The sequence below is a fragment of the Lepidochelys olivacea genome (genome assembly GCF_965140295.1).
Source record: "Lepidochelys olivacea isolate rLepOli2 genome assembly, chromosome: 3".
Lineage (NCBI taxonomy): Eukaryota > Metazoa > Chordata > Testudines > Cheloniidae > Lepidochelys > Lepidochelys olivacea.
The window spans coordinates 46,347,698-46,470,441 of record NC_140413.1 but is presented as its reverse complement, the minus strand read 5'-3'; the positions used below and the strand labels follow the sequence as shown (position 1 = coordinate 46,470,441).

Genomic DNA, 122,744 nt, shown 5'->3' with positions numbered 1-122,744 from the left:
TCCTCAGCCTGCAACCCCAAGTTCTGGGTGACCCTACGCAGTAACTCCTGGCGGGCTCTGTGGTCTAAGGGTGGAGGGCCAGACACCGCTGTTCCTGCCACCACCTCATCCGGGGATGACGAGGAGGTTAGCAGCTGCTCAGTCCGCTCTGGCTGGTCCTCCTCTCCCCTTCTCCCATGGGAGGGGCCTCTGGCTCAGGCTGGGAGACCTCGGGGTGACACCGGAGTTGGTGCTGGTCTCTCTGGTTTATCCTGGGGGGATGCTGGAGGCCTGGATACTGTAGCTTCTGGTGCTGTCGGGCGTCGGTGCGGGAAACGGGACCGCTGCAACGAGTAGCTCGCCCTGGATGGGGCCCCTTGGCACTGTTGATAGGCCCAAGGAGTCCAGAAAGGCCAATGACCTGGCGGCTCCCATTGGGGGTACCACCCCGTCTGAGGGTCCTTGCTGTCCGGAGCACGGTGTGAGTAACTGTAATGGCTGGAGTCGGCGCCAGACTGCAGTGACACTGACTGCAAAGGCCACTGTGGTGCCGATGATCTGTGCTGGCGGGAGGTCAATGAATGGCTCCTAACGGAACGGGGCACCGATATCCCCGGGACCGGCACTGGCGTTCTCAGGACCGGGATCGGCGTCTGCGGGAGTCCTCCAGCAAGGGCCGTCTCAACTCCTCCCAGTGCCAGTCTCTAATCGGTGCCAGAGAGCGTCATGACTCTTCCGTTACTTCCTCGCGCCGACCCACTCCCGGTAATGCGACTTCCTTCTGAGCCGTGGGTAACTGGGAGTCCGCAGAGGCAGAGCTCGCCTGGGACCAACTCCGGAGCGATGCTGGGATGGTGTCCTCTAATGGCACACCATTGCCGGCTTACCCCTCAACGGCACCCGTGGCATGGGTGCCGGAGGATTCTCCCTATACAGGAGGGAGCTCGTTGCCGACAGCTCAATGAGGTCCTTTGCAGACTCAAAGGTGTGAGGCGTGGAGGGCTGATCCATTAAATCCTCGAGCCCATCGTCCGCATTGAGCTCACTTAGGCCTGGGCTCGGTGGGACTTGTGGTGCTCAAGCCACAGATGCCAGCGCCGGTACAGTGGCCTTCCCACTCTTATTGGTGCTTCTATGTGGGGAACATCTGCGCCTTCCTTTTGTCTGCGCCATAGAGGACGAGTGGTGCTGGGGCCTAGTCTGGTGCTCTGGGGCCGACAGCTTTCAGTATTTAGCCGGTGCCGGGTCTCCCGACGGCTCCGGGACACTACGCACTGAGGAACCTGGAGCCGGCGTCAGGCGCTCCAGGCCCGGTGGCTGCAATGCGGCTTCCATCAACAACTGCTTTAAACAAAAGTCTCTTTCTTTCTTTGTTCTTGGCTTGAACGCCTTGCAAATCTTACACGGCTCAGTTTGATGTTCTTCCCCCTGGCAACGTAGACACGAGCCGTGGGGTCACTAACTGGCATAGGCCTGCAGCACGTGGCACAAGCCTTCACCCCGTGGGCCTGAAGCGGGTGCTGGAAACCTCCAAGCACCTAATCATTTAAGTGTCCAGAACAAAGGTATGCTAACTAACTGATAACAGCTATCTATGAGAAAGGCTAAAGGATTGTTCTCATCCGAGAGAGAGGTTGTTCCAACGCTGCCACGGATGGCAAGAAGGAACCGGAGGGGGTCGGGTGGCAGGGGTATAGATGCACGGCGCAGTGGCACCACTCCCGGTGGGGCCTGCTAAGGGGAAACGTTTCTGACACTCATGCACGCGATGCAGGCTCACCTAATTGGAATGGACATGAACAAGCACTCGAAGAAGAATTGAAGTTTACAGTAGCCAGTTTCTTTGGCCTTCAAAATATTCTCGCTAACAATACAAACCGGACAAAGAATTTGCTCGCTGTAAGTTTCTCAAGTCTTCCTGTCAAACATTCAAACGTTTACAAGAAGGTTTAGTTCCAAATGATTATGTGCTGAGAAAGTAACAGGTTTATTTTGATCCAATTTAAGTCTGTTCATTTCAGTTATCGACTTGCATCTGAATGCACTAGGTATATTAAACCTGCGTTCTGAACTTAAAGGCTATTCAGTTGTCTACATGGGATAAGTTAGCAGTCTTGGTCCAGTTCCTAGTGGACACAATCAAAACTGACACCATTGTTTCAAGTCTCAGCAGAAGTGTCAAGAATTTAATATATATGGAGATTGAATTGGTCTGATATGTATGCCACAGTCCAGGAACATTGAGAGTGGCATCATGAGAAACCTTACAATGCAACTGTTCGTGTTGTATTTGCACTGCATTTGAGAGACTACTTTCTCCAACATATGTTAAATCTGGTACTTTCCACAGCATTATATTCAGTTTAACAGAGTTTACTTAACTTAATAAAGCCAGTGTTCACTTATTTAAGATGTAGCACAATAAAATGTACAAATAAAGTCAATTCGAATATTTATCATAGCAATTTTAATGATACAATAAAAAGCTACTGAGGCTTTCAGATTTTTATTTTATTGTGGTTTTATATGTAGATATAAAACCTGCAAAGCACTTTAAAAGAATATCACTCTTCTTGTGTCATACATAAAACTAGTTTCATACTGTGCTTCTGAAAGTCTAGTGTGCATTTTGTTCTGTTTATTTTACAAATGGCACATTCAACTTTAAAAGTGGGAGCATGTGTTTCTATTGACTGCAATCCATCATTGCATCCAAAGCAAGAGGTTTCCTTATGATTAAGTTAAAGTGTGAGTGCATTGTGTAATAAACAGTAGCAGTCTGGTCATTTAATCTCAACTCAGCATACAATAAAATAAACAGTTGTGCTTCACAAATTTGAATCCTGTGATATAAACATCAGTTTTCCTTCTTTTTGTAATACCCCAAAGGTTAATTACTGCTTGAAATGAACACTTCCAAACAGGCACGATTGTTTTAACCTTGCTCTGCCCAAGGCTTCTGTTTTCTTTTAAGACTGGTCTGACATACAAGACACATTAAGGCACAAGTGGGCAGTACAAACAACAAATGAATACAACTATCCATGAAACTCACGTTCTCTTCCACAAATACTAAAATATGTACCGATTAAGATAAATTTCTTTTTAAAAATGAAATACACCATTTTGTTATGAAACTCCTATACAAAATTTTAAAATTTACACCATCTGAGCTGCCAAAGAGTAAAAATGTATCCATTTTCCACATAAAACTATATTTCTCACCAGCATATCTAACAACTGGGAAGAAGATACCCCAGCACTTAGGAAAAATCATATTTCCCCACATGTAAGACAAAAATATGGCACTACCTATACAGTAGTGTACTCTATTTATTAAAAACAAACTAAACTATTAAAAGTACAATATTGATTTGTAGATTATTGGTTCAATGCCTGGCTGAGATAAGGCACTTTCTTCCAGTGATCAGCACCTTCCACATACAAGGAGATGATGAATCAGGTTCTGGTTAAAAACAAAGGGGTCTGAATGACGTCCCAGAAGACAACAGGAACATTTCAACAGCAGGGGAAGACACAGGAGGTAAAACCTGGAGATGTAACTCTACACAGAAGTGGTCACTCTGTCAATGGCATTAGTGACCTCGTTTTTGTTTGAATCCAGTCCTTTAGCAGCATTCATATCATTCCGTAAATTCTCCACTGTCTTTTTCATGTTCTTTAACTCTCCAGGATGTGGAGTGGCTCGCCTTAGAAGTGTTCTCTAAAAACAAACAGTGGAGTAAACGGTTTTGCTTTTGTCTTTTTGAACCACACACACTTTCAAGGTTTTAGCATTTAATACCAAATATTAGCTATAACATGATTTTTAAAAATCATAATGTTAATTTCAAGATATGTTAATTTCATAGCTGCTTGTTGATGAAGTCAGTGAAAGAGGTCTTTTGGGGGGGGGGGGGGGGAACAGACTCTGGGCACATAATTTTCCTAATCTGCCCTATTAATTTGAAATCCACATCAAAAGAAGTTCCCAGTTGTGTGTGTGTGTGTGTGTGTTTGTTTGGGGGGGGTGGGGGGGTCATGAAAAAACTATATGGGATTTTCAAAACCGCCGAAGTGATTTAGGAATTAATTCCATTAACCAAACAAAACAGATGCTTTTGAAAAAATCCCACAACACCTCTCTGTGATGTCTCTCTATATGGTCAAGTAAATGTTTGTGTGATGTTCTACTCTCCTTCCATCATCAAGACATGGATTAGATTATGTTTTGCCAAATAGATACTGAACTTGGAGGGAAAGAGAGGGAACATAACAGTTTATTTTCAGTAATTCTGTACCATCTCCTAGAGAAGGATATGTCCTTATGTTGGAATATGTGCAAGGAAAGTTGACAAAAGCTAAATGGAAAGATAATTTACTTGCATAATTTGAATAACCAGTGAATTAGCTTTTAATTTTCTTTTTAAAAAAATCTATACCACATTAAGTATAACAGCATGAGTGTGTGTGCAGGTGCATATGTATATAATTTTTAAAAATAAGTATTTTGTGTACTATTTACATTATTACAGTAGCATTAGTGAACTATAAGGGGCATACATTGGGAATTAACGACTAGCTGAATAAAACACTTTTTTGATTAGATCACAAAATGATTTACATACATATTTTTTTTTCCAGTATCAAAGGTCGACTGCTTCAGGGCAGTCTGTAAATCCCCAAGTAATGTCCTGTACTTGAATTTTTAATAGTGTTTCAAAGTGCCTGCTGTTCCGAGTTCATTACAAGTGGTTCAATAAGAAGAGGTAGAAGTTTTAAGAGTTTAGTTAAAGATTCTTATTTCACAACTTTATGTGGTTCAGTTATGAAAAGTGACACCTTATTCAAAACGCAGTTCTGCTGCGTGCTGCCCCAGTCATATATGCTGCCTTCAGTGACCAAATTTAGTTTTACTACTTTTTACTCCAGTTAGCCCTGCACAAATGACACAACTGAAGAAAAGTAAACTAGATTATATTCCCCCTTGTGTATTCACAAAAGTTGCTTACTAAGTTTCCATCAGCTACCCCTGTGGAAACCAATATGAGGCAATCACAGCTGGCACAGATGTCAGGGGGACTAATCTGATCTGCTAAACCCTTTACTCCTGGTTCTGAGAAGGACAGACCCTAGCTTGTCAGATCCCTCGTTCAGTTTACAGAGCAGGTAGTAAGGAAAAAATATATCTGTACACTTGTAAAATGAGCATATTTGATATGCAAGTGATTGTTAAAAATACTGTCTGTTTCAAAGTCACTCTTCAGAATAAAGCCATACTGCTAGCATGTCTGGAGTGTTATAATTAAGATCTTCTTGAGAGAGTACAGATCTGAAAATCCCCATGTTTGGAGATTTTTTAGATTTGTGTTTTGATGCAGGCTCACTTCAAATTAGGCTGAAGGCGAAGACATCAGCATGCCTCTGAAAATGTGCATGCAAAATTGGTACTATCAGCAAGTTTTGGGAGACATTTAGAAGTCTGCGGAAAGTTCTTTTGGCACTAAAAGTCTCAATATTTACAAGTAGCTGCTGTTAGTGAAGCAAAGCCATTACAAAAGAATGCTTTATTTCAAAGACCACCTCAAATTTTTTATTTCCAGGGAGTATGAAATGACCATTTAATGGAGGTCTCATAAGTACAGTGACAGATGCTCCCAATAGCCATTCTTCATTTGAGTTGGAAACAGCATGCACCAATGTGCCACATGCCATCTGATTATGGACACTATGTTGGTATCAATACATATGGTCATGAGATGAAGGAGGGGTAATGAAAGTGGGGGAAAAGACAAACATGATAGTGGGGGTAGAAAACTCAATGTGGACGAATGTCGGAGTGTAATAACTCAAAGTTACTGCCTAAAGGACATAGAGTCCAAGGCTTACACCTTCCACAGAGCAGAAGACCCTACTCCTATCCTGCTTTTGGAAAACTGGAAGGAACCATCCTAAAAAAATAAAGAAAAAACAGACTAAAATTTTCACAGTAAGAGAGTCTTGTTTTAGCAGAACTGAAAGTTGTATTTGATTTAAGCAGATAAACAATACCAAATTTAAAAAGCCTTTTTAAACTACTATAAAACCAATGTTTAACAGCTCTGCTATAAACATAGAAAGTCTGCTACTACTGTTAGAAACTTGGAATGTTTAAGGCAAGATGTAGACAGTTCAAACACTTTTTACTCTTTTGCATTTTAGTCACTACATGTGTAATAGCGTATGTTTGAGAAACGTACCATTTCATTATCCTCTTCATCTTTTTCATCATCTAAAAAGCGGATTGAACTGATTCTGTTTACTGCACGCTCATTCCAGGTTTCATCTGACATTTCAGTTACCAAGCTCTCAAATGCACCACATCGGGGCAGGTTATCTGTTATAATGGAAACAAACAAAGCTGAACCTTCTCAAGAAAGAACATGTTAACATACATTATGAGGACTTTGGGGTTTAATTAATTTCATTTTGCAGGGTTTGTTTTTAGTAATTTTTAACTTTTATGTAGATGTCCAAAAATTGGGTGGGTTTTGGGGCTCTTTGTATATAATATACATTACTAATTACATTACTTGTTACACTGTATCCTACTGTAACAAGTAATCTCTTGGTAATGTTACCTAGTGCACTTTAACTTAGTACTGTTTCAAACAGCACAACATTAAAATGCACTGGGGAACCTTTAGTGCACACCACCACCTCTATACAGGCCAATTAATGTGCAACATGTTAGTGAATTTTAGACATCACACCCTTGTCTGCATTAGTATTCCATATAGACAAGCCCTTAAGTACAAGTAACCATTTCTGGCATTTTTCCAGTGAAACATTCATTTTTTTGTATTGAGGGTGTTATCAGCTAAAACTGAAAATTAGAAGCCCTAATTATTACCTACTCATCCCATGCAAAAATTCTACTGACCACTCACTTAGTCAAGCAATTTTATTTTTGACAGAAGAGAAAGCAGTTTTTCCATTATCAAGCATTCATCACGAAGGAATATGTAGAGTGTATGTGTTTGGTTAAAACTATAGTTTTGGATTAACTATCTGGCTAAGAAATGAGCCAAAAGGTTTGTAGCTAATCAACAGGCAACAATACAACATTTATCAACTCTCTGTCATTGGCTGACATGATGTCATGTTAAACAAGTGGATGAGACAGTGGCTGGTAATCCAAGAAGCTGGACCCACTACACTTATTTTGTTTACATCAGGACTATGGTCTTGTGTGCCACCCAGTTTCCTACTGTGACAAAGTTCCTGCTCTATCTTGGTGGGTCTTGCGCTTATTGGTGGATTTGCTTGCCTTGGAGCTTCACGGCAGCCCTCAGCTTGGCCGTTTTTCTGAATTCACAGTCCAGGTCGACTCCTCCTGTGTCTGACCAGGAGTTGGGAGGTTTGGGGGGAACCCGGGCCCACCCTCTACTCCGGGTTCCAGCCCAGGGCCCTGTGGAATGCAGCTGTCTAGAATGCCTCCTGGAACAGCTGTGAGACAGCTACAACTCCCCGGGCTACTTCCCCATGGCCTCCTCCCAACACCTTCTTTATCCTCACCATAGGACCTTCCTCCTGGTGTCTGATAATGCTTATACACCTCAGTCCTCCAACAGTCCGCGTTCTCACTCTCAGCTCCAAGTGTCTCTTGCTCCCAGCTCCTCACACCACAAACTGAAGTGATCTCCTTTTTAAAACCCAGGTGCCCTGATTAGCCTGCCTTAATTGATTCTAGCAGCTTCTTGATTGGCTGCAGGTGTTCTAATCAGGCTGTCTCAATTGTCTCCAGAAGGTTCCCGATTGTTCTGGAACCTTCCCTGTTACCTTACCCAGGGAAAAGGGACCTACTTAGCCTGGGGCTAAAATATCTGCCTTCTATTACTCTCCTATAGCCATCTGGTCCGACCCTATCACACTACCTATCAGTGACACCCCTCCTCCGTCCCCCGCCCCCAAGAGTAGCATGCCTAAACCCCCTTCTCTAACCAGGCTATCTAGGTTCCACTCTTGCCACCCCCAAGCTTTCAAAAATCAGCCAGGTTCTCAAAAATCATGACATGGCTTTTTTGAAAATCATGATTTTTAAGCCGAACAAATAAAATCTTGGTGCTTTTTATTTGACTTCTGGTTTGAGATTTTAGGATTCAGATTTTCAATCTTTGTCTCTGCAACTATGGGCACTAAAGGGTTAGGGGTTTTTTGGTTTTTGTTTTTAAATTAAATAGATTCTCATGTAATCCACGTGCCTCTTGGAGTTGGCCTTTAAGACAGACACCAAATATAGAGAATCACAAAAAAATTGTGAGAACCGACAACACTGAGCAATCACCACAGTATCTGAGTACCAATAAATAGCTGTTACTTTTGTGGGCATATCTGACCCTTCAGATATTGGGTTGCCACAAGAAGTTCTAAAGACTCAACTGAGCCCCGAAGGGACTAGTTACACATGAGGGAACAAAGCAAAAGAGTTCGTAATTTAACTGACCCCACCAATCCCTCACCTATTCTTTTAAGACTGAAATACCAAGTTACTGCACAGTATTTACATTTGAGAGAAAGCCTGTTGACCCCTTTTTGACAGAATGGTGACATTCTAGGGATGATAATGCCTATTTTTTATGACATCTGCTATTAACTCACCTGGATTTTTCGAGTCAAAACTCAATCTTCAGCTTCCAACTCTGTTCCATAGCCACATACACAAGATTGAAAAACATATATCCACTTTGTACACATGTGCTTCACTATCGAGCTCTCATGGATTTGGGGGGTAACAAGATAATTATGCTTGCTTACTTTGTATTTTCGTTAAATAAATTCACACTTATATAACTGATGTAGAGGGGAGGTAAATCAATTTACTTAACAACTTACCCACTGGAGTTAAAATCTTTTGAGACAGTGAATAGTGAAAGGCAGAAGAGAAGCTCTTTAAAGGTGAACAACGAAAATGTTATCCGTTATCAAATATTAACTGTTTTTGTTATGTTTTTTTAAACAAAAGCTAAATAAACTAAAGATAAACTAAAGCTTTTTGTACAATGCTGGGGGGGGGAAAGATACCAGACAGTAGATTTTTAAGATGACAGTTCTGCTGTACGTGGAAACGATTTTCAAAGTATACCATACCTTGGCAACTGGGCTCAGAAGGCATTTGAGGAAGTAAAACACATGTTAAAATTTTCTCTCCTGTTTCAGGGTCTGTGTCAGTCTGGAACATCAGCAAAGGTTGGGACTGGTTATCAGACAACCACAAAGCCTTCAGCTTCAAGGAAGTCAGTGACAGAGGAAGATGTATCAGCCTAATTTAAAAAGAAATGGAAAGTCTGAAATTTCAGGCCAGTTTCTAAGAGACTTAATAAATCAACCTGCCCAACTGGGCAGCGAACCAGTTGCACACCTGCATATGGTTTGATTTCAAGTAAAAATAAAGATGACTCAGCGAACTGGCTAACCATCTCACTTTATACCTTGTGCCAGGCCTGTTCTACTCAGCTGTTTCTCATTATGCTTAGATGTAATTTGGAGCAGGGAATGTCTTTTCATTGTGTGTGTACAGTGCTCACCATAATGGGGCCCTGGTTCAGGCCTCTACTTGTGCAACAATATAAACAACAAATAAATGAATCCAAAACACCACTGCATGACATGAGATCTGTAAGCCCAGTTTTTATGCTGATAAAAAAGTATAACTTCTGTTGTCTTAACATTTATATGATTAACCTGATTGTCAAACTTCCCATTTAGAAGGATCAGCTGGCATTAATGAGTCAATTCACCAGACTTCACCTGAAGCCAAGATCTCTTTGTTTTAATTTAAAAAGTCAGAAGAATATGAAGTGAAAAAGTTAGACTTTTCTGTTCCTGGCTGAAGAAAACCTGAAAGTCATGATTGGAATCCTATATTTTTATGTGTATTTGTCACAAAAGTAGTTTTGACACACATACGTATTGGCAGGGTTTGGAATTACATTTGGCCAGAGAGCAGGAACATATTGCCAATTTCAAAGTATTGTGAAATTCGAGTATAAGCTTTTTTTGCTGCTTCATTCTAAGACATCAAATCTACATGTCTTGACTGAGTATGAAGCAAAACCAGCATGGTAACAGGACACTATAAAATCTCTCTCACCTGTTTCCAGCTACATCCAGGACATGCAGTTCAGTGGCTTGTGAAATCTCAGAGGGAATTCGAGATAATCTGTTGTCACGCACAGAAAAGACATTAAGACTGCAGCACCCCCCAATCTATATTAAAAAGAGAGGAAAACTATTTTTGTTGCAGAACCATATTGTAAGAAAGGCATGTCACATAGATTGCACAGGATGTCACAGCACATTCAAATTATAATGGCTTCAAGTCACAGACTGCAAATTAATAATATTAATGAGATAACAGATCTCTAGACAGTCTCTTTTAGTACTTTCATGAACAATAAGCTTGTAAAACTATAAAGTTCATTATTTAGAAACAAAGAGGTCAAGATTCTGCCTCACCTGTTCCTGCCTTCTGCTGCACAACCAATTATCTCAGCTGCACAGGTCATCTGTATGCGTCTCCCAGCAAATGTTAGTTTTTACCCCTCAACTTTTTCTAACCTTATATTTCAGTGTTAACATTCTTGGATCGTTTTTGTACCTCACCAAGCACAACAGAGCTCTGGGCAATATAAAATGTTAAATAAGCCAGTCAGCTCTTAACGTTTGTTGAGATTGCGGTCACTAGAGTCAGCAACTAGCAACAGTGTGAGACAAAGTAATAAACATCTTACAAATAAATGTCTTTGGTATAGCTCAAACAGTGACACGATTGTTTTATTAGAAGTTTCCAAAACTGATCCCTTCTTTCCCATACAAGCTGCCCAATATACTCTAATATCCTCTGCCTCCAGCCTTTTTCCAAATGTGATCATTTAACTCCCTCCATCCTGCCAACTAAGCTTACCTCATCCACAGCACTCCACATGGGTAATATATCCTCTGTTCATCATAGATACAAGTTTCTACACCCGGACTTTGATGCAAAATATATTTTCACATAAAATGCATAGTTAAAAATAGCATTAAATTGGTAAAATCCAGCTTCAATGACCTTTGCTCTGGATGGCAACTACTGATAACAAGAGTACTGAGGTTATTGAATTCACCCAGCAGAAAGCTTCTTCAAGCAATTCACTGGTTGTTCTCCTTCAGATGAGAACCTTACTTACCTTGGGTCTGCTAATCTTATATATGTTCACAAAAAAAAGAACAAAAATCCCTCTTACTTAAAAGTATATTTCTTTCCCCTTAATCCATGTATTAGGCCAAAATATCAGAAGCCTTTTGAAACTTTCAGATCAAGTTGATTTAAAACCTGACTGCATTAGTAAAAGCAGAAGCTACAGATGTGGATCCTAGTCTAAAAAGTAAGACTCTTTCTACACATATATACACACACACAATTTAAGTAGTTTAATAATATTTTATTATTCAATTAATTAATATTCCCTCTCTCAAGTGAGCCAATATATAATTGATATTATCCAGGATGCCTCCCCTTTAGCAGCTCTCTCTCCAACATGAAATGTTTTCTATTGTCAGCAACACCACCAACGCCACTCTCTTGCTAAAAGAGTAGGCTCCTTTGTAAAGCAATATGGTTCTTTCATTACAAACAACATTCAAAGTTCTTAAAATCCTTGATTACGGATCTTCAAATTACTTGTGTTAGTACCAACTAGCTATCAGAGCAAGCTCTACCTTGGCCAAAGCTAGAAATTAATAATCAAAAATCCATCTAAAATTAAGCTGTGTGTTGTCTTCAAACAAAATAATATGTTTTGATCATATGCATTTAACCCACTACTCCCTTTCTCCTGGGTTAATAAAGGTTTTAACATATTGGATTAAAAAACCCTAACCAAAACAAAAACATCCACCACCTTCATCTACATTTACATATATTTTCATGGACAAATGCAGTATTTAACTATACTAGAAATTGGCATTGAAAGCATAAGCAAAAATGTTAAAATTACAATTCTTCTGCTAATTACTTTATTTCACCACCTCTTTGCAGCATCAAGTGACCACTCACTCAAATTGTTAATTAAGTTGTCTTGACAAATTCACAGCATTTGAGGTGCCATCTAGAAAAAAAAAATCAAATCTATTCAGTGTCTAATTGGTGCATCTAATATGAGGAGCTGTGAGGACAACAGCTACAGTTAGTGAATGTTAGATGAGCTGGCAAGTGATGACTCACCATACACAAAGTGTTTGTTTTTCTATGAATGAAGTTTGAGTAATTCAATCTTGGGAGCATGAGGATCTGAACAATTTTGCCAGACAAACAGAAAAAGCCATGCAGCCCTGTTGGGATACCCCACTAAGCTGAAAATTTCTATACTTTGACAATGAAGAATGTGCAGTGGAGCCAGCTGGTTTGAGTCATCATGCATTTAAAGCACTTAAATGAGAGATAGAGCAACTGTGGACTGAATAATATTTAAAAGGTTACAAGTTTACCTGACTCAATTTTCCAAGCAGCTAACAATTAAGAAAACACAAGAGACATTCATTTGATTTATTCTTCATCATCTGTACTGAATGGACCATACTATGCTAAAAATGGAGATAAAACATAAATCCCATCTCCCCTAAAGAGCTGCCAAAATTCACATGTGGTTGCTGCTACCTCAATTACTTTAACATGAACTATTCATCAGAACATAGTCTAATAATAAACTCACAAGTCCAGACCATTTGTATTTCAAAATAAAAAATTACACAGACAAAATACTGGAAGCTGTTTATGAAATAATGTTCTTCCATGGGGGAGATAGCATATATTGAGCAATTAACGTTAAGGGAAAACTTTATGACAGGATAAATGAATCATTTGGAAGATAAGCATTTGCTACTATTTCAAGAAAAGAATGCATCCACCCAGCATTGTAGGAAGACACCAGGACCGAAACACAAAAGCCATTGAGGTAGACTGCATGTACTAAACAGCATATTGAAAGAAAAATATGTCACTGTGACCACTATGAAGTAATGCAATACCAGAACACTGTACTTTACTTGGCTGCACGTCATTAATTGACAAAGAGCCAGGGACTCAGGCCATGCTTTTGTTGGTTTGGCAACATCTATTATGCATAATTTCAAACACATATTCAAACCATTACATGTATACTAAACATACAACAGTTCAGCCCTCATTCCACAAAACGTTTAAGCACATACTTAACTTTAAATATGGACTTCACTGATTTTAATGGGCCTACTCATCTGAGGAAAGTGCACACTTCAGTGCCCTGTTGAATTGGGGCTGCTTAAAGTGAGGACATTTTTTAAACTGTCTTTACTAAACTATATGCCATGGAAAGTGCTGATACACAACCAATTTCAAAGTATAGTCTACACACAACTAAACATAACATAAGAAAATATATCTTAGTACGATACAAAAACAAGTTTCTAGGTCTGTTACAACAGCCTTGCATACCAGCCATGTTATATCACGTGTCTGTTTTCCTTTAAAAATTAAAAAAAATAAATAAAACCAAACAAATAAAATCAACCCAGCTGGTCAGATGGCAATTTGTAAGGTTGAATTACATATGTTTAAAATAAGATATCAGAGCCCTACAATTGATAGTTATGCAGTCTACATCTGATAATTGAAAGAAAATTAAGTGTTTAGGATTTAGAAAAATTACATACAAATCATGCACATGCTTATTATTTACATTAAAATGCAAGTGTTCTCGAAAATACACTTCATTGGATAACATGGAAACTCTTCCCTTGGCTTTTTTGGTACAATTTTTTGGTTTTCCTAAGTCTGACTGCTCTTCCAGCAGTGACTGCTCTTCCCTTATCCCACTGTGGATGACCCTTAAACCTCAGACATGGGTGATTCTTTCTACTTCCATGGTTTCAGCTCTCATCTCTATGCGGATAATTCAGCTCAGCCCACCACTGATCTTTCCATCTCTGCCAAATTGCACATTGCCATTTCTCTCCAATGTCTTCTACCAGATGATATTTCACCATTAATTAAAAGCGTAACATGATTGAAGCAAAGCTCTATCTTTTCACACAAAATTCTCCCACTCTTCCTCCTTTCCCAGTCGGTCAATACCACCATCCTTCACCTCACAACTTGGGGATCATCATCTGCAACTCTTATCTCATTCTCAACATATGTCCATGTCTTGCCATGTGTTCCTCCACAATAACGTTCTCTCACCCATGCCCTGATCATTTCCAGTCTTGATTCTTGCAGCCTCTCACTTTCTTGATAACCATGACACCCACTACCTATCCATCCCAAATACAGCCATACCACTTCCTCTTTTGACTTTTCATGTCTCCAGTGGCTCTCCCATACCCTATTGCATCATGGACTCTGATTTTATCCTTTAAGGCCCTGCATCACTCACCTTTTCTTGTTCATTTACTGAATCTTTTTTTGTGCTACTACTCTGCAAATTTTGCAAACCTCAAGGCTCCATCTATCTGCTTCTTCTCCTCCCCACTCCTCCCTGGCAACTTGGTATGCCCTTCTTGAAATGGTCTGCAAAGCCAGTACCCTCTCCTCATTTATCCTTCCTGGATGCTCACTTCTTTTCTTTTGAACAATACAGCAGGGGTAAATTATAGTCATATCAGTTGGGACAGTTTAAAAAGAGATGGAAATAACATGACATAACTCTTACTACCTTTGTTACTTTGCTTGAATGTGGTATCCTTCATCCTAGTCAGTGTATCGTCTCTAAATGACTAAACTCTTTGAGGTAGTGCTGCAATATCTACTGAATCTTTTAAAGGAACCAAGGATATCTGGTAGTTGCTTGGTTTCAGAGTAGCAGCCGTGTTAGTCTGTATTCACAAAAAGAAAAGGAGGACTTGTGGCACCTTAGAGACTAACAAATTTATTTGAGCATAAGCTTTCGTGAGCTACAGCTCACTTCATCGGATGCATTCAGTGGAAAATACACTGAGGAGATTTATATACACACACAACATGAAACAATGGGTGTTACCATACACACTGTAAGGAGAGTGAGCTATTACCAGCAGGAGAGCGGGGGCGGGAAAGAAAACCTTTTGCAGTGATAATCAAGGTGGGCCATTTCCAGCAGTTAACAAGAACGTCTGAAGAACAGTGGGGTGAGGGGATAAACATGGGAAAATAGTTTTACTTTGTGTAATGACACATCCACTCCCAGTCTCTATTCAAGCCTAAGTTAATTGTATCCAGTTTGCAAATTCATTCCAATTCAGCAGTCTCTCGCTGTAAGGAGAGTGATCACTTTAGATAAGCTATTACCAGCAGAAGAGTGGGGTGGGAGGAGGTATTGTTTCATGGTCTCTGTGTATATAATGTCTTCTGCAGTTTCCACAGTATGCATCCGATGAAGTGAGCTGTAGCTCACGAAAGCTTATGCTCAAATAAATTGGTTAGTCTCTAAGGTGCCCCAAGTCCTCCTTTTCTTTTTGCGAATACAGACTAACACGACTGTTACTCTGAAACCTGTCATTGGAGTCTGTTTTTGAAGTCTTTTTATTGTAATATTGCAACTTTTACGTTAGAGATCGAGTGACCAGAGAGATTGAAGTGTTCTCCGACTGGTTTATGAATGTTATAATTCTTGACATCTAATTTGTGTCCATTTATTCTTTTACATAGAGACTGTCCAGTCTGACCAATGTACATGGCAGAGGGACATTGCTGGCACATGATGACATATCAGATTGGTAGATGTGCAGGTGAACGAGCCTCTGATAGTGTGGCTGATGTGATTAGGCCCTATGATGGTGTCCCCGAATAGATATGTGGACACAGTTGGAAACGGGCTTTGTTGCAAGGATAGGTTCCTGGTTAGTGGTTCTGTGGTGTGGTGTGTGGTTGCTTCAGGTTGGGGGGCTGTCTGTAGGCAAGGACTGGCCTGTCTCCCAAGATTTGTGAGAGTGATGGCTTGTCTTTCAGAATAGGTTGTAGATCCTTGATGATGCGCTGGAGAGGTTTTAGTTGGGGGCTGAAGGTGATGGCTAGTAGCGTTTTGATATTTTCTTTGTTGGGTCTGTCCTGTAGTAGGTGACTTCTGGGTACTCTTCTGGCTCTGCCAATCTGTTTCTTCACTTCCGCAGGTGGGTACTGTAGTTGTAAGAATGCTTGATAGAGATCTTGTAGGTGTTTGTCTCTGTCTGAGGGGTTGGAGCAAATGCGGTTGTATCGTAGACCTTGGCTGTAGACAATGGATCGTGTGGTGTGGTCTGGGTGAAAGCTGGAGGCATGTAGATAGGAATAGCGGTCAGTAGGTTTCCGGTATAGGGTGCTGTTTATGTGACCATCGCTTATTAGCACCGTAGTGTCCAGGAAGTAGATCTCTTGTGTGGACTGGTCCAGGCTGAGGTTGATGGTGGGATGGAAATTGTTGAAATCATGGTGGAATTCCTCAAGGGCTTCTTTTCCATGGCTCCAGACAATGAAGATGTCATCAATATAGCGCAAGTAGAGTAGGGGCATTAGGGGACGAGAGCTGAGGAAGCATTGTTCTAAGTCAGCCATAAAAATGTTGGCATACTGTGGGGCCATGCGGGCACCCATAGCAGTGCTGCTGGTTTAAGAGCAGCATGGCCTCGAGTGCTGCCATGGCTGGGAAAGGGGAGTGAGCTGAAGAGCAGTGCAAGAGGAAAAGGTGGGCTTCAACTGCAAATTCTGACAAATCATGTAGAGGGAGTCCTGGCTTCAGCTGCCCCAAATTCACTCTCTCTCGCCAGTCTCATAAATTCGAGGTGGCTGTGGCTGAAGGGTTAAACTCTATAATTCCAGTTTATGAAATTAAAGAAATAATTGAAACTGAATGATGTAAAACTAAAGGCCTTAAAGTAAACACATAACTTACCCAAACGAATCCACAGATTCACACCGGAGGTTTTACTTGTTTTGTTATTATTACAGTTGTCTGGAAAATAGGAATCCCTTCCCACAAAAAAATTTATGTTTTTGGAACAAATTTTAATCCCAAACTGGGAAGGAAAAGTCAAAACTGAGAAATATTTCAAGGGAAGGGATTTAAAAAAAAACAAAAAAAGCTATTTTGGGAGACTCTGAACAGCATTTTCCAGCTTCCCAGTGAAACTGACATAAGCCTTCCAGCCTGGCTGTCAGAGTTCAGTGCACACAGCAGCTGGATGGCTGGGGGAAGGCAGAAAGAGAAACTGACAAGAGCCTTCAACAGGGAAACTGTCATTTTGATTTCTCCCCCCAAGGGAAAACTGAAGTTTTCCCAGGAAAAATATTGATTTTGCAAAATGGATATTTTCAGTCAGACAGACAATCATTCCAACAAAATTTTTTTGACCAGCTCTACTTATTATGCCAGGTAGTTCTCTGTGTCAGATTTCTGCAGATGTAGGCTCATTAATGAGCACGTAATTACACAATTTAGGATACTTTAAAGTATCCTAAACAGGTGGTTCAGCACACTAGTTTCGCTCATGTTCTAACCGCAGGATGCGATTTAAGATTAGAGTTAGTCACCGAGCAGGTCTTTCAAGTTTAAAGGAATAAACCATTTGTGATCATGAACAAGTTTAAACACATTCAGCTCTTCCTGAAGTTAGAGTTTTGCCACTAGCTTCAATGAGAGCAGAATCATCTTCAAAATACGAATACTGAATACATAACTTGTCAAGCGACTGGAGTATCTGGCAGCCATTCAGTCTTTAACATTTTCACATTATGAATTGCCATCAGGTTCAGAAGAACCTTTGAACCAGAAAGCATCTAAAGAATTATGATGCTAAAGGTTCAGAATAATCTTGAACCATACCATAATTATGTAATAAGGTGTCAATGTCACCTTACTGCAGTAGGGAAAGACTGGTTTTACAAGAGCGTATAGGTATAAGTACATAAATACTTGTTTCACAGGTTTACCCAAACCCCACACCTAAAATAAAGTTTTATTCATACAATTCATAGTTCTGTCAGAGCACTATATTTCATTAAAACAAACAGTTTCTGATATCACAGGTACAAGTTATATCTCTGCTGCAGGGAGACATTCTAGGGGGCCGGAAGGGGAAGAACACATGTGTGTTTAGCAGCTCACACTTGACTACTGACATTTAGAGGTCAGAGACCACCATCTTCCCAATGCCATCCCGACAGCCACCTTGAGTTCAATACACAGAGGGACCAAGTCACCAACGGCAGTTTTTTAAGTGAACGTTCAGACCTCCTTGCTTAACTTCTGTATCAAAATCAGCTTGAGATGGGAATAAATGGGAAAGTGGTAATGAACACAGTACAATCTCACTATTAAGTAGTCACAAGCAGGGTTCTTCCCTTCTCTTACCAAGAAGAGTGAATGAAAAGGTCTTCAATATTTGTAACATTGTTTTGTTCAGTAGGGAAATGGACACAATCTTCAGCAAAAGACCAAGCGAATCTCCTCCATGATGAGATTCATCCCTGGAGTCATGATCAACATCATCAGTATCCTTGAAGACACTCCTGAGCCTGGGTTGTTTGCATGGCCCATACTGCATGTGCCATACCACCTACGAGGCTGGTCAGACTCCTTTTTTCTTTTAGAATTGTAGAACATAAGAATCTCCATTCATTCCCCTCCCTGCCCCCCATCCACTTTAACATCATGAATTTGTGCCACAAATAAGAAAAAAAAACTTATGATTTGCTTAAAGCTAGTGTTTGTGGTTAAGACGGGTACTATACTAAGGGAACTGAACTGTTAATTACCCCAAGCACACACAGCATGAGCAGCACAGCAAGCTTCTCCACATGACCCCACGAGTGTTCCATAAGTCTTTTTTGGGGGGAGCAGAATCCAAAAAGGCATTCGTGTTGGCCTGTCTAAGCACAAAGAACTGAGGCAGCCACAGTGGTTTCTGTGACATGTTATTTATGAAAGCAAGTGAAGCAAATGCAATCTACCACGTGGATCCAAGAGTGTAATTTATTTTCCATTTGCTACCATTACCAACTCTGAATTCAAACCACTGACTTTGAGGTGAAAGGCTATAATAGCCATGTGTAATAGAAAGTAACAGACTGCATTTCCTGAAGTTTCAAGGACTAGCAAATCATGTACAAAGCAAATGCACTTAAGCAGAGTTAGTGTTCCAGAGCATTTTGTTAGTGGTGAAGACATAGATATAAGATTAAAGCCTATCATTCTGATTATAGTGAGCACTAACACACACAAAAAACCTCGGAAATGTTTAGATAAAAAGCTAATTAAGTGCACACTGCTTTGTAAAGGTGACTATTAAGGGGTTACACATTTTGTAGCTTCTGTAGGCTGAATGCACTGTGCACCCCAAGGTCTCATTTCCTTCCTCCATCCCCACCCCTGTTCCCTGCATGCCACCCTCCCATCCCCCTCTATTTCAGGGACTCCCAGCAACTCCTTCCACTCCCATCCCGTCTGCCACTGCCAGGGGGCTGTGTATGCCCCATTCTCCCCCCAGGCAGAGGCACAGTATGGCCCACCCATGACATTCATCCCTTCCCTCCTTGCCCTCCCTAATGGCATTTCCCACTATGCCCAGATCTCTGTGTGGCTCCCTCATTCCCCCTAGCCAGGTCTAGCTTGTCTCACCCCACTCCAGGGTCTGTGGTCCCCCCTTCTCCACTCACCATCTCGGTTTCCCCTGATTCCACACCCACATGCTCAGTTTCCTTCCCACCCCAGGGCCCTGGCTTCCCTCATCACCATTACTCCCATCTTGTAGGTTCCTGATTTGGCCCCCATCCACCCACTTCCTTCAGCCCTATTACCAAATTCACTTCCCCTCCCACACTTATCTCACAATCCCTGCCTGCCCCCGCAACTCTTTTTCCAGGTTCCTACTTCTCCCCCTAACTCCAACTTCCCCATCCACCCCAGGTCTCTGTTTCCATCACCACCACAGTCCCACCCTGGCTGCTTCCCATGACCCCACTCCAGGTTGCTCTTCCCCTCTGCAGGTCCTTATTCCTCCCCTCTCCTTCCCCCAACAAACTATCCCTGTAAGGCTCTTATTTCTGTGAGTTCAGACTACAATCTCCCCCTGCAGCAAGCTTAGCTGTTACCTCTAATATGGGTAGGCAGCAGCAGGGGGTAGCAAAGAGGAATTAACACACTGAATCAGTAGCACAGATGGCATTAGAATTCAGGCCACTTAACTCTCTGTCCCATGCTTTAATCACATCACACTGGCTCTCTCTATTATACTCCCTGCCAACCCCAGCAATACCAACCTTTCCAGGTTTTACTGATGAGCTAGACCAACTTCTCAGACCACCATTACATTTAATCCTATTCTACCTTTGTTTTGCTTCATACACTGCTTAAGTTGAGCAAGAAGCCCCAGTGATCACAGCTATAAAACTAGGGTATCGCTAAGCTTAGTATTACACAAATCACTGCTTTAGGTCTGGCTGTTTGATGACACAAGCAGCCTGTAGAGACTTTCATAAAACAAAGATCCCAAAATTGCAGAACCCCAAATAATTTCTTCTCTCTCTCTCTCTCATATTAAAAAAAACCAAAACAACAAAAAAAATCCCACCACCCATGTGCTTTCCAACCACAACTTTAAAGATCAGAATTTCTTGTGGTATCGTCATTCTACCTGCAGAAAAAATTACACCTTGGTTTAAGTGCACTGAGTTATAAGCAGACCTTAAAAACCTGTCTTCAAGTAGTGGTGGGTCTGACATGTACAATCAGATAGTTTCTAAGAAACTATTTAGGTCTTGGACCTCTTGTTCCATTATACCAGCCACTCACTAGCAGCCAAACCACCTCTACTTTTGTCCAGGCCTCTGCAATCCTATAGACAAAGCCTTGGTCATAGACTGTTAGGTAGGAATATTTTCTAGTAATTTAAGTAGAACAAAAGCTGCTCACTACTTCCTACAAGCACCGATATTCACCATTTTTGTTTGTAACAGACTATCTATAATAATGCATATCTATAATCATAATGGTTGACTGCACACAACATACCTCTTTGGGCAAAGATATTAATTTGTTTCTGTCAACATTCAAATTGTTCAGCTTCTTTAGTTTTCCAATGCTCTTCGGCAATTTCTGTTTCAATAGAAAGTGACACATGAACAAGCTTTCTATTATCACAATGTCAAACAAAACTTTACCTCACTTTGAATAGGATCTAGGAGACAGCCCTTTTTGTAATAAAAAAGTTTACATGTAAAGGACTAATTCTATTCATAGTCACAACTGTGCAACTCCACTGATTTCAGTGGCGTTCCAGAGTTGTAACTGAGACAGAATTGGCCTGCTTGTTTCAGCTTCTAACCAAACTGCACTCCTTACTTTATCTTTGTACTAAAATGACCATATACACAAGGTAGAAGATACATTATTTAAGTGTCCTTTAGAAGGCAGTTTTGAAGAAGTGGAAAAACAAATAAGTTCCCGCTAGAACTAAGGGATTGTCTACACCACGCAGCTTTTAGCGACAAGGCTGTGTCGACACTGCCTTGTTGCTAAAAGTCAGGGTGTGTAAACACCCTTTGTCAGCACTTTTGCCAACAAAATACTTCAAGCCCCGCAAGCGGCTTTAGCTTTGTCGGCAGGAGAGTGCTCCTGCCGACAAAGCCACGTTCACACTGCCACTTGCGTGGGCAAAACTTTTGCCTTTTGTGTGTGGGCTTTTTTAAGTACCTGAGAAAGACAAAAGTTGTGTCAACAACTTTGCAGTGTAGACACCCTAAACCTCAGATTTTATTTTCATTCAACACGTGTAGCATTAAATCACTGGCTGAAACAACTGATTAACAAAGCAGGGAGCGACACAAAGAGCAACCACATAGCAGTGGGGCCTGCAATTTGACTCCACCATTATTTATAAAGATATGCACAGCACTAGTTGGCATCAAAGGGGAGCTTTGTCTACACAGGGAGCTATTCCCAATTTAAATTCATGTGTGGATGCTCTACTCTGAAATAAGAGCATCAACACACCAAATTGAATCAGGAAGTTAATTCATTTTAAATTCATGCTCCATCTTATTCCTACACAATGTTCATGTGTAGACAAACCCAAAGTAAAAGCTTCCTACACAACAGGCTCTCCAATTCTCTTATTAGTCATGGAAGACTTTAAAATGAATATGTACGTGAATAAATCTTCCCTTCATGTCAAGTTAGATCCTTCAGCAGTTAGAGGTAAAAGACAAGGGAATCTGTTTAGCTAGATACAGTATAAACTTTGGCTGCCACTTTCAGACATCATCTACTTCCCCTGTTTGAGACTGTAGCGGGGTGGCTACCCTGCTCCTAAAATAGAAGGGGTTAAAAGCAGCCCCGGAGAAGGCTGTGGCTGGGGATGGCTGATTGGGGAAACAGCCGCAGCTGGGCCATGCCCCAATCAGGCCCCAGCTGGCCTGTATAAAAAGGCTGTGAGCCAGAGGCCCAAGGAGTCTCTCTCAGGCTGGGAGAGAGCAGGGCCTGGCTGCCTGCCTGACAGGGTACTGGGAGTGAAGGAGGGCTGGGTAAGGAGCACGTTGAGCGGGGCGCTCCAGGCTGGCAACTCCCCAGGCTGTCGGGCCTGGTCCAAGGCCCATATTGGTACTGGGAGGCAGAGGAAGGCAAAAGGTCCGAACCCCCTTGCCTATGATGAGTGGCCTTTACACTGCAGTCTGCCCCAGGGAGCAGGGGCTTGGTGATGACTGGCAGTAACCCAGACTGAGGCAAGGTGGGGATAGTGGGTTGGGGGTTCCCCAGGAATGGGAGACCCAGAGGTAGAGTGTGGGGATAATGCCAGGGGGCAGAACCCAGAGAAAGGGGCACCGGGGTCTGTGAGGTACATGGGGGCCAGAGCTGTGCGGATCACCGGCCTGCAGAGAACGCTCCATGCTCGAAAGAGCTAATTTCCCAATGACCAGCAGGAGGCGCTGCAGTGGGTCTGCTCCTTTACAGAGGCTCAGTATGAATTCTCATTGGGGACACTGTGGCACGGACAAAGACATTAGGTTACTTCTTGTATTTATACAGGCTCCCGTGCCATCTGCTTCTGGATTACAAGTGCTCAGTTGAGCTCGTTGAGGCAAAACAAAATATCCTCTTGCTATCCAACACACAGAGGATAAACGATTCTTTCTATATCTAAAAGAATCCTGAACTTTTCACTTACCCAAAAAGGTGCAGGCAGGGAAGCAAGCTCCTATTACTATACTCAGGTTATTCCTTGCCGTTCAATAAGCTCTGCTAACTCAACTAAAAGATGTATACAATAGGGCTGTCAAGCAATTAAAAAATTAATAGTGATTAATCAAACTGTTAAACAATAATATAATATCATTTATTTAAATATTTTGGATGTTTTCTACATTTTCAAATATATTGATTTCAATTAGAACACAGAATACAGTGTAAAGTGCTCCCTTTATATTTATTTTTGATTACACGTATTTGGACTGTAAAAAACAAGAGATCTAGTATTTTTCAATTCACCTCATACAAGTACTGTAGTGCAATCTCTTTATCATGAAAGTTGAACTTACAAATGTAGAATTATGTGAAAAAAAAACCTGCATTCAAAAACAAAACAATGTAAAATTTTAGACCATGCAAGTCCAGTCTTACTTCTTGTTCGGCCAATCGCTAAGACAAACAAGTTTGCTTACATTTGCAGGAGATAATGCTGCCTGCTTCTTGTTCACAATGTCACCTGAAAAAGTGAGAACAGGTGTTCTCATGGAACTGTTGCAGCCAGCGTTGTAAGATATTTATGTGCCAGATGCGCTAAAGATTTGTGCTGCATCCACCATTCCAGAGGACATGCGTCCATGCTGATGACTGATTCTACTCCATAACGATCCAAAGCATGTTCATTTTCATCACCTGAGTCAGATGCCATCAGGGGAAGATTGATTTTCTTTTTTGGTGGTTCGGGTACTGTAGTTTCCGCATTGGATTGTTGCTCTTTTAAGACTTCTGAAAGCATGCTCTGCACCCCATCCCTCTCAGATTTTGGAAGGCACTTCAGATTCTTAAACCCTGGGTTGAGTGCTTTGCTATTTTTAGAAATCTCACATTGGTACCTTCTTTGCGTTTTGTGAAATCTGCAGTGAAAGTGTTCTTAAAATAAACAACATGTGCTGGGTTATCATCCGAGACTGCTACAACATGAAATATATGGCAGAATGTGGGTAAAACAGACCATGGGACACACAATTCTCCCCCAAGAAGTTCAGTCACAAATGTAATTAATGCATTATTTTTTTAACGAGTGTCCTCTGGAATGGTGGCCGAAGCATGAAGGGGCATATGAATGTTTAGCATATCTGGCACAGAAATACCTTGCAATGCCAGCTAAAAAAGTGCCATGCAACTGCCTGTTCTCACTTTCTCTTGACACTGTAAATAAGAAGAGGGCAGCATTATCACCTGTAAATGTAAAAAAAAAAGCTTGTTTGTCTTAGCAATTGGCTGAACAAGAAGTAAGAGTGAGTTGACTTGCAGGGTCTAAAATTTTACATCGTTTTGTTTTTGAGTGCAGTTATGTAACAACAACAACAACAAAAAAAATCTACATTTGTAAGCTGCACTTGCCCAACAAAGAGACTGCACTACAGTACTTGTATGAGGTGATTTGCAAAATACTAATGTCTTTTGTTTATCATTTTTACAGTGCAAATATTTATAATAATAAATATACACTTTGATTTCAGTTACAACACAGAATACAATATATATAAAATGTAGAAAAACATCCAAAATATTTAATAAATTTCAACTGGTATTCTATTGTTTAACAGTGTGATTAAAACTGCAATTAATTGTAATTAATTTTTTAAATCGCAATTAATTTTTTTGAGTTAATCGCGTGACTTAACTGAGATTAATTGACAGCCCTAGTATATAATTTTAGATTAAGTCAGCAAATCACAAGTTAAAGTGAAGCTCTACTTCAAAATATGGACCATGTAAAAATGGCACCTTGTTACTCAGCATCATTGCTCTACACCAATTCAGTCATCGGTGCTTACAGTTCATACCATGGTCAAGAACAGAGTAAAAAGACTGAGGCTACTCACATCTGTTATTCTGATAAATAAGTTTTTACTCATTAGTACTGCAGAGCCAAAATAGCTAAAACTGAACAGGGTTCCATTCTGCTTTCTCCATCAATAAAACTGTGAACTAAAATCTAATTGCAGAGCCAAGTTCTGCCTTTAGTTACACCTGGGCAACATGAACAATTGTTGTTGTTGATAATGATTCGCATATTCAAAACAATCTAAATTGATTTTTCGCTCAAAAGTTGAGTCTACAGGTCTTGCCATTAGGTGAAGAAAATCTTTATACTTGTAAAGAGAGCATACCTTCCATAAGAGTCAGTAAAACAAATCTGTAACCCCACAATGCCATTCTCTCATATAATCACTCGCAGAAAAACAGTTATTTAAAAATGAGAACTTTGATTTACCAATTTTATATTATGGAAAGTTCCTCTTGAATGTATTGTCATTTAAATATACAGAATATATTCTATATGGAAACAATATCACGACTGTTGTAACAATCATGCATTTACTTAATGCAAACTCCACTGTATTGTACTTAGCAGTAACTATAATAGGAGGAGAAATAAAATAAAGGCATTACAACCAGAATGAATCAGGGCATAGCAGCAGGCCTAATTACTGTCAGCTATTTGAGCAGTCAAGACTATACTCACCAGCAGCTGGTTTTCTGTTAGAACTAGTTCAGTAAGGCTTTCACAGTCTCCTATTGCTTCTGTCAACTGAACAAGTTTGTTCTGATCAACCTTCAAGATAGACAAGTTCTTTAAATTTCCTATAGATAAAAGAATTGTTAAGTTTGGTGGTTGGCTTCAACTATACCTGCATCAGATGTTCCCTTTAAGATTAACACAGTCATGTTGTTGAAATTATATTATTCCAGAACATCTGCAATATATGTGAATATCTAAATATTAATTTTTTTTTAAAATAACATTTTTAAAATGTTAATTTTGTTATTGCATTACAATTTTTTGTAAAACCAAATGCTACAATGCATTGTTTCCTCAGATAACCTAACTAGTTTTGTAAAGCTACAACAATACTAAATATTCTATAATTCAGAAAACATTTAATGTTTTGGATTGCATTGCTAATGGGGATTGAACACAAACAGTAAGAGCAAAAAAAATAAAGTAAGGAACTCTAAGCATGTTCAACAGCAGACAATGGAGACTATGAAACTGCACATAACCTACAGTTTGAACATTTAAAATAATACAAAATACAGTGCAACTTTTCTTCTGTTGGGAAATTTTGGTGTATTTGACAAGAGTTTTCCAGACTAAAGTTCAATAGCAAAAACAGGATAAGTGTCAGATATAGACAATGAAAGCTCACTTGGAATTAGACATCACAAATGTAAGACAAACAGGGGAATTTTCCAATTTGCAATGGCTGTGTTTTATTGAATATGTAATGCTTATTTCCACTTCGATTTTAGGTGCTGAATTGCCAGCACACTATAGTTCTTCTAGGCAATGATAATAAAATATCCATAAATAAATTTTAACTGTAGGATTGTTATTGGTGAAAGAGGAGCTGAAAATCACATATCGTCCTCCTCAAATAGTGACTCCATAAAACTATGTGAAAAGGAAAAAAAGTTAGTTGTGGGGTGAACTCAAGAACAAATGCTCCCAATAATAAATGCCTTTAAAATCCAAAAAAAACTTTAAAAACTGAAAGGTTTGCTTGGGAGCAAAAGTGTTTTCGGTTATATTTCATGAGTCTGAAGTTTGACGAAGGGGTAACAGTATACTATATCAATGCGTTAAGAAATGGGAAGTCCTTTTAGACAGGGAGTGTGGGATAATCAGGAGTTAAATATTTCACCATCCAAACATGACTGGGGAGATTTGGGGGGGGGGGGGGGAGATCAAGCCATACAATATTTCCTGATAAGCATACAAAAGTGTTTGAAATTTTAAGCCTCTAGTAATCTGTATTCATTAAACACAGATACTAAAAAACAAACAAACAATCTAGTACTTATGAAAACTGAACCCGCATTTAATTTTCTGTGATCAAAACATACTACATTTAGTTAGAATAGGCAGGTCCATGATATGGTGTAGGATGCCCTTCTCTATCCTTATCATTGTGCTGGACTACTATACGAACATGCTAGTTTTATACAAAACACAATTATAATCCCAAACATTAGGTTACCAGATCCTTCGTTATATAATGAATTCTCTATGAATATATAAGATTTCATGTGATTTCCTTTTTTGCTTTGTTTCCTTCCACTGTGTGCTCTTATGATATTTAACGTAAAATTTTCAAGCATTTGCCTCACCTAACTTATTCTTAGTGATTTTAGCAGGTAACTGAAATCACATGATAAAGGCTCCCAAGGAGGTTACACCGGTAAACGCTGCAGTTTCATATCCTGTGTGCATATTTACTGAAGAGGGCTAAGACCGAAAGGCATAGAAGGAAAGTTCGAACAACCCCATCTGTTGATATCAGTACATGACTTGTAGCCTGAACTCTGCACATCAGCCTCAATGTCACCAAGTGGCACCAAATAGGAATTTTTTTTTTTTTTGCATTCTACTTTTTTTAAAAAGCTGACAAAAATTACCACATAAATGCCAGACTATTATTACTGTTAGTTTGTTCTAGCAATACAAACTAGAAGTAGTAATACTAACAGTAAACAGCCGTCGTTTGAGGTAGCACACCCAAAAGCCCCAAATAGGACCATGGCCAAATACACTAGGTGCTGTACAAACACTAGTTAGTCTCATACTGGCCTGGTCAACAAAGATAGACAGATGCAATAACTGATAAGGTCAGAATTCAAAGAAAATCATTCTGGGAGATGAGTTCAAGCCCTGTCACTGTCAAAGAGCTCTGTACCAGAATCACTGTAGTTCAGGACACAGATAGCTAGTATAAGCACTAAGTGCCACTCTGCTTCTTGGCGAAAGGACCACATCTTCCTCCAGGTCAGTGGTATCTAACCTTTTCAGCTGAAGAGCCAAACATTACTTTTAAAAAGGTCAGTGAGCCACAACTGACACTACAGGCAGACTCTGTCCTGTTCTGGTCCCTTTGTGCTATGTACGATGGAGACCTCTGCCAGCTGAGGAAAGTTTGAGCATTTCCCAGGCTGCTCTAACTTGTTCTGGAGACAGAGAACCTGTGAGTCATCACTGGGTGCCAAGTTAAGTTTTCTTCCTTCTACCCTCTCCTGAGCTGCCCTGAATGGCTGTGCTAGGCTCGGCAGCATCAGTCAAGCTCCATTCCTGTTCTTCGTAGGGTTCTAACAACCCAACAGGGAAGCAGATAATGGAACTGCCAGAGTTACTCTCCTCCCTCCCCTCAGATGCAAAAGGCAGCCAGGGGTGGAGCTGCTGTGGTTTAAAAACCACACAAAATGTTTTTTTAAAGACCTATGCTCCATGAATTTTACTAAATTTACTAAATGTACTACATGTGATGTGCTACAAAATAGAATTTACAGATTATAAAACCTCCAATGAATCAACTTGTACACCGGAGTGTGATAGAGCAAGTTCCTGCAGTATCTTTGGGAGATCTTACTGTATTAAGTTTATGTATCATTGTAGGCCAAGGATTCCATGAATTCCATGGGGGAGGGTGACCAAAGCTCCTGCAAGAACTAACAATGGGGGGTGATTAGGCAAATTCACTCAGGCTGCAACACTTCCAGAGAGGTGTCACCACCTGGAGAGGCTCCCATGTACTAGTTCAAATAGGATTCTCCAGAGAGCAGCAAAGAAAGGACTTCTGGATAAACTGAGTTTAAAATAACTGAGTGTCTTATTTCTGATCCATTCCAACCAACAGACAGACCTAATCCTTCCCTGGATGGGTTGGAAGGATTTGGGCCTACTGAGGTCCCATATTACTGATGGGTGACCTCTGGAAAGTTGTTAGCATGCGTATAAGGAACTTTTATTGATTTTTAGAGGTTTTCTCTGTAATGTTTTCATGTTAAGAATAAATGTGCATGCTTAGAAAGGGCCGTGTGGTAACTTGACTGCTCGCAACTATAGCTGTTTATAGCACTTGAAGAGAAAGATGGCGGCCTGTTTAGGTAGTCTGGCTTTCTGGGGTTATCACAATGTACGCAGAGAACTGTGCAGCCTCAAAACACTCAGTCAAGAGTAAGAAAGATCCGTGTCTCTAACCAAGAGAAATGACAACTGAGGAGCCGGGAGCCTTGAGTGGGTGCCATTGGTGGACCCCATGCAGAGGGAGCATGGGGCAGTTGCCCTGAACTGTGACACTCAACCCTCTGGTGCTGATGGTAATGTATCACATACGATGTACTGTCTCATACTCTGCTCAGCAAGTTGTTAATAAATTTAGGCAGCCTAAATGGTGAGGCATAAATTCCATAGTAGAAATAAAAATATTCAAAGTGCAAAATTAGCAGGACTGTGTGTATAATTAGACTTTGTTTACAAAAATTGGGATAGGCTCATCTCTTACATAGGCAGAAATTGCAAAAGATATTCAGGACACATACGCTTGCTATTTAGACCAGATCCAATAGTTGTCTATTATGTTTACTTTATACTACTTACCAATACCATCAGGTAGCACCTCAAGTAAATTCTGAGAAACGAGCAAATCTGTTAAGGAAGTCAGACCATTGATCTCTTCAGGAAGTCTTTCCAATTTATTTTCAGAGACATCCAAACATAGCAGGTTTTTCAGATTTCCTATTTCCTACAACACATTTCACAAAACAAAAAAATCCAAAATCATGTCCAAACTTGCAATACCAAGTCACTGACAGTTTCCTACCACATTTAAATTCCATGAAGAACTCAGAAGGAGGACCTCTTTTCTAAATGCTGGAAGATGACCACTTTCATTTTGTGTGATATTACAAATGACAACAGCAGCTTCTTATGATAAAAATATTGATTAGCACAGGCTAGGTAATTTAGACAAAACGTTTCCATCTCAAACATTGTGTACATAATAGGAACCACAAGCAAGCAATATAAGTGAAACATAAGCCAAAACAGTCTTTTTCTTGAGGAAATACTCAATGTAGTTGTTTCTTAGAGTTACAGAACTGAAATCCCAAGTACAAAGTCTGTCTCTCCCAAGTAACTCAAGGCAAATTATGATCAGCCCCTCTTGGCTGATATTTCAACATACCATAACTATCAGTATCTAGGGATTTCATATCTTTTTCCTCCCTTTGCAACAAATGGAGAAATACAAATCAGAAGTGCTGCACTAGCAAGCTTATAAAGCTATGAAATTATACTGAGGTCCTCAGCTATTGTTACCAATTACTTAGTTTTGACAATGATATAGTTTATCTAAAGATCTGATTGGGAAAAATTGACACCTCTTATTTTTATATTTTTCAGTACACCCTCACTCTGAGTATACACCTACACACATTCTGTCACAGCTGACTTTAATCATCAAAACATTCAGCACTGCTGTACCAACACAGCTGAAAATAAAGATAAAAAATAGAACAGCAACCTTAATATTTCATATATAGACTTTTACAGAGTAGCAACAAGATCACTGAAAATCTGAAGACTGATCACGTTAGATAGCAAAGATTTTTCTCTCTATTTTCTAATATTTGAACAACTAATTACATAAAGTAAGTTGCTCATAAAAGGCTTTTTCTTAGGATTTTTCCATTGGACATGAACAAAACCCACTAATTATTGCTAAAAATGGCTGCTAAACTTCAGATGTCCACAGAAAGCCTGATATAGCAGAGTCTAATTGGATCCTCTTACAAGTTCTTACTGTAGCTAGTCTAAATGACTGAAAAAGGCATACACTAAGTTCAGTTGCAATCACTATTATTTTTGCATTGATTTTCAGCATGCAAGATTTCCACACCACCCACAGTGGACTCAGCATATAGAATACCAGTGAAATGGCCTGATTTTTTGGCTTGAATCTTAAAAAAAAAAAAAAAAAAAAAAAAAGCTGTTCTTAATGCACTAAGGACAGGGAAGCTTACTAGATTACAGAAATACCTTAGCTGTTAAGGCCCCTCATCCTGCAACTGAAGTCAATGGGTTATTTGCTTGCATGTATCCAGTTGCAGGACTGGGGTCTCAAAATTCTATTTATGGAGGAAATTTTATTATCCTATATCCTCTGTACACTGTATTTTAAACAGCAGAAGAAAGCTACAGAAGAGGACAGTTCACACACAACTTTGATTAGTTGCATTTTGACAAGTGTGAAGAGTGAGGATCAGTTGAACTGAATACTGGTCCCCTGATCCCTGGGCCATGAACACTACAGACAGAATAATCCATTTCTGGAAAGGGGAAATGTCCTGTCATTCATCACATAAATACTCTGAAGCCTATCAGCCATGTTTGGTGCATATGACAAAGGCATCATGCCCAACCTTCTAAAGCTGAGGGGCAGAAATCCTAAAGATACTCGCTGAACTTTTCAAAAAAGCTTATAAACTTCAAAGTTTAAAAACATATCCCCCAAAAAAGGAAGTTTGATATTTGTAGTTTAGCCGCAAAAAATTTTTTCTTCACACATACTTTTTTCACGAGAACACTACTTTACCTGAGGTATTTCAGCTAACTGGTTTCCATCCAGCCAGAGGTCTTTAAGACTGAAAAGTGCACCAATTGTTTCTGGCTGCAAAATGTAAACAAAAACAAAAGAGCAAAAGGTAGTTAGAGTAATACAGAAACAAGCAGTGCATGCAACAGAAGAAAAACTGGTTGCCCAGGAGACCAAACACACTGATTTTAGTACTATTACTATGTTGTAATGCTAGTTCTGATTTAGAAAATGTGACTACGTATGACCATAAGTTATCTGTATTCATTATATATTCTGGTAAGTATCCAACAGGTGATTTATGTTTTTGACTAAGACTATGTTAGTCTAACAAAGGGGACTCCACATTCTCAGACAGTTTTTAAACACCCTTACATGCAGAGGAGAGACAGGTATTAGGCTAGCAACTACAACCCATTAGACAGAATCAGAAAAAAAATGTATATTCAAGTGACCATACAGGGTCCTCTTTCTTGTTTTGCTTACCTAAAGAATTAAACTCCAAGTTATAGCTCCCAAAACAACTCTAACCCATCCCCTTCCCACCCCCCCCCATATACACACACAAAATACTATATATTATTGTCATATCTGAATGCCATAAGAATATACGGGAGAACACAGTATACCACAAGTGCGTAATTAGAGTTGTTGGTGGAACCATAATTGTAACATTAATATAATTTTAGTGTTTAGCGTAATCACTAAAATATGCTTTAAAAAGAGCGAAGTGTAAGCATTTGTGTTTCTGCACAAGAGCCTTATTTCATATTTTAACACCCAAATGAGACGTCCGTTCAATCTTGAAATAAAAAAAAGGTAAGTACTGGGGCACAACTGAGGAACAGAGAAAACAATCTGTGCCCCTTGCTTTGTTTCTGCAGAGAGATCTGTGGGGATCCTTCCTTTTTTGCAGAAAAATAATTCTACCACAAATTAATAACATATGGTGAAGTGCCAGACTACAGATCACATCATTTTAATAGCTATAGCAATAGTTAGGATAGGGTCATAAAAGTATCAAGGTACATCAGCTGAACTTATTGTTTTGTATTGTACGATGATCGCAAGAAATAGGTAACATGATGGCAGCATGTCACTGCCAATTTTTCATTTATACGTATAGAAATGTTCCAGAAGTGTCACTGCTTCCAGTGTGCAACATTTCTGTTCTGGATATTTTAGTTCCACATGAAACAGCAACATTTTCAATGACATATTCCACTGATAATATCTTACCAAGTTATAAAGTTCATTGTTTCCTAAATCCAGTTCTTCTAGTCTCTGCAGGTGGGTGAGTGATCTGTAAGCAGAGAAAGAACCCCATTAGGCTAGAACCCCTAGATCCCATCAGAACCCCTAGATACTTGAATGAGCTCTTTCCACTGTATAGCCAAACGTCCTTCTAGAAAAGGATTTTATTGGGCATAGATTATGTACATTAACATGATACTGAAGAGTACTGGGTTTGTCAGTATAATGTTGTGCCTCTCAAGCATAAAATACATTATAACTGATAAGATCATAGCCCACTATGCTAATCACCAGTCTTAGCCATGGTCAATACCACAATTTAGAATAAGTTGAAAACCTCCACAAAATGGAGCCAAACAATTTATGCCTGGATGAAAACTTCTTTACATTACCCTGCATTGTTCATGTTAAATGGTTTATAAAGATGTAGGTCAAGATTTAACAAGTCCCTCATGTGCCTACTCACCAAGAGCAAATAAAGATTTTTTTCCCTGATGAATGTCTTAACTCATTAGCTTGTACAGAATTTCACTTGAATTAAAAAAAAACATTTGAGCATTTATGGCTTTAAAAGAAGCCTTCTGAATGTGAACAAACAGAACTTTCCTGACACTTCAGAACAGACCCCTCCTCTGGAGCTTCTGCTTACCTTTCCCCATGCTGCCTCAGCATGAAGACAAGACTGGCCAGTTTCACTACTGCTAGTCAGAACTCTGAGCAGCAGTAAGACTATCCATTTATAAACAGTTTTACTCTGATGCTGCATGGAAAAACTATCTATTCATACTAACTATTCTATAGTTCATTGTGGCATTTGAAGCGCCATGAGGCTCATGAGAGTTACGAACAGCAGCAACTGGGGAACTACTGGATATATCCGCAAGAGAGGAAGTTTCAAAAGAGGATGATACAGGAGGAGAGTATCCCCTGATAGTAGCAGCCAGGAAGCTAAGAGAAGAGACTCTTTACTCCCTTAGTCCATCAGCAGTGAGGAGACTCTGGGGTACTGGGAAGAAAGAAGGGAAAAATCTTCTTCTTCCAGTAGCCAAAAGGGAGAAAGGAGTTCAAAAAAACAGTCAGATGTCCAAGCAGGGGCCGTCAAAAAAAAGACTTGACTCCCTGTACCTGGTGCAGACACAGCACCCCAATAAAAATCCTAGGACCTTCTTTCTTTCACTGAAGTAGTGGGGTTGAATTATATATTGCAAGGGGATGCCAGACGCTCTCATCTCCAGGTTTGCAAGGTTTCTGTAAATTACTCAGCCTCTCATGTAATTGCTTATTTACAATGTTTTTTTAAAAAATGTAAAGCTCCACACAGGTTTAATAGAGCTCACACAGTGAATGTTAAAAGTTTTGAACATGAGATCTACCTTCATTTACGTAATAATTAATATTGGTCATGTAATGATTAAAGCTTCCACCTCTTTAATAATTTGGCATTCGTTTACAGTATTTAGCTATTCAGTATATTCTGCACATTTCTATTACACAGATATATTACACAGGTAAAACTGATTTGCACACAGCCTTCAGACTCCTGTTCCTAACCAGTTATGAACTAAGTTCCTGAGGCAACTTGCTATTTATGAAGGGAAAGCTACAGCCCGTAACTCTTCATTCATTACGCAGGAGACTGAAAACACCTTGTATTCATCCACAAATTACATGAGGGCCAGAGAAAATATTAACTTCAGACTTTTTTTTTCCCCCCCCGAGGATGGGCATATATTAAAGCACACACGACCACAGACACACATGCAATGGAACTTACTCAGGTAAGTATGTCAGAAGATTCTCTCTTAGTTCCAAGGAAGCCAGGTTAAAAAGGCTAAAAATAGAAATGATAATTTTTGAAGTCATCTTAAGATATTTTCTTTAATAGTTTCAGTAACTAAGGAAAAAGGAAGCTTTATACAGTGTATTCCAGTGATCTCTAATGGAAGTCATCCACCAATAATTTCTTTTTTAAAATCTCCTCACACTTCATTTCACATGATTGCTTGATAGACTAAAGAGAACTTTTAAAAATTAGTTTTTTGTTTGTTTAAAAACAGTTCAAGGAAGGAAGGAATCAACAAAGGAAGTAACACCCCACATTTCCACTTCGATAAAAAGGTCGGTGATATTAAGTTACTAAAAAGATAATGTAGGTTTTTTTAGTCATTATATGAAAGTAATTTTACTGATTGGCTTTTAGATGATGACATGTGGGCTGTAAAGTTACAGCAGCAGCCACTAAACTCATCTCTGGCTATACCCAACTTGACAACTATGGCATGCTCATTATCATAAGTGACAGCATGTTTCTAAGCTGTTTGCTTACTCCAGAACCCAGGCTTTTACTAACATCACCATAGTAACATTCAGATTTTTCAGGGTTTTATTTACGACTCAATGGAACACAAGGAGTCAGACATTATCCCAATGCTATAATCTGCCTTAATCCTCTAGCGTCCCAGGAAAAAATAAAAACCAGATATTGTATCTACAAATAAAAAACAGTTCTCTACAACATAATATGCTCTGCCTTGAGTGCTAAAGGTTTAGATTTTCTTTTTGGACAAAGTGAGGTAAAAATATAAAGTATTTATAGCTACTACTGCAAAGAGAAATGCAATCACACTCCTATTCTTCAGCCAAATCTGAATTCAAACAAAAACTAAATTTAAAACATTTCTAACATTGACCATATCCAACACTGGAGAATTTATTACTAGAATGAGAATACATGAAGTTGAATGAGTACCTTAGTATAAAAACCCACCAAGGACAAACAAAGTTGCAAATAAATATTTTTCTTCTGAATCAATACAAGAAACTGGATTACGATCAAGTATCCACAATGATGAGATGCTGGTACCTTGACTAGGATAAACAGTGTATGAGTTTAGAATCTAATGTAACTTTTTAAACAGAAAGAAAAGGAGTACTAGTGGCACCTTAGAGACTAACCAATTTATTTGAGCATAAGCTTTCGTGAGCTACAGCTCACTTCATCGGATGCATTCAGTGGAAAATACAGTGAGGAGATTTATATACACGGAACATGAAAAAATGGGTGTTATCATACACACTGTAAGGAGAGTGATCACTTAAGATGAGCTATTACCAGCAGAAGAGCGGTGGGGGGAGGGGGGAGGCAGGGGAGAAAACCTTTTGTAGGGATAATCAAGGTGGGCCATTTCCAGCAGTTAACAGGAATGTCTGAGAAATGGGGGGGAACGGAGGGGGGAATAAACATGGGGAAATAGTTTTACTTTGTGTAATGACACACCCACTCCCAGTCTCTATTCAAGCCTAAGTTAATTGTATCCAGTTTGCAAATTCATTCCAATTCAGCAGTCTCTCATTGGAGTCTGTTTTTGAAGTCTTTCTGTTATAATATTGCGAACTTTAGGTCTGCAATCGAGTGACCAGAGAGATTGAAGTGTTCTCCGACTGGTTTTTGAATGTTATAATTCTTGACGTCTGATCTGTGTCCATTTATTCTTTTACGTAGAGACTGTCCAATTTGGCCAATGTACATGGCAGAGGGGGCATTGCTGGCACATGATGGCATATATCACATTGGTAGATGTGCAGGTGAACAAGCCTCTGATAGTGTGGCTGATGTGATTAGGCCCTATGATGGTGTCCCCTGAATAGATATGTGGACACAGTTGGAAACGGGCTTTGTTGCAAGGATAGGTTCCTGGGTTAGTAGTTCTGTTGTGTAGTGTGTGGTTGCTGGTGAGTATTTGCTTCAGGTTGGGGGGCTGTCTATAAGCAAGGACTGGCCTGTCTCCCAAGATTTGTGAGAGTGGTGGGTCATCCTTCAGATAGGTTGTAGATCCTTGATGATGCATTGGAGAGGTTTTAGTTGGGGGCTAAAGGTGATGGCTAGTATCGTTTTGTTATTTTCTTTGTTGGGCCTGTCCTGTAGTAGGTGACTTCTGGGTACTCTTCTGGCTCTGTCAATTTGTTTCTTCACTTCAGCAGGTCGGTACTGTAGTTGTAAGAACGTTTGATAGAGCTCTTGTAGGTGTTTGTCTCTGTCTGAGGGGTTGGAGCAAATGTGGTTGTATCGTAGAGCTTGGCTGTAGACGATGGATCGTGTGGTGTGGTCTGGGTGAAAGCTGGAGGCATGTAGGTAGGAATAGCAGTCAGTAGCTTTCCGGTATAGGGTGGTGTTTATGTGGCCATCATTTATTAGCACCGTAGTGTCCAGGAAGTGGATCTCTTGTGTGGACTGGACCAGGCTGAGGTTGATGGTGGGGTGGAAATTGTTGAAATCATGGTGGAATTCCTCAAGGGCTTCTTTACCATGGGTCCAGATGATGAAGATGTCATCAATATAGTGGAAGTAGAGTAGGGGCGTTAGGGGACGAGAGCTGAGGAAGTGTTGTTCTAAGTCAGCCATAAAAATGTTGGCATACTGTGGGGCCATGCAAGTACCCATAGCAGTGCCGCTGATTTGAAGGTATACATTGTCCCCAAATGTAAAATAGTTATGGGTGAGGACAAAGTCACAAAGTTCAACCACCAGGTTTGCCGTCACATTATCGGGGATACTGTTCCTGTTTGCTTGTAGTCCATCTTTGTGTGGAATGTTGGTGTAGAGGGCTTCTACATCCATAGTGGCCAGGATGGTGTTATCAGGAAGATCACTGATGGATTGTAGTTTCCTCAGGAAATCAGTGGTGTCTCAAAGATAGCTGGGAGTGCTGGTAGCGTAGGGCCTGAGGAGGGAGTCTACATAGCCAGACAATCCTGCTGTCAGGGTGCCAATGCCTGAGATGATGGGGCGTCCAGAATTTCCAGGTTTATGGATCTTGGGTAGCAGATAGAATACCCCAGGTCGGGGTTCCAGGGGTGTGTCTGTGCAGATTTGTTCTTGTGCATCACTTGCCCCATAACCTCAGCCGTACAGAACACAATGCCATCCACAGCCTCAGAAACACCTCTGACATCATAATCAAAAAGGCTGACAAAGGAGGTGCTGTCGTCATCATGAATAGGTCGGAGTATGAACAAGAGGCTGCTAGGCAGCTCTCCAACACCACTTTCTACAAGCCATTACCCTCTGATCCCACTGAGGGTTACCAAAAGAAACTACAGCATTTGCTCAAGAAACTCCCTGAAAAAGCACACAGTGAAAGACAGCAAGCCTTCCTCCAACACCTCAGAGATAGCTGCATACCTGTCCCTCTCTTCAGCACCAGGGCCGCAGAAAAGCAGCCCCATGAGGTACGGAACAAGTCAGCAAAATCATTGGCACCTCATTGCCAAAAGGCTAGGGGGAAAACTTGTCCCATCGCATCTCTGCATGGCAGAGCCAGGCACCTACAAGAGTACAGTGGACTAAGACACTCCAACACTAGGGGGCAGTACATCTAACAAGGCTATACCTCTTCCCTGTCTACAGAGAGCCAAAGGGGACATAGGCACTGATGCCAAGTGATCGTATGTGGGAACTGATCAACCCCTTGGGGCCCATTTGTCAAAGGCTATTATAGAAAAAAATTGGAAAGGAGAGCATGTGGACATGTTCACCCTTCTCTTCTGTGCAAACCAGATTGAGGAAACAGGTGGGGAGGGAGGGAAAGACGACGACAAACTGGACAAGCTCAAGATGGTGAGAACACTAGAGAATTGGACTGCAGCCTTTCATACATATACACACACACACACAGTGTAATGTGCAAAACAAATTGAGCCAAGCATCCCAATTTTCATAATATTTAGATAGGATATCCAGAACACATGCCACAAATGGGAGAGAGGCATAGTTAAGATCCAATGAAGTTCAGACTTAGGCAGCAGAGGAGCCAAATCTCCCATGGGGTAAGAACCACCATGCCATGCGGGCCAGCATGTTTATACAGACAGTAGATTACGAGTATCAAACCCACAAGCTTCAAAAGCAGATATCAGCTCTAATATCTGTTGTGCATTTAATAAAGCAAAGCATTTTTGTTCCTACTGCAAATACAAACATTCATATAAGAAATGTGGAAGTCAAGACAGTGCCCTCGTTTGCTATAGGGGCAAAGAAAAGGCCTGATATGTCAGAAAGAGGGGCTGTTAGCAGGGGGACAGTATTCCAACAGGATCAGTGGGAGGAAGGGGCAGTTCTGGAAAAAGCCCCAGCCCCAATTATTTAGAGGTGTTACTACCTTCTTATGTTATCCTAACAAGACTGTTATACATGGAATGAATTCTGGCCAGGTTTTACAATCCCATATGAGGCAGCAAGATTGCATGTGTGGGTGGAAAACTTGAAGTCTGTTAAAGGATTTGAGCAAATAGTTCAGGAAAAAAATTCAGGTGGAGTTAGCAGCTAAACAGGTAGCCGGCCCCTTTTTGAGTTTACTAGTGCCTAACCAACAGATACAGTTCTTGGATGTGGCGTGTAAGACACCTGAAGGAGAGTGTAGGATTACCTACCATTTATTCTACTCTCAAGTCTCCTCTGTGTATCACAATGTAGACCCTCAATTGTGTTCAGTTTGGTATTCCTCATTTAAAACACTAGTAAGCAATGGTTAGAGAACGTGTACCTGGGCACAGTCAGCAGGTCCAAGCATGCACTAAGCGAGCAAATGTGCTGTTTACTCAAAGAACAACAGATGCCCTTGAAACTGAGGTATTCCAAAACTGATAAAACAAGAAAAGGGGCCACAACACAGCTAAGAGAATGCTTGGCTGAACTAGTGTGTCTGTAAAAGCTGTCAAAGCCTTTCTAGACACATGAAACCGGGAGTCAGACCCATTATTTGTGCACAGTGATGGTGGTAACAAAGGCATTAGAGCTTACTTACGTCTCAACTCAGCAAACTTTGGCACACATTCCTTCAAGTTTGGGGCAGTGACATCTGCAACATGAAACAGTTTGACTCCTGGAGGTCCATGCAATAGGCTGCTGGAAACTGGACATATGTTTACGCTACAGATGGTATACTGGGGCAGGCAAAGACAAGGTGATAAGCTCATAGGTGGAACACCCAGTGGCCTTTGCGGATAAAGGCTAAAAGGGCCAGCTCCCAGAAACAGAGACTCAGGATTTCGCTGTTAGACCTTGGGCCTCTGGGAGAAGGGGAGATCTGAAGCCTGCACAGACCAAGTTCCCTCTTGGGTACCCTAACCCCTTGAGGTGGAAGAGGTCAAAAGGAATCAAAACTAAGCTGAGGCCTAGAAGCAGCTGAGGAGGGTGTGACATTATCTGATTAAAATATGACTATGTAGAATATTGTTGCTACCACTGTCATATAACTGCAACAAATCTTGTACAAAGTTTGTCAAGTAAGGGGTCTATGGAAAGGTTACGATTTGCTGAATATGTTACTACAGTAACTCCTCACTTAACGTTGTAGTTATGTTCCTGAAAAATGCGACTTTAAGCGCAACGATGTTAAGAGGATCCAATTTCCCCATAAGAATGAATGTAAATGGGGGGTGAGGGGGGAGGTTCCAGGGATTTTTTTTTTTTGGCCAGACAAAAGACTATACCTATCGCTATACATATATATACACACATATACACACACACAGAGTATAAGTTTTAAACAATTTAATACTGTATGCAGCGATGATGATTGTGAAGCTTGGTTGAGGTGGTGGAGTCAGAGGATGGGATATTTCCCAGGGAATGCCTTACTGCTAAATGATGAACTAGCAATTGGCTGAGCCCTCAAGGGTTAACTCGTTAATGTAGCCTCACGCTCTACAAGGCAGCACGAATGGAGGGAGGGGAGACAGCATGGCAGACAGAGACACACACCCTGTGTGTGAGAGAGAGAGAGAGATGTGCATTTCCCTTTTACGTTGACCCCACTCTTAAGTACACTGCCTTGTTAAGTTAATCAGCAAGCTGAGACCGCAGCAGCTGCTGCCAGGAAGCTCCCTCCATCCTGAGCCTTGTCGTGTGTGCCCCCTGCTCTATAGGGATGGGGTAAGAGGGGTGTAGGAGCAGGGGTGAGGGAGGACACCCTGACATTAGCCCCACTCTCCTCCTGCCCCCCTGCAAGCAGGAGGCTCTGGAGAGCAGCTCCAAGGCAGAGGGCAGGAGCAGCACATGGCAGTGGGGAGAGGCACAGCTGAACTGCCGGCAATTGATAGCCTGCTGGGCGGCTGCTGCACAGGGAACTTGGGGGAACGGGGAGTTGATGGGGGGGCTGCTGGTCCACCCTGGTTCTAAGCCCCCCCCCAGCTAGCTAGAGCAGGGGGGGCTGCTCTTCCTGCAAGCAGTGGACAAAGCAGGTGGCTGCCAAACGATGTTATCAGGGAACACTGCACAACTTTAAATGAGCATGTTCCCTAACCGATTGGCGACGTAACAACGAAACAACAGTAACCGGGACGACTTTAAATGTGGAGTTCCTGTATTGGTGTGAATAAGTTGTTGGTTGTAGGATAGGAGCTTCGTAACATTACACTTGACTCGGTTAAAAGCCTAGCACAAGAGTCTTGGGTGGATAAGCCTATAGCACTTCAACCCAGTATTAAAATTCAAACTACAACCTGTCACTTAAATCCATCCCTGTGTGTCTTCACTCACCTGCACGTACTGATCAGTTACTACTTAGAAGCCTTGTTCTGCAAATGCCACAAGCTTAGCATTTACTGAAGTGTTTGAAGTACTGGGCTCCTAGGCAGTTTTGCTTTTTGGTGTAATCAGATTTACCTTAACAAACCAATTAATATTAGGATTCTAAAGGATTACATTCCAAGCATTTCATAAAAGTTCTCTGACTATACAGCCCACAAATTATACTATTATATCCACTGATGTACTTTCCTGCCATGTTTTTCCTTTAAAAGGTTGAATACTATATGCTTATTTACAGTTGCAACTAGTGCTTAATGTCATCCTATGTAATTATTGAAAGTTGCATATCAGACTCAACTTTAAATGGTCATAAAATGAATTCATGATTCATATGTATTATGTGGTACACTGCAAATGATATATAATTTAAATTAAATTTCATTTTCCCAGCAGATTGTTTCATAAAGCCGTGTTTAAGAAGAGATTTTTTTTTTAAATGGGGTATTGATTAGGTGGGGTTTTGGGGGCCTTCAATTGGGTAAATATATATTACAACATGCATAACAACAAACATAAGTGTAAGTAAAATTCATTCTGTGACTATGAATTAGTTATTCTTTTTACTCTTCTTAATGAAGGGTCTTATAGAATTTAACTAGGTTGTAAAGCCTACAGAATTTAACAAAAATATTTTATAGGTTTTTGGAAGCATCCAATAGGATTCAGTAGTAGCAGGGACAGAATTCTTTAAGATAGTCGAAATCCACAAAGATTAATAATGAAGTCAATAGGATTTTCCACATTATGAATATGAAAATTGTAAATAAAAAATAAAGGCTCTTCCACCTTTCCAAACATACATTATAAATTATACACATTATAAAAAAATAATAATGAAGTGAGGCAACTAGAATTACACTGGTCAGTTTTGATGAAGTATTAGTTTTAAAGGAGTTGTTATATCTACTGACCAATATGTTTAAAGATCAATTTAATACTTTGTGGGGAGTTTTTTCTTTTCTTTTTGGAGGCCAAATAAGCTGAGGGTAGGGATTTATCCTTATATGTCCAAGTTAAATGCTATTTTCTTTTCTTAGTGTTCAGTGTATAATTTTTTGGGGAAAGGAGGGAACAAGATAGAAAACGGCTTAGAATCATAAAAGATTAGGGTTGGAAAAAATCTCAGGAGATCATCTAGTCCAACCCCCTGCTCAAAGCAGGGCCAATCCCAACTAAATCATCCCAGGCTTGGTAGATATTAAATCATAGAAATGTAGGAATGGAAAGCACATTGAGGGGTCATCAAGCCTGGCCCCCTCTGCTGTAGCAGGACTAGTACACCTAGACCATCCCTTACAGGTGATTGTCCGACCTGTTCTTAAAAACCTCTAATGATGGGTGTGACACTGCACCCCATATTCTTCATAGTGATATTAGTAGGATATAATTATACCACAGTTATGATGTATTTTATGCAATAAGGCATCGAAGGTGTCATTAGAAAGGGTATGCTTTGTTGAATAGGATTATCCTATTTGTATGCATGTATCATTTTTGTATCCAAAGTTACGAATATTGACTATGTTTCTATTTCACACATAGCTATTCCTGGGCAACGCCCACTAGGCAAAATGCAGTCAGTCTACATGGCTGGCTGGAAAGGGTCCATTCAGGTTAATAAGCCATGAGGAAGAAACAATAGGCCTTAGGAGAGGCCTCCCCACTTGGGAAGCCTTCCTGTGAAGGCTCCAAACAGCCAGTGTGGGATGGGTATTGTGACTCTACAGGGACATGTAACCAGGTGATCTGGTGCTGGATTCCATCTTGGGATGTCAGTATTTTTCCAATGACTGGCACGGGATCCAAGCTTTGAAACAAAGGGTTCCTGCCATATGCAAAAGTTATATCAGGCAGAGGAGTGACATTATCTAGGTTCTTCATTGACTCCCCATCCAAGGAGACTCCTGGAAACACCTGAGGAACAAAGACTGAACTGGAAGAAGTGCTGGACCCAAGCTAAAGAGATTTTTAGCCTGTGAATGGAACACCTAGGGATTCCAAGCTGGCAGCAAGTGCAGCTTGCCCCTTAAGAATCTGCAGCCTTCTTGTATCATCACTTTGGATACGTAGAGCAGATTTTCACCCTATTTAGTATATTAAGCTTAGTTTGCATTTGCTATTCCTTACAATCACTTAAAATCTATCTTTTGTAGTAAATACGTTTGTTTTCGCTTGATCTAATCCAGTGCGTGGAAATCATAACTGAAGAACAGAAAGCTGTTTGCATATTCCTCTCCAAATTGAAGAGTGTGTGTGGGGGGGGTGAATTTTAGGCACTTACATTGTACAGTTCCCTGTGCAGCGCAAGACTGTATAATTTTGTGTTTACACTCCAGAGAGGGTGTGTGCCTAAGGAGCTGGGATTTGCCCTTGCAGAAGCCTGCCTATGCAGGGGCTGGTTAAAGAGCCTATCTGCATGTAACTTTAGCTGGGTGTGTCCCTACCTGTATGTATGCTGGTGAAAGTGCAGACAAGAGAGAGGGCTTTGCAGCTTGTCACAGCAGTACAGTGTAAAAGGGAGCCCAGGCTAGTGGGCTGGGGGGCTCAGTGGTAGCCCAGTTCCAGGTGGTACCCCGGGGAGAACCAGTCACAGTGGGGATTCCACAACTTTCTTTGGAAGCCTATTCCAGTGCTTAACTACCCTTTCTTCCTAATATCTAACCTAAATCTCCCTTGCTGCACATTAAGCTCATTACTTCTTGTACTACCTTCACCGGACATGGAGAACAAGTGATCGCTGTCCTATTTTTAACACCCCTTAACATATATGAAGGCTTATCAAGTCTCTCCCTTTCCCCCCCCCCCCGTCTTTTTTTCAAGAATAAACAGGGTGGGTTCCAGGGTGGGTTTTTTGTTTTGTTGTTGTTAAGAAAAAACATTCCTCAGAGGTTAAGTTTTCCATCTTTTATCATTTTCGTTACTCTCCTCTAGACTCTCTCCAATTTGCCCACATTTTTGGGACAAAATCCTAAAGTGCAGCGTCCAGAATAAGACACAGTCTCAACCAACACTGTTGAGTAGAGTGGGACAATTATCTCCCTCATTTTACCTACAGTAGTCCTGTTAATACATTCCAGAATATTAGCCTTTTTTGCAACAGCATTACATTATTGACCCATATTCAAACTTGTGATCCAACATAATCCTCAGATCCTTTTCAGCAATACTACCCTTTAGCCAGTTATTCCCCATTTTGTGGTTGGGCATTTGATTTGTCCTTCCTAGGTATAGTACTTTGCACTTAACTTTACTGAATTTCATCTTGCTGAATTCAGACCAGTTCTCCAATTTGTCATGGTAGTTTTGAATTCTAATGCTGTCCTTCAAAATGCTGGCAACCCCTCCCAGCCTGGTGTCAGCCACAGATTTTATAAGCACACTCTTTGCTCCATTACCCAAGTCATTAATAAAAATATTGATTAGTACCAGACCCAGGACTGACCCAGGTGGGACCCTACTAGATATATGTTCCTAGTTTGAGAGTGAACCATTGATTATTATTCTGAGTATGCTCTTTTAATGAGTTGTACATCTACCTTTCAGAAATTTCATCTAAATCACAGTTCCCTATTTTGCTTATGAGAAGGTCATATGCGACTGTATCAAAAGCCTTACTAAAATCAAGATACATCCTGTCTACTCTTCTCCCCAATCCACGAGGCCAGTAAGCCTCTCAAAGAAGGAAATTGTGTTGGTTTGCATGTTTTGTTCTAGACAAATCCATGCTGTCTATTCTGTATAAACTTATTATCCTCTAGTTCTTTACTAATTGATTAATAATTTGTTCCAGTAGCTTTCCAGGTAACAAAAGTTAGGCTGATTGGTCTATAGCTCCCCAGATCCTCTTTGTGAGCTCATGGAGAAGAGTGAACATAGTACTTGTCTTTAAAAAGTGAAACAAAGACAATTGCTAAAGATTTAAGATGGTTTCAGCTAGTTCCTTAAATTCTCTAGGATGAATTACATCAGGCACTGCAAACCTGAATATATTCAACTTATCTAAATATTCTTTTACCTGTTCTTTCTCTCTTTTGGCTTGTGTTCCTTTCCCCTTGTTGTTAATATTAATTGTGTTAAATACATGGTCACCATTAACTTTTTTAGTGAAGACAGACGCAAAATAGATATTAAACATCTGAGCCTTCTTTATTAAGAGTCTTCTTCAGGTCATCAGTTATTGCTAAGTAGAGGACTACACTTTGCCTCTTTTTCTTGCTCCTGATTTATTTAAAGTAACCTCTTCTTATTCCCTTGCATGTCCTTTGCTAGATGCAACTCATTTTGTGCCTTAGTTTTTTCTGATTTTGTCCCTACACACTGTGTTTTATTTTTGTTCTACTCTGTAGCCATTCATCATTTTTCTACTTTTTGTAGGATTCCTTTTTGATTTTCAGGTAATTAAAGAGCTCCTGATGGAGTCATATTGGCCTCTTACTATTCTTATCTTTCCTTCACATTGGGATCGTTTACAGTTGTGCCTTTAGTATTGTCTTTTATAAACTGACAGCTCTCCTGAACTCTTTTTTCCCTTAGGTAAGGTCCTGGGAAGAAAATCTATGATTTTTGAGTTTGTTAAAGTCTGCCTTTTTGAATCCAGAGTCCTTATTCTACTGCTTTCATTCTTTCATTTCCTTATAATCATGAAATCTATTGTTTCATGATCCCTTTCACATTTGCTAACACTTCCTCCCTGTTGGTTAGAATCAAGTCTAAAATTGCTGTCCCCCTGGATACTTCCTCCACTTGCTGAAACAAAAAGTCTGTCCCCAATACTTTCCAAGAATGTATTGGAAAATTTGTGCTCTGCCATATCACTTTCCTAACGGATATCTGGAAATATCCTTTGTTGCAGGTTAATTTCGGAGAACTGTCAAATAGGACAGTGTGCCAATAATGGCATTAGTAAGAGAATGTGAAAGCAGGAAGCACAAATTAAGAGTATGAGCCACAATTTTTTTTTTTTGTAATTCATGTCAGGTAACTTGATCTCACTTCGCTATCACACTTGTCACTTTCTGATGCATGGTCTACATACTTTGGAAGCAGGATTTCTTGTCTGACAAAACCATTTATATATTTGCCCCAGTTGTTCATACCTTCTCCCTCCATCCCCGCAAAGACAGTCACTTATTGAGGGAAAGGAGCTGGGTCCAGGTGTTTGCCTTGAGCTTTAGGAGGAGTCCAAAGAATGTTTCCCCTCTCTTCTCAAGCCAGGAGGAGGAAGTTAGGCATCTCCATCTCACTAACAAGAATTTTTCTCCTCTCCCCCTCCACCATATCCATGACAGGGGAATTTGGCCAGAAATTTTTATCCTATAGAGAAGGCTATAAAGGATGCTAGCCCTTCCCTACTAGCTCAGCATACTGGGGTGTCCCAGAATAGGGAACATACTGGAAGCCTGTTTTGAGTAGTAATTTTTCAGAGATCTATAGGTTGAGAATGAAGAGGATACAAAAAGTTACTAGCATGGAATGGCTCCCCACACAACACAGCGGGAAAGAAGAGTTAGGGGGAAACACAGGTGCCTCAAATGTTCTAAGAAGCCCAACATTCAGAAAGTTTTAGTAACAGGAATTTTAACTGCATGTAGTTTTACTATGTCTCTGGTAGTTTATAAGTATTTCTGCCATTGAATATGCAGTTTGGGGTTCCCTGCACACTTATTCCTCTTCAAGTTTCCTTTAACTGGCCTTTATGGATTTCACCACAGTATACCAGATGCTCCCTTTTGCACTAATATCTCCAAAAAAACATAAGCAAGAGTGGGCACAAGTATTAGAAAGCATCACTATCTACAAGCAGATAGTAGATAATTAGGATTATATTTAACTTTTACATTATCATCGTTACACTTCAGAGTTAGCAATGTTAACTGTTTCATAGTCCTAGGGCCACAAGCTGGAAAGGGGCCACAGGACAGACGAGAAAGCATTTAAATGATTAGTTTTTGGTATTTTCTAAACACAAAACGCATTATATATTTTCAACTGCCTTAAGAACATAAGAACAGCCATACTGGGTCAGACCAAAGGTCCATCTAGCCCAGTATCCTGTCTTCCAACAGTGACCAGTGCCAGATTCCCCGGAGGGAATGAACAGGTAATCATCAAGTGATCCATTCCCTGTCGTTCATTTGCAGCTTCTGGCAAATAGAGGCTAGTGACTCCATCCCTGCCCATTCTGGCTAATAGCCATTGATGGACCTATCCTCCATGAATTTATCTAGTTCTTTTTTGAACCCCATTATGGTCCTGGCCTTCACAACAAAGATATTAATCCATGGTATGCCCACAACTTGAATACTACATACAGACATGGTCTCTTCATCTCAAAAAAGAGATATACTGACATTAGAAAAGGTTCAGAGAAGGGCAACTAAAATGATTAGGGGTTTGGAATGGGTCCCATATGAGGAGAGATTAAAGAGGCTAGGACTTTTCAGCTTGGAAAAGAGGAGACTAAGGGGGGATATGACAGAGGTATATAAAATCATGAGTGGTGCGGAGAAAGTGAATAAGGAAAAGTTAATTACTTGTTCCCATAAAGTAAGAATGAGGGGCCACCAAATGAACTAATGGGAAGCAGGTTTAAAACAAATAAAAGGAAGTTCTTTGTTACTTATCACCTGATTATCTTATCATGATGTTTGCAAATTGATTGCTTAATTATTTCCTCCATTATCTTTCCGGGTACAGAAGTTAAGCTGACTGGTCTGTAATTCCCCAGGTTCTCCTTATTTCCCTTTTTATAGATTGGCACTATATTTGCCCTTTTCCAGTCATCTGGAATCTCACCTGCCTTCCATGATTTTTCAAAGATAATTGCTAATGGCTCAGATATTGCCTCAGTCAGTGAAGCTTGGCCACTTAACGCAGATTCTTTAGATGACTAATTTTGGCAAAACATTTTAATCAGAAATACACAAACTGGTCTGAAGGTTCACTCTTGACTATTCAGATTTAGATAAGGATCAGATTCCACCCTTCTCAGCTCGGCCTTGGCTCTCCCAATCTTTAGGTACAACCCTCCAGCAATCTTCCCCTCCCATGAATTTCCACCCACGCCAAAGTTTACTGAACCCTGAAGAAAAGAGCTGCTGGGTCTAAGCTACTGTTGAAATCTAATTTCACACACACACACACACACACACACACACACTTTAAGAGAGAGTGTGACCAAATTCAGCAGTAGATGGGGCCCAACAAAGACATAGCTACTGGACTCCACTGTGGAATCTTCAAAAGCATTGTTGGGGAGAAGAATTAGGGTGCTTAAAAATATGTGGATCAATATATGTGATTTTGGATTTCTTAACTGAACATTCTACAGTTTACTCAGGAATATTACTGAAATAGGGGTAAATGCTAAGACAATTCATAAGATGAGTAAGAGTTTCAGCTATTTTCAAAAGCTATTCCATTCAGAATATTTTCCAGGTTGCTTTTCCACTGCCTCCATTAACAAAATAGCTCAACAAAATTCAGTATTTTATTTAAATATGGAACTTTTAATATTAAGTTAACACAAGACAAACATTTGACTTATACACAAGTTGATAGATCTATTAACATCAGAGGTCACTCTATTCATTAGAAGTTTTAAATTGCTATAATAGTGCTCATGAAATACAGTGTAAACACTTTCAAATTCATGAACATTCAGTTTTACTATTTAATGGAGAGCAGTCTGCATCACACAGAGCCCCACCTAATCAAAAGTGCAAAGATTTCTAAAGCTAAGCTTATCAGAGTTTAGTAAACAGAGTCAGACAGAGAACCCATAGCATTAACTGAGTATATCTAGCAGTACAAGTAAAAAAATTCCACTTTCCATATCACTATGAGTTAAGCCTCGCTATCTCATTTGTTGCTTCTGTAACACTGCACTTTAACAAGTTTGCATTTTAAAGTACACTCATTAAGTGAACTCTTCTTCCTTGTTCCATACAACCCGCAGAACTATTTTTACTCCATGTGAAGCCATCAGATGTCTCAGACTGCAAGTTTATGTCCGTAAAAAAGTGCATCCTTGCCCATCTTACATCAGTCTGACATACACCAACTCTCTCAGCCACACATCTGTTCATGAAGCCATAAGTGAAAAGTAATAAGCCTAACATTTGGTATGCATTTCTGAGACATTTCCATTGCCTCTGTAAAATCTTTCAGTCCACAGATATCAATACAACTTGACTCAAATCACTGCCATTTTAAGCCTACAACTTATAAAAAGTACTTCTAAAATCAAAATTATGTTTTGTGACTTCATCTTTCTGACCAGATATCGAAGGATATTTAGCTTTCCATCTACTCTGGAAAGCATGTCTAGTTACAAGTTTCTCAGAAGTCTTATGTCTTGTGGAATGTTTTAAGTACACAAGACCTGTCAATAGAGACAAATCCTTATCCCCACTAATCTTTCAATTCTAGTAGTCATAAAAGCGTTACTTGTAACAAGAGGAAAAAATATACCTGTGCTTACCGGAATGTTTTCTTTCTTTGAATAGTAAGGTCCACAGATCTGTTACAGTAACTACTTCAGCCTGCTTGCAGCTTTGGGGCAGAATCAGACCTCTCAGTCACTAGCAGTAGGTGAATGCCCCACCCCTGACACCCTCTCTGCGTGAAACAACTTTCACAGACATGATAATTCCATTCTATTTTCCTAAACTTACCTGACTGGAGATTAGAGTTATCAGAAAGTCTACTTTAATGGGAATAGTGAATATAATAAAACCTGGTACAGGGCTTCAATGGGGTTGTCAAGGTTCCTTCCCCAGTCTGAATTCTAGGGTACAGATGTGGGGACCTGCATGAAAGACCCCCTAAGCTTATTCTTACCAGCTTAGGTTAAAAACTTCCTCAAGGTACAAAAGCTTTGCCTTGTCCTTGAACACTATGCTGCCACCACCAAGCGTGTTAAACAAAGAACAGGGAAAGACCCCACCTGGAGATGTCTTCCCCCCCAGAATATACCCCCAAGCCCTACACCCCCTTTCCTGGGGAAGGCTTGATAAAAATCCTCACCAATTCGCATAGGTGAACACAGACCCAAACCCTTGAATCTTAAGAACAATGGAAAAGCAATCAGGATCTTAAAAGAAGAATTTTAATTAAAGAAAAAGTAAAAGAATCACCTCTGTAAAATCAGGATGGTAAATACTTACAGGGTAATCAGATTCAAAGCACAGAGAATCCCTCTAGGCAAAACCTTTTAAGTTACAAAAAGGCACAAAAACAGGAATATACATTCCATTCAGCACAACCTATTTTACCAGCCATTTAAACAAAAGGAAATCTAATGCATTTCCAGCTAGATTGCTTACTAACTTTTTACAGGAGTTCCGAAGAGCATTCCTGATCTGTTCCCTGCAAAAGTATCACACAGACAGACAGATCCTTTGTTCCCACCCGGTCCAGCTTTGAAAGTAACTTGTCTCCTCATTGGTCATTTTGGTCAGGTGCCAGTGAGGTTATCTTAGCTTCTTAACCCTTTACAGGTGAAAGGGTTTTGCCTCTGGCCAGGAGGGATTTTATAGTTCTGTATACAGAAAGGTGGTTACCCTTCCTTTTATATTTATGACAGGGGTAAAGTGCTGGAAGGAGCAGAATGAGTTTCCTAGGTTGGGCTCTATAGTCTTGGAGTGGACCCAGGGAAGCTGCTCTACAGAAGCATTTAGTGTCAGGGTTTGTACAAAAAATTCTCTCTCAACCATGCTGAGAACATTATAGTACAGAGATGTTACCTTTTGCTTGGACAGTCTCATACACCTACATTAGAGCCCCCCGGAGGAATTTAAGGCTCTGCACTGCTTAGGCCTTAGCTGAAGTATTCTGTCCGGTTCTGGGCACCACATTTCAGGAAAGAGTTGGACAAATTGGAGAAAGTCCAGAGAAGAGCAATAAAAATTATTAAAAGTCTAGAATCAATAACCTATGAGGAAAGATTGAAAAAAATGGGTTTGTTTAGTCTGGAGAAGAGAAGACAGAGGGGACATGATAAGAGTTTTCAAGTACATAAAAGGTTGTTACAAGGAGGAGGGTGAAAAATGGTTCTTGTTAACCTTTGAGGATAGCACAAGAAACAATGAGTTTAAATTGCAGAAAGGGACGTTTAGGTTGGATATTAGGAAAAACTTCCAAACTGTCAGGGTGGTTAAGCACTGGAATAAATTCCCTAGGGAGGTTGTGGAATCTCCAGCATTGGAAGTTTTTAAGAACAGGTTAGACACACCTATCAGGGATGGCCTAGTTATTACATAGTGCTGCTGTGAGTGTCAATTTCTTTCTAGAATCCATGAGAACGATGATCACTTCATCCAACCATCCATTTTGAACCTATCTGTTCCTGGGTCAAGGATTGCTTTTTCAATAACAGACCTCCTCAGGCAGACACAGCCAACGGTCCAATGTTCGGTTAATCAAGCCCAAGAACCAGTAAGACATAACCAACATCACTGCCACACTCTCTTTCCTATCTTTTGTCCTGAGGAGAAGTGGAAAAGAGGTGAGTAGGCAAAGAGCAGAGACCTTACCCAGCTTTGCAAGGGATCATCCATCACCTTGAACCCAGAACCTGACATATGGAGAGGCCACAGGGCACTTAATGGCCATTTCCAGATGCAAAGAGATCAATCATCAGCCCATCAAATTGACTTATAATCAGCAAGAATATTTCTGGATCCAAATGCCACTCTGCTTGATCTGGACTTCTGCCACGTAAGTCTTGGTAATCATCCTCCTCCTCCTCCTCCTCCATTTGATGGGAAGTGCACATCAAGGCAGGAAACTCTGGTCTGTCCAGGACAGAAGCTGATTTTCTCTAGGGATGGGCTTACTGTGTTCTACTTTACTTATGAAAATCCCATCAGATAGAGACTGTCACAACCAGAACAAGTCTGTTATCAATGGGAAGAAGAGTACACCGAGACCTCAAATCATTGTGTTCCAGCCAGTGGATGCTATGCTTTCGTTCTAAGACCTATTTTCCTGGATAGAATTGGGACCTGAAAGAGTCCTCTCCACTAACTCCTGCTAACATCTGACAAAAGATTTCTTTGCCTACCACACTAAGAGTGGACCCTTTTGGAAAAAAAAAAATCTCATTATCTGCACTCCCCAATTCACAGAGCGGAGTGGAAAAAAAGACAATAGGACCTTGACCTCTGTCAACAAACGTTATTTCAAGTGAGATGCGGAAGAGAACACAAATTACTGGGTAGGGCTCGTGTGAACTCCGATTCATTAAGTGTCTATACACAGCATTCCCAACAGGCTTCACTAAGAAATAGGTTATTGTTTCTGACACACTAGTTTTCCCTTATGACCATCTATATCTGATGTTAACATTCTTTGCCATAAGACCTTTTACTAATAGAATTCATCCTCAGTCCACACCAATGACTGAGTCCCTGGCACCATACATCTGTTTTATCTTGCATCCACAATACTCCAGAAGCCGCATCACTACAGGTTTGTCTCAACTTTCTAAACAGAGCCCAGACGAGCAGAGTTTTCCAGGAACAGACAAGAGTGAACGCCCTTTTTCCTTAAAGCCAATATTAATACTCTCATGATCTTGGAAGAGACCTTGGAAGCATCTGTCAGATCAAAGGGTAACAATCAGTTTTGAAGAAAATAGTTCACAATCCGTATGCCAAGCTGGAGAGCTGTCTGACGAATGATAACATTAGAATGTGAGCCTTCTTTAGGAACTTCAGGTGTTCCAACTGGGGTCAGTCTATTTCTTCCCAATTCTCTAAAGCTAGACACAGTACAAGGAACAGCCATGATGGAGAATGGTGATATTGCTCTGATCTGAAGTAGATTATGTAGGATTTCATTCCTGCCCTGGCATTCCCATAGACTACTAGAGACTAGAAAAGGGACAAACCTGTGCTTGTAATTCTAGCACAGCTCCAAGGAGTAGCCCTTCTCGACAATGTCCAGTGACCTCATTTTGAGGAAAGCTATAGGCAGCCATTTATTCTCAAAATGAAAGAGCCCAGCACCAGTCAGGAGTCTAACAGATTGTTCTGAGGCAACTGAGGGCAACTACTGACCTTGCCAGAGCATCCTATATTTGTTCCAGGTACCCCTTGCAAAACAGCAATCCCTCTTGTTGTACTTCAGGGGCTGCTTGTCATGTTATCTGTATTCCTTGCAGTAGTGTCTGGCAGCAGCCAGGATTGTAAGTCTATTTTTCCCCAATAACTCCGGAGTTGTCTCAGCTTTTCATCAAGTTTTCCCACTACAACATGATGAGAGTGGAGAACTGACTTGTCCAAGTGTCTGATCTCAATGACAAAGGCCTACATTAAACAGATTTGTTTCCCCACTATCTATTCAGGAAGAACTCCTTACAATAGGGAATATTTCGGGTCAAGAGAGGTGGTCAGTATGGGAGGTATGATCCAAGTTAGCATGGTTTGTGAAAGCATAAGAAAGGTGTCTAAATTAAAAAAAAAAATAAAGTATGAAGTTCTTTTTTGGCTGATGCCAACTGAGAGCTTTCATGCCCATAAGAAGGAGCTGAGGTGACACCTGCCTGGACTTGGCTGCCTACAAAAGGCTTTTATAGTGAGGAGGCCACTCTATTAGGTTAAAAAATATCTTCCCCAGTTTGAAATGCTGAGTCCCTGACCACCATGAAAGACAGTTAAGTTTAACTTCAGAAGTGACACCAGGTTGAATTTGGACTGGTGCACACTAAACGAACATCATGCCCTTATAAAATGGAAGCCGGGAGACCAGAAAGTAATAAATGGCGCTGTGATGTTGCACTCCATATTCTTTATGGAAATATGCTTCTGTTACAGATATGACATAACTGAGATGTACTTTATGCGAGATGGATTTTGTAAGGTATCAGTGGAAAGGTTATAATTTACTGAATGTGATTATCCAATTTGTATGAATGCATGTATCAATTCTGAATCTAAAATTAGAAATATGGACTATGTAACCATTACAACTGGGTGTGTATTGAGAAGACACCCATCAGACAACAGGCCATCAAATTTGGTGAGCCATCAGGAACGAACAACAAAAGCATGAAGATCCTAATCAACCCTGCCTGGACTAGACTGAAGAGATGAACTGCACTCTACCCTCGGAGCCAGCTAAGCTCCCCAGTGAGACACACACAATAAAGGGAGACACAGGAGAAACAGACCTTTCCTTTTGCCTTTTTCTTCTCGGTGTAGCACTCTCCCTGAAGCCTGCAGGGCACCAGCTGCTGCAAATATCTCAGGGGGGGAGGAAAAGCTGGGGGGAAGTCTCCCCAAAAAGGCAAATGCAGCAGTGGGACACTGTTGGGAACTGGACAAAGACTAACCCAGACTGGTGGTCGGAAATTTGTAACAGAAGTTTGCAATTTCCCTCAGACAAGCTCTGTGGCAGGGGGACCGGTCAGAGCCACCAGCCACTGCAGAAGCACATAAAACTGTGTGGAACTTCAGCGGGTGGGGCATTCTCCTGCTGCTAGGTCTGGGTCTCTCTGTGAGCTGCAACAAGGCTCAGGCACTCACTGTAATAGATCTGTGGCTCTCAGCATGATGAAGAATTGCAGGTAACAAGTTTGAACAGAGGTGCAATTATCAAACTGATAACATCCTTTTAGTCTTTTATCCTTTAGTCTGTCCAGCTTCTCCCAACTCCCTAGATTTGTACCTCCCAAAGACTAAACATATGCACATATACCCCAAGTTCAGCGCAGTCACCTCAATGGAGTGACTGATAGGAACACAAGAGAAGGTTTTTAAACAGACTAAAAAAAAACGTATTACCCTGAATCAATTACTAATTTGTGTAACATACTTATAAATTTAATCTTTACATTTTTGCATACACCTGGTGTACCACATCTAAGTCAGTGAAAACAAATTAAATATCATATCTTGATTTAAAAAAAAACAAACAAAAAAACAAACAACTTACTTCCCAATGTTTTCAGGTAGTGCCTGCAGTGAGATGTCATTTACAGAAAGACACGTTAGATTCTGTAATTCCGGAAAGCTTTCAGGCAACCTGTGGAGATATTAATTCGGATAAATCAAACACTTGTACTACAATAACTATTCATATTGGCACAGTCAGATTGTATATAGTTGGTGGAAAAGGATAGGAGGTGGCTCTTATATAAAAAGCTAAACAACAGTACTAAGACAAAGGGAAAAGCACTAGAAAGAAAAAAGTTAAAAGTAAACCAAATGGGTTTAATTTTCTTCTTGTTTGTATGTATTAAGGCAACGCATATCCCATATAAGAAAACCACCACAAAAGATACATTCAAAAGCTGTTGAAGCAGCATATATTGTGAGGGAAGAAGAAAAGAGTACTTGTGGCACCTTAGAGACTAAGTGAAGTGAGATGAAGTGAGCTGTAGCTCACAAAAGTTTATGCTCAAAATTAACCAATTTATTTTGAGCATAAACTTTTGTGAGCTACAGCTCACTTCATCTCACTTCACTTAGTCTCTAAGGTGCCACAAGTACTCCTTTTCTTTTTGCGAATACAGACTAACACGGCTGCTACTCTGAAACCTGTGAGGGAAGAGTTATTGTTTCGGAAGCATGGGAAATTTATTTTTTCATGCCACCTGTTTCAATATTAGGTTATGGAGCAGCCTCTTTTGTATTTTTAACTATTTGTTAAAGATGTCTAAAGCATGGAACACATTGCGCAGCCATCCTAGCCATCTCATACCGCTAAATACCAAGGGGCTTGATCCCAGCTATGTGGGAGATGGATCACGCTAAGGAAAAGGCAACCTAATGTAGAACAGGCAGAGACCTTTTGGCCTAGTGATCAGATAAGATTTGTTAACATGAGCTATCTTTAGGGCATGCAGCAAGAACTATTTCTTTTCACAGATTCAGGGGACATCAGTGCATTTTCAAATGTCAATTGATTTTTTTGGTTTCTAATTGTTTGAAGGCTGGGGTTAAACTGCAGGCTTATTTAGCTGGTAGAGGTTACCTTTTTTAAAAGCTAGTCAAAATGCCTAGCCTGAGATAGATTTATACATAAAGAAAGGGCCTAAATAAATAAAAATCTAATGGAAAAAAATTGGTTGACAGCCACTTTTAAAACTGAAGATTATTACATTGGGTAGTGTTATAAATACTGGAAATACAAACAGGAAAAAAATGATCCAGAAAAAACTGGACTAGATGACCTCTTGAGGTCTCTTCCAACCCTAATCTTCTATGATCCTCCAAAGATTCCATATGTACTGAGCATACTCAGGCCCTGGCTGTCGGGGCTGAGCAGGACTTTCCCTGCAATTGCTGCTCTGACCTGCTGGGCTGTTATGGCATCAGACCAGAAATGCAAGGAAATTTTTTCCTGTTCTCTCAATGCTCCTGCTTGCTGGATCCCAAGCAGTGCTATGGAAGAAGCCACCTAACTTCAATGCAGAGCGGACAAGAATCTGACCTGAGAGGGGATGCAAGGAGTTGATCAGGACTGGCTAGACTGAAGGAGACAGGGCAGAAGGATGTGTGACCACTACAGCACTCTCCACCAAAATCCAGATTGAAACCCAAGATTCCCAAGTCTCAACATTTCTCTGGTGTCAGCAAATAGCTGAGAGACTCACTGGCAAAATGTGTCCGACTCCCTCTAGTGCTAGTCCACCAACCAGTAATAAGTTGTTATCCTCTGTCAGTTTACTCTGTTAATTCAAGTGGCAGAGGTCTGTGCAATGGATCTAAATGTTGCAACCATTTGAGTGTCAACATGGTTCCATGGAATTGAATTTCTGCTGGTTTGTTTTTTACACCTAGAAAGCTACAAACAGTCAAGCATTCAAAAGTTAGAAAATTGCCTGTGCAACCTTAACTCAACCCCTTTAAAGACTGTATCCTAATGTGTACACAAATTACATGATCCCATACTATATTTTCCACATGATCCCTTCCTCATTCAGTGCACAGGATGACCTATGCTCCAGGGTTTAATCAGGACTGTATAGTAAAAGAGGCTGTTGTCTATAGGACCTCTGTTTCATTTGTTGCAGAAGTTGGAAGGTGAGTAATTAATGAGGCAGGGAATTGCAAGAAGACAGAGGGTGGTCTCGTGGTTAAGACAACTGAACATTGCCCAGGAGAACTGGATTCTATCCCTGCCTCTGCCAGAGTTCCTGTGTGATGCTCGGCAAGGAACTCAGTGGCCAAAACATGAACATTTTGGTCATGTGTGTTCTTCAGCTTCTGGATACCCAATTTGATACCTTGGAATCTAATATGCAGAAGTGCTGAGTACGCATAAGAGCTGTGCTGGAACGTATGAAATGCTATAAAATGCTAAATAATCTCAAAACCAGTTCTAAGGCATTCTCAATTTGGGCATCCAAGATAAGGGGACAGTTTTTACCTTAGTCCCTCAGTGTCCCATTTGCTTTCTGTAACCTAGGGATAATACCACCACCTCACCTCACCAGGGTTTTGTGAAGGTAAATTAATAAATATCTGAAGCACTCAGATTCTATTGTGATGATCACCATACTAAAACCCACAAGGAAATTAATAATTTTGTCTTCAGAGCAAGACTTCAATACTGTGCAGTAAATAAAACTTGGGGCTACATGTTGAACAATGAGAAGAAAACAAAATATTGAACAGCTGCTCATTCTGTGAGCACCCATCCAGCCAGTGCACTGACAGAGGTATGGGTCCTGTGGAAAAAGCAATGTGTGATATAACTGAAGGTTGTCATAATGCATATGCACAAGGAGACAGAATTAAAAATTGTACCAAGCAACCTTAAATTGTGACATTTTACAGCTTTTGAACCCTGGATTTTGAAACCTTACAGTTCTTTTCATGTAGTTGTTTTGACTGCAATATAATATATATTAGACAAAGACCAATACATATTTATTTTCAGTAAATCATTTTAAGTGGCTCCCCACCCCCCAATACAATACAACGGTTCTCCCTTCATCAAGAAGTGTGCTGCATATTGCTCCTCATTTTAAACCCCAGCAAATAGAAGCTTAGTGTTATTTTCTAACACCTTGTGACTTTCTTTACAGTTTAGGAAATAGGGAAGGATTCAGCTTACGAGTAATCCTTTTAAACATTGTTACATGAAATATAGAAGGATCAGAAAACTAATTCTTTGCTTGAATAACAAGAGCAGCACAGGGCCTAACAGCACAAGTGTAACAAGCCAGAACACAGTTGTGATATCCACAACAATGCTTTTACTGCTAGCATGGACACGACAACTATTACTTAGTTAGAGAATGCTATGGCTTAGGCCATGTTATAGTCCCATCATATTAGGCAACATTAGCCTAAATATTCCAGGGTAGGAAGAGGGACGGCTACAGGCAGAAGGCCCTATGTCTATGCAATGTTGGATTGGTGCCCTCTCTACATGACAAACATGCTACTCTGTTCCATCAGGGAAGGATCACTTATGCGGATTCCCTCCCTATTTCTAAACCTCTAGAGACAGTCACAATGCATTAGAGGCTTTCCTTTTACCCCCTTCTTGCTAGATGCAACCAGCCAGGGCAAAGGAAGTTATAGTAGGTGCTGCAGCACCTAGTAGCAACTCAGCACTTGAAGGCTGAGCTGAGCCCCACTTCTCCTAGCTGCTCCTGCACAGAGTCCCTGTCTATCATTCATTTGCCGCCTATTTGATTTCTCTATCAATCATCTTGATTGTCCAAGAGCCTGTCCTTCTCCTTTGCTATGTGGAGTGGTGGGGTAAAGAACACTAATTCATTAGGCTGAATCAGAGCCACAGCAATCAAGCGAATCCTGCCAAACTGAGCCAATCAAGAAACATCTAAAGGACGCTTTCTTAAAATGATCAGTTACAGTTTATTTGGTGCTGTACAGAACACGAGACGAAGAACTACCATCAACTATTACTCTTTCCTAGGCCAAAACAGGAGGGAGCAGTGACTAATGCCACTATGAACTGCTTTCACTGCAACCATGCAATTGCACCAAGGGAGGGAATATGGATATTAGAGAAGCAGCAGTCACCATCAGATGGAGAACAGTTTGGCCACATGTCACGTATAAATATATTGGATTAGCCCTAATTCAGTGGCTAGGGATACGGCATGGGTGCAAGCCTCAGGCGTAGTCAAGGAGAGCCATTATTTGCACCTGCTGAATTAACCCTAATTTTAAGCAGTCAAACTATGCCAGTACAGCTACACTGGTTTGCTGGTTACTGACTGCTACATCCCACGTATAGACAAAGGCTAGAGATGAAAGGAACAGATGACAGTGGAAAAATACAGCACCATAGCTTTGCTGGTTTATACTGCTGGCCCTGCTTGCCAGGCTTTTTATCATTTGGATTTGTGTTCTTAAGTACTGACTAAATTCACATTTGTTCTGAGTAGCCTGTAATCTTCAACCCCTGGGAAGAAAGGGTGCACTTGTCCCTGTAACTCTGATCTTTGGCCACCACCCTGTGGAAGAAATAGACCCTGCATGACTCAGACACACACTATATTTACTTTAAGAACTGAGCAAGTTAAATAAGATTGTAGTGCTGGCCTGGAAAGCACTTAGCATAAGGGGGAGTGTTACCTGGTCAGTGGGTTCCCACTGAAGTCTGCTACTTGTAATGCTTTGCAAAAGGAGATGCTTTCTGGAATTTCAGGAATTTCTGCAGAAACAAACAAATGCATGGTTAACAATTGTGATGTAGAAGACCACCTTTCATTCGGAAATGGTCACAGCATTACATACTGTATCTAGTCATTTCAAATCAAGGAAGTTATCTTGCTGTGTGCTGTGACTTTTTTTAAATGTAAGACTGTTTTTTAAAAAGTTACCGATATTTCCAAATACAATTCAAGGTGTTAGTTAACATTTAGAGAGCCCAAAATTAATTGGGACCCAGACATTTTAGAGACTAATTTATCTCTCATGCCCTGCTCAAAGGGCCTGGAATGCTCACTTGTCCAAATGAGGGTTGTCTGTAAATCAGCAGAAGAATCTCTGGAATTCAGTCTCTCTGTTTAGCAAAAGCCAAAGTCAGCCACTTTAGAGACACAGTCCTAGATTAATCATCTAATCCAGGGATTTGGAAATTTGGGTCAATATAAGGACAGGCATTTTTTTTAGAGGGTGTGTTGGCAGGGTGTGAGGGTAGAACAGAAAAAAAAAAAAAGAGTAAATATCTCTGCCCAAATGTACACTCATGGGCACAGTACCATCCCCTCTCACTACACTAAAATCTCACACTTTATAGCAGTGGTTTTCAAACCATGGGTCATGACCCACAATTGGGTCGCAGAATGGAAGGGACTGGGTCGCGGCAGCTCTGGTCAGCACCGCCGACAGGGCCGTTAAAAGTCCCGTCTGTGGTGCTACCTGGCAAAGGCAGGCTAGTCCCTACCTGTTTTGACAACGCGCTGTACCCCGGAAGCGGCCAGCAGCAGGCCCGGCTCCTAGGCAGGGGGGACCATGGTGCTCCGCACACTGCCTCTGCCCCGAGCACTGGCTCCACACTCCCATTGGCCGGGAACCAGCCAATGGGAGCTGGGAGGGGTGCCTGCAGGCGAGAATTCTGCCTTTCCTGTATCCCAAGCCCCTCATCCCCGGCCCCAGCCCAGAGCCTACACCCCCAACCCAGACCCCCTCCCCCATCCCAACCCACTGCCCCAGCCCTGAGCCTCCCCAAACCCAGAGCCCCATCCTGCACCCCAAACCCCTCATCCCTGGCCCCACCTCAGAGCTTGCACCCCCAGCTGCACCCCAACTCCCTGCCCCAGCTCAGAGCTCCCTCCCACACTCTGAACCCCTCCGAGCCCTCACCCCAACTCTCTGCCCCAGCCCTGATCCCCTCCCACATGCCAAACCCCTCATCCCCAGCTCTGTTGGGTCATGAACATCAACAATTTTCTTCAACTAGGTGGCCAGAAAAAAAACTGAAAACCACCACCTTATAGTACTACTCTCTTGAATCTAGGTCACAAATAAATGCAAAACACTGTTAGTCAGGCTTGGTCTACATTAGGAATTTATGTCAGCATAACTACATCACTCGGGGTGTGGAAAATCCACATCCCTGAGCGACATAGTTATACTGACCTAACCCCAGTGTAGACAGTTACTGCCACCTGGGGAGGTGGAATATCTACACTGACGGGAGAAGCTCTACCTTCAGCATAGGTAGCACCTTCACTAAGCAGACGTGAAAATGGTTGTAAGAGTAGACAAGCCGTCCGAGGTCTGGTTTAATATAAATGAAGTTAATCAGCTATTTGTAGGTAAACAGGAAGTTTCAAATACTGTACAGTACATAAGTAGAGCTTTAAAAAGATGTCTGCCAGGTTTCATGCGTCAATGCTATTTTCATGAGCAGCCTACGTTAAGGGTCCTTAAGTTCTTACATTAAATTACAACAAGAATAATGCCCACACTGGTAGGATGTATTTGCTTTCAAAGTTTCAGATTTGTGATTCCAGTCATTTACTTTGAAAGGAATAAAATTTATATGAATACTTGGATAGAGATATGCACAGAGGAAAACAGCATGTTCAAATATTAACAGCAATTAAACCTTTGTACATACGTCCCTTCGTTACAAGCATCCTCTTTTGAATAAGAGCCCCGCTTTCATCTGGGAATTGTTTACGAGACGAGACAGTAGAGAGCACTTTGAGAATGTTTATCTCTAGAAAACCCCTAATTCTTTGTTACTGCTACTAAACTGATCTTAAAATGTAGATGCCACTGCTTCATCCTTGGAACACTTAGTTCAGCCACTTTAACAAGAGGCAAAATACACTCATACCAGGCTCAGTGAAAACGTGAAGGCTAGAGGAGCTTGCCAGGGACAATAATGTAATTAGCTTGATCTAGTGTTTTAAATCTACCAGGTTGAGATTTATTTTGTGTTTTAGTCTCCTATTGGTCAAACCAATGACAACAACAACAACAAAAAGGTAGTTATCTACTTCCTCAATTCTTCCAGAACCTGCGTAGGAATATTACGCATTTAAAACAAACGTAAAGCGCATAGAAACATCACACTAGATCTAAATTCTCTCCAGTCAGAAGAAACCAAGGTAAATCTAAAAAAAAGTAACAGCAATTGCCCAGTCATAAATTTTCTTTTCAGTTCCCTTCCATCCCCGCCTCACATTTTTCCCAGACCACATCCCCTGTTTAAGTTTGTTAAATATATTCCTCCAATTCTAACCACACAGGAAACGTAGTCAGGCAGTGATCCGATATACTTACTCACACAAATAGTTCCCTGGACTTTATTGGCCAGCAGGACTATATGGCCTGTGTGTAGTGGGAGGTATATGTAGTTTAAAAAATGAATTTGGAAAGTGTGTTCCAATCTGATCCAATAACTTTGGAGTTTCAACTCTAGAAACCTGATTTAGGTATAGCAGGACTTCCTCCCTCCTTCCCCCCCTCGCAAAAATAAGCTTTCCCACAACTATATTGTGAAGCCTGTGGGAAAATGTTTCTTTTGAATGACCTCCAACTGCAGAACTGAAGAGCAAGCAAGCAAGACCATCTTCAGAAGCAGTGCTTAACTAAGTTTAGATGCTCAATGAGGGGATTATATAGGAGTGTTTCCCTGGAAACCTCCTCTGCTTCCTCACACAACTGTACAAAAAGCACATCAACTAGGGTTACCTACGAGACAAGGTCATCCTGCTGATATAAATAATATACATAAAAAAGTGTTCGTCTGCATTTCTTTCATTTTTAAAACTGCTGTCAGGGAGAGGCAAATGACCACTAAAAGATTACTGTGATTCAGAAAAAGAGATCACATGAATCTGAGCACTAATCCCAGGATTCTTTGAGCATCCAGGAAATATCCCACAATCTGCTGTGAAAGTTACCTAGAAAGTGTAGCACCTAGAAGTAGCACTTAGTACCCTGAGATGCCTACTCACAGTGCAACATGCTTTGATCAACACAGCAGAGCACAGTGTGGATACAGCTTCAAAGGCAAAGTAGCTTAAATCAACGTGTGCAGCAGTGTGGACACCGCTCAGGTAGCTGCATCTATTTACCTTGATATAAGCTATACTGGTATTTCTGTTAATGCCCGAGCCCTGGTGGAGTACGATTTGACATTCGGAGAGAGGCTCACAAGCTAATTGACAACAGATGGCAAGACACTGTGTGATCCACTTAAGAGACTCCCTGTGGTTCACAGATTCCAAGGCCAGATGGCACCATTGCGATCAACTACTCTGACCTCCTGTACAACGCAGGCCATAGAACTTCACCAAAATAAGTCCTAGAGCATATCTTTTACAAAAGCATAGCTTGGCCCTTTGACAGGCCAGATATAGCCACAGAAGTGGGGTGATAATCTAAAATGCTCAGTCCTGTCAAGATAATAAAGCAAGGCTCTTGAAACTTCCAAAGTAAGCAGCTTCTCCCCTGGCATCGCATGTGGTTTTGGAAAGACAAGTAGTAAGTTAATAGACTGATATAGGTGAAATTTCAAAACCACTTTAGGGTGGAACTGAAGGTGTTACCTTCGTACCTCCTTGCCCCTGAAGAGATCCAGTCATAAGGGCTTGGAGCTTGCTGACCCTCCGTGCTGGAGGCAATAGCAACTAGAAAAATGGTCTTGAGGGTACGATGATGAATCAAACAATTGAAGGGCAGCTTGAAATAGGCTCTATGAGCTTGAAGACAATGCTGAGATGCCACATCAGACTAGTATCTCTAGTAGGTGGATAAGTAGGTAGGATGCCCTTGAGAATTCTGATACCGGATGAGAAAAGAGAATGACTGTATCAGAGAGCAACACCAATACTGCCGCAAGGTGGACTTCAACAAATCAATTGCCAGTCCAGCATATTTCAAGTGCAGTACTGGTGAAATATTAGGTCCATGATGGATTCTGCAGCAACCACTCAAGGTTGTTTACCACATGTCCGTTTAAGAAGTCTTCCAGGTCACTGCTGGCTCCTAGAAGGTACAGAGCAAATTGGATTACTCTGTAATAATGGCACCATATCCACATCCTGATTGTTTCCTGATAGAGAGGGGATGACCGAGAGCCTCCTTCCTTGTTTACATAGTGCATCAGGAAGTGCTGTGTCACAATTACCGGGCAAACGGCACGTTCCGATCGTTTTAGTCCCCCACTTAAGTGCACCCCTCTCACTTAAGAGACAGGCCCGAATTTCTGCACCTTACCCTGGGCAGTACCATGGTCCAATCACTCAGACTGGAGGGATGTATACAGTGCAATTGAAGGTGTGATTGCAACTCATGTAGACCTAGCCACACTAGCTTTAAGCTAGCTAACATGGCTAAAAATAGTAGTCCAGATGTGGCAGCACAGACCCCAGCGTAAGCTAGGCACACAAGTACACACCCAGGGTTTTGGGGGAGTGTGTAAAGCCCACGCCGCTGCATCTTCACTGCTGTTTTTAGCTGCGCTAGCTAGATTTAAAAAAAAAAAAAAAAAAGTCACACCTTTGTTTGCAGCAGTGACACACTGGATCTCTGGCCTGCAGTACCCATCTTCCAAAAAGTGGGAATGCTACAGGCCCAACTGCATTTGGTACCTGTGAGCCCTTTCCCTATGGGGACCTGTGAATAGCAAACTGATTAAACATTCCAGTGACTCAAAAAACAGCACCTCTACAAAACAAAAACAAAGCATTATATTCATTCCCCCAAAGGTGCAGAGCACACAGGGCAAAGCGTATAAACAGTGGGTGGCCTGTGCGTTTGGATCTTACCGTTACCTTAATCTTTCCTTGACAGCTTTTCTAAGTTCCCCTGTGGCTAGCATTCTCCCCGGGCATGGCTGAGAGAAACAGACCATTCTGCTTGCAGCATGCACTGTCTGTGTGTTCCCTCAGTTGCATGTCAACTTAACGAACACTCCCTGGGCAACCTTCCTTAGCTCACCCAAACTCACTCCTTTTTTTTCCCCCTAGGCCCAGGATCTTAATCAATTTATGTTGTATCAACGCCACAGCTTATGTCAGCATAATTTATGTCGCTCAGAGGTGAGTAACAAAAGTTATTCCGACATAAGCACCAGTAGGGACAGCGCTATGTCGGCAGAAGAACTTCTCCCAATGATACAGCTTCTGCTGCTTGCAGGGGCTGGAGTGGTTAAGCTGACAGAAGAGCTTTCTCCCATCGGCTTAGAGTGGCTACATAGAGTTTTTAATTGGTGCCGCTGTAATGTCCCTAGGGTAGCCATGCCCTTAGTGTTCCCTTTGATATCTCTCTCTCTCAGCCTTGGCAAACCACTTATATCAGCATGTTGGGGCCAAGGAGTCGCTTCTTCACACTTTTAAACCTGGCAATTATGCTTGATTGTTGGGATGCTCCTTATCTAGGCCCATTTTACCTTTCCAGCTTGATTGCAACAATGCCTTTTGATCTCAGTCTATAGCAAGTAACCCATCATGAAGAAACACTAGTTTCTAGTTGGGAGAAGAGAGAGGAACACACTGCCGAGCTGCTGCAGTTTGCTCCTGGGACCTGCCTCTGATCAGCCATTCATGTAGGCATGACTAAAAGTGGATTCCCTTTCTCCTTAAACGTGCTGCGACCACTGCCAGGCATCTTGTGAAAATGGTGTTGCTGAGAGTTTGAAGGACAGTACCCTTTACTGGCAATGGTTGGGTCACACTGACTGAGACACTTCCTGTGGACTTCACTATGGGGAAGTATGCACCCTGCAGTCGAAAGTCATGAACCAGTCATGAGTGTGAAGAAGTGAAAGTATGGAAGCAAGAGAGTTACCATCCTGATCCTGGGGCAGCATATGTATTTGTTGAATTTCTTCAGCTGTAGTATAGGACGAAGACCTCCTTTCTTCTTCGTAATAAGGAAATACTGGGACTAGAAGCCTCTTCCCCTGAACTCTCATGGAACCTCCTCTATGGGTCCTAGACAAAGGAATGAGACACTTCTGCTTGTAACAGTCTCTCGTAAGAAATGTCCCTTAAGAGGGCAAAGGAAGTGGGGGACTAGAGGGCAAAAAGTGGAACTGGATGGAAGAGCTGTGGGCGATCTCCAGCACCTGTCTGATGTTACCACAGATCATGCCTTCTGGGCTGGCTCTGTTATGGCTCCCAAAAATCCTGTCAAAATTTGCTGATGCCCTATAGATGCAGGGGAGAAGGAAGGCTGGCACCAAGAAGAAACGTGGGTTCAACAGGGCCATGGTAATCAGGTTGTCTGGTGTGTTAAAATGTCACTCTCTCATCTGGGATTGATGACTGTATGGCTTGCAAGACGGGGCTGAGATGTGTATCTCCAAGTGGCCTTACAATCTTTTTAATGGAGTGCATGGCATTGTCTATCTGCTCACTGAATAGTTCCACGCCTTCAAAAGTCAGGTCCTCAATTGTGGCTTATGTGTGTCCCTGCTAATGCCCAATCCTTGAAGCCATGACATTCCGCACATAGTCATCGCTGTGACCACAAATACAGCCATTGCCCACCTGTAGGGCCATCTGGCCACCAATTGGTCATCTACGATTATCAAAGCTCCCACCATAGAACAGGGAAAAGCTCAAAGAAATAAAAGAGGGAATTGTTCTACCTAGGTCAAAGAATCATAGTTGGCCAGAAGGGCTTGATATTTTGCCACCCACAGCAGGGTCTATCAGTCCCTCATTCATTTGGATAGCAATTCTAACCAGGACAGAAGTTGTCAATATGATGAACAACTTTTGATTTTTTTTTTCTTGTATGACAAATGTGTCTATTTCTAGAGAGTCTCCACAACTCTCATAAGAAATTCCTGAAGTAAACCAGCACCGAGGATACCATTTCATCAGCTGACAAGGATGAAAAGTCCTTCGGTGGTAAAGTAGGGTGGAGGTGTTGCTCTGGTCCCAGGTCTCCTTCTTCCTGATTCCTTCCTCTCCCCCTGCCCTGGAGTCAGTGACCTAACCATGGATGCCACTGGGGAGAGTGATCTCTCTCCTCCTGGAGTGTGGTAGACATTGGCTCTTAGAAGCACATGGAGGTTGGACCCCAATATATTCAATAGGGCCACAGTGGCATGTCCTATGGATGTGGCTGGCTCATCTGATATTGCCCAGTTCAATGTCAATCCTGATGTGATGGTCGCTGAACCCTGTAGGGTCAGCCAAGTGGTCTTTCAGTGGTGTCACCCACAGATCTCAGAGGAGAAGATTCTCTGCTCAAAGCCGGTGAGAACATGTGCCCTAATGAAGGAGTAAATCTGTAGGAGCAGTGCCAGGGCCTACAGAACTTTCTGTACCAGGACTGTACTGAGGACATGCCTCGTTCTTCTGGGGGCACATCAAGTGGTCTTTGTTCAGCTGCAGGCATCAATGCCAAAGGTTGTGCCACCAATACCAGGGTTGGCACTAGATAATTTTTCTCTCTATGCCACAGGCTGTTTTTTGTCACTAGCCCTCAATGTCACACATGAGGCTTAGTGGTTCTCTCCTGAGGCCTTATGCAGTCTGTCCTTGTGGGAAGGCCATGAGCTCCATTTAGAATATCTGCCTCTGTGTTTGGGGAAGCCCCACTCTAGGTCTGAAGCAAGACACTGATAGCATTGGTACTGACACCTAGTACAATGTTTTTTCTCTCTCTGCAGTCTTCTCTATGCTGATTTTAGGTGTCATATCTGTTAGAGTGGGCACATAAAGAAGTCAGTTTGCCTGGTAGCTGGGTTCAGATACCTGTTTCCTCAGGGTATGAAAAGACCTTCAAAGATTTGCAGGACACATGCACCCCTTGTGCATCCTCAAAGAGAACTACCAGCATTCTGAGAATTTATCCAGTATATCAGTGGTCCCCCAACTTTTCACATTGCATCCCGTCTTCCCTTCTACTCCCAGAAGCTACAGTCAGGAGCTGGGGCCAGGAGCAGGGCTGTGGCTCCCAGAGGTGGGGGATGCATAGACACGGGTAAGGGGGCTGAGCCTGGGGCTGGAGTCACAGCCGGGCCAGGGGCCAAAGCCATAGCTGGATTGGGAGCCAGGGCCAGCAGCCAAGAGCGGAGCCACCACTGGGAGCAGGCTGGCACTCCCTCCCCACGCGGGCAATCCAGGGCCCCGCCGCACTCTCTTCCCCCCCTCCCCGAATGTTCCTCCATGCCACCCCCAACCAGGGTGCACCTCACAGTTTGGGGACCTCTGCAGTATATGGAAGAGGCATCTGCTGTGTCCACCTTCAGTTAAATTCACCTGTCACAGAAATGACAGGGTTTGTAGCCCACAAGTTTACAATTCGCCACATTAAGATGCCCTGTACAAAGGGAAATGTAAGATTCTACCCACCCCCGCACAGAAATACAAGTGCGAAGTTTGACTTTTGAATTAGACAGCTTTCATCTCATTCCCCCATTTGAACGTTGCCCATACAGGACTAAACTGGGCACAGTACAGGAGTAGAAAGAAGGCACCAGTTGGCATACGTAGTTAGCCACACAGTGCCTGTTGTATTTCCCAAGTAACTTCCTGTAGCCCTTTGCTATAGCATACTCCTTTTTGCTGGCCAGCATGCAGGATGGTTGACCCATGGGTCTGGATCTGCCCATACTTCACTCCTTCCTGCCTCCTTACCAGACAGTTGTCCAATGGATGGGGGGAGAACCACCATATTTGCCCCTGCACTTCCTTGAGTGTTTGGGCTTTCTTTTGACATGTCTGAACATATTTCAGTTAGCATTAGATTTTAGCTCCTCAAAGCAGGGACCTCATCTTCTCTTTGTATAACACCAAAGCATACTGTCGGCACTATAGAATATCTACCTCAAGACAGATGTTACAGTGATAGGCACAACAGTTTAAAAACTAATCAGCACCTAGAATCCTGTCTCGCTGCAGCCCAAACACAGTTAGTACCTATATTTCCCTCTTCTCCAAAATAGAAGGAGGAACTATTTTCAATCTGGTCTGCCGAGCTTTGGAGGAGGCATATAGAAACAGGACATTGTGGCAAGGCACCCCTTCTGCCTCACCGGACTTAGCGCTCCCTCCTCCTACAGGGACAGCGCCTGGGGAAATCAGTCCCACTCTGGAGCGTGTTCGTCTTCCCCCTTCGGGGTTTGTTTCTCAGTGTCTTCCCAGTAGGCCTTGGAGCAGGCCTGAGGAGTGCTCCTCTGCCAACCAAAGGGAAACAAGTCTATAACACACTGAAACAAAAAGGAATACCTTTCTCTGGCCCCCTCATGGGGAAGGTGTTGTTCTGTTGCTGGCCCTGGGGTGTCAGTCCTTCCCCAGGCACTGGGTTTGGGTGTCTCCCCTATGGGAAGCAGCACAGAATCACATGCTGGAGAAGCCTATCTTCCTGCTACTGCCAGCCTTGCAGCAGCTTGTCTTCTCCAGCCAGGAGAGAGGATTTAACAGGTTTCAGGCAGCCCTTAATTGGACTCAGGTATTCCTAACTGACCTGAAGTGACCCCTTTCCAGCTTGTAGGAAAAAGGGCCTTCAGCATTCTAGGGTTAACATACCTGTTTTCCCAGACCCTCCTGACTTTGTCACAACATATAACAGAAACAGATTTAAAAATCCACTCAAAGCTAAGAAATAATTTCAGGAACTAATCATGCCCCTAAATTACCATGCCACTTTGTGGTTTAATAACCACATTTTAAAGAAATTCTCTTCTCTTTCTGCATAAGAGACCCACACAAAAACAGAACAAACAAGTATACTGAAAATATTTTTCACTGAATATTTCAGCTCTCTTAAGTGTCATTTGTAACACCAGTAAGTAAAATTAAGGCCAAAGACTGATTTTTTTAATTTGACACAAAACCCCTGCGTTTTCTTAGTATGCAAAGTTTCCTGTTATAAAGCAGTGCAGACAGCCTGTTTAGATCATTTATAATTCACAGATTAAAAGAACATGCCCTCCTGGCCCACTTTCTCCTATTTCAGACCCATGTAAAACCCAAGGATTATGATTTCACTACAGGAGCAGAAATGTCTTCAATAAGCGAAAACAAATCCTGAGGGTGTTTGCAGAATTGGGGGAAAAGGAGACTTGCCCACAAAGTGTCTCTTCTCTCCTTCCATCTACACTTTCTTCCACACATGCCCCAACAAAAACATGAATTTGATATTCACTTGAGTCACACTATCACAAAAGTAGATTAAAAAAAAAAAATCAATCAAGGCTGATGCCAAACTTCATTACATGATGACATCAGGAAAGGATTATCAAGGGAGCTGGAATATCTGCCCACTGAAGGTCAATTTAAAGCAGATGATTTAAACAATATTTCTGAACTCCTTTTACTTAACGCTTAAAGAAAATTACAGGATATAGGTGAGCAGAGAAAAATATGAAATAAGGTCCAGGATGAAACACTGTACCTATCAAGAATCATCCTGAATTGATAATTATAAAAAAAGAAAAAACCATAATGGAAGAAATGACAACGACCAGTATAAAATACTGAGGTCTCTGAGACAGTGTTAAATTTCAGTGGGTTATGTAGCGTCTTCCATTTCTGTTCACTATTAGGTTTCACAGCTGATATTTAAACAGTATATCTGTGCCAAAAGTAAAGCTAGCCAGGTAAGACACTTTTCACGGTTGCTGGATAACAGACTGAAATCCTGCTTAAATATCCCAGATTTTTCTAATGCTGCACATTGATGAATGCTCTGCATTTACACATGCTGCCCCCGATGTTCTGGCATACACAGACTATGTGCAAGCACTGCTGAATAGGAAGGCTAAAGCACTCATAAGCTCTATGACGTATGACAATGCAGCCACGCTGAGAGCAAGCGAAAGTTGTACCAGCACACAAGCGGATAAAATCAGGCTCAGCAGTCATGTATGTAAGAGGATATACCTTTTTCCAGGCAGGGTTGCTCTCTGGTAATTTATTACCCTTGTTTAAGAATAAATTATGCTTGTTGCTGACAATTTAGCAAGCTTGCTATATTTAATGTACACATAGCCTTGGGAGAAAAAAAGTCTGACTACAGAATTCCCTGCATTGTCTACCTCAAGCACTACTTCCTTCAAGGTTTTAACCAAAAACCTCTATGTATCTCATGTTCAGTTGAGCACTATTTTACCTTTTTCTCCCTAGTAGGTTTTCACCAAGGTTGTAAAAACAACCTTGTTCTGGAAACCACTTAAAACTAAGTCACTCAGTGCTACACAGAATAAAATGTGTTTTTATGGACTGCTTGTGCTCCATGCCCCCCAAAGCACTTAAAAGTAACAAATTAGTTGCTTCATTTGCCTACCTACTGGCTGCATTGCCAGTACCTATAAGCACTCTACTACAATTCACACAGCTTTCAATAGCTGTTTTGCAGATACAAAAGTGGCTGGCTAAGACACTGGAAGTGGCACTCTAGTCACTATAGAAGGTCAAATTCTGGCAGCATTTGCAGCCTATGAGCCAAATTACCTCAGTTACTAGCATACATGTGGAGGGTGCCCCTCTGATCTAAATACATTTATTCCGCATTTAAACCGACAAGATCCACCACCAATAGCTGCTCTGTGAACGCCACCAACAACGTTAAATTGGTTCTATGTCCCACAATCTGTCCTCCAAGAAATCATCATGTTCCACGCCAATTCAGGTTTTCTCACAAGCTCTGCAAATACTGGAGGACCGTTTAGCCTGTGCTTGCGATGCTTATGGACAATAATCCAGAGATGTGTCAGCTCCACGCGTCCATTAGAAATGGCAGACAGCGAGAAGGACCGCACACGTTTGTGAGATTTTTTAAAAAGGTGTAAAAATTATGGAATAGAGATGACACTATGGGATGGAGACCGTTGCATGCTGGGAAGTTGACCCCTTGCTCCCGGTCACCCCGTGTGACTCGTTTCTGCCCCGCCATGCATTGCCAAAACAATGTGCTTGACAGTTCCAGGTTGCACGCTGGGATATCTAGCCACAGTGCACGGCCCTGTGCATCAAAACAAGCAGCATGACGCAAGCAGCCACGCATGACCAGCACAAGCGATATACTAACGGCGGCTGCTTTATGCCAATGTAACTTGTGTCAGCAAAAGTCTGTATTGTAGACATGCCCTAAATCACTTTTGAAAATGAGACTTAAGCTCCGATTTTTTTAAATGGTATTCAGGAGTTATTCCATTCAGTGGTGTGATGCCTTAGTGCCTACAACCACGCTGAAGTTCCCCACAGCTGGGCCAAATCTTTCCTGGCTCTGTTCACTTACCAAGATATTGGAAATGTTCCGTGCTCCCCTGTAAAGGGGAGGGTGGGGTGTGTTTTTAAACTTCTGAAGGTGTAGTCAGTCTCTGGATCAATTTTCAAGCCCAAATCAGAAATGGAGTACTGTGATCAGCTGGTTAATCTTGTCAGCTGATATTTGCTAATATTCGGCAGTTTTACTCAACATTTCTTAAGTGGTACAAAAGCTCTGCCACAGCTCCTCTGAGATGTATCTATGGAACAATTTTGTATCCCTCTGGGATTGTCTAACTGCCAGTTTTAAATTTAGACAGTGGCGGTGTGGGGCAGAACGGGGAGGAGAGAACACTTCAGTTTTTATAACTCTCTCCCTGTGCAGTCCATCTTCCACTTGCCTCTGGACTACCAGCTGCTGGCTACACTGATAGGAGACAGGCAAAGAGTTCTGTGGCACCTTATAGACTAACAGACATATTGGAGCATAAGCTTTCGTGGGTGAATACCCACTTCGTCAGATACATGTCATAGGGAGCAGGGTATCCATTTTGTTTGTTCCCTGTTCAGTTCAGTTCTGTGTGGTATGCTAAAGTGAAACGTTACAAGACACGCTTTGTGTGGGTGAAATACCATGAGATTTTAGTCAACACCAAGCACAGACTGCAAAATGTAACATCATCTGGATTCTTCCAAACTGGAATGAAAACTGCAGTCCATAGCCGAACACTTCAATCTGGTCAGTTTATCTTTGTAGAGAGCAGCATTCAGGTCTCTGAATAGTCGACTTGGTCTGCTCAACTTGCATAGTCAGAGAACTTTGCCTGTAGCTCAGTGTTGCAGATTTTGACACATCCGCATATAAAATACTCATTCCCTAGATTTGTATAAGGCACTCTTTTCCTCAGAAGAGCAGCAAGTTAACAGGCAGTTACATGCCCTCTTCTCATTAAGTTCAGTCTCTGAGCTCTTTACTCAGACAGAGTCCCTATTTAAAGCGGGTAACTGTTAGCCAAATGTGACTTTGTAACAGGGTTTAGTAACTGCTGGGGCACCCCCTTGTGGCTGCATCTGGGGATTGGCTATGCCCAGTCTGAGGCCCACTTCCTTCTCTTACTCATGCCAGGTCCCCTCTTGCTCTCTTGATGGAACAGAAGCTGGGTGCCACTCTGCACCTTCCTGAGGTTTGCCGTTCGGAGGGCAACACTGCCACGAAGCGCAGCCCCTATCGGCACTGCTTTGTGTGTGCCCAAAGGCTTGCAGTTTGGGGGGGGCAATGCCTCCCTCTGCCCCCCCCCAAACTATGCCCATGTTAAAAAGTGGAGGGCATGGTCCCTGCCACCCCCGGTTCCAGCACCGGTGGCCCCCTCACTTCTACAAAGGTTCTGGCACCATTGTCCCCAGCCCTGCCCCTCCCTGCTCTAGGCCCAGTGCTTAGGGATTAAAGGAGCCGTGAGCTGGCTGGGGGGGGCCACAGTGCCTCCCAACCACAGGGCCCTGCACAGTCGCCCACCCATAAGACTGGCCCTGCCCTCCTCAAGTGATAACACACCCTTACAACATGTGACCCTTTCATTTCTGCGCTGCCCAGCTCTGAAGGTAGTGCCTCTGTCCGCAGCTGCAGCGCAGAAGTAAGGGTGGCAATACTGTGACACACACACCCTCCTCCCCCCCCCCCAATAGCCTTGCGACAGCCACCCCCACAACGCTCTTTTGGGTCAGGACCCCCATGGTTATAACACCATGAAATTTCAGATGTAAATATCTGAAACTGTGAAAGTGGCCATTTAAAAAATCCTATGAGCTTGAAATTGACCAAAAGGGACCGTGAATTTGGTACGGCTCCCTATAGCTCCTACATGTGTAATATTTCCGTCCATGAGTGCTGATTAACTCAATTCTCAGGTTGAGGATGTGTAAGACACTCAGAACTGCTGCACAGAACAGAGGCTATCTATACAGCTTTGAGTAAAGCTCCAAAGCATGTTCATTTACATTTATATTAGTCTAGTGCAGTTGTTCCCAAACTTTAAAAACCTGTGAACCCCTTTCACTAAAATGTCAAGTCTCGCAAACCCCCTCCTAAAAATGAGGATTTCCCAGGATTTTCTCCTTTACATGAGTATAAAATTAAAAAACAGTGATCTTTTGTTTTTATGACATGCTTATTACACACTATTCAATATTATTATTTATCATTACAGTATTTTTATTACATTATGAAAATGGCAACACTCTTCCAAGATCTCACTTTCGTAGCTTGTATCACTTTGAATAAGCCTGTTATAAGACAAGGCTCCTATGTTTCATCAAGGAGTATCAAATATGAAACAGAATAAAGGTATTTAAGAAGCCAACTCAAAGAGTTCCTCCTATACAAACATTCAGGTCTTGAGCAGTCCAGGCAAACAACGCATGTTACAACACAGCTTAAAAACTTGTTCTTGATAATAATTTTAAAAGCAATACTAGCTGCCTATTTAATTTTAAACACACCAAAAAATATCCACCTCCCTTTCCATTTCTTATAAAGAGTTTTGAAGTTTACATCTCCTTAGTGTGATAGATATGTTTGCTTTGATCTGCTTAGCTCTTAGAAGTCCAGGGGCTCCAGGTTGCTGGCCCCGTGCTGCCCGGGGTCCCTAGGGACAGCTTTGTGCACCCCTGGAATTCTCCCCCCCCGCCCCCCGAGAACTCCCTGTAACATTTCACAAGCCTCCAGGGGTTCATGAACCCCAGTTTGGAAACCATTGGTCTAGTGCCTACGAGCAACTCCGCCAGGGCCAGTCCCAAGCCCGGATCAGAAAGGAGGAGGGCTGGTTGATGAGGTGGCTTCACCGTAAAATAAAGTTCTAGCTACAGAAATTACTCACATAAACCATATAAACCAAAAATCATGGCCTGAGGAGGATGGAAAGCATTCGGATGCACATATGACAGTGGATTATCAAATCCATCAGGAAGTCACTCACTCGATGATTCAAATTCTGACGGTCAAAAAGAGTACATCCATAGCTACCTGGAATGTATGAATTTTAAATAGTTCAGGAAAATTAGCACAGGTCATCAAAGAAATGGATAGATATAAAATTGACATCCTAGGACTTCTTGAAGTCAGGTGGAAAGATCAAGGTATATAACATCTGTAGAAAAAACAAACAATGTTATATTCAGGTAGAAACAAACATGAAAGGTGTAGGGATCATCATGAATAGCACTGCAAAGAAATCACTTGTGAATTGGCAGCCAATATCAGATAAGCTATGGCAGCTAGATTCCACTCTCAGCACATTAAGTGCACCATAATCCAGGCATACACTCCAAACAACGATACATATGAAGAGGATAAAGAGAGATTCTATACAGAATTGAAAGATGTAATGAAAGAAATACCAAACCATGATCTTGTCCTGGTTATGGGAGGTTTAAATGCCCGGATCAGAAATGAAAGAAGAGATTGGGAAACAAACAGTCATCGGCCCACATACAACTGAAACAATAACAACAGACAATGGCACAAGACTTCTTGAATTTTGTGCCGAAAACAATTTTAGCATCTGCAATTCTTTCTTCCAACATAAAAACTGTGATACAGCATGGCCAGAAGGCAGCAGGAAAGTGATGTAGGAGAGATATGTAAGTCCCAGGATGAGGAGAAGCCTTATTCCCTGTAGAGGGAAGAAAGGTTTCTATAGATTAATTAAAAGCACCTGAAGCCAATTAGAGCACCTAAAGCTAGTCACCTGATAAAAACCACCTGCTTCAATCAGCCAGGGGAAGGAGTTAGAGCAGAGTGGTCTGGAGTTGGAGCAGTTTGAAGGAGTTGAAGTAGAGGAGAGAGTTTGGAGAACTGCCGTGGCTGGCTAGAAGACCAAGACCCTAGTTAAAGAGACACCCAGCTTGTGCAGGGGGGAGCAGGAAGCCCCACAAGCTGAAGAACAGGAGAAGGAAGTAGCCCTGGGGAAGGAAGCACTAGTTCAAGTGGTTTACCACTATCCCTAGGGCCCCTGGGCTGGGACCCGGAGTAGAGGACAGGCCCGGGTCCCTCCCTCTCCACTACCCTTCTCTGGGTTACTAGTGGGACAGTAGATACCCTAGTTCAGGGGCAGGAAACTGTGCCCTGAACCCCCCCTCCCAAGAGGAAGAGCAGGACCCATCATAATCGTACCGGCAATTTGCCACAAAACACACAAAAAAAACCCATGGATTTCACCAGATGGCTGTACGCAAAATGAGATAGACGTGGAAAACATCAGTGTTAGACACAAGAGTATTTAGAGGAGCAGATATAGGGAGCGATCATTACTTGCTGAAAGCAAATATCAAATTGAAGTTTAAAGCACTCAGAAAGAAAGAACACAGATTCAGATTATTCAATACACAGAAACTACAAGATTGCAGGATACAAAAAGAGTACAAGAGAGGTCAAGAACAGGTTTGAGGCTCTTAAAGATCTTGAAGAAAATGAAGTGGAAAAATACTGGGATCTTTTCAAAACAGCTATGTTAGAAGCAGCTGAAAAGATAATTGGTAGAAAGAGAGGAAGCAATAAAGAACAGTGGATCTCGGAAGAAACAGAAAACTATAGACAAAAGAAGAAAACAAAAAGGCTCTAATACTACAATATGCGATTGAAGAAACAAAATAAACCTATAGGAACTTTGACAAAGTAGTAAAGAAACAATGCAAAAAAGATAAGCAAAACTGGATAGAAAGTAAGGCTAGTAAAGCTGAAGAAGCAGGGGAAAGAAGTGATACAAGAACAGTCTACAAGATCCTGAAACTGTTAACAGGATATGGATCAAAATTCAGACGTGTCCCAGTGAAAGGGAAACTAGGAGAAATTTTGAAAACACAGAAGGTACAGGAAAAATAGATGGGTGGAACACTTCAAAGAAGTGCTAAACCAACCAGAACCAATTATAAGACTGGAATTTAACAATGACAAACTATTAGAGCTAGATATAGATGTATCTGAGGAAAAAATGGATTGCAGAAGCTGGAAAAAAAAAAAAAACACAAGGCACCTGGTTTGGACAGCATTCATCCTGAGATGCTTAAATATGGAGGCAAAGACATGGAATCAGTCATCTGTTCACTATGCAACAAAATATAGATGGAAGAGAAAGTGCCAGAAGAATGGACCCTCGGTATAATAATCAAGTTACCGAAGAAAGGTGATCTACACAACTCCTCAAATTGGAGGAGAGTAACTTCTGTCTATCAAAGGAAAAGTATTAGCAGCATCCTCCTGAACAGAATGAAAGGAAAGATGGATACCATCCTACATAAACAACAATCTGGATTTAAACAAGGGAGATTATGCACAGATGCTATTTTCACCCTGAGACGGATTACTGAGAGCACAACTTAATTCCAAGGCAGTCTTGCCATCAATTTGGTGGACTTTCAAAAGGCATTCGATAGTGTAAACAAAAACAATGTGGAAAATTGTAGAACAATATGGAATTCCAACAAAATCAATCAACTTCTGAGTTGGCATAGAATGCCTTCATAAATGCTGCATTAAAATTAAAAGTGGATTGAGTAAGCTATTCAGCACCAAGACAGGTGTAAGGCAGGGGTGTGTCCTGTCTCCTTTTTTATTTATGCTAGTCATCAACTGTGTATTAAAACAATGTGACAGTGATACATATGGCCTAAAATGGAACAATTCAAGGCCATTTGATCTATATTTAGACTTTGTTGACGACATCGCTCTTATAAACGAAGATGCCAACAGACTACAAAAATGCACAAACCAAGTAGTAATGGAGAAGACAGGTTTGAGATACAATGCAAAGAAATGTAAAAAAAAAGTCATGCTAATAGGAACTACAGGGACAGAAATCAGAATTGAAGAAGAGAAACTAGAGAAGGTGGACAATTTTACGTATCTTGGAAGTACCATCAGCCAAGATGGTACCAATTCCGAGGCAAGAAGAATAGGGAAGGAAAACACTGCATTTGGAAGACTCAAAAACATCTGGCAACTCAAACATCTCCTCAAGACAAAACTGAACGTGTACAAAGCAACTGTTATTGCCATCACAATATATAGCAGTGAAACATGGCAACTTACCAAGAAAGATGCACCAAAACTGGATGCATTTCATCACAAACGTCTGATAAGAATACAGTAACTTCTCACTTAACGTTGTAATTATGTTCCTTAAAAATGCGACTTTAAGTGAAATGATGTTAAGCAAATCCAATTTCCCCACAAGAATTAATGTAAATGGGGGGCGGGGTTAGGTTCCAAGGAAGAAAAAAATTTTGCCAGACAAGAGACTATTTCATTTATATGTATATATATATATATATATATATATATATATATACACACACACACATATAAAACCTTTAAGTACACCAACCCCACTCTTAAGTACACTACCTTGTTAAGTTAATCAGCAAGCTGAGACGGAAGCTCCCTCCGTTCTGAGCCCTGTCGTGCGTGTCCCCTGCTCTTTGGAGATGGGGTAAGCGGGGTGCAGGAGCAGGGGAGAGGGGGACACCCTGATGTTAGCCCCACTCTCCTCCCCTACCCCGCCCCCCAGCAAGCAGGAGGCTCTGGAGAGCAGCTCCAAGGCAGAGGGCAGGAGCAGCACATGGCAGTGGGGGGAGGGACAGCTGAACTGCCGGCAATTGATAGCCTGCAGCTGCCGCACAGGGAACTTAGGGGAGCGGGGAGTTGATGGGGGGCTGCTGGTCCACCCTAGTTCTAAGCCCCCACTAGTTAGCTGCAACAGGCTGCTCTTCCTACAAGCAGTGGACAAAGCAGGCGGCTGCCGAACGACATTATAAGGGAGCATTGCACAACTTTAAATGAGCATGTTCCCTAACTGATCAGCAACATAACGAAACAACGTTAACCAGGTTAACCAGGATGACTTTAAGTGAGGAGTTACTGTATTGAGAACAACATATAGAGATAGGAAGACAAACGAAGAAGTCAGATAAATTACTGGACAAGGCACCCTCACAAATAATCTACAAAAGGGAAATCAGCATCTGGAACATGTGCTGAGAATGGAAAGAGAACGCTTACTAAATACTGCCTTGAATGGAAGCCACAAAACGCAAGAAGAAAGAGAGGAAGACCGCAAATAACACGGAAACGAACAGTTCTGAATGACATCAAGCACCTCAACGTGAAAAGGGAAGATTTGGAGAGAAGGGCAGTTGATAGGCAAGGATGGCAAATGTGGGTAGCCCAATGTGCAGCAAAGCATGGGATGGACGAAGGTCTAAGGTAAGTGCCTACAAGCAGAGACATCAATTCAGATATCTGGAAGCAGGGGCAATTCCAGTCCCCACCGACCCCACAGAAGGGACCTCACCCTAGTCCTACTTGTCCCAACCTCCTCCCCACCACTGGGGCGGCAGATCTCCCTCAGCCAAGGAGCCTCAGTCTTACCCACTTGCTTCATTGTACCAGTGCTGCCAGGAGTAGAGTTCTCAGCAGACTCCCCTGTGCTCCACTGTACAGGAACAGACTCCCCTTCATCTGGATGATGGGGCAGCAGGGCCAAATTTGAGTGATGCTGCAACCTCATTGGCATTGCAACCTGGCACTTCACTAACATCTGATGCCCCTCCGTCTGTAAAAAGGGGCAGCTGGGTCAAATTTCAGTGGCGTTGCAGCCAAGCAGCCAAAATGATGCTCCGAATGGCTCTGGCAGCAGCTGTACTGATTTAGCATGGGACCAATACTTAAAGTGGCATTCGCCACTTCCCCCTCAATTGGTACCACTGCCTAGGATCCAGGACCTGGTTGTGCTAGGTGCTGTACTAATACAGAACAAAGACAGTCCCTGCCCCAAAGAGCTTCCAATTTTCCAGAAAGGCATGGCAATCTTATAACCATGTTCCCTACTCCGCTGCACACACAGGTGAGGAAGAGATGCAAATGACTGATGCTTTTCTTCCTTTTTTGGGCTTCAAAAAAAAAAAAAAAGTCACCAAGATACTACTTTATAAAGCACATGGGTTACACATGCAGAACAAGGGACGCTATATAGACAAGGAAGAAGGGGTGAGATTTAAAAGCAAAACACTAGACTTGCAGACTAGTTAGTGATGAATTTAAGCCATCAGTAACATCAGGAAAGAATGGATAAGTAGAGGTGATCAATTATAGGCTAACGTGAAACAGATGGAAGGGTTCCAAGGTGAGATGGAAAAGAAAGTGTCCCCTTGAGGAGGAGTTCCAGGTAAATCACACAGAGAATCCCAAGTGTAGTGAGTCATACTAAAGGGGCAGGAGGTAAAGGCAAGTGGAATGAATGAACAGAGGTGATGACAAAGTAGGAGTTGAGCAAGTCCATGGAGAGCTTTTTGGTCAGAATATTTTGTGTGTCTTGGATTCAGAGATGGGTAGGAGTGAAATGGTCTCAGTTTCTGAAGTGACCAAGTAGTATGGCCCTATTCTTCTGCAGCCAAAACTGAAGGATTTAGGAAGACTAAGATGATTTTTGCAGTAGTACACAGATGAAATACAGTTACAGGCTTACAGGTTTCACAACTGAATAAGATTAGAAGCTACTTTTTGGGCCATCTTGTCCAATACAGAGACCAAAAAAAAATCCTTTAGCCAAACTCTATTTGTTGGAAATCCACTCCCTTATTTAACTTCCTTAATTATATAATTCCACTGCAAGACCTCACTGTGAAGATGATCTTTTCCATCCCAGTCACTAACAAAAACTTACATTTCTATCTTCACTAGTCTTGTATACCGACTAATTCATTCTTGTCTTTCATTTCTACAGGTATTTGTAGCCTTATCTCTTCTAAGCTGTGCGTATCCAATTCATTTAGTCTCTAGCAGACATACCCTCTGACCCGCTAATTATTTTTACAGGAGGTTGAGGGTTTTTTTGGCAGCAAATGAATAAGGAATTCTGCAGGGTCATGGGAAGAACAGAACGCTGCCAGAATTCAGAGACTAAAACCAAGCATAATATGCATTTCTTCTTCCATAACTCCTTCGTCTAAATGTTGGCTCAAAGACGAGATCCAATCTTGAATACAAATATCTTTAAATATCTGATTTAAAGACTGATAGTCACATACTTAAAGCCACAAAAACCACACTTGAGTTTAGTATATTTACACACCAAAAGAGATATTAGTACAGAGGGTGATATTACTTTCCCTATGAAGATTCTATGGGCTACCCAGTATTCTATGGGCTTCCAACTGCATTTTTCAACAGATCCCTCTTTACTGTGTGTCCATCATCTCTGTCTGAAAGGATGGGTACCACATTACTATCTACTGTTGTGGTCACTGTTATGGATGGCCATGAGCACCCAATCTGAACAGGAATCAGAGTTGCCTAACCTGCTGTACGCCATAGAAACAAGCACCACCAGATTACTTTTGGCATTCATGGAGCAGCTGAACACAGTGGACCATTGCTTTTGGGTTTGGGAAACAAGCACTGAGTGGTCAGACTGCATTGTTATGCAGCCTGGGACGACAAGCACCTGCCTGGAACCATGTGCAGAGCTCGCCCCAAAACTGTTGCACAAGGGCTCCAAAATGAGAGCTGCCCTCTCAGTGGAGAAGCACGTGGCGATCGCTGTGTGGAAGCTGGTAACTCCAGACTACTATGGGTTGGTCACGAATCAGTTTGGAGTCAGGAAGTCAACCACTGGGGCTACGGTAACGCAGGGACATTAATTGCATCCTTCTACAAAGGACTGTGACTCTTGGCAATATGCGTGAAATAGTGTATGGCTTTGAGGCAATGGGATTCCCAAACTGCGGCAGGGCAACAGATGGCATGCATATTCCAATTCTGGCCCTGGACCATCTTGCGATGGAGTACATCAATAGAAAGGGGTACTTCCCTATGGTATTGCAGGAGGTTGTGGATCACGGTGGGCATTTCACTGACATCAACATGGGATGGTCTGGAAAGGTGCATGACACACACATCTTCAGGAACACTGGCCTGTACAGAAAGCTCCAAGCATGGACTTTGTTTCCACACCATAAGATGCCAGTAGGGGATGTTGAAATGCCTACAGTGATCCTGGGAGGCCCAGCGTACCCCTTACTCCCATGGCTCATGAAGCCTTACACGGGAAACCGGGACAGCAGCAAGAAGTGCTTCAACAACAGGTTGAGCAGGTGCAGAATTACCATAGAATGTGCCTTTGGCAGACTAAAAATGCCCTGGTACTTCCTTAATGGCAGATTTGGCCTAAACCAGGAAAATATTCCCATGGTCATAGCAGCCTGCTGCGTTCTCCATATTTGTGAGGCGAAGGGTGAAAAGTTTCCCACAGGGTGGAGCACAGAGGTGGATCTCCCGACGACTGAATTTGATCAGCCAGATACCATGGCTATTCGTGGGGCACAATGGGGGGCTAATCAAGTCAGGGAGGCTTTGAGACAACATTTTGACAATAAGCACCAGTAATGTGTTTTCTACATAGCATTTTGCCATGCTTTGTTAACTTGCCACCTTGCATGAAAATTGTGATGATTCCTGACTGGGATTTACAGTCAGCAAATGATCAAACTGACACTATGTATTACTGTTACGACCAACCACTACATGTATGAAACAAAGATTGCTTATCTTTTTGACAGTTTGTTTTTATTAAATACCAATTAACACCACAAACACAAGGCTTGGTAGGATGGGAGATAAGAGTGCAGGGCACATAGGCTCTTATAGCTGTGTGTAAGTCCAGCTCTTATTCTGGAATCTGTCCAAAGGGGTGGAGTGAACGGAGTACTGAGACTTTCCGGGAAGTTGCAAGGTATGTGCGGGAGGAGTTTTGGGAAGGCAGTTCTCTATCAACCGGCCGGGGGGGTGAGGTGGGGTGGGGTGGGGTGGGGTGGGGAGTGAGCACACCCGTATTCTGCCTGGAGCATGCTTAGGGATTTAAACATCTCTGCTTGTGTCTCCATCACTTTTATCATCATCATCTGCTCCTGGCCCTTTACAATGCGCTCCTCACTGTCCTGCCTTTTTATTTTAAATTTTTCCTTCAGGGTCTCTCTCCACTTCCTGCATTCTCTTTTTTCAGCCTCTGAGGATTGGAACACCTCTCTGAACATGTCCTCCTTGCTTCGGTTAGCATCAACCCAAAAACAGCATTTAAGAGGGCTCTCCTCTCCCGCATCATGTGCGCCAGAGACAGACTGCTGGAATGGACTAGACCCATCCAGAGTGGAAAAGAAGTCCTAACTCGCCACACCACCAAACGACCCTGCTTTGTGCTCCGCATCGTCCTCCAACTCAACCAACCACCTCGTCCACAACTTCGTCCACAGGGTTAAATCCACTGTCCACTCCCACCAGAGTATCCACAGGTCTCTCGACAGTGGAGGTGGGGTTGCTACCAAGGATAGTGTCCAGCTCCTTACACCAATCCATAAGTGTTTCCTAATAACCTTTAAAATATTCACAGATCCGCTATAAAAATCAGCCTACCACATCTTATCTGTTCTTTGACATTCACATCCCTGACTGACTCATTCTTTCTTGCTACCTCCTTACAACCTTCTTTACACAAAGAAAATTTACAGATGAACTGGGGAGGACACTGGTGGGAATGATTTTGGTAAAATCCCCATGCAGACACAGCCTTACAATGGAATAACTATTACTTGCATATTTATGCTCTCTCAGACATAATTTGAGTTAATGCTGCTTACACGGTTTACTCAAGTCTCCTCCCCCATCCCCGGCGCCAGGAAGGTTGGGGGAGAAGTAAAGCAATGTAGAAAAGGAAACAACGTCACACTTCTATACTGGCAAACAAACAATGACATTAAGAGGTTGTAGGACCTGCACCTGCTGACGATTTCAATCTAAGGCTTTTTCTAAGAGGGAAATTCACTGTCTTATATTCAGTATTAGCACAACAGAATTTGAGAGAAACTAAATATGTAGCAATGAGTTTCCCTTACCAATATACCTAATTATTTAAGAAAGCACCATCACTCAAATACTTTTCTGGTCACCTTTTAGTGAGGGCATCTACAAATAAAGTCCAGGGTAGACTTCAGATTCTATTTTTAACAAAAAGAAAAGGAGTACTTGTGGCACCTTAGAGACTAACCAATTTATTTGAGCATGAGCTTTCGTGAGCTACAGCTCACTTCATCAGATGCATGCCGTGGAAACTGCAGCAGACTTTATATATACACAGAGAATATGAAACAATACCTCCTCCCACCCCACTGTCCTGCTGGTAATAAGCTATTACCAAATAAATTGGTTAGTCTCTAAGGTGCCACAAGTACTCCTTTTCTTTTTGCGAATACAGACTAACACGGCTGTTACTCCGAAACCCGTTTTTAACAAACCGTTCTCAACAAAAAGCTATTTAAAAAAAACACACAATTAACAAAAAAAGGTAAGTTTAATACTTGGCAGTATTAAGACAGTGAGGGGAGAGTTGGAAATAAGAAGGTTACTCACCCTGTGAAGTAACAGATTCTTCAAGATGGTGTCACTTTGGGTACTCCATTTTTGGTGATTGTACATCCCTGCACCTTTGATAGACGAGCACTGCTACTGAAATTCTCCTGGGTTCTACATGTGCTCTCCCCATCTCATGCCATTGTCGATATCTATCTTGCACTGCGCAACCAGACCCCTCTCAGTTCCTTCTCTACCACAGAATCCGGAAATTGAAGTCTGAAGAAGAAGGAAGAGGGCGGGTTGCGTAGCACGCACAGGAACACCGTCTCGAAGAACCTCAATTACTGTACAGGGTGAGTAAACGTCTCTTCTTCTTTGAAGAGTGTCCCTGTGGGTGCTCCACTTCACGTGACTGTCAAGCAGTGCCCCTCAGTGGATAGAAGGGGCTTAGGACTTGCATGGGTAACGGATGATAACACACTAAGTCCTACCAATTTGTCCAAACTTGAGCTCGGATCTATTGTATAATGTTTCCTGACCACGTATGCGGACGCCTAGGTGGCCACTTGACGTATGTCCATGATTGGTAATTGTTGAGAAAGGCTACTGAGGTTGATAAGGATCTGGGGGAATGGGTTCAGATTTCTGTTTGGGGTTGTATATCCTCCTGTTAGTAGCAAAGGTGTATGCATCCAGAAATCCATTTAGACAGTCTCTGCTTGGAAAGGGTGGAACTTTCAGATCATTACAAAGTTAAAATAAAAAGTATCAGTGACTTTCTGAAGATCTTAGTTCTCTCGAAGTAGCACACTAGTGTGTGTCTGATGTCCAGAGGGTGAAATATTGAGTCCCATTTTCTCCCATGAGGTTTAGGGAAAAATGAGGCAAGATGGATTGGTTGGGTAAAAATATAGGACAAGGTTTTAGAGTGACCTTGTCGTTGAAAAAGATGGTATATAGTGGGTGTGCCAGGAGGGCCCCTAATTCTCCCATTCGTCGGGCAGACGTGATAGTGACTAAGAATGCCACCTTCATTGACAGATGTGTTAGCATGTTGCTAATGGTTCAAATGGGGCCCAGGTAAGGCAGCATATTACCAAGTTCAAGTCCCAAGGAGGGGCAGGTACTCCTATTTCAGGGTGGACATTTCTGATATCCCTAAGAAAGTGTTTGGTGATAGGATAGGAAAATACAGATCTCATAGAGCTTGTGGTCTTCTTTCTTCTTCTTTATGCCACTTTTCCTGGTGAGGGTTTACCTTGTGATGAAAGGCGGTAATAGCTGCGAGATGGACTGTGAGCAAGCTAAGGGATAAGCTGTAACTAAAGAACTCTAGCCTGTATTCTAAAATCATTGGTAAGTGGGCGGTAACAGCTCGGGATAGTTTGTTTTTGCACCAGGTATAGAATCTCCTCCATTTATGAAGTATTATGGGTGGTAAATGGCCCAACTTGATTATCATTCACATTGTAAGGAGAGTGATCACTTTAGATAAGCTATTACCAGCAGGAGAGAGTGGGGTGGGGGGAGAGAAAACCTTTCGTAGTGATAAACACCCATTTTTTCATGCTTTGTGTGTATAAAAAGATCTTCTATACTTTCCACAGTATGCACCCGATGAAGTGAGCTGTAGCTCGCGAAAGCTTACGCTCAAATAAATTGGTTAGTCTGTAAGGTGCCACAAGTACTCCTTTTCTTTTTGCGAATACAGACTAACACGGCTGTTACTCTGAAACCTGTCCTTCTACTGTTCAATAATATGTTTTTCAGCTGTTCTGAGCAGGTCAGTTCGTCATGATGGAACCATGTAGGAGCCATGCTCTCAGGAGAAGCCTCTCCAGGTTTGTGTGATACACCTGTCCAGCATCTTGCAATAGAAGATTTGGCAGAAGTGGAAGAGTGCATGGTGCACATACCGCCATCCTCAAAAGGTACAAGTGCCAAGTTTGTCTGGGCCATGTGGGGACTATCAAGGTGACTTTGGCCTTGTCTCCTCTTATTTTGTGTATTACCTTTGATAGCAGGGGAATGGGGGAAAACGCATATAGCAGGGAGACATCCCATTTGAGAAGAACGGCATCGCGCAGGGATCAGCACGCCAACCCTGCTCTCGAGCAGAATTGCGGGCATTTATAATTCTGGGATGTCACAAAGAGGTCTATGAATGGGTGACCCCGGTGTTTGAATATGTTCTGCAGAACCGTGTTGTTTAGCTTCCACTCATGGTCCTGAGAGCATTCCCTCCTCCTTGTATCTGCTGCGGTGTTCTGACATCCAGAGAGAGAGATGAGGCATTGTAGCAGATACATCAGTTCCATAGTTTCCTGGCTTCACTGCACAGGAAATGTGATCTTGCTCCCCAGTCAGTTTTATATAAAACATTCAGGCAATGCTGGTTTTGCTCCTGATCAAGGGCAGGAAGTGCAAGCATGCGTTGCGGATTGCGCTATTCCAGGAAGTTTATGTGTAACAGTGTCTCAGAGGGAGACCATCTTCCCTGAATTGTACGATGTGTAGGTAAGCCCCCCCATCAAGGTGGCATTTGTTGCGAGAAGCATTGAGGGTAGATTCTGTCTGAAAGGGACTGCCACACACACATGTTGTGGGGTTGGGTCCACCAGCGTAAAGAGTCTGACTTTGAGCAGCACAGTGAGGTGCCTGTTCAGGCCATGTTTGTGTGGAATGTAGACTGTTCTTAGCGAACCCTGACTGCAGAGCATGTGAAGTCATGTATGTCATACTACGGATGTGGTTGCTGCCATGAGGCCTAATGGCTAGAGACAGGTCCGCACCGACATCTGTGGGCTGTTCAGTACTGTGAAGATCAGACGGTTTATAGTAACTAATCTGGTCGGTGGTAGGGACGCTTTGGCCTCTAGAGCTTCAAGATGGGCCCTGTTGAAGTCCAGTTCCTGCATGGGTGTCAATGTTGATTTTTCTATATTTACTTGGAATCCCAACCGCGAGAAGAGGGTGATTATCCTGTGCATAATGTCTATGGCATCTACTTCTGTGGGTACTTTTAGAAGGCAATTGTCCATATAGAGAAAAACTGTCACTCCCTGCTTGCAGAGGTGTACCGCCACTACCACAAGAATTTGGGGGGGACACATGCTGCTGTCGAAAGGCCAAAAGGCAGAACTTTTTATTGATAATATTCTGTCCCCAGAGTAAACCTGAGGACCTCCTGTGTGCAGGATGTATGGTTATGTGAAAATAGGCATCTTGTAGGTCGAGGGCTGAAAACCAGTCCCCCGTTCCAATGCTGATATTATTGTTGCTAATGTGACCATCCCGAACCACTGGTTGAATTTGTTGAGTTTTCTGAGGTAGAAAATAGACCCTCCTCCCCCGCATCCACTATTCTTTTTCTGGGTTAAGAAGTAGTGGGAGTAAAAGCTTTTCCTTGTGTTGTGATGATACCTGTTGTATGGCACCCAGATGGAGGAGGTGGTTTACTTCTTGCCATTGAAGGTGTTCATGAGAGGGGTCCCTGAAGAGGGACAGGTCTCTCAAGCCCTTGACCAAACCTGCAAAATTGTTGTTTTTCAGAGGATTGGTGGGATGCTGATGATTGAGCTGAGGGTAGTTGATGCTTTGGAGGTCTCGGTCTGTGCCTTTGTGTGTCATATTTCCTGTTGTTGGGCATATGGGACAGACCTTGTACATTGTGTGGCATAGTATTTACCCTGTTTTCTTATTGATGCAGGCGTGTATATACACCAAGGGAGCAAAGAGTCACCAGAGAGTCCTTCATGGTGTGAAGGGACTCATCAGTCTTTGCCGCAAACAGCTTCTGGCCATCAAATGGGAGGTCTTCCACTGTGGACAGTATTTCTTTTGGGAAGCCAGACAAGTGAAGCCACGAAGCTTGATACATAACTAGGACAGGTTTCAGAGTAGCAGCCGTGTTAGTCTGTATTCGCAAAAAGAAAAGGAGGACTTGTGGCACCTTAGAGACTAACCAATTTATTAGAGCATAAGCTTTCGTGAGCTACAGCTCACTTCCTCATCTGAGGAAGTGAGCTGTAGCTCACGAAAGCTTATGCTCTAATAAATTGGTTAGTCTCTAAGGTATAACTAGGACAGTGGCCATGGAGCGTGCCGCCGGGTCAGCAGCATCTAAAGATACCCGTTAGGTGATTTAGCTGGGAGTTGGCCCTCTGAAATAATGGCTTTAAATTGATCTTTTTTGTCTTCTGGGATTATGTCAATAAAATCTGAGAGTTTGGAATAGTTTGTGTGGTCATATTTTGCCATTAAAGCAGCATTACTAGCAATCCAAAATCGAAGAGTGGCTGATGAATAGGCCTTGTGTCCAAAGAGGTCTAACTGTTTTCACTCTTTGTCATTCAAAGTGGATCTGGATTTGTGCTGCCTGTTTCATTGGTTGATGCCATCAACCACTAAGGAATTCGATGTAGCGTGAGAAAATAAAAAGTCCATTTCCTTTGAGGGGACAGTACTTTTTATCCACTCTCTTGGAAGTGGGCAGTATCATAGCCGGGGTCTGCCATGTTTTTAGCCGACTTCATGAGTGCGTCATTTATCAGACATACAATTTTTGATGAAGAGAATGCTTGGAAAATGTCAATAATTTGTGTTGGAACTCTGGGACTTCCTCTAGAGGGATCTCTAGGGAATCAGGGATTCTTTTAAAGAGCTCTTGGAAATGTTTGAAATCGTCCGCAGCTGTGGGTGGCGGTGGCATTATGGCCTCATCTGGGAAGAAGAAGAAAGAAGAAATATTAGTGGCTGGTGTCATGTCCTATTCCAGGGTCACCTCCTGTTCTTCAAAGCTTTCTTCAAGGGGCTCTGATGGTGCAGTCATTGAGGATGGTAGGGGAAATCTAATCCTCTCCCCACAGGGTGCTGGGGTACTGTCTCCTATATAGCCCCTAGGGGTCCCAGTAGGGCCACTGAGTGGGGAATGGCATACGCAGTGCCATCCTTCTCACAGCAGAAGGCAACCTCCTCTTCATCTCTGGCCCCTCCATTTTCCAGCGAGGAGAAAGATGAGATGGGCTCCCATGGTGCCGAACATGCCAGAGAAACATTGGTACCAAAGAGAGAGGTTTCCAGCGTCAGTGAAACAAGCAGGTCTTTGTGGTACAGAAAATGGTGTGGAGCCAATGATTTTGGTACAAAGGTGGTCGGTGCCAACGATGCTGTTGCAATTGCGGCTGTCAGTGCTGACATCTGAGCACTCTGCGCTATTGGGACAGGAGGTGGTGCCATAGCCTGGGTGCAGCATCCTGCTGCCGCTTATTAAGGCGGCTCGGTCTGTGCCATAGCAGAGGAGATAGATGTCTGTTTGCCCCTCGACACCGAGCTTGCCCACTTTCACGGTATGCGCGCTACTGGAGGCTCCTGGTGTCTTGTAAGTACTCAGCTGCAGTGCAGTTGGTACCAAGGACATGGAGCGGGCCGGAGACCACTTCTTTTTTGGCAGCTCTTTAGGATAGGAAGTCAATGCTCTTTTCCTCACTACCTTTTTGGAGGAGTGAGCCTTCCACTATGAGAAGGGTGAAGTTGTAGTCCAGAGGGAGTCTGTGGACCAGGATCGGATGCCAGGTGCAGAGACTTCTCCATTAGTAGAAGTTTGAGACGTAGGTCTCTGTCCTTCCTGACACAAGGTTTCAAACTGGTGTAGCGAGAGCACTTCTGTGGGACATGTGTCTCACCTAGGTGCCAGAGTTTTTTTTTTGTTTTGTTTTGAATCAGTTTTGTTTTCTTTTTTTAAGAAAATAAACAGGGAGAAAGGGATAAGTAAACCTAATTAGGGTACTTAAGACCACTCTAAAAGACTGTTCTAAACACTAAGTATAGTTATCGGTTTTAACACTACTGGGAGCTCAGTCTCAGGCAGAGGCCAGCTGAGAAGGAACTGAGGGGGATCTGATTGCGCAGCACTAGATAAGTGCTGACAATGGCACAAGATGCGGAGAGCGAATTTGCAACCCAGATGAGCACTGCTGCTGAAATTCTCCAATCAAAGGCGCAGGGATGCACAATCACCTGAAGTGAAACACTCACAGGGACATGCCTCGAAAAATCAAACTTAAGTTAATCACTCTACACAGCAGTCTGTACACAACAGATTCCGGGGCCACCCCAGGAAAGAAAGTGATCTACAACAGCAGACAGAAATATAATGGGACAGAAACACAAGGGGAGTAGGAGAGAAGAAACAAGGCCAGAATGAAAAGGCAGCAAGACACTAGTTGCAGGACGGCCCTTAAAGTTTTTCTTTTAGAATTCCTTATTTCATTGGGAAGAGAGATAATATTTATATACCACAACTATGGGTACAAGGTAAGTCTTGTTTTCATTTCAGGCTGAAGCAGGCCAGGTGCTACTGAAGAGGAGATGGGCAAAGAGAACATTTAACCCCTCCTCTCCCCCAGCAATGGTCTTCACAAGGCTCCAAATTATTATCCGAAAGGCCAAAGTTATGAATGTTAAGCAATGGAACAACAGCAAATTGGAGAGTCTTCATCCTTTATATAAATTATAAAGCACAACAAAATGCTGGCTTTTTAGCCAAATTCTACGTTACAAATAACTCCCCTAACAATGGGAACCTAGAATCGCTCCTGAGGTGAAGGTAGCTTTCTTATTTCACATGTAATGGGAAGGAACTTCAGTTGCAGGAGAATAGTGCACACACAGAAGTGACAGCTTACATTTCCCTCTGGCCATCAGCTCTTTGCACCTCAATCATGTGAGCACACAAGCACGATAGAAACTAAGATGGGTAAATTCTTGTCCCCTCAGTTTGATTGAAGTGGTTGGTGGAGGAACTACTGATTGACAAGGAACAGTGAACAGCTAGGATAGAAAACGGGATAGTTGCCATCATCCTCACTGCTACAATCCCCAGACATTGCCAGTGTTATATTAATGCTAAAACAGTTCACATTAGTCATGGTAGGGCTAGCATCTCCAGAAGCTGTTTTTGAGGCCAGAAGAAGTGCTGAGGCCTGGTCTACATTTAAAACTTATACAGGCATAGTTATATTGGTTAGGCATGTGGGGTGTTTTTTGGTTTTTTTGGGGTTTTTTTTGTTTGTTTAAACAGACATAGCTATGCCATTATAAATAGGGTGACCATATGTCCCATTTTGACCAGGACAGTCCCATTTTTAAGCCTGGTCCTGAGCTTCCAGACTCTTCCCCCCCCCCCCCGCCAAAAAAGTAGGCATTTGTCCCGTTTGCTGATCAAGTTGGCAAGAGCAAACGGGACAAATGCCTACTTTTTTGGCGGGGGGGGGAGAAGAGTCTGGATGCCCATTTGTGTCAACATGTTTGGTGGGGGCAAGCGGAGATGCCAGCCTCCTCCTCCCGCCAGGGAGGGATACAGAGCTGGGGCAGGGGGGAGAAAGTTGAGGCAACATTCCAGCACGGGGAGGGGGCCAGCAGGGTGCCAGCAACAGGCAACAGTCTCTTGGGGGAAGGGGCCTCAGGTAAGAGGCTGGGAATGTCCCGTTTTCTCTTTGGGAAGCTGTGGTCACTCTAGTTACAAGTCTTAGGGGTTGTCTACACTAGAAACGCTACCGTGACACAGCTGCAGCTCTGGAGTTAATCCAGTGACAGGAGAACCCCTGTGGCGGTAGCTAGGTTAACGGAAAAATTCTTCTGTCAACTGAGCACTGTCTACACAGGAACTTAGGTCGACCTAACTACCTCATTCAGCGGTGTGGATTTTTTCCACACCCCTGAGCCATGTAGTTGGGTCGATCTAATTTTCTAGTGTAGATCAACCCCTAGTCTACACACACCAGCATAAGAGAGTGCTTTTGCAGGCATAGCTTATGTCTCTCAGGGGAACTGGTGTAAATTATGCCAGCAAAAGCACTTTTATGCTGATATAAGCTGCATCTATGCAGGATACTTTGCTGATGTAGCTATACTAGCATAGATATAGCAGCACAACTTTCCTAACGTAGACATGGTCTCCTCCAAGCAGATAGCCTGTGCCAGCTATTCAAGCTGGAACCCCTGCCCACACCAGGAACAACTTTTTGGTCAGTCAAACTCAAGAATCCTAAAGGCTTGTCTACAGAGAAATTAAACCACGTGAACTAAAGGTGTGAATTTAAAGTGTATTACTTAAAGCACATTCGCGCCGATCTACAACGGGAACCTACATTGGCATAGCTACATCTCTCAGGGGTGTGAAAAATCCACACCCCTGAGAGATGTAACTAAGACCACCCAACCCCCGATATAGACAGCACTCTGTCGATGGAAGAATTCTTCCATCGACATAGCTACTGCCTCTCGGGGAGGTGGATTACCTATGCCAACAGGAGAATCCCTCCTGCTGGAACAGGGATTGTTCCCACTGAAGCGCTATAGCGGCACAGCTGCAGTTCTGTGGCTGTTGCAGTTTAAGTATAAACATACCCTGAGACTCCTGTGTGGATGCTCTCAGTCAGAAGTACAGTGGACTGAGTTTACTTTAGCTTAATTCCTCGTGTAAATGTCCTAAATTTCCAGTCCCATATGCAGGGATAACCCACACGTACAATGATTAAGTTTGCACAAACATCTTTTCTGAAGTACTGAATGTGTTCTTTGTTGGAGTATATTATTATTTCTGCTTCTCAGCTGCTGCTACCTCCATGGGGAACAGAAGATGTCCCTCAGTCCTAGAAATCCTGGTACCATGTACACTGAGTTAGGAGATCAGGCACTCGGGTAGCAAGCACAGGGCTGGGACTTCTGGGAGTAATAAAGAGCAAGGAGCAAAGGCGGCAGGGAACGGATCTTCACCATCCCTGACAAAGCTTTCACTGAGTAGCATTCTTCCCTTCATGCCAACATAAGAGACACTCACTCTGCTGACAGCATGATGAAGTGTTGCCTGCATTTAGCAATTCACTTATATCTTGGAGTTTAAAATATACTGCAAGTTATATTTGTTGGTGCTGGGGATGCCACTGGCTCTTTACACACTTTTTTCGATTTGCAATGCAGTTCTGTAATCTATACATCTGATAGTGGCCTATGTAAAGTTTCCCTCAGCTTATCACTTGAAGGGTGGAGAGAAAGGAAGAAACATTAGCTCTATGATAGAAGAATGGGAGCATTCTGTTCATTCAGTAACTTCTCTTCCACCTCATCCTGTGATAGAACATTCAGAGTATCCCATTTTATATGTGGGGAATAGACAGGTACAAGGGGCAGTGGTGGTAACGGGTATTAGTATTCCATCTCTGAAGGAAGTAGGATGGTCAGAAATGAAGCAATTAGTGCAGTAAGCAGACAGCTAGGACAAGAACAGAACAATGATCTCTTGTGCCCAGAGTTAAGATGTCACCACCACACTTCCCTATGCACGCAGCAGGTCATGTTTTGACAAGCAGAGCTGTTTTTCTTGGTCTGAAAGAAACACACATGATTGTAGTTTTTGCTGAATACATAAATAGCAAAGACTGATTAATAGAGAGTCACTGGGTAGGAGGAACCTTAGGCATGTTGAGATTCTCTCCTGTATAAAGCTGTTCTGAAGAACAGAAGTAGGAACCGCACAGAACACTCGGATATTTAGAATATTGTGAGAATCCTTACACAAGGTTTTTTTTAGATTGACAAAAGCAACTAAGTTGTAAGCAGTTACATGCAACTGTATTAAACTGAAGAAAGTTAAGCCAGTCATTTTGGGTAATGAACTTGGAAGCAAGAAAATAGCACAATAAAATGGGTGATTAAGACTGGACCTTGGATGTACAAGAGAAATTGCTTCCTGCAACCTACTTTAGTCCAAGTCATCACTTCAGAAGTTATTGCACAAGGAAGTATTTTATAAACCACCACCACCCTCCACACACAAACATTCATTCACACTATCCATTCTTGTTAGAATTGAACTCTCATGCCAACTTCCAAGTGAAGTCAGGCTGCTTAAGGTCCAATGGCTCTGCTCCATCGGTTCTTCATTTGCAGGGAAAAAAAAAAAAAAACACAGAGTTGAGCCAAAGTACTGTTTCTTTTGGAATTAAAGGGTTGCCATCTCTTGGCAGACCTACACAGCCAAAAATGCTGTACATAAAGCCAGTGGCATTAACACAGAGATGTATACACCATTTTTACAATGCAATTTCTTAACCAACTGAATGCATTCTTTCTGGCTCCCAGATAATTCCTGCTCAATCACACAGCCTTTTCCCTACAAAGCTTTGTGAATATGAATGAAATGATATAGTACAGTGGAAGTCCCGCAGTAATTCTTTTGGGAATGGGGGTCAGAAGTGGCTGCATTTCATTACTGAATGTCCAAAGGAGGGGTCTGGTGAGAATGTAATCACCTGACACCTTCACATGAGGATTCAAAGTTTAGATAGATATGGAGGGAAAGGAAGGGGAGAGGAAAGGTTAGGTGACTCTACCAATGGAAACAAATACAAAATTTCCCTTACAGTTTAATGTCACTTCTCTAGCTCTTCAGTGTTCTTTCTCCTTATATTCAGGTACATTTTTGTCCCCGTCCCCCCCCCATACATGGCAATTTTCAGGAGTATACACTGAAGCAACACTCCAGACCTAAAAAGGATAGACATGACTGCCTCTGTATTTAACTGGCTCTTGCTCCTTCACTAAACCAGAAGCACATCACTGAGTGTGACCCCTCTGCCCAGGGCTCCTTGTGTGTTGCTTCTGCAGCGTTCCTGATATTTGCTGGCCCAGGCAACAAGAGACCATGCTCCACTCCTAAACACTGATTTGCTGTTCCCAACCCATCAGGGCAGCAAGCTGCTGCAAGGGGGCCCTGCAGGTCCTAAACATCTCCCACAATTACCAAGGGATCACCAGGCTACAAAGCTAACAAGTCACACCAATTTCACTGTCACTGCTTAGAAAAGCAGGAGCAGTAGTTGAAGCAAGCGCAAGACCTGAACAACAAACGGCATGCTTTTTACTTGCAGCAAGGAACAACAAAAGATTAGGCGGAGAGAGACAGAAAAGGATGAGGAATGGAATGGACATCTAGCCAGGGCATAGCCTTTGTACATCAATGGGCTATCTGCCACATCTTTCATTTTGGTCTCTGCCTTCTAGGTGTATATTTATAAACTGTGCTTGAAAACCTTACCAAACAGACACACACACAGCAAAACCAGATATATAGATTAGTATTCCTTCAGCCAACAGTATTTAACCTTTCAGAAAGGAGTGGGTAGAGAGAAGAACAGTACTCTAATGCTATAGTTCTACTGCTGGCTCCCCTTAGCATTGAACCATAGCACACACAGTCTAGCACTCCAGAAAACTCTGTGCATTATCTAGGAGCACATTCTTCATGGTGTTTAGAGGCTTCAGAGCCATACAAAGACCCCCAGTAGCATATTGAGAATCACAGTACAGTGTAGAACCTCAGAGTTACAAACACCAGAGTTACGAATTGACTAGTCAACCACACACTTCATTTGGACCTGGAAGTATGCAATCAGGCAGCAGTAGAGACCAAAAAAAAAAAGCAACCAAAAACAAGTACAGTACTGTGTTAAACTACTTTAAAAAAAAAATGTCAAATTTAAAAAAAAATTGACAAAGTAAGGAAACAGTTTGTGCTTATTTCATTTACATTAAAAAGGTTAAAAGCAGCATTTTTCTTCTGCATAGTAAAGTTTCAAAGTTGTATTAAATCAAAGTTCAGTTGTAAACTTTTTAAGAACCGTAACGTTTTGTTCAGCGTTACGAACATTTCAGAGTTCTGAACAACCTCTATTCCTGAAGTATTTGTAACTCTAAGGTTCTCCTCTGTACAATAAATAGGGCAGAACCAAACAAGTCTGTGAATACTCTAGCTTACCATTTCGAGACAAATCAAGTTCCACCAGCTGCATAAAGTTTGCTATTTCTGGAGGGAGCCGCTGAATTTCATTATCACTGAGTCCAAGTTTCCGTAATTTTACAAGCTGGAAAAAGGGCTGAAAAAGAAAATCCCATATTATTATTCACATAATGCATCTGCAACTTGGTTAAGTTCACATATGTCAAGTTTCTTGGAGGGACAGCAGCACTGGTTGATATAAACATCTAAAGTTCCAGGGACTGCCTCACAAATCTTCTTATTCAACTAAGCCCTGGTCTACACTGGGGCAGGGGGAGGTGGGGTGGAAATCGATCTAAGTTATGCAACTTCAGCTATGTGAATAGATCGACTTAGATCGTACTTACATCGACTTACCATGGTGTCTCCACCACGGTGAGTCGACTGCTGCCGATCCCCCGTCAACTCTGCCTGCACCTCTTGCGGTACTGGAGTACAGGAGTTGACGGGAAAGCGCTCGGGAATCGATTTATCATGTGCAGACTAGACGCGATAATCAATCCCTGCTAGATCGATCGCTGCCTATTGACCCGGTGTGTAGTGAAGACATACCCTTAGTATGATAAAAATCAAGTACAGAAACAACTTAAAAAGAAGTCAGATTCTTTTCAGAACCACAGAAAACAATTTCCATCTAGGTATTTGTACTGACCTTGCTATGAAGGGTGAGTAGACCTTGCAGCACTCTTTTGTGAAAAATAAAGTTCAGTGTAGCTTTTAGAACATTTATAAAATTCTAGCCATTATGAATCACAGCAGATTCATAAAGTCTAGACAGTTACGTAATTGTTACTTAGAGGCTGGCTTTTAAGCAATATAGTTTGCTGACTACACTTCTAGATAAATACTATTTTGGTATAATTTATTCAGCAACTCTCTCAGAGAACATCTCAGCATTATTCTGATCTCACAAAGTAGAATATAATTATAAAAGCTATTCACATACACAGATATCCACATCCCAGTTATGATGGTTAGAGCACAAAGAGAACTTGCTACTCTAAAAAGTCTAAGTTCCATTCCCATAGTTTTAATACTATAGGGAAATATTGTGCTCACACAAGTCAATAAAACATCATCTATACGACGATCTTGTGATAGCTTGGACTTGGATATCACAATTTTCTACTTTGAAAACTGCTTTTCAGAAGAAGGCATTACAAAAGAAAAACAGTGTTGCCAACTGTCATAAATATAAAGGGAAGGGTAAACCCCTTTGAAATCCCTCCTGGCCAGGGGAAAGCTCCTCTCACCTGTAAAGGGTTAAGAAGCTAAAGGTAACCTCGCTGGCACCTGACCAAAATGACCAATGAGGAGACAAGATACTTTCAAAAGCTGGGAGGAGGGAGAGAAACAAAGGGTCTGTGTCTGTCTGTAGTCGTCTTGGCCAGGGACAGAACAGGAATGGAGCCTTAGAACTTTTAGTAAGTAATCTAGCTAGGTATGTGTTAGATTATGATTTCTTTAAATGGCTGAGAAAAGAATTGTGCTGAATAGAATAACTATTTCTGTCTGTGTATCTTTTTTGTAACTTAAGGTTTTGCCTAGAGGGGTTCTCTATGTTTTTGAATCTAATTACCCTGTAAGATATCTACCATCCTGATTTTACAGGGGGGATTTCTTTATTTCTATTTACTTCTATTTTTTATTAAAAGTCTTCTTGTAAAACACTGAATGCTTTTTCATTGTTCTCAGATCCAAGGGTTTGGGTCTGTGGTCACCTATGCAAATTGGTGAGGCTTTTTATCCAACATTTCCCAGGAAAGGGGGAGTGCAAGTGTTGGGAGGATTGTTCATTGTTCTTAAGATCCAAGGGTCTGGGTCTGTAGTCACCTAGGCAAATTGGTGAGGCTTTTTACCAAACCTTGTCCAGGAAGTGGGGTGCAAGGTTTTGGGAAGTATTTTGGGGGGAAGGACGCGTCCAAACAGCTCTTCCCCAGTAACCAGTATTAGTTTGGTGGTGGTAGCGGACATTCCAAGGATAACGGGGGTAATATTTTGTACCTTGGGGAAGTTTTGACCTAAGCTGGTAAAGATAAGCTTAGGAGGTTTTTCATGCAGGTCCCCACATCTGTACCCTAGAGTTCAGAGTGGGGGAGGAACCTTGACACCAACTCAAAATTATATTGCAAGTCTCATGATATTTAGGTTTGGAGGGGTTTGTTTTTGTTTAAGCCCCAGCTCCTGGACTCAATCTCAGCTTTCATTTAGAAAATTTTCTAGCCCTAATGGCTGCAGTGAAAATATGGACCAAGTGTTTTCTAAAGGATTTAAAAATAAAAAAATCCACAAATGGCAAATAAAAAGAAGCCCCAATTTTTATTTTTTTAAAATCTCATTGGGGGGGGGGGTCTGACACATGATTTTTTTTAATAAAACTGACCTTTTATTACTCACTAGGAAGTCAAGAAATATGCAGAACTCCCTTGAAATATAACTGTGCAACAATGAAGGACTAAAACAAAAACGATATTGGATATCACTTGACTCCAAGCAAATGGGAAGGGATATAGTGCACACAATTGCAAATGGAAGGGGAGATGGTTCACAAGACACTATTAATATACAGCGCAGACTAGGAACATTTGAGAACTCCTCATCCACACAGTGTTGTTTATTACACATACAGCATGTACACATGTCTGTAATATATATATTGCAAACACCACATAAAAATATATAAGGACCAAATAGGACCAGTTAAACCTGAACAAGTTACAAGATATTTAGCCAGGTTACTATTCCCAAAGTGAACTAAATTTCTTACATTTAAAGTTCTCGAAGAATTGTATGTCCATTTTATGTACCAGTTGAGGAGGCAACACCAATATGTAGATAAATGATAAACTGTAGAAATGTGAAAAAAGTCTTAAAGTTGTTGTAACCTTTTTATACAGGCCTAAATCATTTTTCAGTTCCAATTTTAGTGGATCCTATTCCAATTTCAGATAATGCCTATTTATAGTTAAGCAACAGCTACACTGTCAATGCTCACTGAAGCCTTGAGGTAGTCTCTGAGCTACGCTTACTTCTGCCAATTGTTTGTTAGTGGCCAAAACAGCAGTATTTACTAGTTAAAATATCTATATTTATATCTATATGCATGCACACGTTACACTCATCAAGAGAGCATACTGCCTTAAATATTTGCTACATGTAATCTGATAGACCTGGCTCATTACTAAATTACCATAATAGTCGGACTCTATTCACAAAGCACTCTGGTAGGAACCTAAGTGCAACATAATAATTTCTTGATATTTGAATGGGGGCCAGACCAGAGTGTCTACCCAGCATTCAAAATATGCTGCAACAGCATGGTTTTGACTGTAGATCCAACTTCTTTGCATGTGTTTTGGCAACATTTTTTAAATACAGCTTCTTTAGTGAAAGAATTCTCAGTTTAAAAAAGAAAAAAAGGGAACATTACCCATTTTTCTCAGCATTGTGTTTAAGGATTTATATTAGGAGGAACACTTCAAAGCTCAATGCTGTTCATTTTGCTGCAAAGGAAGGGGGGAGGGTCACTTGTGACACTGACTAGCTATAGTCCACAAATTAAGACCTTGTAAATCAATTTTTATCCTTATAATGTTCATGACCAAAAAAAAAAAAAAATTGTACACCACACATTTCATTCCTTAATGAAATCTTTCATGTCAAACATTATAACTGGTCCTCCTGAATCTGGAAACAAGCAAACCAAAAAATAAAGTCAGTCAGTCTCTAATAAGGATTGATGAAACTCCAACTTCTCTTCTGGGCAACGGGCCAAACACACACACGTTGCTGGACTTCTTTGACTGCTCCCTTCTTGCAAGAAGGCAGAGCATTAATGCACTAGAATCCTGCATGAATATTTCAATCCCTTGCCTGAACAACAATAAGGAGCAGATGAAAGCAAGAGACAATAAAAAAAACGAAGATAATGGAGGGCTAAAGAACACTCTTGAAGCTAGGCTGCTTTAAGTGTTCTTTTCAATGATACAACCACACTGAAGCCATGTGAAAGTCAGTTTATAATCTCCCTTTGACTCAGCAGATTGACCAAAACGCTTAACATCACAAGCAACGTCTTCCTTCAGGAAAGCCACCACTAACAGCAGGAGGCTCAGAAAGATAATTAGGGCCTGATTTTCTAGAAATGACAACAGTTACATCCACAATAAGTTGCCATGAAGAGACTATGAATGAGTTGCAAGCTCAGTGTCGTATCTGACGAAAATTGAGGCCTTGGGGGGGGGGGGGCGGTTTGAGGGACGACAAGCAGTTAAAAGTCTATTTTAAAATAGCCCTTTAAGCATTTTATACATAACATAGCTTTGGTGTCAACTTCAGATAATAAAGGCTGGAATTTCAAATCCAAGAAATAAACATATCACTGGGGATATCTGAAAATCACTGGAACTTTTATTTTACTTACTGTTTCATATAGTGCCTATAATTAAAGTATCAAGGCACAGAATAACTGAACAGAGATCAAAACTTCCCCTGTCTTAAGGCAGCAACAGCTTTTAAAAAGGAAAAATAGGTATATAGGAGTTACAGATTTAGGAAGAAAAGTTTGAGAATAAAAAGCCTCACGTATAGTAAATTGATAAACAATTTGAACAAGAACTTTTTTTTAAATGTAGGCCTTTAGTTAAGCTCATAAACCCACACTACTTTTCAGGCAGAAGCCTAATTTTAGGCAACAATTTTTAACACCAAAGTATGAAAGCCACCAAAATGAGAAAAGCCCTCGGGTTTTGAGAGAGTAATCTTCCATTTGCAGGTTATGTTTCTGTAATTATCAGGACACTGATTAGAATAATTTTCTTTAAAACTGTTTTATTCTTCTCTTGTGCTGCCCCAGAAAAAAGGGGAGGATTTGAAGCTCATTGTCACAACCACAAATATTTCTCTGGGCAAACAGGCAGAAGCCAAAAGAAGTTTTGGTGAACTCTCCGAAAAGACAGCTAAAAGGAAAGGCATTTGTTCCAAATTATCTCACAAATCTTTGAGATTACAGATACCATTAAATGCATGTTTGTCATAGCATAGATATGGTATAAACATTTCGTATAACCCGTATGAGCACCTTTGTACTGGGATGGTAAAACGTCTAGCATAGCTGACATTTTTTGCAGTTCTAGCTAAGACCATTGCCTCAGCTTGCTAGGGGGCTGAAGCTGGAAAAAATATACATATAAATCCTCTCCCAAACAGTGAAATGCAGCACAGTTTTAACATATCATTGAAGCGATAAAGTGTGAAAGAGCAAGCATCACTTTGAATGAGGATGATGGAAACCAAACTGCAGAATGATTTACTCCCGAGGGCATTCTGCACCAAAAATTTAAATATTCTGCACACGATATTTTAAGAATCTGCAAAATTCCGCAAATTTTATTTGTCAAATAAATATGGAGGCTCCAGCATGGCACTGGGAACACAGGCCACGGGCTGCACAGAGATGGGAGATCACTGTGCGGTTCCCCCCAGGGACATGGACTCAGCGGAGAGGCTGCACGCAACCCTGACACAGTGTGAAGGCCAGACCTGCCCCAGGAACACCCCAGAGCCCTGCCTCTCCATGCCAGGTACACCAGATAGGCTCAGCAATGCAGGATCCAAGTGCGGAGGGGCTTGGCAGGGGGAGGGGAGACCCAGGTGTGGGTTGAGAGGGCTCTGTGTGGGGCAATCTGGATGAGGGCAACTCAGTGCGGGATTTGGATGCACAGGGGCTTGTTGGGGAGTTGTGGGTGCAATGATAATGGGACTCTGCAGGGCGGTCCAGATGAAGAAGGCTGGGGCTCAGTGGGGCGGGGGGTGTCTGGGTGTGGGGGTATAGATGGTTGGGATTCAATAGGGTGGCGATCCGGGTGGCTTGTTGGGGTGGTCCAGATGCAGGGGGAGTGGGGCTCGTTGGGGTGGGGGGGGCAGGGTTGGGTGAAAGGGGATGAGGCTTAGTGGGAGGGTCTGGGTATGAGGGGTTCTGGATGCACGGGGGTTTGGTGGATGTGGGAGCAGCTCCCTGTACAGTGATCCCTTCCCCTGCAGCTGAGGAGCAATGGGTGCAGGAAGCGCAAGGGGACTGGGGACAGGGGGAGAAGACAGTTTGCCGAGCTTCCTACAGCTAGGGGAGAAATCCGAAGGTGGGTCTGACATGGCCTCAGATGCCATGCAGGGGAAGAGAAAGTCCCATCCTTCCTAGCCCTGCTGGGACTAGCAGGTGAGCCCGGTGCAAGATAGGAACCACCAGCCAGGTCTTCTCAAGTCTTGCCCCCTGCTCCACAGTGATTTACCTCTCTGACAGCTGCCCTGGACACCCGAAACATACTGCTGAGGAGGGTCGTATGACCGCTCTTACGCTTTCCATTGCTTCCCTGTCAAAGTCATTTTTCTGCGAGGAAGCAAAGAACTCTGCGGGGGACATAAATTCTGCACACACACAGGGGCACAGAATTCCCTCAGGAGTAAGAATGTTAAAATAATCAGAAGAGGGAAATAACTGTTGCGGTGGGTTTACTTCAGATGTTTTTGATTGGACATTGGAACCCTCTGCTGCTGGCGTCACAAGTGATGGCATGCCAGCTCAAATGTAAAGTTTAATTAAATAAATCTTTACCTTAATACACAACTTTCACAGAAGAAAGCAATGCTCAGCATGGAATCTTTCATAACACTGCACATACAGTTACAAATTATACTGCATGCAGAAAATTCAGATTAACTTTATAAGCCTACATATATTATGGGCAGGAGATCCGCCTAAATATAGTTTTAATAAATGGTATATGTTTTTCAAGATTACTGGTCACCAATTTTAAGTCAAAGAGGATTACATACATTTAAAAATATGACAGACCGCGAGACTGGTGCTTTGTGTAGATATTCATATACTATGCAACCTATGCCATTGATTAGCTTTGCTAAAAGCAGGATTTAATCTGTAGAATATGCAAGGACAGTGTCATTCCAAGTGCTTATTTGTCCTAGTAAGAAAATGAATATTAACTAGTAATCCTTGATAGAGTAGTTATTCTTGAATGTTAAGTTCTAAAAGCGTGGGGAGTTGTGCCAACTGTACTTACCATGTCCAACCTAACCTCAGATTTGAATTCTAGTTTTGGAGTTTATTCCAAGAGCAGAAACTAAACTGAAAAACATAAAAAGGACTTTTACAGCAAAAAGAGACTGCCAAACCCATAAAGGCCAGTAAAAAAAACTAATGTGTAATTTAAATTCTATTGAAAGAAGTCTCTTCAAATTCAGATAATAATGGATCAACAGTCTGAAAGTTATAGACTCATTCTTCTTAAAAGTCAGTTTACAGACTACCTGTGTAGCTGCACGGCTGAAAAAGCATCTGAATGACACCTGGCAATTTTCCACAATATGTCCAGGAGGAAGTCTCCAGCCAATCAATATATATCTCAGGAGCAAAATAAAAGGAAGGCAAGAAAACCGTAAGCCAGTATTATGGATGTAGGATCCATCACAACCAAAGATAAGAGTCTGATCTTCCCCTACATAGGGGGCAGTTGGGCCTAAAGCAGTGAAGTACTCAACCACTGATAGATTACCAGCATCCTCTATGAGAAGGATAAAGCCTCATCTCTTAAACTACTATGAGACTTCACTGTTTCCCAAGAAACAAAAGCTCCAAGTTTATTTCTTTCTTGAAGAAGACTTTTCAATCAACTCTGTGGACCCTCTGGTGGCAAATTTGAGTAAGTATAGCTAGATGGCTTATATTAAGTTTAAATAACTTTCTTTTACATTGGAAAGACAACCAAACTTCAGAAGAAACACCTAATTTAACATGTAAGAGATACTGCTAATATTGAACAGCAATTGTTTCAGCTCTGAACACCTGCTTGGTTAACAGATGCCTCCCATGTGGAAATCAAGTCACTGTATGGCTATGTCAGTACTTATCACTAATTGTTTCACAGAAGGGATATTTCTGTGGTATATTAATAGTCTGTTTTAGAACATCATTAATGTATTAGCCACATGTCTTAGTTACTGTCTTTGCTGTACAGATACTGTATATATCCAACTGCCTTTTTGCTTTAGGGTTTGTCTTCATGGCATTATTATGCTATCAGAGCCACATCTAAAGTTTTACCCCCATAATCTGACTCCTATCCCCACACATACACGTCTCCAGCTCCCCACACACACACACACACACACACACACACACACACACACGTCTCCAGCTCAAGTGGTGCTTAGAATTCAAACTAGCTGGTCTGTTGGAGGGGGTGTGAGGCAGAGGGTTGGTTGGAGCTTGTATGCAGTGGAGATGCAGGAATTCATTGTTATAAGTCACCACCAGTTAACCCAGTCACTGCGCTGCTAATCCAATCACTGTGCATTATGAGTGCTGTTTTGCAATATGGCAGCTTTCAATAACACAAGGCTTGCTCAAGCGGAGAAACTTGAGTGTACTACCTCAAGTTAACAGTTGCAATGAAGCCCTTAAAAGAGTTTATAGTCATTGTTTGGGATCAATGGGGACCTCTGAGCAGGAGTATGTGGGAACAATGAGGAATGACAGCCCAAGAGATCAGCAGAAAACAGCCAACTGTCTATTTAACCATGGTACAAACATCTGGAGGAAGTTAAGCATTTGAAATAACTATGAAGTTTAATTGGTTTGGACAGGTATAAGTGTGAAAAAAATTAAGTTGGAGTCTCATGTACTGTAGGATAGTCAGCAGCAGCTTTGTGTACAATAGAACGCCAGTTACTATAACATAACTGAAGTCAGGATCTTTCAGCTACCCAAAGGCCTCACCATTAGCAAGTGAGCAAATCCTGCATTCTCACTACTTACTGGGATAGTAAGTGGGGTGCAGAACAGAATGGGATCTGACAAACACTGCTCCCCTCAATTTATTCTGGACAATAATCAATTTAGAAAAAATATTATTATAACTTTTGGGGGGCATGGACTGTTGTTTAACTGTTTGTCTAGCACAACAGGGCCTTGATCTGGCCGAGGCCTCTACAAAACCCCCAACAACTACTAGACCTCATCACAACCAGCTGACCTCATTTCTGCAGCAGAAAGTAGTGGATGGCCCAAAGAACCAGTCACCTTTTTGTACAATGAATCAAGTCTGTGGATGCCCCACAAACAAAGTCATCTGACAGTATTTATCACAGTGAAAAGGAGCCTGCTAGAGAGTTTTCTTGTGGGTTTTTTTTTTTTTTTCCCGCAGAGGGATGGGAGTGAGCATGGGTAAGGATTGTTTCCAAACATCCACCCCAAAATTTTACAGCTGGGTTAGAGTAGTGCTTTCATCTTTCTGGAGTCATTACGTAATTTTAAGACTTTGAATAATGCATGAAAGAATGTCATGCTTCTGCATTCCATCTTTTCCTTAAGCTTCACATACATGTGCAACTCACACTAAAAGGAAGGGAAGGAAAAAAGCCAAATTTCAGGGCAAGAGAAAGCCCACATCTACAGTTCATGATGCAAACTCCGCTGGCATGCACTCTAAATGACGTGCTTGACAAGACATAAGAAATGCAGCATGCCCCTCTTCCCTCCAATGGATGCGCTGAAGTCTGAGATACAAAATCAGCAAGGCAGAAAGGGAAGGGAAAAAAAGAGGCCAAAGAGAGAGAGAGAGCGAATGGGATAACTGAAGCTACACTAAGGTTGGCACTCCACCACCACCAATTTAGTGTTTGGCAGCTGTGCTCAAAAGACGTGCCATCCCTAACCTACAATCAGTAACTGGCCAGTTTTGAGTCCAGGACTATGCTGCTACAGCTCACTTTTACAGAAACAGAGGAAAAAAAAGCGCAAGGGGTTATCTGGGCTTACAAATTCACATGCTGCTGCATCTCTACTCACATGCCTGCTCTGTAATGCAACACATTGAAAAGGTTGCTTCATTTTGTTTTCCTGTAGGCAAGGATTTACTTTTTCCTTTATGTGGACTAAGCAGCAGCAATAAAGATTAAAGAGCATCTGGTGCCACAGACATAGGATCACAGTAGAGGGGGGGGAAAAACCATTTTATTTTAGCTGCTGCAGGGGAGGCCAGTGATCAAGCATTACAACTGGTGCTGTTGAGACTGCAATTAAACTGCCCTCGAGCACCTTAAGCAGGGCAAGGCAACCCCTCCTCTCAATAGTGAATTTGTAGTATGCACCAATCTGCTAAGCAATCCATGTTTTACAGTAAAACATAATGAACACTGTGTTCTGAAACATGTGCCCTCTTTCTTCCTCCGAGATAAATGCCACTGTAACTGCCTCTCTACAGGACTGTAGGCAAGGGGCTCCCAAATTAAAATAAAAGGAAAAGAAATATTAAATCAAGAGGACCTCAAAGAAAATCCAGATTTTTGAAAGCATTTGTATTCTGCCACATTCTCAGAGGCACCAACAGGGAATTTACAGGCTCTGCAGAAGCTATCTAAATATTCACTTCTGCTGAACTTGTTTTCTTCTTTTGTTGGCAGTTTGTTTGTCAGTCCACTAAAAATACATTATTTTCTTTATGCCTCAACCAGCAAAAGACAAAAACCAATTTTAAAGGAACATTGTGCATTAGTAACCTACTGCAATTTGGAGCAATCAGCACACAGTGTTCTTGTATACTTACACTAGTTGCGTTAACATAATATCCCAGTATAATTCCTCTGCAAGGCATCATTTACTTGAACTGTCAGTGCAAGTGTATTACAGACTTTAAATAGGGAAGGTGAAAGAGTGGAGACATTTATAAAATATACATTTAGTATCATATATAATTTTAGTTGAGTCACAAAAAAATCTTTTTTTAGTTCAATTATCTTCACAGAGCATATGCATGCTCCTTGAATTTTGTGTAAGGGAATGCACAGAATTTATTGAAATTTATTTGTTGTATAATCTATATTTCTAGCCTGAAATACAAGCAAATTTAAAATTGCATTTGACATGAATGTTTCCAGGTGCTACTTCTAGAACAGTATTTACAGCAAGATCCATTAACCACTACTGATAGAGATGTAATTTGTGGAAGTATTAGTGTTGTAGTTTAACCTTAAACCCTTGTATATGCCATCACCACACTGCTAGTCACAACTGTTTTTATAATCCCATCCATAGCATGCTGGACTATGTTCCATTGGACATCTCCCCTCTCCTCCCCACATATGACAACTTCAAATGCCGCACATATTTTCTACAAATTTAAAAAAATTCTATTTAGAAATATGGCATCATAAATGAGGATAATTATAATGCATAACATAAGGGGAGAAGCTAAGCTTCATCTTCCATATAACTAAACAGTATACTTAAGTGTCTCACATATTCTAAAGAGAAGGAAAGACCTATGTTTAAAGAGTTTTCATAGAACTTTATCCTGAATGAGGAGGATTTTGATCAAGACATGGCACACACACTTTATAAATACGGGAACTAGAGCCGGGTGAAATTTTTCAGACAAATAGTTTATTCACCAAAAAATGCAATTTTTTGGGCTGACAAAAATCTATTCGTATATTTCGCAAAAACCATTCACCAAATTCAACACAAACAAAAAAAGAAAATATTTTTCCAAAAAAGTTTCAAAATGTGTTATGACACTTTCAAAATGAAATATTTATTTTTAAATTTAGTTCAAATTTAAAAAAAAAAAAAAAAGGTAAAAATATCTAAAACCAAATCAAAACTAAAATGAAAATAATTCATTTTGTAGCAAACAAAACATTCAGTTTGACCCAAGAACTTTGAACATTTGGGTTTTTTAGTTCACCCACCAGTTCGGGGGGAGGAAAGGAAAAAAAAATTACTCATTCAGTTTACAAGGACTCTACAAGGAGGTACTGTACTAATATACTATAGCAATTACAAGACATTTCAGTGGGACTTGACAGATTACAAAGGGAGGACACACACCACTGTGGGCTTGTCTACACAGAGAATTGCACCAGTTTAACTAACGGTGCAAATTTAATGTAATGCACACACCAATGTGGATACACATTTCATTTTAGGAGTGGCTATTTTGATTTAGCTTAAACCTGCTCTCAACAGGCTAAACTGAAATAAGCCACTCTAAAATGAATGAGGAGTATCCACACACAGGTTTGCATTGGTTTAAGCCACTCTAATTTTCTGTGTAAACAAGGCCTGTGTCAGTCTCTGGGAAAACGCTTGATCTAATGAAAAACTGGAACATCACAAGGACAAAAACTGAAAAGCCATTCAAAGAAGTTATGGAACCTTTCCGTTACTTGCTAACATAATTGATCCCAAATACAAAGATCACAGGTTGTCTGCAAAACAGGAAGAAAAGCTGAAATGTAATCCTCGATTTTAAAAGCTACAAAAGACAACCCAGTTTTCTACCCCAAATCTATACAGAAGCATTTGTGTCACAGTTCGTTGCATTAAATGTTAGAAGTAAAATGACAAGACATGACTGCCGAATTGAAAATTTGCAAAAATTCTGAAGGACCTGCACTTCTGTCCAACCAGCTCAGCGATGATAGGATGTGTTTTTAAACATTCAGGTTGGTTTGAATGAAACTTTGTAATAGGTCAAGTGCTGAAACATAAATAAGTTGATAAAAATGTGTATCGGTAGTTAAGTGCCAACACACAAAATTGGGAAATGCAACTCAGTTGACTGGAGACTTATGTTCAGACTTGAAAGCTTTTAACTTTTGGTGTGTGCCTTTTCATGTTTGAGGAATATAAATATGTTTATGAAGTGAATCACACAGCATGTGTATTTGCTTCCTTTCAGAAAGCTTTGAGAGCTTACTCAATTTGTCTCTTACCCCACTAGCATCTTCAGATTTGGAGTGAAAGAGGAATTTAAGAAAAAGAAAAATGAAGATAATCCTAAAAAGGCCCTACTCTTCAGTGAGAGTTAGTTTCTTTACCATAGCAAATGATATCCAACTATAAATTAAGTTGAAAGAATAAAAATCTATTTCCACTCCCTCCAGCAGGTGAGTAAAGAAGGGACATTTAATGAAACGTGGTTTATAAATAAAAGGTTGTAAGTGACTAAGAACACCGTTGCGTCAATGCATTGTGCTTTTCCGATCAAAACTAAATACAGTCAGTCAAATACTGTATGTTAAAAAGAGGCACTCGGTGAAGACTATAAAGGTCTTTCTTAACTACTAGATTTTGGTCAATCAAATCAACTTTTTCTTTTTAATCTTAACCCTATGAGTTATAGGAGGCTGAACTACATAAGGACCGGGTGAACAAAGAGCAGATATCTTAGTTTACACACAGGGAAGTTATGCTGCTCAGCTGGTTCTTTACTCAATAAAGTCTTCTCCAATCAAGATCAGATACTATACAATATTATAAAGACTTCTTAGGCGACCAATTACCAGAACATACAGTAGAGTGCATGTTAGAAACAAAGAACCTATAAATAAGTTAGTGACTGTTGTGGGATAAATTCCATGACTACTTTTGTGTTTTAAATAATTTGAGTGGAGTAATGGAAGGCTACCGCCACCAACCATCAAGTTGCCACCACTGATTTACACTCCTGGCGTTCACCACCTGACAATGCTTTGACTCAGGAATGGGTGGGTGTTTTGGGGGGAAATGCAGGATCCTGGACTGTAGGACGGACGGACGGCGCGCGCCAGCCCTGTAGTCTATGATTTTCTACAGAAATCCTTGCAAACACATTCAGAGCTTGTCTACGCACAAACTGGAGCTGAACTAACTAAAATCTAGTTTAATTCATATCTTTTGTTATTTCTATGCAAGTCTCTGTGTGGACACATTTCAAATTAAGAATGTCGTACTGTGATTTCACTTAAGCGGATTACGAAAGTGACTATCGCCTTAGAGCAAAGTCTACAGAGGCCAAATTACCATCCGGGCCTGAAGCAAAATGACAAAAGTTTGTATACGATGAGTGTGTAATTATTCCACCAACCTGCAGCCAAAGCATGGACCAGTCTTTCAGCACAGCCTCTAGACCATAGCAGTGCATGACACTGAGATTTTGGCCAGTGTGTCAATGTATTTACGTGAGCCTACGGCTACGTCTCACTCATTCCCTACACACTGCTTCCCTCCCTCCTGTATCATCAGTAGTGATGTTACAGAAACACCTGCAGGCCCCAAGATCGGGGCCCCATCGTTCCAGGCACTGGACAAACACAGTAACACACAAAACGTGTCCAACAGAACAGAATATTTAAACAGACAAGACTGGTGATGCGTGGGATGGAAAACAGAGAGACAGGCAATTACTTGCCCAGAGCCACACAACAGGTCCATGGCAGATCTAGAAATAGCACTCACTCAAAACTGCAGGACATCCAGTCCAGTGTTGTATCCACTGGACTATGTTGCTTCTTAAGGCCCTCTCCCTAGCCCAGAGATGGAGAAACTATGGCCTGGGGGCTGGGACCCTCCTGCCCGGGCCCTAAGCCCCCAGCCCCTCCCCTGCTGTTCCCCCTCCCCCGCAGCCTGAGCTCACTGCGCCACCAGTGCAATGCTCTGGGCAGCAGGGCTGCGAGCTCCTGGGGCAGTCCAGCTACAGAGCCCGGCCTGACCTGGTGCTGCGCGGTGGCATGGCTGGCTCCAGCTGGGCGGCATGGCTGTAGCACAGCCAGCCACCAGTGCTCCAGGCAGCGCGGTCAGGGGGCAGGGAGGTTGGATAGAGGGCAGGGGAGTTCGGGGGCGGTCAGAGGGCAGCAGGGGGAAGTCAGGGACAGCCATTTCGGGGGCAGTCAGGAAGGAGAGGCGAGGTTGGATGGGGCAGCAGGGGGCAGTCAAGAGCAGAGGTTCCAGGGGCAGTCAGGGGGTGGTGGATGGGGCAGGAGTCCTGGGGGGGAGGGGGCGGCATTGGGGCGAGAAGCAGGGGTGGTTGGATAGGGGTCAGGGGCCGGGCCACACCTGGCTGTCTGGGGAGGCACAGCCTCCCCTAATCAGCCCTCCATACAATTTTGGAAACCCGATGTGGCCCTCAGGCTAAAAAGTTTGCCCGCCCCTGCCCTAGCCCCTCCACAGTCAGTCCTTCAGCACAACAGAACTACATCAGCTCTAATGCATGGCAGCAAAAGGCCTCAAAAGCTAAGGTGCAGACTTTGCCCTCTAATAAGGAAGTAGCAGGTGGCATGAAGAATCTGTCTACAGAAGTGTAACTTCTTTCTCTACTGACAACCTCTACAACTCTGAGCAGCACAATCAAAACATTTCTGTCAAGTATGTAATTTACTTAGTTCCTTGAGAACTGCCTTAAGTAATCCCGTTAACCAATCCAAGTACAGACATTTTAACGAGGACACAAATATTTGTGTGTGTTGTTGCAGAGTAAGTTCACTCTGTGGTCTGCAATGATTTCACTTGCGCATTTCACATAATGAACTTTAGGGCATGTCACAGGACCCTTACTTCCCACAGCTTTTCCTGGGCAGGTGTGGTGAACGCAAGAACTGAGCAAGAGGAGTTTCTAACTGTGGACTAAGGAGGGTTTTGCTGAATTCAGGAGGTCTTTGAGAGCTTTGTTTAAGAGTTGTTTGCTTTGTGTGTTAAAATGAGAATTTGTTTATAAAAATATTGTAGTGTGTTTAGGGCACAATATAAAAAATAAGACTGGTGACTATTTAGGTCCATATTGTCCCATCAGTTCATAAACAGAACTCACCGACAATTTCAATGGCATCTTCTGCCTAAGAGAGGGTCACAACATGCCCCTTTACCAATTCTTTGCAAAATTTGTGCCTCACTCTTCTCTTAATATAAAGTGATGACTACAGCATCTTGTGTGCGATGTAAAGTTCCACATTTTAAAAATATATATATTCTTAAGTTCTTACATTACCCTGCCAAGGCAGTTTTATTCCAAACAGCACAACTTTAAAATTTCCATTACAGTAAATGTTTTTAGAGATGTGGTCTCTGATCTCAAAAGATTAGAAGACCACTATAACACACACTTTGTTGTTATTATTTCTTATATCTATTCAGACACTACCCCTAGCTGAGCCCATTTATCAGAAGTTGTTAATGGACACACAGTAGAACAATGGAGAAGAAAAGTCCATAGAACACTACGAAAGGCAGACTAGTAAATGTGTTTATGTGCTTCTGATAAGCCAGGCAGCATAAGGATAGATATCATGACAGACAGTTTCCATAAACTGTATGCATTGGACACAAATACAGTACCTCTAAAAGCCCATGCACAAACTTCAGACAAGACTGCATCTGTTCTCAAATACATCTTTTTACCTACCAAGATTTATTGTTTAACTCCGATTCTTGCTATACTGCAACCCCAGCACACTTGTCCTTATCCATCAGCTATTTTCTATACCTGGGGGACTCCCAATACACTGAGTAGAGAAGGATTTATATGCCATCATTAAGCAGGCTGAATGCAGAAGATCGCATAGGGAACAGACAGAAAAATTATTGTATGAATCACCTGACAGACATCAACAACACTGTTCAGGAAAAAGTAATGACTGCAAGAAGTGCATGGATCATTCTGCCTCTATCATTTATAGCACCCGAGCGATTTTACATTTATTCAGAGCCTTAGGTCTCAGTAGGATCTACAACCCCCTCATGCACTCTCACTGCATCTCTGAAACAAGGTCCTGTCTGAGGTAGAGTGACAGCAGTTACAGTAAGCAACAAGAGCACAGTATACTGCACAAGGACGGAGTTGAGAGGGAGAGGAAATTTTGGTCAGATAGCCATACTCTTACAAAAAGTCATAGGGTGTTCAGTCCACACAGAGCAGATGACGCTTTAAGAGAGGTCCTATCCAAAAGGCAAGGTGAGTGAGGTAATGTTTTGTTGGACCAACTTCTGTTGGTGAGTGAGACAAGTTTTTGTGCCAAACAGAGCTCTTCTAACTGCAAAAGTTTGCCTCTCTCACCATCAGAAGTTGTTCCAATAAAAGATATTACCTCACCCACCTTGTCTTTCTAATATCCTGGGATTGACACAGCTACAACTACACTACATACCTGAAAGGCCTCACACAAGCTAGAGTTGTGTGAAACTAGATTTATCTACCTCATAAGGATGGAGAGTTGAGTCAGGTATGCCCAGATTCAAACCTGTTGTTCCAGGAAGTCTAATTATTTCAAAAGATGATACTTGGACCAGTAAAGCATTCCCTTCAGTTAAAAACACTTCTAGTTTCACTAAGCAAAGTCACGCCTTACCATTTCATAATTACTCTTATTAAAAAAGAGAGTCAAAAAACAGTCATAGCTCCTGTAAGAAAACTTGTTTTAAAAACCATCATTTATCTTTCAGAGAATGAATTATACTCCCCTGATCCCAGAAAAACAATACTGGACACCTCTGAAAGTTCCTCCTTTCTGGTTTATCCATTTCTGTTCAGTTACATAGGCTGTTTTAACTGAATTCTGAGTTAACAGAAGTTCAACTGCCTATTAAATTCAGTTTCCAGTTAAGCATGTTTCATTTCCAGCGTTAGATTTTCACCACTGCAATTCACTAGGGTCCAAAGTTTGCACCTGAGAATGCTTTAAAAAAAAAAAATAAATAGCACACCATCACCCACAAACAACTAAACACACCCACAATTTACCAACTGGCTAATCATCTTCCCATGCTAAAACCTTTTAAAAAGTTTTTTTTGTTTGTTTGTTTTTGTTTTTTTGTTTTGTTTTTTACAGTTACTCATTAAAATTACTCTGGACTGTAGCTTTTTCAGAATCACCAAATGCTCCTATGCCATTCAAGGTAGCAACACCTACTGTTTCACAATAGATTAGTAGCAAGTTTTAATTTGTTAGAAGTTGTACAGGAAATGTTGTCAAACACGACAAACTATGCCAATGAAGTACTACACGGAAAGTTCTGGTGAATGCTTTCTGTAAATGAAGCACAACACTGATGACCTCGCAGAGTTCATATCACTTGAAGAGCAAATCTACAGTACAACAAAATAAGAATCAAACATTTTCAGTTTCCAGAAGCAGAATACAAGAAAGGAAAGATCGTCAACATCATGGGGGAAAAAAAAGAGAATTTGTCAGCCCAACAGATTAGTATATTAAAAAAACCTGGCTAGATACAAAGTGTACTTATAACTCAGCAGCACAAAGATAGATGTGAATAGATGTTGTCACGGGCATTCACACCAGCAAGCTTTAGGCCTTTCATCTCCCCAGTTCTCCCATAGCAAGTACTGTACTACTTCCACACCACTAGGATTTTGAAATATTGTTTCTGAAAGGCCACTTACACCACTATGAGCCACGGTGAAACACTGAAAACTAATGCCACATTATGGTTTTCCTCTGTTACTAGTATTACCAAAATCAGTATATAGTTTGATAATCCAGTTGCATTATAATACATTAAATGGCCATTATCAAGCAATCCTAGACCCAGAATTTAGAACCAACATCAATAAAAATATTGCTATTGGTTTAGAAAGCTTAAATGAAGATAGTTGGCTTAAACGTAAATGGACAGTGACAACTCACTTAAGAGTGTTTTACATGTAACACCTAACCTCATCACAGCTGTAAAATCCAGTTTGTTTACTTTGTACTGTACACTCTACAGTACTTCATGTATAGTCAAGTTATTCCTTTTGTTTATTTGGACTGGTCACTTCTTTTCAGATACAGCAGAGTGTTATTTAAACCCACAATATTAGCATGTAGTATCTGAAAATCACTTTTAACGCATGTTCTGACACTAACAAGATCTGAAATGGAGTGCCCCTTTAGACATTTGTGACAGAATGTGAATGAAAGCCAGAGAGCCAAACTGATTGGTTTATTTTTTTTATACTCAAAAAGAAAAGGAGGACTTGTGGCACCTTAGAGACTAACCAATTTATTAGAGCATGAGCTTTCGTGAGCTACAGCTCACTTCCTCAGATGCATATCGTGGAAACTGCAGCAGGCTTTATATATACACAGAGAATATGAAACAATACCTATTCCCACCCCACTGTCCTGCTGGTAATAGCTTATCTAAAGTGATTTCCAGCACAAATCCAGGTTTTCTCACCCAGAAAACCTGGATTTGTGCTGGAAATCACTTTAGATAAGCTATTACCAGCAGGACAGTGGGGTGGGAATAGGTATTGTTTCATATTCTCTGTGTATATATAAAGCCTGCTGCAGTTTCCACGATATGCATCTGAGGAAGTGAGCTGTAGCTCACGAAAGCTCATGCTCTAATAAATTGGTTAGTCTCTAAGGTGCCACAAGTCCTCCTTTTCTTTTTGCGAATACAGACTAACACGGCTGTTACTCTGAAACCTTTTTTTATACTGCAGACCTGAGAAAAGTACCAGAAGTAAACAAACACTGGTGGTGTAAACTAATACATTTTTTAATTTCCCCTCCACTTGCAATTATCTACGGTGCTATTAGGAATAGTAATTCACTTTAAAAAAAAATAAAAAACTTTATTGTGTCCCTTTAATTAGAAGATAATAATAGTTGATTGTAGGCAGTACCATTGATTTAGGACTATATTAATTCTGACAAGCTTTCCTCTTCCAAACCAAAGAAAGTTGCCCAGATCTTATGATCTATTGGGTTTTTATTTTTATGGAGGGGGAAGGGAGTTGTTTGTTTTTTTAGATGACACCCTCCCTAGGCAAACATTGCTACCACAAGTTTATTCTTGTTTAATTGGTGAACTGCACCAAGTCACACCAGAGGTTAAACACGTGTATTGGGTCATTAGTACTAACAGCCTCAGCAAATAACTCTACGAGGGTGAACACCAAACTAAAGCAGAAGTAGCTACCTTCTTCCCCCCTCGGTTCTCCTTGGGGGACTGGTAGGGGAGGAGTTGCACTGTTTCAGATGGATCGCTCTAATGTGAGGAGGGAAACTCACCCACCACCACCACTGAGCCGCGTGCCTCGCACGACGCTACAAGTAGGGTGACCGGACAGCAAGTGTGAAAAATTGGGGGTAATAGGAGCCAATATAAGAAAAAGACCCCAAAATCGGGACTGTCCCTATAAAATCGGGACATCTAGTCACCCTAGCTGCAAGCCTTGGGGGGACACGCTGTACTTGAAACACCAGCTGAGCGAGTGGATTTGGATTCAAGGTGGAGTCCAGTACATTCCCTTCTGCCTTACGGCTTGCCTGTTTTAGCAGGCAGCTGGCTCTCGAATGGATGGAGCTGCAGGTTTTCGGAGGAGCTGGCCTGGGCACAGTCGGGGGGGAGTAGTGGGAGGAGAGAGAGACGAGGACTGGCCTTCCTTGAGCTGTCGCCCCCCATACGCCCCTTTTCCAAACACCTCTCGGGAGCCTGGCTTGTGACAGCTCATAGAGAGCGGCCAAAGCACGAGCACTTCTCCCGGCTCAGCCTCAGCAGGCGCCGAGGGAGGTAATCCGGGCCACGGGCTCCTGCCGGGGCTGCTCACCTGGCGCAGCCCCTCACCGGGAGGCGGCTACGACCACGCCACAAAGCCGGCACCTGTAACCCTACACGGGAGCAGGCTGTAACAATAGCGGAGGAGGGGGGAGGAGCCCCAGCCCAGGCAAATGAGCCCGGCTGGGCAATTTAATCCCGGGACCTTGCCTTGCTTCTCCAAGCCCCCGCGCTCACCTTGGGCAGCTCGCGGAGCTGGTTGGCGTCCAGAAGGAGCTCCTCCAGGCTGCGGCTGTAGCGGTAGATCTCCTCGGGCACCGAGAGCAGCGAGCAGTGCCGCTTATCGATGGACTCCACATGACGGTTGCACCGCCACAGGGGGATGCAATGAAACATAGCAGCAGCCAGCGCCGCCCACGAGGGGTCCGGCCGCTGCAGGGCTGGCAGCAGCAGCGCCTCTCCCTGCCGCCGCCTTCCCCGGCTACTGCCGGCCGCGCCAAGAGCGAGCCTGGGAGCGCACCCAGCAGCCCGGCCGGGTCCGACGCTCCTCCCCGACCAGCCCGCGCCGGGCTGCGAGCCCCCCTAGCAACCCCCGCCGGAGCCGGGTTCCAAAGCGCCCGCCCCCCTCCCGCCTAGCAACCCCCGCCGGGTTCCAAAGCAGCCCCAGCCGCCAGCAACCCGCTACGGGTTCCAAAGCCTCCTCCCTCCTGCTCCTCCTCTTCCCACTGCGAGTCCCAGCAGAGGCAGCAACAGGAACCCGCATCCAACACGCTGCTGGAGAAGGAGGAAACTCTTCCCCCTAGACCAGTCCCAGAAAGCCCAATGAGCAGGAGCAGCGGGGGAAGTCCTTCTTATGGTCTCCTGTGGGGCCCCTGCTCTCCAATCACTTGTATCTCGTTAGCACGGGTCCCTGGGCGCTCTGCTCTTCTCTCCCTCCTTTCATTCCTCTGCCTGACCCGGAACACTCGCTCTCGCCCTCCCTCCCCCTCATTCCAGGCTGACATCATCACTCCCTGATCCCTCCCCCTCTCCCTTCCTGACTCTGGTCTCTGACCCTGAGGCTCTGGGACACCAATCCAGAGCACCTCTTCTGCTGCTGCTCCTTGCTGCAGCAACAACACGAGGCAAGAGGCAACAGCAGTATTGCACCCTTCAAAGTTTCCTGCCCATTAAGAAACGGGATCAACTTTCCCACCCTACCAGCAAAACAAAACAAAACAAGCTGAATGAGGGGTTACACACCCCGGGGGGAGAGGAAGAATCTGATGGATTATAGATTGATTTGGATGGTTAAAATGAGGGGTTCTGTAAATATAGACAGTAAAAACAGAAGTTTGTACAAACACTAATATTGCTTTAAAATTGTAATTTTTCCACTCTATCTCTACTTTTAATAGGTGATGGAGTCTGACTGTCCTCTTCCGTGTCTGAAACCTTGTCTGTAGTCAGTACACCATTTGATATTGTCAGAAAGTGGAAAGATTGTCATCCTGGTCTGTGATTGTAATCACAGCTCTTGTCGCTGGCTCTGGTCTTTCAAACGCTTACACAGGTGGAACTATTCATCTGAGGAAAGTTACGTTCATAGTTTTTTGCAGGATCAGACAACCCCCGTTACACAAAACCTCGTCTTTCTGTGTACCTCAGCACATGCAAAGACTGCTTTATAACAAATCTTTTGTCATACTACACTAGCCAATACCTTAAAAATATAATAAAAAATAGATAGTAGCTCCATGTTGCACTCAGTCCATAGTAAGGCTCACTCAGGTCCCAACCTTGTTAACACTTTTGCAACATGCTTAACTTTGTTACTCATAAGAAGGGCCATACTGGGTTGGAGCAAAGGTCCATCTAGCCCAGTATCCTACCTTCCAACTGGTCAATGCCAGGTGCCCCAGAGGGAATGAACAGAACAGGTAATCATCAAGTGATCCATCCCCTGTCGCCCATTCCCAGCTTCTGGCAAACAGAGGCTAGGGACACCAAGGGACTCACTTGTATGAAGTTATACACTTATTTAAGTGTATGCGGAATCAGCCCTCATGTAGGACAGGACCAGCAGAACTTTTTCCTGGTGGTACTAATTTATACTGCTACTATCCCAACGTAATACAGAATTTAGAGGAGTATCAAATAAAAGTATTTTAGAAGGTACATAATAGTATTCTAACACAGGGGTTCTCAACCTTTCTCTTAAGGCCCACCCCCCCAATATGTTATAAAAACTCCACGGCCCAGCTGTGCCACAACAATTCTTTTTCTGCATATAAAATCCAGAGCCGACATTAGGGAGTAGTAAATAGGGCAATTGCCCGGGTCCCATGTCACAGGGGGCTCCGTGAAGCTAAGTTGCTCAGGCTTCGGCTTCAGCCCCAGGTGAAAGAGCTCGGGACCCTGGGCTTCAACCCTGCATGACATGGCTTCGGCTTTCTCCCCTAGGCCCCAGCGAATCTGACACTGGCCCTGCTTGGCGGACCCCCTGAAACCTATTTGCAGCCCCCGGTTGAGAACTGCTGTTCTAACATGCTTAACATAGGCCCTAATCCAGCAGGTGAGTAACTTTACACTTGTGACTAGTCCCATTGAACTGCAGTGGGACTATTTATAGGTGTAAGGATTTGCGGAATCAAGTACAGTAATGTTAATTTGCATATTCATTCAGATATTATAGTACAAACTATATTGTGTGAATAAAGAGACTGGAATGAATTTGGCCAGCTGAATTTACCTGGCTTAACCATAGTATTGGCTAGAGAGGTCTAAGCTTCTTTCTCTGAGATGCTTTGAATCTTTTAAGAGCAAGATTGTGTGCAGACTGCATATATTTTCTTACATTACATTCTTCACAATATATTGTTGAAGCAATTAAAAAGAAAATGATGTAACTTTTAGGCACCTTACAAACTAAAATGATTATAGCATAAAAACAAACCAATTTGCTGTGCTGAAGGCTTTCTAAAATAAGGTTTTCAACTCATTTGAAAAAAGGCTAATTCTAAGGTCAAGAGGGTTAGCAGAGGCAAACATACAAACAACACCATCTGTTACTACAAACTTCATTCCTTCATGCCTTTGAGAGTGGGATGGCTACGAGCTTTACAGAGATAACTCAGTCTCAAAGATCTTGTTTGTTGGGTTTCCTTATACCATTTTTGGACTCTGCATAACTGTGTATAACTATTTAGCATTAGGAAAATAACTATTTAGCATTAGAACTTGTTAAGAAGTTGTTAATAATTATAAAGTTGGAAAATGGAAAATATATTTTTGGGAGGGGGTTGAATCCAATATTGTCTTTCTTCTTTCCCCCTTTCTAAAATCTTGAATAATTCCTATTTGATAGTAAGAATATTGGAAGTCTTTTTAAAATCTAATGTGTTATTTCTCACCTTAGATCAACTGCTAAATCTCGCAAGTTTCATTTGTCTGATTTCTGCAGCGTTTGCAAGTATCTGATGATTTTTCTTAAATGTGCCCTGACATTTTAGGATTTTGTACACTGCTAACAGTTAACTAGCCTACAAAATATTAAATAAATACCTGAAATGTTTCCTGCTTTGTTACAAACACCCCAAGACCTATCAGTCTGGAACCAGAAATTTCATTTGTTTTCACATGTATCCAGTGATTTTAAAAAAAAAAAAAATGAAAGCCCTGAATACATCTGAAGAAACTGCATATAGAGAGGGCTGCTAGATTGAGTAGATCAAATAATTGTAATGATTGCTGATGTAACACTGACTAGATTAAGTATAGCACACAAGAAACTTTTTAGAGAACAACAAAATACAGCAGCTAGGTTGACTTTCAAACAAGTCATGAGTAATTCAAATACTATTACATCAAGAGTGAAATCTTGGCCCCGCTGAAGTAATTTGCAAAATTTCTGTTCACACAATTGGATCAGTATTTCACTCCAGAAGACCATAAACAGGTTTACAAGCTAATCTTAGTCTATCTTGAGCATGCAGACCATTTTTTTTACATTTTGTAGTAAAAAAAAAAGTAGCATCTGGATGATCTTTTTCCATCTTGTATGCAAATTTACTATTCAGTGCCAGACTGACAGCCCAGGAAATTGGCATCCTCCATTTATTCACAAAACATATACAGCATGGCAACCCTAGTGCAAGATTTCCCCAAATTGTCCCACTGATGTGCTTCTACCCTATAATGCAGGGATCAGCTTTAAAAGTGTTAGTCGGTAGTTCCATCTTGACCCCCTTAGCGTCTCTGCTGGGAAAGACCAACAGGGGTCTAAATTATTGTCAGTTTTTCTGATATGGACAGCTGTCTTCATTTCACGTAGACCAAGAAACAGTCACAGACTGGTATTGCTACCAACTTGGGTTGGATTCATACCAGGACCATCAAATTGACAAGTCTCCATCTCCCTTTCTAAATAGTTTCCATATTACATGCTTCTGCACAAAAGAAATGAAAAATCCTCTTGTTTTTTTCTGATTTTTTTCAAAGCAGTCAAATACCACATGTAAATACCTAGGTAGATTAGACTGACCACACTACCAATCCACAGGGTTATTATTTGAAATCAGTGAGTGAGAGTTCAAATTGTGGGTGTCACTTGCTCAGTGCCAGAGATTTGACAGAACTGCTTTCTACTCTTTCAGAAGGAATGTGAGGAATGCCTCATTTGTTTGCTCTGTAGAACAAACAATGTAAAGAAAGTGAAGAATGGCATAAAGGCAATAAATCAAGGAAACCCATAGTGATGTGTGCAAATGCCCTGAACCTGCCCCTCCTAACGCCCAGGTAAATAATTAAGTCAAACTATTTCAATATGTTTTGTGGTATTCACCAATTAATTGTGAATTTTTGAGTTATTTTTGGCAGTGCCATAGGGAAAACACTAGTGTGCAGCCTTGGCAGATCCAGGAGAGCAATATGCTTTCATTTTCCCATTTGTTGGTGATGCTTTGATGAGAAAGAAAAAGAGGGGAGAAGGAAATAGAGATTGCAATGGTGATGGATGCTCTGGTGGCTGCTGGCATTTTTAGCACCATATTAAACTGCTAGAAGACAGGTATAATTAATGCAGTAAAAATAGGACAGGGCTCCTGCAATTTAACCACACTAGGGGCTTGTCTCCACTTACCGGTGATCAATGCTGCGGCTAACAATCCATCAGGGGTCATTTTAGCGGGTCTAGTGAAGACCCGCTAAATTGACCGCCGATCGCTCGGCCATCGACTCCGGTACTCCACTGGAATGAGAAGCATAAGGGCGAAGGGAGAGTTTTCCCTCTGGGGAACCTGGCATTGGCCACTGTCAGATGACAGGATACAGGGCTAGATAGACCTTGGTCTGACCAAGTATGGCCGTTCTTATGTTTTTATGTTCCTGTCGACCCAGCACGGTACACACACTGCAATAAGTCGACCTAAAGTACGTCTATTCCAGCTACGTTAGTCACATAGCTGGAGTTGCATAACTTAGGTCAACTTAACCACGTAGTGTAGACCTGCCCTCAGAGACTGTTTTTCCCCCCAGAATTCCCCTTATGTAGACAAGGAAAAGGGAAAGAGAGAGAAACACAAAAAGAGCACAAGGCAAAAAAACAGAGAAGGCGGGGCAAAGCAGAA

At 42.0% G+C, this 122,744-nt stretch overlaps 1 protein-coding gene across 2 annotated transcripts; it reads right to left on the bottom strand.

Annotated features, from left to right (window-relative positions):
- Positions 1 to 2,483: 2,483 nt before the first annotated feature.
- LRRC1 (leucine rich repeat containing 1) lies at positions 2,484 to 117,713 on the bottom strand. 2 transcript variants are annotated; one of them, XM_084622625.1, is made up of 14 exons: positions 117,376 to 117,708; positions 96,783 to 96,900; positions 60,014 to 60,092; positions 55,389 to 55,478; positions 34,635 to 34,691; positions 32,846 to 32,909; positions 31,607 to 31,681; positions 29,611 to 29,755; positions 25,702 to 25,820; positions 21,000 to 21,083; positions 10,112 to 10,227; positions 9,109 to 9,281; positions 6,219 to 6,355; positions 2,485 to 3,703 (listed from the first exon to the last, which is right to left on the bottom strand). In XM_084622625.1, exons 1-14 carry the CDS (start codon positions 117,532 to 117,534, stop codon positions 3,545 to 3,547), a joined length of 1,575 nt encoding a protein of 524 aa, XP_084478751.1. In that variant the 5' UTR covers positions 117,535 to 117,708; the 3' UTR covers positions 2,485 to 3,544. The 2 variants fall into 2 exon arrangements, with proteins under 2 accessions (XP_084478750.1, XP_084478751.1); XM_084622624.1 differs by lacking the exon at positions 21,000 to 21,083 and having other exon boundaries at positions 2,484 to 3,703; positions 117,376 to 117,713.
- Between the last annotated feature and the right edge of the window lie 5,031 nt (positions 117,714 to 122,744).

Coding starts and splice junctions, on each gene's coding strand:
- LRRC1 (XM_084622625.1), bottom strand. CDS start 117,534: ATGTTTCATTGCATCCCCCTGTGGCGGTGCAACCGTCATGTGGAGTCC. Junction 29,756..31,606: donor AGTTAGCTGAAATACCTCAG/GTAAAGTAGTGT, acceptor AATGTGTTGTAG/GAAATAGGAAATCTGAAAAA. Junction 10,228..20,999: donor TAATATCTTTGCCCAAAGAG/GTATGTTGTGTG, acceptor TTTTTAATATAG/ATTGGGGGGTGCTGCAGTCT.